This window comes from Ahaetulla prasina, chromosome 2 (assembly GCF_028640845.1).
Source record: "Ahaetulla prasina isolate Xishuangbanna chromosome 2, ASM2864084v1, whole genome shotgun sequence".
NCBI lineage: Eukaryota > Metazoa > Chordata > Lepidosauria > Squamata > Colubridae > Ahaetulla > Ahaetulla prasina.
Window position 1 is genome coordinate 86,066,236 of NC_080540.1, and position 144,179 is coordinate 86,210,414.

Consider the following 144,179-nt stretch of genomic DNA (forward strand, 5'->3'; position numbering starts at 1 on the left):
TAAGCCCTGAAAGCCAGTTTGGGGAGGTGGTTAAGGCATCAAATGAAAAACTGGGTGACTTCAGTTCCAGGCCATTTGAGGCAGGAAACCAGCTGGGCGATTTTGGGCCAGTCACTCCTGCGAAGCAGGCAGTGGCAAACCACTTCCTCAAAATCTGACTTGAAGACATGCAAAGAAGTTTATCAACTGTATTATGATACAAGCCCTTTTATTTCAGGTTCCTCGAAATTCTACCCATAAATAGAGGGATGAGTAGGATGTAGATTAAATGGAGAGAAGGGTTATATACTACTTACGTTGTTAGGTATTTGTTTTTACTGAACCAGCTAAAGATTTAAGTGATCAGTTATAGCAAATGTGATATTGCATGGAATGAAGATGTATTTGTATTTTAAGAGACAGATAAGAATGTTAAATATACTTGCTGTGAATGAAGGAGAAAATTTCTTTTTCTTACTATCTTCTTTTGGAGGGTTTTTCCACATTTAATGTTTATTTTATATTGGATTCTTGTATTAGTTTTACCTGTTTTAATATAATTTTTAATAGTTATTGGGAAAAATAGAAATTCTACACAGAGCCCTCAGATTTTGGGCGCAGGTGATCAGCAATTTTGAGGGCATCATGTGATCATGCTCACAAAATGGTGTCTGGGTGGTGTGCCTTGCTGGTCATAAAGTAGGTTTACTGGGGGATGTGTTACAGAGCACCAATTTGAAGAGAGCAACCATCCTGTCCCCTCTATTCCCCCCACCTCAGTCACTCTATCACTCCAATTTACTTTTTAACTATGTGGATACACTTTCAAATAACTGATACAGCCCATGCAGTGCTTTGTAGTGCTCAAAGGTGAAAAGGTTTCAGAATGTAGCATCTGTGTAAACAAATCTTCCCAGGGAAGAAAATAAATTTATAGAAAATAATAATAATAATCCCAGAGCAAGTATATTGTTCCTAAGAAAACAACTGTTAGCAACAGATACTATTAACTACAATCAACATAGCTCTCAACCTATTATAAATGCTTACTATCAATGTATAACATAACAATTTAAAGTAACCTTTTCAACTTGATCCCTGATCTGCAAGTGGGATAATCCAGGTAGACTACCAGATGACTGAGAACAGCAAATATTATTTTTAAAAGGGAAGGAGAGGAATTGGGTAACTAAGTACCAATCAGCTCATTATCCACAGTACATCAGCAGAATACCTTATTATACATTTGGGTTATAAGCATTTAGAAAATAAGATTGCTTGCAACAGCCAGCATGGATTTATCAACAGTACATCTTGCCAAACCAGTCTGATACAGATTGAGCAATTTAGTTGACCACAGGAATGCAGTGAACACAGTGTACTTTGACATTAATAAATCCTCTTATGAGTCCAGTAGAGAAAATGGGAAAATACAAGCTGGACTATGCTATCTGTAGATGGAATCAGAGTGGATTAAACAATTTTACTCAACAAATGCATGTTAATATACAATCAGATAATTGGATGGGAAACCCTGTGGTTGAAGTTGGTCTCTAGGGCGGTTAATTGCACCGGCTTCCCTGCTGCTCAAGAACATCCCGGCCCAAGTTGCTTGATTCCATTGCTCCAAGACTGCTAGATTTTAGAGATGTAAATCAGGAGTGACTCAATTCATGGTAACCTTGCATATATACCGTATTACAGGTAGCCTTCAATTTATGATCATTGAGCCAGTGGGAAAATGTAAAATTTGTTACTACCAGTTCTGTGGGTGTGGCTTGGTGTTGGGGGGGGTTATGTGACTGGGTGGGCATGGCCAACTTTTTTTTTTTACTTTTAAAAGCATTTTTTCTAAAGCCTCTGATGATCAGGCAACTCAGCGAGGATTGCCAGAGGAGCCTTTTAAAAGCATTTTTTCTACAACCTCTGCTTTTAAAGGGTTCTGACAATCCCAGCTGAGCCGCGCGATCATCAGAGGCTTTTTTTTACTTTTAAAAGCATTTTTTTTCAGCCAAAAATGCTTTTAAAAGTAAAAAAAAAAAAAACCTCTGATGATCTTGCGGCTCAGATGGGCGGGGGCAGGGATTTTTGCTACTGGTTCTCCGAACCACCCGCCGCCATTGCTATCGGATCGGGCGATCCAGTCCGAACCGGGAGCATTTCTCCCCTGAATTGAGCCCAAGCAAGACAGTTTTGTCCCATTTTACCACCTTTCTTGCCAATGAAGTGAACCACTGCAGTTAAATTAGTGACAGTGTTGTTAATTTGGCTTCCCGGTTGATGTTGCTTGCCAGAGTGCAAGAGGTGATCACATGACCCTATTACATTGCTGTCAAACACATGCCAGTTGCCATCTGAATTTTGATCATGTGATCATCGGGATTTGTAAATCCTCTGACAAACTTAAGTCTTTAGAAATTTTGTGATTTCTGTTGGTCACTAAATGGTTGTAAATTGAGATTACCTGTGTTGAGGGCCTGTGTCCTAACCCATACTTAGGGTTAGACATTAGATCTGTTTTATGCCTCAGAGCAATGACTAACCTGAATGATTGCTTTTCAGCTGATTAATGCTATCAATTTTTTGCAAAGAATTTGGCTCTATTAGATTAGCACACTCTAGGCAATTAATGGACCCTAGTCGAATTTATTCTTGCTTGTTGTGCACAGAATCAAATCGGGTGTGGGTGTGGGTGTGTTTTACTAGAACTTGTCATCTTCGTAGAGAACCTGATATTCTGAATTTCTTTTATTCTAAATTATCTTAAGAAATACTTTGTTAGTACTTTTTACCAACATGTCTAAAGAATTTTGTGAATCTCTGGCTTGCCACGAGTTTTGGCCATTTTGAAAATAATAACTGAAGTAACTTCTGGCAGTCAAGATTCATTCTGCAGCAAGGGGTACACTGGGACATTCAACCCGGAACTATTAAAATGGAGTTCATATTAAGTGTAATTTCTTACCTGACAACACCGTACCAAGTGGTCCTTTCCTATGGAAGATGTGATCAGGATAGGAGGATGGATTTCCACAATGGGCACAGAATGGTGAATGTAGTCAAAGCAATGAATATGAAACTACATGGTCTTTTGAGCTTTTTATTTTTATACATTTTTGTATTAAAAAGGAAAAAGCATAATTACCACAAATTACAAAGGACTAAAAGCACTACTAGAATAATGAGTCACATCAGCCTATAAAGCAGATACTCTGAATAATATTACTGTTTATAATACAGGCTCTCATTCAAGTATTTTACAATTTTTCCTCTTCCTTTCCCCCCTCCCCAATGTGATGATCCTAGCACATGGGTCAAGAATTATATACTATTAACAGGAGATGGGATTGTGCATGGTAGGCTATATTAAGATCTTTTCCTCCCAGGTGATATATGGTAACAGTTGTTTTTAAAGATTTTTTCCCAAGAATAAATATAGCTGAAAGTGAATACAAACTCTTATTTGGTTTGTCTTTAGCAGCAAGCACACACACTTATGCATCCTGCTCATGGAAAGCAGGTATACCAGATTTTCTTTTCTACTGTGACAGAGTTTCACCTGTGTACAAAACAATCATGGTGCATTTTCCAGATTGTTCATCCAACATTTTCAGCAGCTTAATACAGACTTCACACCAATGAAACTCCAAACATTGTAGTCGTGCACTACTGCAGGAACCAAGCCAACAATTTTGAGGGGAAAGATTTGGCCATGCCTGTTCCAGGCATGTCACATAAATGCTATTATCAGAAAGTGGTCTTGGATGGCAAAAGCTCAAACCAAGATCATCATATCCTTAGCTGTGGGATCTCAGTGGCCCAAGCCATTTTCTTGTACCATGATACAGAATATGGAAAAGAGAATAAAAATAACCAAAAATATATGAGTCATTTCTATGAAGATGAATACATGCAAAAATAATGTCATCAAAGAAAAGGAGGGTTTTAAAGGGCCAGACTTGGAAGAACAAAATCTGTAAAACCAAACAGGAATGGTTAAGCCCATGCCCTTTTCATGTATCCAGTCATAGAATATGCTCATCACAGATAAGTCGGTCCTATGTTCAAGTGTCTTCAGAAAGTGAAAATGTAAACTAGCAGAAAAGGTATCTCTAGATTTTTTTTTAAAAAAAAAGCGTCCAAACCCATGTTGCTGAGATGAACTCTCCCACACCCAATAAACCACTCATTTGAAACTGATTTTTTAAAGATGGAGGTATCTAACAATACTAGCTACACATTCCCTCTTAAGTCTCTCTAATCGTTTGACAAATCCAAGTTTTAGAAGATTGATATGGATAGACAGAGAAGACCAAAATTTGTTGTATTAACACATTTGATTGCTTAACAAAAGAAAATAAGCAAGGCATAAATAACTCCCATCCCAGCCCTGTTTAAACAAGTAAACAAACAAAAATGCATGGCAGCACTCTAAAGTTTTGGTGTTGTGTATTAATAGTACAATCAAGCTACCAGGAGCAAGAAAGGCAAATACAAATCTTTGCACTGTAACTGGAAAATTGTGAGGAACAAAAAGGGATAGAGACACATGACAGCACCAACACGTAATAAAGGTCACTTACTTTCCTGTCTATTCTAAGCCAGATTTCAACTTCCCCTTTTTCCTGACCATAAAAGTTTAGACCTATCCAGAATGACCAGTTATTTTTAAAATGCCTTTTGCTTTGCACTGGGGAACAGAAACTTTCTCAGATTTGGTAATCTCAGACATTAGGAAACCATAGAAAGCTTCTAAATCTCAACTGAATGTCTTTGTTCCAAGAAGGTACTTTCACACGTTATGAGAGCATAGAATAAGTCACAATTTTATTAACATCCACTCACTTCCCAACAAGGTATTCAAGCCTATTTTTGCCAAAGAAATCTCTTCTATTTATAGGATTGATGTGATGCCTTCTGACTTATGGGTAGCCTATAATTACATGACTACAACATATTCTACCGATGTCTGTCTAAGCTGGTGCAAGTGCCTGTCATCAGTAAATCTTCCCAAACCTTCTTTCAGCGATAAATAACTTCTCTCAACCAGTAAACATTTATACAGTCCAACCTGTAATGTTGTCAGATTGATAAAAATCATGTGGCATCCTTACAGGTTCTTTCACTCTTACAGGTATCGCAGGTTTTTAATCATTAGTTATTTTTCTTCTCCTACAATCTACTATTGCCTTAGTGCTCATCTTAAATTTGCAAAAAGTGATGTTTGTATAGCCACACATAGCAGCGTTCGCATTCAGAAGAGCCCAATTCTTCAGGGTTAACCAGAATAAATGTCCAGAATTGCTTTTGAACAAATATCCATTTGGTTTTGGATACACGTAAGCACTTGATTCTATCTCATAGTTCCCAAAGGTATGTTTTATTTCATGTTGCAACTATACTTAGGTTTACAAGGTTTGCATGGCAAAAATTACTGATGAACACTACATGGCAGCATATCTTATAGTTGCAATAGTCCTAATGAAAATACAGGCATTCCAGTCCATCTGCTTAACTGCAAATTTAAATCCTGGGATAATAAGGCTTTCAGCCAATTCATGAAATGGCCACGATATTCCCAACTGTTAGTTCCATTTTAGCACGGTTCTCCTAATGCAGCATACTCTGCAATATCACAATATAATTGTATCTGGTGAAAATAGTGGAATGCTCATTTTCATTTCTCATGCCTTAATGACAAGATGAAGGTTTGTTATAACAAGTGACACAGCAAAGAAAGCAAGCAATACCCCGATGCTATTCAGTCATGCTAGAACCATAGGGTGTGCTTTATGTGGCCATTGCACTATCACTCATGAATACTCTGTGGCAAATTCCCATTAAAGCAAGCTTGATACAGCTAAAAACAGTAACATCAGGCAGCACTAACCCTAGGCAGAAAGTCCCATCTCCTTAGTTATCTACGTATTTAGTACCAAACCATCCACAAGAAGTTATAAATCAATGAACCGCCCTAATATCACACTCCCTGAAACACTAAATTAACGCTTATCTGCTCCAAACGACTAACTGCAGGAACTTAAGGTCTGTTATTGTCTCACAAAAGTACTTTCCAGCACATTAATATCAAGGATACACCTGAAACATGAACTCTAAAATGTGGAAATAGCCAAGATATCTGACAGTTCTGGCAGAAGAATTCACAGAAAAGGTGTTACTTTTTTTCTACATGTATGAGGTGCAAGGAATGGAGGATATCAATTCTCAGCATTACAGAAAGGCCCTCTGCACATGCTTTACCGAGGAGGGGGAAGAAGAGGACTGTTTTAACTTAAGCCATAGTACATAGGATCACATAAACAGTATTGCACCCTTTTATTACCATTTATCCCCTTTTGGAGCTATATGGTAAGCAGGAGTGGCATATTGACCTTCCTCCCCTTGCTGATTTTTCTGCAGAACACCAATAGTACATTAGGAAAGTTAACAAAATGCAGGGAGAAACAAACCAGGTTGTCAGAAACATGATATAGCATCTATTTCCTTCTCTGCTGTTCACACCAATAGTTCAGGACAGCTGTTTTCTACATAATTTCAGCCATGCGAATAGCCTCTGAAAGTTCCAGCAGTTAGCCCAATAGCAGCCAAGGTAAGCTTGGTGCTTTGTATAAAGTGGTGTGACATAGCAGATGTGGTTCCAATTCATGAAGTGATTTTTTTTTTTTTGTCTGTACGTGTGATGGTTGCAACTAGCCAACAGTCAAAACAGCAGCATCCTTGGCTACATGGTCGTTCCAGGGAAGGGAGGCAGATTATCATAGCTATTATTAGAAAAAACACAGAAGGCTGTGCAAGTAATCAACACGAGTAAGCTACCTCGAATTCAGAAATGATTGGACATAAAAATCCTACTTTGCTTAGGATAAAGCTGTTTTCCTGTGCATACATTCTTCAACCACATGGATGAAAAGCAAGGATGTATGCCTTTAGATCCTCACTCTGTGTATTACCCTTTTCCTGGTGCAACTGCCTGCCTATCCTGGAATAGGAAGTTTTCATGAAACAACAAATGAGATCCTGTCCTGTCCTGGTGGGAGAGAGAAAAATGGCGGTGCACCTGGAAGTCGAAGTGAAGCAATGGCAGATGCAGTTGTAGCAGAAAGGACACTAAAACAGTTGATACACATACATCAGCATCAACTACACAACAGCAGAAGTTGCAGGCTGAAGTGCCCCAGTATCCCCCTGCTCTGGAGAGAAGCTGTTCGTGTGGCGTGAACCAACATTCAGCTAGATCTCAACAATATTGTTCCAGTTGATGCGGATCACAGCTGGGTTAAAGGGAAGACAGTCATCAGCTACTGCAGACAAGAGTCACTGAACAGGAAACAAATATATCACAGTCTGGCTGATTCCCAAAGAGATGCCATTTCCCAAAATGCTCAAGTCAGGGATGCCTACAAGTTCCCAACTCCACAATAAGGCAACTTATTAATTTTGAAGGAAGGAAGCAAAAGAAACAAGATTTTTTTTTAAACAAGTTTTTTGTGTTTTGTGTTTTTTTTTTTAAGTGAAAGCTGTTTTAGCCAAGTCTTATAAGCATTCCTATGCGAGGGGAGACACTGTGCAAGTTTATGTTCTACCCATCACGCAAAAGAACTGGGCAAGCCTAATGTAAGTGGGCCCACTTTCAGCCAGGGTCCTTTGGTTCATTTCCAGTCGTAGGTGTCTGATGGAAAAGATGAGCAGCATAGAGAGAGCCACAACAGAAGTGGTGGTGATAGTAGCAGAGACTCCTCTTGTGCATTGCTATATCCAGAAGGGGCGATGCCTGCTGAACTTGGAAAGCCAAAGGCTAGTTCTCCAAATAACACTACATTGTTCGGTCCAAACTTCCAGCTTACCAAGTGGGCTGCATAGTTGTTAAGTGTTCAGAGGGAGGAGAAGGAGCTGGATTGTGAGGCTGCATGATGCAGAGTAATTTTGGTTTATCCAAACGAACTTCTATCAATAATTTAAAACTTGATATATATATATAATATATATATAATATTTATATTTATAAAAATCTCCCCTTTCCCAACCCAACCTAACCCTTGAAAGGCGCTAAGACATGAAAATGTGAAGGTCTGGCTCCAATCAATGACTTAATCACAGCGAGGAAAAAGATGCATTCAACTTGGATCATCTTGTTTTTCCAGCCAACAAGAAAAATCATATGCACTGTTTAGCCCCACCTCTCGAAAGCAGCCTGGTCTTGGACTTTGACATTCCAACTCCCTGCCCCCTTTTCCACTGGTAGTTCTAATATGTCTACTTCCCCACTGTTTGGGTTTCCACTGTGGCTGTGGAAACTGCATGTGGCTGGCTCAGGCTTTTGGCATCTTCCTGGCTTGATGAGTTGGGGACTTGGCTGGATGAGGCAGACATTTGACTGGATGGAGTATGGCCAACAGCCTTGCTAGAAGACTGAGATGGGTATCGCTTCCTTCCATCTACTCCTATGGTTGCAGCATATCTCTTGTGGCTACCTTCTTCCCCTATAGGAGGCTGAAAAGAGAAAAAAGCCATTAGACCAATTTATGTAGCATCTCAATATTGCTTCAAGATTCATGATTTACACACATACAGAGAGAGAAATATATAGAGCTTTGTTACAGTATTTTTAAAAAAGTAATACCTTTGCTCTACCTTTCCTTAATACTTATTGCTTGGCCTACACTTTCAAAACTGAGATCTTAAAATCTTTTCATTCTATGGTCTCTAATTCTAGTTCCTAAAGTTTTGATATCCATAACTTAATTCACAATTATCTGAAGATTTTCATATGTGACCGGGCTATTATTTTTAAAAATAATATACTATTTTTATTATTATTTTTCTGCTTAGCACTTTCATGCAAGTGTAGGTTGGCTTTTTTCCCCAAATCAATCAAATTTTGATCCATTGGGTAGACAGGAATTGACCAAATCTGGCTTGTTGCCTGAGCCTGATGTCATGGGCTGAGAGAAAGTGACTGGTTCAAAGCCACCCAGCTCGTTTTCATACCTAAAATGGGACTAGAATTCATAATCTCTAGCCTGATGCTTTAACCACTAGACCAAACTGGCTGTTATTTATTACTATTACTATGGTTTAATGTACAGTCAACCAGCTGGACTTGGCATTTTTATCCCCCACTGAATCCTTCCCAAAGATAGATATTGTTGTTTGGTAGTGTTTTTATTAATATATTTATTAATATATTTTTATCTTGCCCTTTACATACATATATACATACATACATAAAGCACAACAGGGACTGGAAAATTTGTTGTTAAGTAGTGTGGCACTTAAGTGAGACATCATGGAACCGCACATGATTTTACAAATTTTTGTCAGTCGTTAAGTGAATCACTGTTAAGGCAGAGATCATGTATCCATGACTTGTGACCTTCCCTCCAGCTAGCAGTAAAACCTAATTTTGCCTTTTTTTTCCTCACAGCAACAATCTTACAAAGTGGGTTGGCTGAGAGTGTGTCAGGCCCAAAGTCACTCAGCCAGTGACTGTAATTAATTTACAAGCAGAATTTCCCTATCACTTCATATTATTTCAAACACATCATTAACTGACTCTGCGCACACTATGCCTGATATAGCCATAAACATTGGAGAAAACACAACCATTAAATATTTGTATTACAAGGAAGAAACAGTAATTTGTACCCACATCAACTCTGAAGTCTTCAAGGCGGCGGAATTTGCTGAGGTATTCTTGCAATTTGCTGTCAATGTCCAGGTTTTTGGCTTTGGAATATTTTAAGAAGGCCCAAAATTTTTCAAGCCCATAAAGCTGGCCTATTAACAAGGGACAAAAAATTAAGAATAAGTCTCATCTAACAGAGACATAGGAAGCCATAACAATTTCATTTCAGCAAATATTAGTGACAAAAATTGGCAACTTATCAAGAAACAAGAACAGACGTTTCTCTGTTCTGGGGGGGCGGGGGGTGTTGTGAGGAAAGAGACAAAGGGGACAAGAAAGCAGCTGGCCCTCTCTTTACTTAAGACAAAAAAGCATAAAGCTAAAAGTTATCTTGGCTTCAGAAGTCAGGAACCTCTCCCAGTATTCATGACTTTTTAAGAGTTCTTATGCATAGTACTCAAAATGTCCTTTCATACTATAGATTTGGAGTCATAGTGTAATCAAAACTCTATTTATTCTAAAGAAAGATTGCATAATTATTGTAAAAACATCCCACAATTCATTGGCATAAAAATTCCCTGAAATATCAGCCGCTGTTATGTGCTACCAGAAAAAAAAATAACTTACCAGCCTCAAAATCTTTTATAGTTTCTTCTTGGAAATCTTTAAATATGTCAGGCCGGAATTTTTTCTCCAGTCCGTAACTGTAATATCTGAACAGGCACTCCAGTCCATACCTGCAAGACCATACTATCTGTAACACCACTACTTCCTTCAGATGCTAATTTTTCTTACAAGAATTTATTTGATCAAATCAGACAAATTATCCATCTAATATCCCTTTAAGGGCTATCACCATATTTATTACTAAAGCCAAAATCAATCCATGTGTCCCCCTTTCTATATTTAAAATGCTAACTATAATGATGTAATAAACAGGTTTGGACCTACCTGTACCCTTCCTTTGCATCCTCCAGAGCCAGTTGCTTAAATTCCTCATACATTTTCTTGTTAAAGTGATCCCGAAGGAAAAATGACCAGAATCTAAAGAGAGTATTCATTTCTTGGGACTGGCCAATGCCCAGTCGTTTCCGTTCTGGGTAAAAACAAAGAAGAAAACTCTTAAGAACTATTTGAAAGTGTATGCCAATTAAAATAATTCACTTCATCCTAAAGACAAAATACACACAATCCCCATCATTATGTTTCTGTTATACACAAAATTAAGAACCTGCCGAATGCCTGGGCCATTGGATCTTGAAGCCAGATAAGAGAAATTTCTGTAGCAATGTAATTTATAAAGCAGCCAAAGGATTGTAATCTTAAATGACGTTATATAATGAATGGAAGAAGACTGGCTTTAAATGAATGGAAACTTTATCTTCAAAACGGCCCACACCAATTAGAAGTGATTAAACTACATGCTCACCTATAGCTTTGTACAAGTTAACATAACCATGCAGAACAGAGAAGTTTTTCCCCCCTCCAATTCACAGTAAGCCATGCTCATTGCATTACATGCAAATTTGATCTACAGATTATTACTTCAAACAATAATGAAGGTTTGCAAAGAATATCACTGCCAAGAAGCTAAATTTGGCCAAGATATTAGGAAAACTGCCTGCTTTATTCACTATAACCTGCACAAAAATCAACACATGACAAGTTCAGTAGTATCTACACAATTCACCATTAAGGCAGCGCCGGCGATACTTGTGGTAGACATGTTGTGTGAAGCCATTTTCTTTCAGGAGTTCATGGGAAGGATGCTGGAACTTAGGCAATGACTGTGGGGTGCAGCCATAGCTGCCGATAGCTGGGGTGCCTTCTGAAGGACTGGAACTAGATAAAATTTTGAAAAAATTGTGTCAATATAAGAACGAACTGCTCAAATGTTCAGAAGCAAATACAGACACATTACAGTCAATCAGACTTTAATCTAACAAGCTTTTTTTTTTGAAAAAGTCTTAATTGCTAATTAAGGAATTATTCTGAGTAAAGAGGACATCGATTTATGTGGAAAAAGAGCAGCTCATACAGTTTCTTCAACAGGATCTCTCATCTTTTGTTCTTCAACTTCAATGAAAATCATTATGTCTTTTAGTACCTGATGGATGCTGTTCGAGGTCTATGCTCCCGAGAATCCATCACCCAACCAACATGACATTCCATTGGGGGATTTGAACTGTGCCGTGTTTTCCTTTTCCGGGGTGTCTGTAAGAAGCAGAAGGAGCACATGACAGGTTTTGTATGAAGGTTCACAAAGACTTCTAGTTGAGTCAAGAGATGCCTAATATCTATGGGCATATAGAAGGAGCTGAGCGCAGGCCTTACCTTGGCGTCTATCAATCTGCCTTCTTTAACCACTGGGTAAAACCGAGGTGTCTGTGTGGGGTCTTTCAGTTGAGGTGTACGAGGGGTCCGAGGAGTTCTTGCATTGCGATAGTTTGGGGATTCTGGAACAGTTGTTGGCAAAGATCGGGCAATGGTTGAAGGTTCAGGCACACCAAAGAGTTTATTTGCCAGAGCATCAGTTGGAACTACAATGAAAAAAAAAACAGTAATGATTAAACTATGTTTATACAGAAAAAAATAAAAACATCAGCATCCATGCTCAAAAACTGTTTTTTTTTCCATTTCCTTTTAAGAAAAAGAAGTGAAAGCAACAAAGTTTTAAAAAGCAAGCATAAAATGATGGATTTGTCCCCTGAAATAAATATAAGATTTTTAGTGTATGCTGCTCAAGGTCACCTTGCGTAAGATGGGTGGGTATATTAATTTGATAAACAATAAAATGAAATAGGAAGACCTTCTTCTAGAAGCTTTACAGGAGGAGGAGGAGGAGGAGGAGGAGGAGGAGGAGGAGGAGGAGGAGGAGGAGGAGGAGGAGGAGGAGGAGGAGGAGGAGGAGGAGGAGGAGGAGGAGAAGAGAGCAGCAGCTTAAAAATACAGCAGTGAGGACTGAATGTTTGTCAAAAGATCCTATGTGGAAGAAGCCTACTGAAATTTGTTTAATAGGTGAGTCTGTGCAAACTCATACCTTGCTGGAACCTGGGTGGTCCTGGGGGAACTTCTTGATTTGGATCAACAGGAGGCTCAGGGGTAAGTGTGTCAAACTGCTCTCTGCTGATCATATTCACCTTCTTGAAGTTTTCTACTTCTTGCTACATTTCAAAAGATCACAAATGAAAATTAAAATACATGACTAATCTCGGTAAATTGGGAACAAGGAAAGTGGGTCCCTAAATAGGTAACTATCAAGAATAACTGCACATGGAGTTTCAAAATATCAGTGGTGATGTATATCTCACCTTCTCAGTGTAAGACAAATCATCAGAATTTTTTTAAAAAAACTTCTGTGTACAGTTTAGTTAAGGAATTCCACATAAGACTAAAATCAATGAAATTGTGACAAATGTTCATTTTTAGATGTCTGCTTCTCATTCATATACATCAGAGACAGGTTAAAAAAGTAATAAAAGAGTTCATGACAGTAACATTCTGACTTCCTCTTCACATTATTTTAACTATTTTTTTCCATGCTCAGACAGCTCATCTTTAGAGTCACATTCAGGAACTGAGAAATTTCAGGAGCAACTGACTAACAGGAGAGACACACAAAATGGACAATTTAATGCCTTTCTCTCATCAACTCTATGTATGAACATCTCAAATACAATTTATTCAATTACGTTTTATTGAGCCCACAACTATCTAATGATTCTGTATTACCTTCTAGTATAAACATCCTCAGATAATATGCCACAAAGTACTCTACAAATCTTCCTGCATTCACCACTGAATTTTCTTTCATCAAGCTAGAAGTAATAGAGAAGTGCTGCAAAAGTCTGCTGTTTATTCTAAGAATCTTACTGCTATCTCTGGTCAGCAATATAGGTAGTCCTCAAATTACAACCACTTTTTCAGTTCAAAGTTACAAAGGCACTGAAAGTATATAGGATTGGTCCAGTTCCTGCCGTCACAACACCCATGCATTTGTGTGATCACAATTCAGGCACATGGCAACCAGCTCACACATATGATGGTTGCAGCCTCCTGCAGTAAGGTGATCATTATTTGCAGCCTTCCCTGCCAGCTGTCCACAGCAAACAAAATTGGGTAATTGGCAGAGAAAGTCACACATTCCTTCCATGCCTTGCTCTAGCTACTTTTTCTCCCAAGGAGCCCTGCTACAGAAGACAAGATCCCAGGGATCTCGTCCTCCACACCACCCCGTTCTGCCCTCCTTCCTAGCACTTCTTTGTCTGCAACCCCTGCTGGCTGGCTTGCACTGTGTAGCACCTGTACACTCTGTAACACCTGCTCATGGTGAACACACACAACCCCACAGCACCCACATTCCTTGTCTGGGATTCTTGCTCTTCCCATTTAACAATTCATGTAATCCTGGTATTAGGACAACAACTTGGAATACCATCACGAAGTGATAAGGAACGTTGGACTTACCTGAATGTTCTTTCTATGTGCGCTGCAGGAGAATCCAAGCATGGGTTAAATTCCTCTAATTAGCCAGTGACAGAATTTGCCAGTTGCAAATTCTTTGGCCATTGCTGTGCCCTGATCTCTGGCTGGATAGTAGTAGCCATTGCAAGGACTTCACGTGTAAGCAAGCCCAATGGACTATCATCAAACAGGATATCATCTTCCCTAATATTCAGGAAAGCAGGACTGCTTAAGGCCTTTATTTGTACCACCATGTTCCTTATGCTGCTTAGGCGTTCCTGGGACAGGAAGACCTGTGACGTCTGCATATTGATCATCGGTCCTAGATGGGTGATGATGGTGGAAGGTATAATGTGGCTTTTCTCCTAGTTCACAGAAAACCCATAAGCCTGGAGAGTTTGGACCGTGATTTGAAGGTCCTGTTCTGCTAGCTTCAAAGATGACAAATGAATTAAGACATTGTCTAGATAGAATTGGAGCCTTCTGGGCTTCGCCTACAGATGAGCTCCGATGATATCCAATAGTTTGGTGAACATTTGTGGGGCCGAGGAAAGGCCGAAAGGCAGTGACCTGTTCTGCCAATGAATGCCTACAAAGGAAAACCTGAAATCTCCTGTGGGACAGTCTGATTGGTACATGGAGATATGCCTCCTTGAGATCTATTGAAGTTAAAAGATCTCCCTGTCTGATGCAACCCAGGATGGTATGCAGGGATTGCATCTTGAACTTTTTGTACTTTATGCGTACACTGAGGTCCTTAAATTTAAAATGGCTCTCTGCCCCCCTGAACTTTTGGGAACCAGAAAGAGGACCGAATAAAACCAGAGGCCCTGTTGTTCTACTGGCACCGGTTCGATGGCCCTGATTTCCAGTAAGTGCTGGATCTCGGCCTCCAATAATGCCCTGAATGAAATGATGTGGGATGGAGCAAAACTCTAGAGTGAACCTGAACCTCACTGTTTGCAATGCCCAAGCATCTGTCGTAGTGTCTTGCCATTGGCTGGCAGACATTCTCAATCGCCCACCAATAGGAATGTGTGACTGAGAGTCACTTTGAGCGGCAGTAAGGTCGGGTACTGGCTCCCCAAAAGGACTGTTTGGATTGGGGCTGTCGAGCTCTATCCCGGAACAATGACCTGTCTTGTGCCCTGTCCATACTCTGTGGGTAAGGCCGCTGGTAGTGTGGGGCAGGTAATCCTGCCTCTGAACTATGAAAGGGCTGCCTCTGATGATAGGAAGTAGGCCTCCTGTCCACTCTTTTGTAAAGATGTGGAAGGGCCTTCCTCTTATCTTTTCCGTCCACTAGGATGGGGTCTAACACTTCTCCAAAAAGCGGCCCTCCTTTGAATGGGGCTGATGCTAACCTCCATTTTGATTTCATGTCAGCTTGCCACTGACAAAGCCATAATAAGCGCTTGGAGGTAACATTAGATGCCAGGGCCCTTGAGGCAAAGTTGGCCACATTAAGGGTCGTATCAGCTGAGTATTCGGCAGCAGAATTACTACTATCAGAATCAATGTGATCTGCCATTATTGCTGGAATTGTTGTTATGAAATGCCTCGAGAAGCCCATAGTAATTAATCCCTAAAGAGAAAACTTTTATCACTAATCAAGAATGCAGGTACTCACTGTGCAGTCCAGGCCACAGAATTAGCACCAAACTGGCAACACATTTTGTACGCGCAAATCAGGCTGCAGATGCAGCTGCAGTGGCAAAGGCGTGAAACCGGCAACATAGTTACAAACGCCACACTAAAAGCGAGTGAAAACTGGCAACACGGTTTACTTGTGCGTTCTGGCTGCCTTCCTTGCTCCAAACCGAATCCTCGGTTGCTGGAGGCCTTGTATGATCATTGGACTCCGCCGAGCCTCCTGGTCCCAATTTGCCGCTTGCTACGACTCCGATCATAGCTGCTGCCCTCAAAATGGCGGCTATCAGCTTCCTGATCACAGCATGGCACTGCCAATCACACTCCCAATACCTTGCCGCCAGCAGGATCTTCAACCTTTGGCCAAAGTCTCGATCCGTGAAAAACCGAGTCCGATCACCTCCGTGGCCTCTGCCACCCCGGTAGCTAAAAATGGCCCGCCATGCGGCAAAGGCAGCTAAGGCACCGATCTTAGCGCTGCTCCCAGCGCGAAAGGCAGCTCTCTGACTCTCTCAGCAATCCGGCTAACTGTAGCAACAATTACAAATTTGAAATGTCCAATATCCTAATTAATTAATTAATTAATTTGTGGAAGCAACTCAAGTTAAGTCCCTCTATGTCAACTGGCCAAAGAATTTGCAACTCAATCACTGGCCAATTAGAGGAATTTAACCCATGCTTGGACTCTCCAAACAGCGCACAGGAGAACATTGCACTTCACAGTTGCATTGCTTAGTGACAGAAATTCTGGTCCAAATTGCTGTTGTAACCCAATAACTACCTTAAAGAACTATTTTGATCTGCTCCAAATTAGTACCTTTAGTGACCACCAGAAAACCCAAATGAAGCCTGTTGAGCACCATAAATTTTAACTATGGATCCAATTCTCTCTTTTAAGCTCATAGATATAATAAGAGCTTCCGAATTTACCAAGCCAATTTAGTACCATGTGTCTTACCCAATCAATACTGTGGCTAGCAAAAACCATCTTCCTTGTTTTACATTCCCAATTTTGAAGATGGTTCAATACCTATTATGAAATAAATTAACTAGTCCCACCAAAACTTCGGTTGCCCAATCTATTTATCCCAGCAAGCTGAAACCTACCTGAGACGTTGTGAGAAGAAGTTACCACAGAAACAGCAAAGTTGACACAATAAGGCGAACCATTACCATTTTAGAGAATAGCTGACTGAAAGTGCAGACTGATCTTTGTGCAGACTAACATGAAGATATAGTCAAAAGATGTCATCAAAAATATGGTGATGATTCCAGCTCTACTATAGAAAATGGTACCTCGGACTTTTAATTTAGCATCTTCTCCCATATTTCCAAAAGTACAAGTAAAAATTACTTTAGTAAGCATTAGGATTTACACCAATTACAAGTAGTCTTTTTTTTATAACAACAAATGGTTCAAGACCCATTCAAAATTACAACAGGGCTGAACAAACAGGAATTCTCTCATTTCTGCAGACTGGCTGCAAATGCCCTGAGCCAAATTCTGCTTAGATTTTGGGACAGATCTTTTTCAGCCAGTCTCTTTGAAAGCGAAAGGGCTGCCCATCAGATTGATTTCTCCACATGAAGGGCAGAGTCCCTTTGCCAATCAAAAATTAGAGGGGCAAAATAACACAGCAACAGAATAATATAAGAACCTGCTTTACAGAAAAGGACTGAAAAAATGCTGTATAAAGCAGCAGAGGGCTGCAAGTTCAAGGATAGCAGAGAAATCTGAAAAAATATATTCCTGAATGTAATTTCTATTTAGAAATAGGCATGCTTGGAGTCACATACAATGCATTCCGAAACTGTTCAGACCCCCTTCACTTTTGTCAATTTTGTTATGCTTATGCCTGATTTTACAGTTGTTCAAATTCATTTTTTCTCATTAATCTACACTCAGTATCCTATAAGGACAAAGTGAAAACAGAATTTTAGAAATGTCTGTAAACTTGTAAAATGAAAAAACTGAAATATCAATTGGCGTAAGTATTCAGATCCTTTGCAACATTGAAATTTAGCTCAGGTGCCTCCCATTTCTCTTTATCATTGCTGACATGTTTCTACAGTTTGGAGTCCACCTGTGGTAAATTACATCAATTGGACATGATTTGGAAAGGCACTCACCTCTCTATAGAAGGCCTCACAGCTTACAATGCATACTGTAGCAGAGCAAAAGTCATGAGGTCAAAGGAACTGCCTGCAGAGCTCAGAAACAGGATTATTGCAAGGCACAGATCTGGGGAAGGCTACAATAAAATTTCTGCTGCACTAACAGCACAGCGGCCTCCATAATTCTCAAATGAAAGAAGTTTGGCACAACCAGCAATCTTCCAAAAGCTGGTCACCTGGTCAAATGGAGCAATCAGAAGAGAAGAATCTTAGTAAGAGAGGTGACCGAGAACCCAATGGTCACTCTGACTGAGTTCCAGAGATACTGTGTGAAGATGGGACAGATTTCTGGAAGGATAATCCTCACTGCAGCCCTCCACTGATCTGGGTTTTATGACAGAGTGGCTAGACCAGTGGCTCTCAACCTTTATAGTGCTGTGACCCCTTTAATACAATTCCCCACGATGTGGCGACCCCAATCATAATATTATTTTCATTTTGAATTTATTGCGCCTGAAGCCGTATTGGCTAGCGATCTGAACTGCTTGTGATTGCCTTGAGGACGGAGGCATTAAAGCAGAGACTCCTCCCCTATTAAGTTTATTGCGCCTGAAGCCGAATTCGGCTAGCGATTTGAAGAGCCTGCAGCTGGCTTGTGGAGTCAACCATTGGAGCGTGATTCTTCGACTCACAAGTATACTTCCCATATTTCTGATGGTCTTAGGCGACCACTGGCAAATCGTCATTCGACCCACAACGGGGTCCCGACCCACAGGTTGAGAACCGCTGGGCTAGACCAAAGCCTCTCCTCAGTGCAGAACACATGAAAGCCCACTCTCCTAGACTGTGAGGAACAAGACTCTCTGGTCTGATGAAATCAAGATTGAATTGTTTGGTCTCAATTCTAAACATTGGAGGTAACCAGGCACTGCTCATCAACTGCCCAATATCATCCCAACAGTGAAGCATGATGGTGGCAGCATCATGCTGGGAGGGGGGGGTGAGTTGTTTTTCAGCAGCAGGGACTGGGAGACTGGTCAGGGTTAAGGGAAAGCTGAATGGAGCAAAGTACAGGGATATCCTCAATGAAAACCTGTTCCACAGCATTCAGACCTCAGACTGGGCCATAGGTTCACTTTCCAACATGATAACAATTCTAAGCACACAACCAAGACAGCTTAGTGACAACTCTGTGATAGTCCTAGAGTGGCCCATCCAGAGCCTTGAGATGAACCCTACTGAACATCTCCGGAGGGTCCTGAAAATGACTGCCCACCGATGGTCGCCATCCAACCTGACTGAGATTGAGGGGATTTGCAGAATGGCAGAAAATCCCCCAATCCAGGTGTGCAAAGCTTGTTGCGTCAGATCTAAAGACTCAACGCTGTAATTGATGCCAAAGGTGCTTCAACAAAATACTGAAAGATCTGAATACTTATGCCAATGTGATATTTCTGTTTTTTCTATTTAATAAATTTACAGACATTTCTAAAATTCTGTTTCACTTTGTCATTATGGGGTACTGAGTATAAATTAATGACCAGAAAAAAGTGAATTTCAGCTGCAGATGCAGCGTAACAAAACTGACAAAAGTGAAGGGGGTCTGCATACTTTCTGAATGCACTGCATAAAGAATCACTTCTGTTCAAATATATATTAGAATGCTGGCATATATAAGAACAAACATCATCAGTCTAGATGTTCTATAACAGAATGCTATTACCTAAAATTGATCCTTTCAATCAGAGAGCATGTCAAACACAGTCTAGGTGTCAAATTTGATTTCTTTGAGGGCCGCATCAGGGTTGTGTTTGACCTTGGGAGGGCCAGCAGAGGGGCGTGGCCAGCTCAATGTCACTCGTGTTGGGAGTGCCTGTGGTGATCCAAGCGCTCTGCCAGCGAAAATGGGCTCCTGAGTTCCATTTTCACCTGCAAGGGCCTCCTGCAATCCTCTGCCAGCGAAAATAGAGCTGAGGAAGGCGCTCATTTTTGCTGGCAGAGGCACCATGGGCTGGTCCTTCGCTGTTTCCGGGGCAGCCCCATGGGCCAGATCTAAGCACTCCGTGGGTCAGATCCATACCGTGGATCTTCAGTTTGACACACCTGGTTTAGATTGTAGTATTCCCTACAATCTAAACCAGGTGTGTCAAACTGAAGATCCACGGTATGGCGTGAAGCTGATGGAAATTTATACCAATTCTTCAACAAATACAAACATCACGTTTAAAAAATCTAAGTAACAAAAAGGAAAGATGTGTTTGACATGCTCTCTGACTGAAAGGATCAATTTTAGATAATAGCATTCTGTTATAAAACATAGGTGATGGTAACTTGTTATTTAAAATCTATAACCAGAAGCTGGCTAATTTCATCCCCAGTGACATGATATAAATGTAACAAGTGTGTCCTCACATTTTCAGGTTGAGAATACAGAATTTTACTAGGGATGAAAAGCTGTTTTCCAAAAATCAGCATAATATCTATACTATTTCTATAACACTTCATATAATAATTCTAGCAGGTATACAATGAAGTCACTATAGAAGCTGAAATAATCATACTAACTACATTAAAAGAACAAAGAAGGCACTGTAACAAACCCAAAGAAATATCTGCCCACTAATATGCTATGTTGATAAAAAGCCTTTCACACCTTTTCATGCCTAAAAAAGATTAAGAAAAATATTCTGTAACCAAGAATGATCAAGTGGCTATTGTGCTTGAGATCAATCTATATAGTAGTAGGAAATAATTGGTAGAACTTCCTCTCCAAAGCACTCTGCAGATACAGCTAGCTTGTCACAGTATAGCCAAAAAACATATGCATATGTCTGACAGTATAAAGGTAAAGGTTTCCCTTGTCATTTCCAATTCTAGGAGGCAGTGCTCATCTCCATTTCTTAGCCAAGGGAGCCAGTCTTATCCAATGATGCTTCCATGGTCATGTGGCCTGCATGACTATATGCTGAGTCACACAGAACACTGTTACCTTCCCACTGTAGAGGTATTTATCTGTCTATGGAGATTCTCAGTCATCCAAGTCAAAGTAGTCCCAAAGGTGCTTTTTCAAAAGGCAATTGGGCTTTTTTTCCCCTGAAGACGTTTAGGTTCTCATCCAAAAAGCTTCTTCAGTTCAGAACTGAAGAAACTTCTTAGATGAGAAGCAAAATGTCTTCAGGGGAAAACAAAGTCCAATTGCCTTTTGAGAAAGCATCTTTGGGACTACCTATCTAATCACATTTGCATGCTTTCGAACCGCTTGGTGCGCAGCAACCGGAACAATGATGGGAGTTCACCCCATTCCAGTTCCGGGTCTTGAACCTGGACTGTCAGCTTTCCAACTGATAAGGTCACATCTTTAACCACTGAGCCATTTCGCTATCTGAGAGCATTATTGGTTTTTAAAGAAAACAGCTCTAATCAAAAGGAAATTGCACCCAAAATAGAAGCATAACTGCAGACAATCTGACATTCATAAATCCATTTGTAATCGATTCCTCACCCATGATATCTGATAAGATAAAAGGTAAGGCATTCCAAAGTATTAAGATGTGAGAAAGTTAACTGATGATTAAAGGAGCCCCACCAAAGAAATGCCTGATAGACTCAGTAAACATCCGTTTTCTGAATCTACCCTTTGGTTAAGTTTTCTTGATATGCATATTCATATAGCTGGGTGGGCAAAATGGCTTTATACTAGTATATTGGTTCAGGTTTTATAATGCACTCGGGACTTTTGCCTAGTCCCATCTACATTATATTCATTTCATGTTGAATGGGATAATAAACCCGATTCTCACCTTTATCTGAGAATATTCTGGTTCAAACTGTTCTGTCCATAGGTCCTGTTCATAGTAGTATAGTCCATCATTGATCACTTTGGCCAATTCTGAGCTCATCTTTGCCCTGGAAGTGTGGTTGCCTGTTCTGTCTCCCCCTGGATGACGGCGTAGATAGGGGGGTGTTTGTGTTACAATCAAAATTTTATTCACGTCCCTGTCATCAATCTCATAGTCTGAATCTTCATCTGACCAATCAGTGAAGGTGTTTTTACGACCATCCATCTGTTCCATTTCCTCATCAAAAAGGAAGTCCAACTCCTCTGGCTCATCCTGATCCTTCTGCTTCAGTGGTGTTCTAGACTCTTCTGTTTTCTGGTACAAAGAAATGTTGTTAAGATAGGAGTTAGTGGAGTACTAAGCTTTACTACAATACTAACAGAAAAACAACAATGAATTCTCAGTTTCGTCCTCAAGATAAATAACTCAGAAGTTTCACCTGCAATACATGACTTGAAAACAAAGTCTATTTCATTTAATCCTGCATCACACGACACACCAGCCCACACAGGAAGACTAAGAGAAGGGCAGAACAATACAGGTAGTCCTTGCTTAATGTCCATTCATTCAACAACTATTGAAAGTGATGACAGTAGTGAACGAAGGGACTTATGACTGGTCTTCAAAGTTTTGGTCATTGCAGTGCCCTCGTGGTCTCATGACAAAACTCAGGTCCATTTCAGATTTATGAATGCCTTTGGCCATTCACCTACCTACTGCCACTAATTGCTCCCATCAACGGCAGTTGTGCCATCTCAGCTGGAGTTTATTTTGTGCCCTATCCAGGGCCCTTTTTTGCAAGAAAGAAGGCCCTGAGATGAACAGAGGGTCTCGCTGGTGAACAAACAGAAGCCCAGGGCAGGGTGTGAGGGAAGCCCCAAGTGTGGTGCCAAAGAAGAAGCTGGTATAAAGGCAGGCAGGGCTAGGCATTAAGAGCAGCAGACAGCCAAAAGGGAAGAGGAGGCAGTCCTTTATGTTACCAAGGCTCAGGGCCGGGAGGGATCAAGCCAGAAACAAGTTGGATTCTAATGGGTTTTTGCTAATGAATTCAGTTAATGACAACACCAGGGACTGCCAGGATTGCCATTCCTAAATGATGGGCTTCCTAAATGATGGGCTCCGATGTCATCTCATTTTACAACAGCATCACTTAGAGATAGACATTTTGGTCCCAATTACCATCATTAACCAAGGATTACCTGTATGTACTTTTGGCAATCAAAAGTTGCATTAAAACATTATTTTTGTAGCTTTGCCAGAGTTTCTCTGTCTGAAGTATAAAAAAAAAAAGAAGTCCGGCATTGGAGTTGCACAAATGGTTCAAATTTCAAACACAAACCTATTCAGTTTTGAATTCAATCCAGATCTCCAAAGGCAGAACATATCCCTATCTAGCATATTTAATGAAATTAAGGTTAGAATGTTATATTAGTCAATCTCTTAAAAATCTTCTGTCTTATGTAAGGTAAAAAAAGGTAAAGATATCCCTGCGGGTTTTATCCCGCTAGTTGTGACTGACTTTTTAGTCTGTTTTCTGCATCTGTCATTAAATCCTGTAGAAAGTCTGGCCTCCAATGCTATTCATTGGTTACCTTGGGTCTGATGGGAGATGGTCTAGGCCTCTTCTTCACTTCAATCCATGCCTCTGAGTCCAAGTCAGGCAAGCTGGCAGAAAGACCTTTAGGCATTGTCTTCAAATTAGTAACTTCCTCTGTCTTGCTTGGCATGGGACTAGCAGAGCGGGGAGAACCAGGAGCAGATTCTGGAACATGAATTTAGATAAAGTATCTGTACATGCAAATTACTTCTTTTGCAAAATATCAACAAAAATAACTCAATAATATAAATTAGCCTTGGATGAAAAGGAAATAAAGAAATAGCACTCCAACCCGAGAGCCAACTTTTAGTTTTAAAACAAATGAACAAGATCATGTCATTTATATATTTTAATTCTAATTTGCATTAACTATGTATAAAACATGTAAGCTATGTCATGTAATTTTTATCAGAGTTTTACTTGGCCTTTCATTTTTATAAAACCAGCCCAACTTTACTTTTTGCCAACTGGGATGTCAAATTCCTTACAATAAGGTGAATTAATACTCTAATATTTATTTAAATTTTCACTCTATTTCTACCCTGATCTTGGCTACTTAACTTTTTTCTTATCCACTTTTCTAACATAATCCCCTGACACATCATATAGCACCTGTCCAACCCCATCTGAATGCTTTGCATTATCATCAGAAAAATACAACTGGAAGACATATTATGAAACAGACAGAAACCTGTTTGATCACTACAAAATGTATTAGCAGCATACTCATAACATGAGCATAAGGAGCAAGTTTGTACATCCCAATGTCAGGATTTCAAAATGGGGAGCTTTCAAAGACAAACAAAAATGCACTTGAGTTATTCTTTATCCAGATTACATGCTTAGGTGTTGACAACAGATAACTTAAGCCAAATGGAACAATAACTGGCATGAGCAAGGCAAGCTAGTTGTACTCCCAGTCTACTGCTATTCAATGCACAAAATTTTATTCTAAGAGGTTTCATAAAATGTTCAGTCATATCTGCTATGAAGTAATAAAAGAAATGATTTCAAGATTTATAGAGACGTTTGGTTCAGGCAAGATTTGGGGCCTGTCATATGTCAAGGAGGAGAAATTATTCCAGAGACCAGATCAACCACATATAAGGTCCTAGTTCCCATAAGATGACAAGATTTAAATAAGAGAAACTTACATTCTTTCCCTGTGGGAGCATGTGGAGCAGGTAATCAGCTTTGGGAGAAGGTGGTCCCTCAAGTAACGTAGTACTATGTAATGTAGGGTTTTAAAGACAATCAGCAGCAGCTTGAATTGCAATTGGAAGTCTATCAGCTTGCAGCAGAGCAGCGGTGTTACATGGGCATAATGTCCATCCTGCTGCATTCTAGACCAAGGGAAGCTTCCATATGATTTTCAAGGACACACCCTGTACAACTGTGTGTAAGCCCAATTGGGAGGTGACCAAGGATACGTGACTAAGAGCAGAACCTCCAAGCCCAAAAATAGGCATAAAAAATATCCTGGCCACAGCTGCCTCCAGCTCTTTTACTAGGAGCACATCCAGATTGCTTAAGGTAGGGCATACCACCACTTCTTTCAGAGCTAAGACTAACTCCAGAATCACAAAGCAGTGGGCTGTCCATATTGCCCAAATCCAAATCACATAGCGAGTGCCCCAAAACAAAAGGAATGTTGTACTCACCTGAATGTTTGTTCCATGTGCACTGCATGAGAATCCAAGCAATGGGTGATATCCTTGTCTGATTGGCCAGAGACTGAGTGTAATTTGTTTAGTCATGCCTCTTCCTTCCTGTTTAGCTCCAGTTTGTTGATGATGGTCTGGTACTAGAAAAGACGTAACCTGTAATGAGATAAAAATAGACTCCCCCGGACCCTGGACCCCCTCTGGAATGTTAGGGAGGGGTTGGGCTCTCATGCAGCACCCACAGAACGAACATTCAGGTGAGTACAACGTTCCTTCTCCTGTGCACTGCTTAGAAAGTCCAAGCAGTGGGATATGCCCAAGCTAAGTATCCCTAGGGTGGGGAGTAGAGACCTCCAGGGTCCTGTCGACTGGAAGAACCTGCTGCAAGACCCGTCTCCCAAAGGCCACCTCTGCTGAGGCAAACATGTCAGGTTTGTAGTTTCTGATGAAGGAAGAAGGCAATGCCCAAGTGGCTGCCCTACAGATCTCTAGTATAGAGGCCTGAGTGGCCCAAGCCACAGTTGTGGCTGCACTTCTTGTAGAATGGGCCGTAATGCGGCCCGGAATATGTCAAGCCTGATGATCGTAAGCCAGATAAATACAGGCCTTGAGCCAGCGACCAATGGTGGATGGAGTCACCTTTATACCCAGGGATCTGGGCTGAAAAGAGATGAATAACGTCTCTGTCTTCCTGAACGTCCTGGCAATGTATATGCACAGGGTTCTACAGACATCTAAGGTGTGCCACCGGCATTCTCTGGGATGTTTGGGATTTGGACAAAAATCCGGTAAAATAACCTGCTTGGCCCGGTGGAACCAAGAATTGATTTTTGGCACTGATGTCAGGTCCAGGCGGAGGATGACTCTGTCAGGATGTATAATATACAGATCCTTCTGTACTGAGACAACCGTCAGTTCCGAGATTCTTTGAGCAGAAGTGATGGCGATGAGAAAGGCGACCTTAAGGATCAGAAGCCTGAGGCTGGCGGAATCAATGGCTCGAACGGAGAGGATGTGAGTGCCTGTAAGACTAGAGACAAATCCCAAGATAGGTATCTGTGAACAGGTGGAGGTCGCAGATTGGAAGCCCCTTTCAAAAAGCTATGAACCCTCGGGTGTTGGGAGAGGGTTGAAGCTCCCTCGCAGGATAGAATAGTTGCCAAAGCGGCTACTTGTCTATGGAGGGTATCAACCACTAATCCTGCCTCTAACCCTTCCTGCAGGAAGTCCAATACCTGAGGTACAAAGGCCAATGTTGGGGCTAGCTCCTTTCTAGAGCAGCAGCGGCAAAAGGAATTCCACATTGCTTTGTATATGTGGGTCGTCAACAGATGTCGGGAAGCAAGGATGGTAGAGATTACCTTCCTAGATCCTTTTTTAGGGTCTCCCTCTCAAGTGCCAGACGGCCAGCTGAAACCATTGAAGTTCTGGGCATAGCATGTCCCCCTGGCTGAGGGAGATCCTGTCTAGAAGAATCCTCCAGGGAGGTGATATTGATAGGGACAATAGTTCTGCGAATCAGGTCCGTCTGGGCCAGTGAGGAGCTATGAGGAAAACCTCTACTCCTTCCTCCAGGATCTTCCTGATGACCCTCGGTATTAGAGGTATAGAGGGAAATGCATACAATAGGCCCTGTGGCCATGGGCAATGGAGTCTGTCCGTCCCTTTGGCTCCTGGGGATTGGAATCTGGTATAGAACCATGGAAATTGTGTATTCGCTGGGCTGGCAAAAAGATCTACTTGGGGTGGGCCGAATTTGGTTAACAGCTGGAGGAACAGATCTGGATGAAGTTTCCATTCTGCCAGATCAATGGTCTGTCTGCTCAACCAATCCGCTTGGAGATCCCAGAGATGTGTTCCGTCCGCAGGGAGGACAAGTGCTTCTCTGCCCACAGACCTATCACAGAAGTTTTGCGCATCAGTGTCCTGGAGCGGGTGCCTGACGGTTCACATGCACTTTGACTGTGACATTGGCCGTCAATAACAGCACGTGGTGCCCTGACAGTTGATCTTGGGCGGCTCTCAGTTCCAGCCAGTTGATGTCTTTGAGGAGGTCGTTTGGAGACCACTGACCCTGGGTCACTTGAGATTGTAGATGAGTACCCCATCCAAAAAGACTGGCGTCTGTGGTCAGGGTTAGGCGAGGGTGCTCTTTGAAGGAACACCCCTGCTCTACGGCTGCTGACGTCCACCACTCCAAGGATCTGATTACCTTGAAGGGAACTCTGATCCGTTTGGGGGAGTTGCTGAGGCCCACCCGTTGACTTGGTAATAGAAACCATTGAAGAGGTCAGGAGTGCAACCTCGCCCAAAGTACAATCTGAAGGCAGGAAATCATTTTGCTTAACAATTGGGAAAGAAGAATCAATGGTACCTTTTGAGGGTTCTGACTTGCCTGATGGTAGTACGGATGCTGGAGCGACGCTCCTGGGAGAAGAAGATGAGGCTTGCCTGAATGTCGATCCTTGCTCCCAGATGGACCAGGTTGGTGGAGGGGTCATGTGACTCTTTTCCCAATTCACAGTGAACCCATGTTCTTGGAGGGTTTGAACCGTGATCTGGAGGTCTAGACTCGCCTGCTGAGGGAAATGAGGACAGGACCAAAATGTCATCCACATAAAATAACAAACATATGGGTTTTGACTGCAAGTGAGCAGTCACCACGTCCAGAAGTTTTGTGAATATTCTGGGGGCGGACGAGAGTCCAAAGGGCAGAGATTTGTTATTGGTAATGTAGTCCCGCGTAGGAGAACATGAGGACTTCTTGTGGGACGGTCTGATGCAGATAAGCCTCTTGTAGATCTATTGATGTCAAGAGATCTCCCTGTCTGATGCAACCCAGAATGGTGTGCAGGGATTTCATTTTGAAGCGTTTGTACTTGATGTGTATCTTTTTCAGATCTAGGATGGCTCTGTTACCGCCTGATTTTTTTTGCACTAGAAAGAATATCAAATAGAAGCCAAACCCCTGGTGTTGAAGAGGTACAGGTTCTATGGCCTGAATAGCCAGCAGATGCTGGATTTCAGCTTCCATCAGAGACCTCTTGGTGGGATCCCGTGAGACGGAGCATTGGATGAACCGTCAAGGAGGTTTTGAACTGAACTCTAGGGTAAGACTAAGTGTTTGCAATGCCCAGGCATTTGAGGTCGAGATTTACCAGCAATTTGCGAATCTGCTCAGGTAATCGCCTATGGGATTGCCTATATCGGGACAGTCATTTGTTCCAACGGTAAGATCGGTAACCAGCTCCCTGAAAGGGACATCTGGTCTGTAGCTGTCTAGAGCGATCCCAAAAGGAAGGTCTGTCCTGCAGCCTGTCCCTGGTTGGTAGAAAGGACCTTTGGTAACCCGGGCTTTGAAACTCCATGTCAGAAGCACGAAAGGGCTGTCTACGGTAAGGAAAACCAGTTCGTCTGTCATCTCAACTGTAGATGTGGGGAAGAACCTTCCTCTTATCCTTACCCTCTACCAAAACAGGGTTTAAGGCTTCCCCAAAGAGAGAGCCGTCCTTGAATGGAGCCGCCACTACCCACCATTTTGTTTTCACTTCAGCCTGCCAGTGCATCAGCCATAATAGGCATCTGGAGGTGACATTGGACGCTAAGGCTTGTGAAACAAACTTTGCTGAATTGAGGGTCCTGTCTGCTGAATATTCTGTGGCAGCAATTAGTTTATTATGTCGTGTTGCAGGCGGGTGTCTTCAGGGGACGCCCAGGACTGCACTTGATGAAGCCAGATTGCGGATGTCCTAGAGAAAAAGGATGCAGCTGTGGTGGAACGAATGGCCCAGGCAACTCCTGGGTGGGTCTTATGAGCAGCGAGCTCCGCCCTTCGGTCCTCAGTTTTCAGGCCCTCAGCTGAGTCGGAAGGATGTTAGATGAAGCCACGATGGCCATCAGAACATCCACGGTTGGAAATTTGAGAAGCTCTTCAAGTTCTTGTTCCACCATGTACATTTTCTGATCCATGCCACTAGGGGCAGAGATGGACCCGGGCTGATTCCACTGTCACTGTAAGAAATCAACAAAGAACTTGGGCGATGGAACGGCCTCTTGCTCTGTGACAGGCTTGGTAAAAAGAAGAGCCATGGGATCTTGAGGGTCCAAAGATCCCTCAGGTTGCCCAATAAGTGCCCCCATATTAACTGTTGTCCTTGCCTTATAGAATAAGGTTTTAAACAGATCATGACGGAACAGACCCGTGGCAGCGGGCTTACCTGAGATGATCCTTTCATCCTCAAATAGATTATAATCCATCACATCCTCTTCTCGCCCATAAATGACATATCACTTTGCTGAGAAGGTGAAGAGAATGAGGGTCTAGAACTGCGTTGGCGAATCTTCCGTGTTCTCGCGTGCCGCCCACGTGCCAGAAGTGGCACGAAAAACTGTCCCAAGACGTGCGCACCTTCACCGCCTCCCATCGCGTTCCTGTGGTCAAATGCGCGCCGGCCAGCTGGCCATCATGCACACAGTGCTGGCGACTCCGGAAGTGCAGCAGTCCATCATGCATGTGTGATGGCGAACCTCCGGCACGCATGCTGCCTCGCGCATGTGCGGTCCGCCAGCACTGCACGCACACAATGGCCAGCTGACTGGGGTGCATTTGATCACAGGAACGCGACGAGGAACCGGCGAGGGCGTGCATTTGTCTCGGGACTGTTTCACATGCTGCTTCCGGCATGCGTGCCACAGGTTTGCCAACACTGGTCTAGAATGTCCTGTCAGAATGACCCACTGGTGGAATTGCCCTTAGATTCAGGTCTATCACTGGCAGCTGAGTTAAGAAACCCCTTTGCATAAGGGCAGCATCAATGTCCTTGTAATAGTTTGGGCAATCATATCGCATATGTCTTGTGATAGTGCAGTGCCTTGGCCTTCCTCCGCCACGGTGAGCATGAAAGTAGCAGAGGCACAGGAACCCCTGCGGTGATGAGAGGGTCCTGGCTCAGGGTTGGCTATCCCCAAAGGTATATCCATGTCTGCTGCCTGAATTTCCTGTCTGGTAATGGAGGCAGCAGGAGACCAACCAAGCTGATTTAGCTGGGATTCCTGAATCAAAATTTCCTTGTTTAAGGAGTCAGATGCTTCCCTGATGCAGCCAGATGTAGAAGGATCCTTGCCAGCCTCTGCCTACTTTTGGGCCTTATCAAATTGTTTTTCTAATGCACGTTGTTGCTTCATGGCATCTTTGTCAGATGCAGTTGAAGGAGAGGCTTGTACAGAGGGCTGGGATCTGGTAGAGGGCTCTTTAGACCTAGATTTCCCCTTTTTTTTGAGTTGGAACCTCCGAGGCATGATGCCTGCGGGAGAGACAAAGGTGCGAGAAGAAGATCTACTGTGAGACGCCATTTGAGAAACACGAGGTAACTATGAAACAGCAAATAAATCCCTTGTTAAATATATCTCTATTAATTGCTGCCAATTGCTATTGAAATCACCTCCCTGGTGTACGAAAACACCAGTATGGAGGGCAGTTAAGGGTTTCAGACATGCCAAGCCAACACCACGGCTTGAAAAGCAGTTTAGAATAAAGGCTGCGGTGGGGGGACAAAATGGCACAAAATCTATACCAAGGCTTTTAAGCATGAAAAAACTACCGCAGCTTGCCCGCAGCCCGCAGCTTGCCGCAGCTGGAATCTGACAGCATGGCTCCTTGCCCAAATAAAGGAGTGCAGAACCGGCACCTCGGCTCTTTCCGCACTAATCCGACGCCAAAACTTACAAGGCAGCCTCCAGAACAAACAGGAAAGAGATCAAAGGCTCCGTGCATCGTTCAGGCCTCTCTGCAGCAAAAATCGCCGCTGCGGAGCCCCACAGCTCAGCTGATCAGCGCTTGGCTGGGCGCGGTGCCAGAAACCGCTTCCCAGCAGAAACAAAGCTTTTTTAGAAATAAACCTCTTCTGTGCGTTGAGAAAGAAAGTCCAAGCAATGGAGGATAATCAGAATAATTCTCTCTAGGCCGATTGAGTTAACAAATTGGAGCTAAACAGGAAGGAAGAGGCATAACTAAACAAATTACAACTCAGTCAGTCTCTGGCCAATCAGACAAGGTTATCACCCATTGCTTGGACTGTCTTAAGCAGCGCACAGGAGAAGCAAGGTCTATCAGGTGCCCCCTCTCCTACAGATCAGACCTGCAATAAACTGGGTCAGGTTCATGGTTGTCATGCTGGCCATGAAGTTCCATGCAGTCTTTGGGTCTGTTCCCCAAAGATGACAAATTGAAGTTCCCCCAGAATCATAAACCTTGGAAATTCCACTGTCAGGCCAAAGACAACCTCAAACAGAGTAGGCAAGGAAGCTGCTATGCAGCAGGGAGAGTGGTACAATAGCTGAACTCCCAACTGATTTTCAGGCCCAGCTTTATAAGTTATCACATGGTTATCTGAGAGGTAGTGCCTCTGGCAATCTTCAGAGTCTCCTGATAGACAATAGCACACACACACACATACACATGAAGTTGTGGCTAGTGCCACAACCAAAATCCCACTGGACGTATTTTCGAGAAAGGTATTTCCTCCTCCTCCTTGCTCTGCAGGGTCTCAGAAATATCTGCCAGGTTTGCCTTCTCATACAGGATCAAATCCCACATTACAGGGATTTTATTAGAGGCTGAGCTTGAGCAACATTAAATGTTAACAGATGCCCATATAAGGAAAATTATTATCTTTAATAACGCAGAGACTCTGGATAAAATACTGAAATGTTGACGTTTTGTAATGCTGCTGTTTTGTAAAATAAATGTTTGGCTTGATCTCAAATTATGTAGCAACAACAAAAATCAACATATTTTGCGGAACATATTTGATTTTCATATTTTCCATCTGTACTGACCTGTCTCTTTTTGGAAGTTCTGCCTGGGCACAAATTCTGGGCAGTTAATTAGCTGAGAGAAGTCTGTTTGTGCATAGTCTGCCATGGGAGGGCCAGGCAAAGGCCATTTCTCTGGTTCTTCTTTTCTCCTGATTTTCTGGTCCACAATCTCCACCACTTTGCTGTCTTTTAATGCCTGGAAAACAAGTCCTCATTTTCAGCATTAATATATCAAAACAAGGCGGAGTGAATAAAAATTGATTTTTTTTTAAAAAAAAAATTGGATTGTTTTTATATAAATCTGATTTTTTTAATCCAATTTATTTTAATAAAATGCTTTTGGAGTAAAAAATCTATCTAAAGATAATTCTCTATTTAAGATACATTAATAATTTAGTTTATTCAGCATGAAATGGAGCTTAGTTATATAGCATGAAGCTGTATATTCTGCAATATTTACATTTTTGGTAAACTCATTCAATGAATCCAAGCTCTGCAAGCTGAGATAACATAGACTGCATTGATGCATTCACACAATTTCACAGTAACCATGAGATCATAAAACAAAGTTCAGGAATATTCCTTTATCCCATTGTTTTGCAAATCTATGTACACTGCAAACTGTATGATTGTTTGAAGAGAAATGCATCTATATCACCAGGCTCTGAGGAGCAAGGGCAAGCAGTAAAAATGAAAATGAAACCTTCTAAGCAGCTTATAAATATAATATTAAAGAGCACCGGTCATTTCAGATCCATCATGGCAGTGCCTGTTAGTCCACTCACCTGCTGCCTGTCACATTTGTCACCTTGTTGTGTCACTGCTGCATCACCAACAATCCCATTAAAGTGAATGGGACTGTGGTGAGTCAACAGTGGGTCAGAGGAGGAGCCGCTGAGGGACAGAGATGAGAGTTGCTCTTTAAAAATTATGATTTAAATCGAGTTGATTTAAATCATGCCTTTTTACTAGACTAAACTTCCATTTTGCTATCAGATAAGAGGTATCTGTTACTAAACTTCCATTTTGCTATCAGATAAGAGGTATCTGTGGGATATTTGCAGTATCCCTCCTTGCATTGTTTCAGAGTGGATTTGATTTAAATCAAGTTGATTTAATCACTTTCCTACTCCAAAGCACATCTGGGTAATGAGGAGACACAGATATGACCTGCTGATATTTCCATTTTCTCACTCAATCCAATATGGGAATGGAAGTTCTAAAACTTCCGATTCTCTCTCAAGAATCATAACATGGCAGCTTTAAGAGCTCATTCAGTACACCAATGGATTTTAGGCCCAAGCCCAGAGACGACACAGTGAGATCCAATCCACTCCTTTACTTACACCCGACTGACAGAATCTTGGCAAACTAAAGTTGTAACTTTCTTACTACATATATCCTGAGATTTTAGGGTGCAGCTACCCTAAATCTTTTTCCCCCTTGCCCCCCAGTTTGGGACTGTGCAGTCACTTAATCCAGGCATTTTTCTGAGAAAGCTGTGTTATTAAAATCCTCACAGCGGGTGCCCATTTTATCATAATAGAAAAGATTTTTAGTGCAAGTTTGAATGAGATAGTATGATATAACAAAAAGCAAAATGACAACACATTGTAATACATAAGTACTGGTAGACAGGTGGGCAGATTATCCCTTACCTTAATAATAAGGCCAACATCTGTGGTTAGGGCTTGTACCCGATGGAAACTGGCAATGAGAGTGATGGGAAGGAAACCTTCAGTGTCCATTTTCCGCCTCAAGAAAAAGTCTCTTTCCAAGTTGTCGACACTGAAGTAGTATTCTCTGAAAATAGCAAGTAATGGAAATTGAAATAGTTATTCGTGTGACATGCTAAAAGTACACTAACCTCACTTCAGCAAAGTTTCTCTCAAGTATAAGAATTACTACTACTCTATCATATCTATCGTTTTCAAAACTGGTCCCAATCTAAGACAGACTTACGTTTAAATATATTATATGGGCTAAGGAAGTAGTTTTTGATAGTAACAGAAGACATGTCTACCCTAAAATAATCTCATTAATTGTATCAGAATTATTCCAGTTGCACTGCCGTACTCTGTGTCAGAGAGTACCAATTTCTTAAACATTCATTTTTCTTTGTTATTAGTAAATTTGTTGCTACTGAAGGTAAAGAAAATAAATATAAAAAGAAGTAAATTCTCTTATTCCACCCTTTTTCCTGCAAGTGACATAATTATCGTTAGCTTGACATATATATGCTGATGTTTCTAAAAGATATCTTACATTACACATTGCTTATTTTTCCTTCTATATTCTCAAGTGGCTGTTAGGCATAACCCTGTTTTCTGCTGCTATCACCACTTTAAGGACCAGCCATTATTTTGAATGTTTTCAGTTGCAACAATTTTATAGAAAGGGCTTATTATTATAGGCTTTGATCCTGCTGTACTAATTGCCATTTTACTTGTTTTGGAAAGGGCAGCACAGTATATCTAAATAAGAGACTATTTAGTAATTTCTTAATGGATAAAGAGTATTCTGCCACAGAAATAAAGTGGTTTGCCAAATATCTAAGAAGGCTTTTAAAAGATTGAAAAACTACTCCTAGAACCAAAACGAATACATACATCTGTCGTTTGATGTAGTCTTTGAGCAGTTCTTGGTCAACACTGTACAGCTCAGTGCTACTGATGTTATCAAAGTAATAAGTGATATTACTAGTGTATTTCTGTGTACGTGTGCCATCAGAAGCATCAAATTTCCGATATCCATAATGATAATCAAAGTGAGCTGAAGAAGGAACAAGAGAAAAAGAATCTTTTTAAAAACCTTTTCTTCTCAAATGAAATCTGTATTGCACTGGTCAAACACAATCAAGATGAAATATAATAGCCAAGCAGTGAACTACTGTTTGATACTATGACCACTGACCTGCACTGATCTACATGGTTCTATATTTTCTCCCATTCATTTCTTCATTGAAATTAAAAGATTGGAAACGGTTACCCTGAGATTTGGAATAAAGTGTCACCAATATGACATTCTGCTGATAACCCCTGTCACATAACTCAAAGAATATGGCACATTCATAATGTTATGAGAATTAATAATGGTGAGGTGTGAATAAGGAGGTTGAACAACAAAAAATGATAATGATAGTGCAGCTAGTTAGTAGAAAGTTAAGACACAAGAATTGAGATTCCCCTAAACCTCTGGGGGAAAAAACCCCAGATATATTGTTTGGGAATGCCTGCACTCCCAAATTCAATTATGCAATAATAACCAAATCTGCACATATATATTCAGTGTGCCAGCTATGACTATTTTTGAATCAGCTGTATCTGCCAACAGTCCCCCATGTCTTGGTCAAATGGCAATGTATTTAATCTGTGAAAACTCTTGAAAGGTACCGGAGGATGTCGAGTGATATAAAACATGGCAGATAAACTGTTAACCAGTGTCACATCACACCCAACCAAAGCTAACTTATCTAGTTCACAATTCTTCTGACCAGATGGATCAAAAGCTTGCTGCCTAAAGATCAAAGGTTTACTATCTGCAGAAGGGCCTCTCTTATCACAAAACTAGATTTCAAAGTCCTTTTACAGTATATCTTTTCTTATGCCACACCCTTGGAGCACACTTTACTTTTAATTATTAGTCAATTGCAATAAAACTGACAGATTCTTGAAGCATTTTAAAGACTCTTTTAAGATGCTGTAAGAAACTTTTTTTCCTCACAACACAGGGAAGTTTATATTAAAACTGATCACTTGTCTTGATTTTTCAAAAAAAAGGTATGCCAGAATCAATCATCTTAAGCTTTCCTTTTGTAATTAATAGACACTGATGTTATTGACTAGCCCAATGACGAAGCCCTAGTGAGCTTCTAGATATGACAGTAAAATTGAACGTGGGTCTCCCCAGTTCTATTCTAATAATTACCACAAGAAATTATTTAACTTTTTAATTACATTCTGTGTAATTGTGTTTTTACTGTGTATTAATATTTATGTATTATTTCTACTTCTATTATTCTTTGGTTAAAGGGACTTAAAATTCAATAAAAAACATTAGTTTGGAAAAGACTTTAAATTCATTCATCTACTGAATGATTCGAACTATATTCAGTCAAAGTTTAGCACAAACAAATCAGCTATCCTCAATTACTGACATTCCTGCTGGAAATAAAATGTTGCTTGCCAGTTCTTTATCTGCAGCATCACCAATATTCTGTACATGGAAGAATGGTTATGAATATATTATACGTACAGCGAGTACCTCCTCTTCCTCTCCCTCTCCCTCGTCCCCGGCCACGTCCTCTGCCCCTGAAAGCACCACGAACAGTTGCCCCATCACTTTTAACACTAGAAGTTTCATCATGATCAGGCCAATTCCGTTCATGCTTGTTATCTAAATGCCATCCTGCAACAAAATAAATAGAAAGGGAAAACATGACTGAGATTGAAGCACTAAAATGACTATGAATTGGTATGTTCAGGCATCTTTAAGCAATCAGGGAGGTTAAAAGAATCAATCTATTTCTATGCTTATTATATAACAGATGAAGGAGGCTTAGTTAGACATAGCAATAATATTTGAAGGAGGCTTTGCCATATAAAAAGGAATATCCCAACTGGCTAGTTATTTAGACTATACTATAAACCATGTGAGAGATTAGAATAGTCTATGGGGACAGGGGTACGTCAAATGGAAAACAATTTGTTCTGGAAGTCAGAACAAAACTCAAAGTGTCTTGATGTTTTATATTCCAAAAGACTTGCCAAAACATTTCAATTGGTCTGCATTAGGAACAGGTTTACAAAAACATGGAAGAAGGAATCCATGTTCAAAAGGATGATTTTAAAAATTAGCCTAGAATTAAAACATTATGTCTAATGCCCATAGCAAAACATGGAACCAGAAATTAAGCAAAACTCTTGTAGCTTGGTCTTCATAAAAATACTCACTGAATTGAGTTGAACAACCAATCACAGATCAACAATTTTTCCCTATAAAATCCTCATTACTAGCAAAAATCTTCTCCCTACAGTACTTTAAAGCCAGCAATAAACTCACTTATCAAGCAAACTTATAGGCTTTTAGATCAAAACTGACTCTAGCATGTGCTTAATCAACTTTACCTCAAACCTATTTCCCTTCAACTAATTTCAGCAGATGGGAGTAAAATAAAAACCTGTCATCGCTCACTAACTATAATTGGGACTGGCAATTCTGTTACTAAGCCAAAAATCCTATGACAGTGATGACCTTACAAAGTTATTTCCATTGTTCAATGAATCAACAGTCATTAAATGAGAAATCACATGACTGTGTTGGCCTTACAACACTTCCACTTCTGTCATTAATTGAATCATCACAGTAATAAATGAGGCACGAAGTCAGCTATAACCACATTCTCTATTAATTCTGCTTGTGAAGGTTGCAAATGGTGATCACATGCCCGTGGGATGCTGTGATGGCTGTAAATATGAGATCTGTTTTTTCCAACCAGGTTGTAACTTCAAATGGTCACTAAAAGGACAGTTGGTAAGCAAGGACTACCTGTAATGATTTTTCCAAGTCACTACTATTGAAGAGGAAACTTATTTTCTCAGAATAGTCAGTGTCCATTTCAAGTTAGAAATGTTTTGCTCATTTGTGTACAAAGAAGATGAAAAGATATGATGATAATCTAAACGTGTGTGTGTGTGTGTGTGTGTGTGTGTGTGTGTGTGTGTGTGTTCATTTAACTGCTTTCAAAGATATTCAACTCATACCTTTTGATTCACTTCGGTTGTTGGAAGGATGCCGGTGCTGCTCATTCTGTCTGTTGTTACGAGAAGCGGTTTTATCCCTTGGCACTTCAGACTTCATATCTATTTGCAGGGGTACCCATTTGTGTCTACTGCCTGCAATACAAAAATTATTGCCTAGGACTAATCTTCGAAGGATGCAAATCAACGTAATTCTGAAAAATGTGTGACACAAACTGTCAAAATATTTCTGACTCCCGGAACAGCAATGAATAACTGAAGATTTCAAAAAACCAATTATGATAAGGACATCAGAATGCTGGCCTAGAAACAACGTGATCAGTTTATTCATGTTCTACTTTGTGAGTCCTGCAGACAGGGCCTACTGAGGAATGTATTAAAATGGAAGACTGAACCAGAATATTGTTCCTACCTCAATTCATAATGCATGCTTTTTCTGAGGGCAGAGATTTCCTTAGTCCTATACTTTCGCTTACTATGAGAAAAAAATAATAAATGGTTGCTATAGTAAACAGATATTGACTACGCAACAAGATCATGGATCAGCATGGAGGAAAGGTGGCCAAGTTATATATTTCTAATAGACTGTACTTTGAACATACAGTGATAAGATTTTAAAATGTTATTGTTTCAAGATAATAGAAAACTATTTCTCAGTACTAAAGGTGGTCCTCGATTGATAACCACTTATTCAGTGACTGACTGGACTTACAATAATAGCACTGAATGAATGGTGCTTAATGACTGGTCCTCAAAAGTTCCAGCCATTGCAGCATCCTTGTGGTCATGTGAATGCACTCTGGGCACCATCTGCAACCTTCTTGGCCAACTTCCTGCAACCAAAGTCAGTGGGGATGCTGGCAAGAGGTATAAATGTTGACAAGACAAACTTGCTTAAGGATAGCAATCAGAAAATGCAGCAACTGTCATAGCTAAGCTACATAATCATGTGATGCCAATTAGAAAGCAACCAGGACGTTGGAAACCTAACACCTTTTTTACCCAGACTCAAACTTTGCTCCATTTTCTTTTTTCATGTGCGTGCAAATATTTTTCCTGCAATATTTTTGTGCTGGTACTATTCTTAAAGACACATAAGGAAGGGAGCTTTGCTTTTAGATTTCATTTTTGCACGTTAACATTTTTCTCTGCTGATTTAATCTCTTATTAATTCTTTGGGAATTCCGTTTCAAAGAAATAGACATTTTTGTGATTTCAAGGTAATATCTGATATGCAAGTTTAATTTTTTCTCCAGAATCTGAAGGAGCTGTATTTGAAATTGGATTGCTTCACTATGATGATTACTTCTTAAGTTTACATAAAGCATTTTTTGTTGATTCCTAGATTTATAGATCACTCTAATTACATGTAATTTAGTATGTTTTCTTTTCTGTTCTACAGTCAGATTCAACCCCTTTTTCAGCTTTGAATTTTTATTTGATGACCATAAGCCTGTTATTTATTTGAGGCTAATATACTTCAGAATATTGTTGTAATGTTAACGTTCATTAATGTTATCCTAACAGCTTTATTTCTGATTTGAAAAACTTTTATTTTCCCAAAAAAAAAACCCAAGCACTTGAGGAGGAACATTCCTCCTCTCATTATTAAATAAAAAATTTCCCTAATGTTAATGTCAATGAAGTATATAGTCATTAATTCCTAATGCACTGGAACTACAGTCCTCTTTATCAATACAGAGTCCTGCCAACAAAAATGCTGATGGAAAGTCTAGAGTTGCCATACTACACATCTGCTAAGAGCCCAAAGACAGCCTTTTCTCACCTTTTTTCTTTTGAGCCAATTTCTGGTTGTCATCATCTCCATTTTTCTCTTCTCCTGATTCATCGGATCGAGTTTTCATGTTCTCCTTGCCATCACTTCCTTCCCCTTTCTCCTGCTCCCTCATATTTTTCTTAATATGAAGTTTCCGTAGAGATTGGGATTTTTGTGACAACTGCTGAAAATGATAGATGAGACATTTGAGGTACAGGAAAAGATAATCACAAATAACTTAGCAAAGTAGCAATCTTATCTACATTCTTACCTCAAGATATTGATTTATATTTATTTATTCCTATGTGGAACCATTAACACCTCCAATAGTATCATATAGTTTGGCTTGAAGTCAAGTTCACTACTGCAATTATAAACCAGTAGTTTGCTCCCAAAAATGAGCATTTTTTTTTTAAAAAAAGAAACTATTTATTTTATTTATTTATTTATTTATTTTATTTTTCATATTTATATACCGCCCTATCTCCCTAAGGACTCAGGGCGGTTCACAGGCAGTTAAAATACATATAAATACAGATTAAAACGACAATTAAAAAACTTATTCTATAGCCCAATCATTAAAACCAGTATAAATAGTAAAAAACCCTTAAAACCAGTTACTTTAAAATCTAATCCAGTCCCGCGCAGATGAATAAGTGTGTTTTAAGCTCGCGACGAAAGGTTCGGAGGTCCGGAAGTTGACGAAGTCCTGGGGGGAGTTCGTTCCAGAGGGTGGGAGCCCCCACAGAGAAGGCCCTTCCCCTGGGTGTCGCCAGATGGCACTGCCTAGCTGACGGCACCCTGAGGAGTCCCTCTCTGAGAGCGCACGGGTTGGTGAGAGGTATTTGCTAGCAGTAGGCGGTCCCGTAAATAGCCCGGCCCTATGCCATGGAGCGCTTTAAAGATTGTCACCAGCACCTTGAAGCGCACCCGGAAGGCCACAGGTAGCCAGTGCAGTCTGCGCAGGATAGGTGTCACACGGGAGCCACGAGGGGCTCCCTCTATCACCCGCGCAGCCGCATTCTGGACTAGCTGAAGCCTCCGGATGCCCCTCAAGGGGAGCCCCATGTAGAGAGCCCCATGTAGAGAGCATTGCAGTAATCCAGGCGAGACGTCACGAGGGCGTGAGTGACCGTGCATAAGGCATCCCGGTCTAGAAAGGGGCGCAACTGGCGCACCAGGCGAACCTGGTGGAAAGCTCTCCTGGAGACGGCCGTCAAATGGTCTTCAAAAGACAGCCGTTCATCCAGGAGAACGCCCAGATTGCGCACCCTCTCCATCGGGGCCAGTGACTCGCCCCCAACAGTCAGCCGAGGACTCAGCTGACTGTACCGGGATGCCGGCATCCACAGCCACTCTGTCTTGGAAGGATTGAGCTTGAGCCTGTTTCTCCCCATCCAGACCCGTACGGCTTCCAAACACCGGGACAGCACTTCGATAGCTTCATTGGGGTGGCCCGGTGTGGAAAAGTACAGCTGGGTGTCATCAGCGTACAGCTGGTACCTCACACCGAAGCCACTGATGATCTCACCCAGCGGTTTACATAGATGTTGAACAGAAGGGGCGAGAGAACCGCCCCCTGCGGCACCCCACAAGTGAGGCGCCTCGGGGCCGACCTCTGCCCCCCTGTCAACACCGTCTGCGACCGGTCGGAGAGATAGGAGGAGAACCACCGATAAACGGTGCCTCCCACTCCCAATCCCTCCAACCGGCGCAGCAGGATACCATGGTCGATGGTATCGAAAGCCGCTGAGAGGTCTAATAGGACCAGGACAGAGGAACAACCCCTATCCCTGGCCCTCCAGAGATCATCCACCAACGCGACCAAAGCCGTCTCCGTGCTGTAGCCGGGCCGGAAACCGGACTGGAACGGGTCTAGATAGACAGTTTCATCCAGGTGCAGGGGAAACTGATATGCCACCATATTTCTACAACCTTCGCCGCGGCGGGTTGGAGACCGGACGATAATTACCTAAGACAGCTGGGTCCAGGGAGGGCTTCTTGAGGAGGGGCCTCACCACCGCCTCTTTCAAGGCGGCCGGAAAGACTCCCTCCAACAAGGAGGCACTCGTAATCGCCTGGAGCCAGCCTCGTGTCACCTCCTGAGTGGCCAGCACCAGCCAGGAGGGGCACGGGTCCAGTAAACACGTGGTGGCATTCAGCCTACCCAACAACCTGTCCATTTGCAATTTAGAGGGGAATGTGCATACTTGAAACACATGTATTGCAAAAGCAAGGCTTTCACCATAGTTTCTAAATCGTTTTGAAACCTAGTAACAGCCTCATTTTGTCAATGAAGACAGGGGCAGGAGACGAAGACAAAGAAAGTCTGAGAGCATTTTACAAAGTTGTAAAGCTGACACTCTGCTGCCAAAACAAAAGGAAGTCAAAAGCAAGAAATATGCTTTAAGTATTTTGGCATTCATGTTCTACTTCCGGGTATTTGTCGTATCCACTCTGAAGAGAGCCAAGGGCATATTGCCAGTTTAAGAAGTTCAGTTTCTTAACCCACTTTTTTGACAGCAATTTCAACATTGCTACATAGTAAGTACATCATCTTCTCTTCACTTTGGCTAGGTTTTAGAATGAGTTCCAGGCTCCTGTCCCAGAATAGCATTGCTGAGCTAGGGATGATGGTGGGCAGGGAAACCCTAAAAGGAAATCCTCTGCCTTGAACCTGTAATGAGCTATTCCTGGCCTTCTCCTAAGCACAGAGTTAGCACCCCCCAAAAGTGTTGTTCAAACTGAACGTTAAGTTCTGTAATGGGGGGAAATAGTGTCTATATTGAAGCATGAAGAGAGAGATTCCTGCAGTCTCCCTTCATTCTCTCCTTCCTTAGTTCACCTAAGCCCAGGTAATCTCCGACTATAATTAAATGGGTTTTTTTTAATTATCTGTTATGCTATTTTTGATATAATGATGCATACATGAAATTCAGCAAGAATCTAGATCAGTAAAAATGGAATGTAGCTACTTTGTTCCTCTCTTCTGCCAATGCCTATACATGCACTCACATTTATACAGTTTTCTAAACCCCAAGTTCTCTTCTAATTAATTTTAATAATATAAGGTTTTTTTTTAAGTTCAACTAATTATCTTCTTTTTGTGACATAATATTTGGAAATTCTCTAAAAGAACATTGAAGGCTTCTATATACCAAGGAAGTTCCATATCGGAAATATGCATATAAAAGATGGGAATATTATCCAAATATATCCAAATTATATGAACAAAGAAACTTGGTGGATTAAAAAAAGTTATTCAAGTAGTGAGGACCTCTAGTGGTGATTTCCTTTTTGGATATGTAAGGAGTGCTTACATATACCACAAGAAAAACAGACTTAGCAGTCATCACCAAAAAGTTTACAATAAAAAACAGGAAAATGAAAGTAAAAAGTGTTATTGATCTTAAAGAAAAAATAATCAAGGGAAGGAAAAACAAAAACAAAAATACTGAAGAAAGGATGATACACAGGATGATAGGCCTCTTCACTTCATTTTAAGCTCTATGTTGCGTGAGTATCTTTTTCTTTCTACTTAATGAATGTAGAAGCCCCTTAGCCTTCCAGAAAGCTGTAAGAACTTGTGCTTCATCCAAGAGTCAACCCAGAAAGGAGTTGAGTTCAGCACATATTTAGTGCTGTGGGATTGTTATGGTGCCTGATTAGAATATGATCGTTTTAATGTGGGTATGTGTGAAGAGAGCTGTTTACATTATTATGGAGGTTTAATTGATTTTAATTGCTCATGGTTGCCATATAAACCACATACATATATATGCATGGTCTCTTCACACATACCCACATATAGCTGCATATATATATACATCTAACGTATATATATATACCCGCATATATATACATCTAACAGCAAAAGCCCCAAGAACAATACCCAGTGTTGGGCATCCTCTCTCCTAGAATGAAATGAAAAATATCCACTATTGAATGTAATCTGTACTGAATAATATGATGTAGGAGCAGCAGAAGCTACTTGAAGATTATTTTATTGTAGTTTTTGGAATATTGTTGCTTTGAAGAGTTGTTTGATAGCCAAATTAAGTATCAATAGTAGTAGATGGTTACAATTATCAATAACAAAAAGACAAAAATAAAACAAATTCCACACATCCAACATAATAGAGAAATATCTCCTTTCTAGAACATATTCAGATTTTATTTTAAACAAATAGCATCAACCAATAAGTACAAAAATATGAAAATGAAATAGGAATTTGCTGACAGTTTAACAAGCTGCTTCATGGATAAGAAACACCCCTCTTAAACAACAGAATTTATTGAGTTGGAGAATATTCTTTATTCAGCAACACCATCAGTTCATGAACAGGCTAAACAGATGAGACTCCCCACCCCCCGAATCAGAGTATGTTCTTACCTGTATACTCTTGTGAGCTATTTCTCCTGGCGTTGGCCAATTTGTGGCATCCCCAAAGTCACCAACCTGATATAGTAAACAGAATACAGAATCAAGTTACCTTCTATAAATTCAACTTTTGACTGTCTATACAAGTCTAGATTTAGATGCCTACTATTTCTATTCCTTCTAGTGGCATTTCAGCTGTGCAATACTATTATAGAGAATTCAAACCAGGTACAGACATCTTTATACTATATATGCTTTATTTGGTACTCTACAGAAAGCCAGAATTTTTAATTTTAAAATTATTAAAAAATCTCCCCATCCCTCCGGAGGACCCGCAGCCCCACCACAAATGTCTTTCTGCTTTAGGGCAGGTATTATTATTATTATTATTATTATTATTATTATTATTATTATTATTATTATTATTATTATTATTATTATTATTATTATTATTATTATTATTATTTATTAGATTTCTATACCGCCCTTCTCCCGAAGGACTCAGGGCGGTTTATAGCCAAAAATAAAACAGTAACAATATACAATTAAGAACAAATTAAAAAACTTATTATACAATTGGCCGAAATTATAAAACATTTAAAAACTAAAAACCCATTAAAATTCATCTAAAATTTAGAAATTTAAAAAAATTTAACAAAAAACTTAGGCCAGCCCCGCGCGAGTAAATAAATACGTTTTCAACTCAGGGCGAAAGGTCAGAAGATCAGGTATTTGGCGCAAACCAGGGGGAAGTTCGTTCCAGAGGGTAGGAGCCCCCACAGAGAAGGATCTTCCCCTGGGGGCCGCCAGCCGACATTGTTTGGCGGACGGCACCCTGAGAAGTCCCTCTCTGTGTGAGTGTACAGGTCGGTGGGAGGCATGGGATAACAGTAGGTGGTCCCATAAGTACTAGTAAATCAAGCACATCTACTTTACTAACTTTATACTTCTGCTTCACATAGACCTTATCTGTTTTTCAAGTTTCATTACCTGAAATGTATATAACTTCTCCTTCATAAGTTTCTAATTTTAATTTCCTTTTTTGTGAGATGTCACATAGTTGATTATTTTGAAAAAGTGAGTGAAAGCAAAACTGGTTTTCCCTTTATGAAGATTATTGCGGCCTCCGTATATGCCTATGTTTCTATGTGTAGGGGGTTCCCATTTTATTGCAGACTCTTTTTATTTAAAAAAATGTAAATACATTAATGCTATATTTTAATTTTTTTTGTTCTAATATGTGTGCAAAACTTACCGATGACTCCATGGGAAACAACATAAAATACATTTAATAGATTCAAGATTTATTTATTTTCCAGACACAGTGCCACCTGGTGAGCATGATGATAGTAACACAATAGCAATAGAGAACCTTCCAAGTCATTTTGAGTTACATTGCAAAACAAGAGAAGCTAATTATTTTCCATAAGAGTAGGAAAAATCATGTGGCTTATATGTAATTATAAATAGACTAATTTTCAGCGACAAATTCTGTATCATTACTACATATACACAAGAGAGATCTCACTGTTCCTGTTCATTATTCAAAACCAATGCAGCAGACCACAAAACTGAGACCAGTTTCCTAAATATATAGAATAGTTTAAAATCCAGTATGTTTTCCTGATTCATCTACTTTTTCCCCTCTAAATATTTCTTCCATATACAACTGGGTGGGGAGAGTTTAAAGGGAGACACCAGTTTATTTACAAATACTTCATGACTTGCATCAGGAGCAAAGCAAATTTTCAAAAATGCAAAGAATTAAAATAAATCCTTAAGATGACAGCATCACAAAAAAGATCACTGAAGAAGAATGAACCTTGCCTTACAGAACACTCCAAAAGTTTCCAATGCATCAGGAAATGGGAATGCAGGGAAAAAATTGTGGCAAAGGATACAAGAGCACAAGAATACTGGACGAACGGCTGTCTTTGGAAGATCATTTGACGGCCGTCTCCAGGAGAGCGTTTTACCAGGTTCGCCTGGTGCGCCAGTTGCGCCCCTTTCTGGACCGAGATGCCCTGTGCACAGTCACCCACGCCCTCGTGACGTCTCGCCTGGATTACTGCAATGCTCTCTACATGGGGCTCCCCTTGAAGGGCATCCGGAGGCTGCAGTTAGTCCAGAATGCGGCTGCGCCGGTGATAGAGGGAGCCCCTCGTGGCTCCCGTATAACACCCATCCTGCGCAGACTGCACTGGCTACCTGTGGCCTTCCGGGTGCGCTTCAAGGTTTTGGTGACCACCTTTAAAGCGCTCCATGGCATAGGGCCGGGTTATCTACGGGACCGCCTACTGCTACGAATACCTCTCACCGACCGTGCGCTCTCACAGAGGGACTCCTCAGGGTGCCGTCAGCTAGGCAGTGCCATCTGGCGACACCAGGAAGGGCCTTCTCTGTGGGGCTCCCACCCTCTGGAACGAACTCCCCAGGACTTCGTCCAGCTTCCGGACCTTGGACCTTCCATGAGCTTAAAACATACCTATTTAACTGCGCAGGACTGAGTTAGTTTTTAGTTTGTGGGTTTTAACTTGGGTTTTAATTTTTTATATTTTTAATTATTAGGCTTTTGAATAAGTTTTTTTAATTGTTTTTAGAATTGTATTTATTGCTTTTAAATGCCTGTAAACCGCCCTGAGTCCTTTGGGAGATAGGGCGGTATATAAATATAAACAATAAATAAATAAATAAATAAATAATAGTAATCACAATTAAGTATTGGGTAAGCAGTTTCTCATATAGGTAGAAAGTTTGCACCATTAACAATGCCTGTAGTAAGACTTCTCTCCTTACACAATACAATCATGAGTAAAAGAGCCAAGCTAGCACGTATAACCAAAACCTGATTCCCCCCAACTCAGAAATTAGGCCTTGTGAGGATCAAGTGATCCCCTACATCAGATGTGATCCCATGGTATGGCTGGAAGAGTGGCTATCAGTATCAAAGATTCCTATGGCTTTCAGGGATGCTCCACCATAGGTATCTGGATGAAAAACCCTGCTTGTAAAATTAGGCCTGAAGGATCATTTGGGATTACTGCTTCCCTGATACAGCTACTTGATTCTGTGGCCAGGTTGGCAGCAGAATTTTCTAAATTCATAGACTTGGTTTAGTTAGTTTAGTTTAGTTTATTCAAATTTGTATACCGCCCTATCTCCCTAGGGACTCAGGGCGGTTCACAGGCAGATAAAATACATATAAATACAAGATAAAATGTCCGTTAAAAAACTTATTAAATATAGCCCGATAATTAAAACAATATATATAAAAACCCATTTAAAATCTAAATTTAAAAAATTTAAAAAACCTAATCCAGCCCTGCGCAGACAAATAGATATGTTTTAAGCTCGCGGCGGAAGGTTCGGAGGTCCGGAAGTTGACGAAGTCCTGGGGGGAGTTTGTTCCAGAGGGTGGGAGCCCCCACAGAGAAGGCCCTTCCCCTGGGTGTCGCCAGACGGCACTGCCTAGCCGACGGCACCCTGAGGAGTCCCTCTCTGTGAGAGCGCACGGGTCGGTGAGAGGTATTTGGTAGCAGCAGGCGGTCCCGTAGATAACCCGGCCCAATGCCATGGAGCGCTTTAAAGATAGTTACCAGCACCTTGAAGCGCACCCGGAAAGCCACAGGCAGCCAGTGCAGTCTGCGCAGGAAAGGTGTCACGTGGGTGCCACGAGGGGCTCCCTCTATCACCCGCGCAGCCGCATTCTGAACTAACTGCAGCCTCCGAATGCCCTTCAAGGGGAGCCCCATGTAGAGAGCATTGCAGTAATCCAGACGAGAGGTCACGAGGGCGTGAGTGACCGTGCATAGGGCATCCCGATCTAGAAAGGGGCGCAACTGGCGAACCAGGCGAACCTGGTAAAAAGCTCTCCTGGAGACGGCCGTCAAATGATCTTCCAAAGACAGCCGTTCATCCAGGAGAACGCCCAGATTGCGCACCCTCTCCATCGGGGCCAATGACTCGCCCCCAACAGTCAGCCCAGGACTCAGCTGACTGTACCGGGATGCCGGCATCCACAGCCACTCTGTCTTGGAGGGATTGAGCTTGAGCCTGTTTCTCCCCATCCAGACCCATACGGCTTCCAAGCATCGGGACAGCACTTCGATGGCTTTGTTGGGGTGGCCCGGTGTGGAAAAATACAGCTGAGTATCATCAGCGTAAAGCTGGTACCGCACACCGAAGCCACTGATGATCTCACCCAGCGGCTTCATATAGATGTTGAACAGGAGGGGACACTTCAACCTGACTTTTCTAGGTATGAAATTGAACATGGCTCAGAATTCATGGCCATCGCGATGACAATAGGCCTGACCTACAGCTGTGATCATGAATCTGTTTTCTGTCTGCAGGTAGAGGTGATGTGATGCAATCTGATTATGGGGTAAATGGATAAAATTCCTTGTCATAGTGGACATCACTTTCTGTGTCGGAGTATTTCTGGGCTGTCTCCTAACTCAAGCAGTAGAATTTATTTAGTCAGTCCTTTGTAGTTGGGTTTCAGGGGAGCCTGGGGTTTCCCTAACATTCTAGTACTTGAGATGACTGAGGTCTTAAAACTTGGAATATTCATAACTTGGAACAAAACAATGGGATTGTTTTGATTGAACTGTGTGGCTGCTTTTTGTTTGTAGATCCTAGATAGCCCTTTGGAAAATAAAACAACAAAAGAAACACCTAGAGTACTGTTGGAGGAAGATAAGGAGTACATCTGACTGAACATGGGTTTTATTAAAGATTACCTGAGGGTGCCAAGAATGACAAAATGTAAGTAAGTATTCACTTGCATCATAGCTGCAAATTGCCAAGCAGTGGCCCTGTTTAAGGTCAGTTAACTCCTCTTGGGGAAAGGGAGACTGGACAAACACCTGCAAAACTGCTGCAAGGAACATTTTAGGCATCTGTCGAATAAAATCATTTAAATCTGCTCTGAGCTGCACTCCAGATGTTCAAGTCCAGTGGAGCTGACTGAAACAATCGGCCCTGATTATTTTGGATTAATTTAAACTTGTAGTTTCCAAAGAAATGTTCCTTGATATCCCAGCAGCTTTCAATACAATTGATATGCTGTTGGGTGAGGCCATCTGACATCAAGGGGCCAGATACCATCCATATTCTGATGAGACTCAACTATACATCTCCATCCTGACTCAATAAAGTGATGTATCAAGATGCTTTCTCAGTGTCTGGAGGTGTGCGAGCCTGGATGAAAAGGAATAGTTACAAGTTCAACTCTGGTAAAACTGAATTAAGCACTTCATCTTTGGCTCTGATTAAGGTAGCACCCCCTAATACAACTAGTTCTCTTATACTCTTAGAGGCCCTCTTACACTCTTGCTCAAGAAATAGGTGACAGCTATGGTCAAGAGAACCTTTGCACAAATCCATCTTGTGTGCCAACTGCTCCTCTTAAATTAGGAGGCCCTCACTCATACCTTGATCATTTCCATTTGGACTATTGCATGGGATTGCCATCCCAAAGCTGCAACTAGACCAGAATTCAGCAGCATAGGTATGCCTCACTTTACCCACATATCACCTCTCCTCTGTGAGCTGCACTGGCGCCTAGTGCACTTCCAGGTACAATTCAAGGTGTTGGTTTAACACCTGTAACTGTCTTCACAGCAAATGGCCATTTTATTTGCAAGACCAGTCTCCAATGTCTCTTTGTCCCATAAGGACTATCTAGCAATGTGGCCATGATCCAGCCCTATATATTAAAACATGTTATCTAATGGGACTAGTAAAGGGAGCTCTCTTTTTTGGTCATAGTACCTGGCTTAGGGAACAGCCTATCCTGCTAAAATTGGGATGGCCCTGACCTTGATGGCCTTTTATGGGGTGTTAAAAGATCCATATTTTTCGTTTAGCAATGGACCCACCTCATTCTGAATTATGATTATTGCATTTTTTAAGGGGCTGAGTGGAAAGTACAATCCATTTTCTTATATTCTTTTAAAATTTATTTTTATTCATATTAGCCACTTAAGAGTTGCATTTTGATTGTGAGGTCATATAAATCTATATAATTAATAAATGTACAGGAGGTAAAACACTACGTCTTCTGTAAATCTGAATCACTGTTCTGTTCATCAGATGAAAAAATAATTCTAGCAAATATATGCTCCCAACTAAAAACTGGATCCATAGTAGGTAATGTCTCTCAAAGATGGCTTCTGTATACATACAGGTCCTGTTGTGTTGAAAGAGGGAACTGAATTTACAGAACTAATGATTAGAATTGGAGAGGGTAAGTCTTCACAGTCAAAATAACAGAAGTGCAGTTGTACAACCTAGTTTAGCTAAATAAAGGAATACTGTGGCATTATCAGATATAGTTACTGAAAATGTTAGGGTTTAATCAATCTAGTCCTAATATTTCTCTGACACAAAAAGCACAGACCTTGTTCCTATAGGCTTCCTGCCTTTATTCTAATGCTGTTTTATTTTATTTATATATCAAATTTAGAGGCTGCCCATCTCACTCACAGAGTGAGCTGATTATTCACCAGGTCCTTAAAAGAAACCATGTGCCATATTTATCATGAAATCATTAGCAAAAAAGGATAGTAATTTCAAGAAACTAACAAATGTATCAACTTTTACAGAAGGCATTTAAAAAGAAATTGGTAGAATGAAGCTAATGAAAAGAATTTGGTTACTCTTAGATAACTGTTAGATGGGGTCATCAGTCATACAAAGGATAATTTTTTATAATAATAAAAGCTACATTTTTATACTAATTCAAGTTCAGGCCATAAGTCCAAATTCCTAGATATTTCAGACAGTCCTGGAAGAACCAGAGGTGGGAACAATTTAATTTAATTTAATCTATGATTTCATTCCGTCATCTGATGCAAAATCTCTGATGAAACAAAAGATAATTGGAAATAACCAAAATGCTATTCCCTTTTAGCATAAAGGCCAACAGGAAACAGTGTCCAATAGTCACATTTGAGTATGAAAGGGAAACTTTTGCTAAATTAGGGTAATTCTGAGAGACACTGAAAGGAAGAGCCAAGAAGGCTAAATCTCTTCATAATGTTTGGAAGTTTTTCAAAAGCACAATGATTAGGATTTAACTGGAAAGCATCCTACAATGTAAGAAAAGGTCAACTAAAGATAAAAAGAAGCCAGCAATTGTTCTCTAGTACTGCCCAGACTGTGGCAAAACTTCAAGAAATAAAAATCCTTTTTTAAGAAAGAGAATGAAAAAGCAGAAGAGTGTCAAGTTTTAATAAGCAATGCAGGGAAAAAAGAAACATCACCATGCTCTTTTGAGGAAAGCAAAGGAAAAAACAGGTTGAGGCAGTAACAAGGTATTTAAAAATCAATTGGAGCAAGATCCTGGCCAGGCTGGATTGTTGGATATTCAAAAGTGTAAGAAATATTCGATATGGAGATTACAGATAAAGTAAATGAATATTTTTTCCATTTGGTGTTCATTAGAACAGATCTGGGATAAATGTCTGTACCCATATTGACTCAATCAGGGAAGGAATCCAATCAACTAAGAAAACTAAGTAACAAGAGATTCTTGGATATCTTGAGAAATAAATCTCCAGACACTGATTTATTTATTTACTTATATTTCAGATTTCTTAACTGCCCATCTTCTTCAGAGAGGGACTCTAGGCAGTGTAGAAGGGTTCTGGGTGGTGTTTACCATAGTTATTAAAACTAAATTGTGAATTCGAAAGAGAGCAAAATACAACATCAAGTTTTTACAAAGGACTTGGGAGATTCATGAAGTTATACATCAAGCCAACAATGCTTGTTCCAAATCATTTGTTAGAAATAGTAATTTTAAAAAAATTAATAATAAAACACACCATAGAAAATTAGCACAGATTTTAGAAGAATAAATACTGTTTCACCAATCTTCTAGAGATTTGAGTGTCAAAAACCTGCTGACATTGCATATTTAGATTTTTAAAAAGTTTTTGATGAAGTTCTTTTCGTCTATTTTTGAGTAAATGGTAAGCATGTGATAAGATGATCTGTCCTGTTATCAATTCCTAAATAGTTAAAAAGACAAAAAGCACAAAAGTAAGAATAAATGGGCAATTTTATCTATGAAGAAAAAACTGTAGTCCTTTTAAGAACCAAGCCACAGCAATGTTTCTAACCGTTTGATACATGATTTGGGTAAAGCAGACAGCTGGTCTTTATGGATTATTCTAAAATAGTCAAGATTTTGAAAATTAAAAGTGATTGTTAAATTGCAAATGAGCTTTGAGCAAGTGATTCAATTTGAGCAAATGTAAAGTGATGCATTAAAAATCCTAACATCTCATTAGGATCTCTCTAGAATTAACCAGTTCATTAGGATGTACCATGCCTCCATTCCCCCCTCCCTCATGCAGGTATTTATTGGATAAAAGAACATGTTAGCCACATACCTTGCTTCCTTTCCTCTGCCTTAGGTTTGCTGCTTTCACCACTTTGGCTGGAGTTGAATGTTCTAATAAAAATTGAGAAAAGTCAAACATTAGAATGATATAATCATTTCTGAAATAATCTAGATTTCTGTACAGAAAATATACAATTTCCATTTCTGATTGAATCATTAAAATAAGAATAAGAATAGACTAGACTAGAATAGAATTTTTTATTGGCCAAGTGTGTTTGGACACACAAGGAATTTCTCTTGGTGCATATGCTCCCAGTTTACATAAAAGAAAAGATAGGTTCATCAAGAATTCTAAGGTATAACACTTAATGATAGTCATAGGGTACAAATAAGCAATCAGGAAACAATATCAATATAAATCGTAAGGATACAAGCAACAAAGTTATAGTCATATGCACCAAGAGAAATTCCTTGTGTGTCCAAACACACTTGGCCAATAAAAAATTCTATTCTAGTCTAGTCTATTCTTATTTTCGGGTAAACACAGTAAAAAAACTTAATGTTATGCTTCAATTTATACCAAATTGAATGTGTAGAACTGCAGATTCACCAGGATTGGATAGTGTGTCCAGGCTATAAATTGCATCTGTTCACTGAAGGAAAAAAAAAAGAGGGGGGACACTCTAAAGTCTGAATCCATGGGCAGTGATAGAATCATCCTTTATCTAGCATCCTTTCTTTGCGGGAACTGCCAGTGAAGCTGATAATTTGAGTCTCTACAGATATTAAATACTGAAACAGTATTACAATTTAACATATATCTAGATATATGCAGTCCCAACCAATCCAAAATCCAAAATCAAATCATGCTGCAAATTTCAGAATATTTTCTTAAGATTTCTTCTCAGTTTCAAAAGCATTGTTACAGTATACTGTACTACGGAGGGGAAAATGTAACAATATACTTTGTTCACCAATAGCAAAGAAAAGGATAGAAGGTCCTGAACATGGTTCACAACTATTAATAAAATTGTAAAACAGCTATCACATGGTTTCAGACATGATAATACACAACCAGTTGAATATGCTATCATTTTCATATTTGGCTATCAGTTTAGAATAATAATTGTTCTAGCAACCTTGGTAGATGAGGTACGAGCAGTATGAAATGGTTTACAAATTACATGCCAAAAATATTCATAATAACAATGTCATAGATAGTAGAGATTTAGAAAAGAGAATACCCATATTTTTCATAGATTTCTTGATTTAGCATACCATCTACAAGATATCGTTTTCTTCTAACTTTTCTGTAGTGATCTAGTACATTTCTCAGTTAATGGCTTTGTAGCTGTTTTAGAGCTGTAAGTAATGGTTACTAATTTGAATGTGTTACCTTAGCTATCTGGCTGGAATCGATGGAAAAATAGAATGGTTTCAAATATACTACTTTATAGGTGATACAAGCATTTTATACTGAAATACAGTTAAAATTGAATAAGTCTTCCCGTTCTATGTCAATTTGCTGATTAGTTCAGGTACAGTATATTTGAGATTCTTATGTTTCCAGAGAGAGAGAGAGAGAGAGAGAGCTTGAGTACAAGCTTCTGTTGTTTTTACTGCAAAACTTGTCAGTTTAACCCCATATAATTAAGGCATTTATACTGTAACAATACTCTCAACAGATTATGAGTTTTAGCAATATTATTTTCTTCTACTGCTTGTTTATATGGACTTCGGATAGATAAAAACTCAAGTGCCACTTAACACATGCACATACAGTATCTCAAAACTCACTAACATATTCATTGCTAATATTATCTCATCTTTCCCTGTCAGTTGCTCAAGTTCCAAAGGTTAGACTTAAGCCTCACAATATTCAAAGCCCTAAGCAAGTACGCTACATTCAACAGAATTCTGAAGAAAAATTCCTGATGAAATCAAATAGAGTAGATGCTCTGTCAAACTAACGGAACTTCAAGTATTGCTATAAAAGTACTTGAATTCATTTTATTCAATAGTTATTGAACTTCCTCTGTCTTCTTTTAATGAAACAATGTGATAAAAAGGGAATATGCCCAACACACAATCTATTTTGGAAAAGTGCATTATAGAAATGCCATGCAGTTTGAAGGGATTTGTTTCAAGTTTGGGAACAAGTTGTTTCCAATGAGCAGAGAAATGTTTAAATAGTATCATGGATGACACTATCAGGTGAGGTAACCAAAAGCTGAGCCTGCAAATGAAAAAGTGTGTAAGCACCCCTTGGAACCATGTTACAAAAGATAATCTCTCAGAAGAGATGTAGGCAACTTTACTGTATCCAAATGGCAGAAGCTGAGGACAGCTTCTTGATATGAAGCATGTCTAAAATCTGCTTTGCAGCAGGCAACTGCGCATCTTAAAATATAACCCAATCCAATTCTGGGTCACAAGTCTGCCTATTGCACTTCAGCAATTCCGGGCAGAGTGTTAAGCTGTTCCACACTATAGGTATTAAATACCTTCATGCTGTCTTACTTCTGCTTAGGAAGATTATATAATGAATATAATATGAACAGTGGTGGGATTCAAATAATTTAACAACCGGTTCTCTGCCCTAATGATTTCTTCCAACAACCAGTTCACCAAACTGCTCAGAAAGTTAACAACCGGTTCTCCCGAAGTGGTGCAAACTGGCTGAATCCCATCACTGAATATGAATAAATATAATAAGGATTTTTCTAGGGTCCTAATAATCTGTGATACAATTTTTTTGTGACCATCTACTCCATAAACATATATTCAACATGTATCAGAATCTTCTGCCAAAATATTGTTGTTGTTGTTTTTTTTTGGGGGGGGGGAGACTTTGATGCTATATATCAGGGGTTTCAAACTCAATTTCATTGAGGGGTTTCATCAGGGATGCATTTGACTCACGGGTGGGCATGGGCAGGGTGGGCGTGGGCAGCTCAACATCACTCATGTCCAGGATGCCTGTGGTGGCCCGAGCACTCTGCCACTCTGAGCTCCCAAGCTCAGTTTTCGGCTGCAACAGCCTCCTGCAACCCTCTGCCAGTGAAAACAGAGCTCAGGAGGGCCCTCACAAGCTCCGTTTTCACTTGCAGAGGCACCATGGGCCAATCCTTTGCTGTTTCCAGGGCGGCCCTGTGGGCCAGATCTAAGCACCTTGGAGACCAGATCCGGCCTCGAGTCTGACATCTCTGCTATATGTGCTGAGGACAACAAGATTACTTTATGCATAAAAATGGAAGGACACTTTGATTTCCACAATAGATAAAGACAAAAATACAGATAATCCCTGCGTTACGAGTGTTCCCTTAGTGAACATTCGAAGTTACATGATAAGTGTCCCTTAGTGCTTATGAACAAGTCCCAAAACTACAAATGTTGCAGCCTCATGGCACTTGTTCACCCTTATGAACAACCGCAGGGGCTCTGCAATATTCGTCCTGCCTATCCCCTCCGCTCCGCACTTTGCTTGCTAAAACAAAGCATTAGAAGGTCGGGTCCACCTCTCCAACGCTCCATTTTGGTCTGCAAAGTGCTGGGCGAGGCCTGCGCAGGCCAAAATGGAGCTTCCAATACTTCTGTTTTACCCAGCAAAGTACCAGGCAGGGCCTGCGCAAAATGGAGCTGCTAAGGGGCAAGCATAGCTGAGAGTCTGGACAGGAAACAGCTTACTAGATCTTCGCACAGTAAGTGACCTGGTGTGGCAGGTTGGGTGGGGGGGGAAGCAATTGTGGGGAGCATGAGGTATTTCAGTGGGTCGGGGAGGCCTTGGGTTGTCTTAAGAAGGTGGCCTGTTCCATCACTATGCCCCCATGGCCTTCCCCAACCTCATATGCACTTAACAAGCCTCGCATTTGATTAGCGAATGCGTGGGCAAAAGGAGGGAATCATCGCATTCAAGGTACGACATTCACTCCCACGAATCCTCAGGTTACAAATGGAACAGGCAAATTCCATTACATTCATAACTCAAGGATTATTTGTACAACTACATTCTCTTTCAACTTGGAAGCCGCTTCTGGACTTTGTGCTTAAGGTGGAAAGGGACTCGGAAGTCAATGACTTCCTTTTTTCCTTCTTTTCTACACTTTTCCTTATTTTTCCCTATCATTTATTTTGTATTTTTGTATTGTTATAGTATTAATATAAACTAAATTTTAGAAAATAAAACTAGAAAACAATAGAATATCTTCTGCTAAATGCTTACAATTTATTTTTTTCAAAAAAGGCTAGTAAGATAACATCAATACCCAAAGGAGATCAAACTACAGAAAAAAGCAAACTACTAATGTGATAAATCTAGAACTATATGAAAATAACAAAGAAGGTGCAAGTGAAAAACAGAATTGCCATAGAGTGTCTATATTACAGGAGTACTTTTTGTTGATATGGACAATACAGAAATTATTTACCTCTTAACAGAGCACAACAACTCCAGGTTAGTTATAAGCATGCAACTCTTTCTAGGATTCCAGAAAATCAGAAACTTCTTATTTGGGTACTAAAACAACAGGCGGTGGTTGTTGCTATCTTCCCAGTGGTTCCTCTGAATGTTTATTTGCTAAGGTTTGTTAATGATTGTCTAATTTGGGGTCAATCAATAAAACATTTCTCACTAAAAATCAGTATAAAGGAATTTATATGTAGAAGACTACCATTAATGCTGTTTCAATTTTGGATAATACCATAAAGGCAGAAAACTCTATACAAAGAAAATAGAAAAATAATAGCTAGTCTAATATTAATTATAGATCTACTTCCCCTCCCCCAGTCCTGCTTGCTGCCTCATCATGGTATGGGGGGAGGGGCAAAGAAGACTGGGAGTGTATGCCAAGAATTTATAATCACAGTAGGGTCACCTAAGGCAAGAAGGCATCCCAGTTGACAACAGCTAAAACAACAGGTATTTATCCATGATACAGGAAGATGCTTGAGGTGGACAGTCACTTTAGTAACAATTACAAAGGCATCATTTCATTTTACATGGGAGAAGGCAAAAGTAAACCACTCCTATATTTTACCAAGAAAGCTGCTGGATAAAATGTATAACATGACTGATGATACAGTCTAGATGAAGGGCCTCCCAGGTTAGATGGCACTCAACATACTACTTTTATTTTTTATTTATTTATTTATTATTTATTTATTTTATTTATTTGCATTTATATCCCGCCCTTCTCCGAAGACTCAGGGCAGCTTACACTATGTTAAGCAATAGTCTTCATCCATTTGTATATTATATACAAAGTCGATTTATTGCCCCCAACAATCTGGGTCCTCATTTTACCTACCTTATAAAGGATGGAAGGCTGAGTCAACCTTGGGCCTGGTGGGACTACTGAGGAAGATTTTAGTGTTTATTACGAAAGTAGATAAAGCCTTGGAACATCTACCATATTTTTCGGAGTACAAGACGCACCCTTTTCCCCCAAAAAAAGAGGGTAAAAATCTGGGTGCATCTTATACACTTCCTTACTGCGCATGTCTAGGATGGACGTTTGATGATTTCTCGGAGCGGGCCTGGCAGAGATGTCCCGATCGCTGCGATCGTCCCGATTGCAGACGACCTAGCCGTCCTGGTTTTCCTGGCCGGATGGATGAACTGCTCAGCAACCGCGTGAGAAGCTTTTTGCCCTCGTGGAGTCCGCGGTTGTTGAGTCCCGGGTCAGGAGCCAAGTCAGTGGAACGGGCGGTGAAATGGCGGCGGCTGGATGGGGCGGGGCAATTGAAGCTCCGGCCTATTTTCCGGCCTACTTTTTGGCCCTCTCCTGGCTTCTTTCGGCTTCTTTCGGCTATCTTCCGGTCTCCAGCCTCCTTTTCGATTCTGATGGCGACGGTATGGATGAGGGTCGTTCTGATCTTTGACCCCAACAACGGATAGAGGACACAGGAGTCCCGGCTTAGCCCTGATTACAGCTATGGTAGCCCGGCTTAGCTTTCGATCTAAGGAAGGGCCCAAGCTAAGCAACGGATGTAAGACTCACGGGTCCCCGCAGTGAAGGGGGCGGCCCGCAACCGTTGCCACGAGGGCGAAGACGTCTTGTTGGGGTGGTGGATGACGTCTGAGCTACTCACGGCAGTGACCGTAGTAGGCCTTTTCCATCTTTCCACCCCCCCCATTTTGGAATGCCATCTGGACCTGTTAGGGCTGTTTTGGGCCGACTATTTCTCCCTCGTGGTCTGTGTGTGCGATGGTGTTCTATGATGATGCGCATTACATGGTAATCCTCCCCCCCTGGACTCTGGAACTTGGATGGGGATTTGGACTTTGGATTTGGGAGTTCAGACTCCCTCCTAGACTTTGGAGCTTGAAGAGGGTTTTAGATGGTCGCAACTGCTTTGCCAGGCTTGCCTCAAGATCTGGCAAGGCCCTGGGACACGTTTGCTTGCTGTTCGGGACTGGACTCATTTTGGCTAATCTATGGTAAGACCTGCCTTATCCTGGTTCTTCCCCCCCCCTCCCCGGACTCCCTGTTGGTGGGGAGTGGGGTGTATTGGAGGGGAATAGACTGGCAGCTGCGTCATCTTAAACATCTCCTATTTTAACATCATTTTGAGGATTTCATGAGAGCACCCATCTCGTCTTCACCATCTCGCCTTATCATCTTTATCATCTTTACCATCTGTGGGCTTTTGTTATCGGCCCCTAAAATTATGACTGCCATACTATCACCAGTGGTCTGGGATGAACTCTTTTTATGCCAGTTTGGCCCAATATGAGATATGAGATACTCTTCGTTGGAACTCCATCATCTGCGAGGTTCCCCCGCCTTGCAGGAATGGCCCTCTACGTTATCGGGGGCCTATCTCAATGATGGGTTTTGGGACCCAGAGAAATGGCATGCGGCAAGAAGGAACCTTTGGGGTTTTTTAGATAGATTTTTAAGGGGAGGGAGGGTGAAGTCGGGTAATGGGGGATACTCGTCGGGGAGGGGTTTTTTAAAGGGGGGGAGGGAAGAGTCGGGTAGGGGGAGAAACCCGTCTGGGAGGGTATGTCCAGTCCCAGCGTCTGCTCACGGAATCATTCTACCTAGTCCGAAGGGGGGGAAGACGGTGTTCATAGTGTAGAGTATCGTTCCATCTGTACGGTAAGTGGGAGGGGCAGATATGGCGGAGGTGAGGGGCCGCATCGTTCTTTGGGAGCACGTGTTTGCTGTTTAAAAGCGATCACATGCTCCGGCCCCTCAGTCCTTACTCGTTTCCCGGATGGTCAAGACCCTCAAAGCTTGGGTCTTCGGCTGATGCTGTGCAATGCCCGGTCCGTAGTTAATAAGGCTCCCCTGATTTGTGATATTATTCAGAGGGAGGCCGCGGACTTTACGGGCATTACGGAGACCTGGTTGAGCACAGAAGGGGGTGTACCCCTGGTTGAACTGTGCCCTCCGGGTTTCCGAGCATTCCACAGCCGAGAACCCAAGGTAGGGGTGGAAGGGTGGCGGTTGTGATTAGAGAAAGTCTAGAGCCGAGGGAGTCCATTGTGCCTCAGATAGCCAGTTGTGAATCCCTCCTTGTGAAGTGGGGCCATAGGAATCAGATGGGTTTGTTGACCACGTACCTGGCTCCTTGCTGCGTGACTACAGCCCTACCTGAGCTGCTGGAGGTGCTGGCCGGAGTGGCGGTTGAGATTCCCAGACTTTTGGTCATGGGGGATTTCAACTTGCCATCGGCCGGCTTGTCATCAATGGCAGTCCAGGAGTTCCAGGCTTCCATGACGGCCATGGACCAGATTCAAGTAACTGATGGCCCTACACACATTCGGGGTGGCACACTGGACTTGATTTATATCTCTGAACAGTGGTTTAATGATCTGGAATTAGGAGATTTAGCGACGGAACCTGTGTCATGGTCAGATCATTTTCTCCTTTGCTTGGACTTTCGGACCGCCGCTCATCACCGCAGGGAGACGGAACCAATGCATTGGTTCCGTCCCAGGCGCCTGATGGACCCCGAGAGGTTCCTAACGGAGCTTGGGCCATTCCCCGAGGATCTTGCCCATGGCACAGCTGAAAAACTAGTAGCAGCCTGGGAACAGGCCGCGGCTGGGGCTTTGGATCGTGTCGTGCCTTTGCGACCTCTGACCCAGCGTAGATCTCAATTGGCTCCTCAGTTTTCTGAGGAGCTGAGAGAGATGAAACGCCGGAGAAGACGCCTAGAGAGTACCTGGAGGTCTAGCCGTTCCGAGGCTGATCGGACACTAGTTAGGTCTTTTTCTAATACCTACCTAGTGGCACTGAGGGAGGCGAAACGTTCTTACATTTCCACCCTCATTGCGTTGGCAGATAACCGCCCAGCCGCCCTGTTTCGGGTGACCTGCTCTCTCCTTCATCAGGAGGGGCGGGATGACCCCTTGCAGGGACGTGCTGAGGAGTTTAACGGTTATCTATACAATAAAATCGTTCAGCTTCGGGATAGTTTAGACCAAAATTGCGATGATCCAAGTGAGATGACGGAGACGCGTCTTGTTGAGGTTATGTGAGACGAGTTTGATTCTGTGGCTCTCGAGGACGTGGACAGGTTACTGGGGAGGCTACATGCAACCACATGTTTACTGGACCCGTGTCCCTCCTGGTTGGTGCTGGCCACACAGGAGGCGACACGAAGCTGGTTCCAGGAAATTATAAATGCTTCATTGTTGGAAGGGGTTTTCCCCACCGCCTTGAAAGAGGCGGTGGTGAGACCCCTCCTCAAGAAGCCTTCCCTGGACCCGGCTATTTTAGGAAATTATCGTCCAGTCTCCAACCTTCGCTTTGTGGCGAAGGTTGTAGAGAGTGTGGTGGCATGGCAGCTCCCCCGGTACCTGGATGAAGCTGTCTATCTAGACCCATTCCAGTCCGGCTTCCGGTCCGGACATAGTACGGAGACAGCTTTGGTCGCGTTGGTGTATGACCTCTGGAGGGCCAGGGATAGAGGTTGTTCCTCTGCCCTGGTCCTGTTAGATCTCTCGGCGGCTTTTGATAGCATCGACCATGGTATCTTGCTGCACCGGTTGGAGAGTTTGGGAGTGGGAGGCACCGTTTATCGGTGGTTCTCCTTCTATCTCTCTGACCGGATGCAGACGGTGTTGACAGGGGGGCAGAGATCGACCGCGAGGCACTTTACCTGTGGGGTGCCTCAGGGGTCGATTCTCTCGCCTCTCCTGTTCAACATCTATATGAAGCCGCTGGGCGAGGTCATCAGTGGCTTCGGGGTGAGTTACCATCTGTACGCTGATGACACGCAGCTGTACTTTTCCACCCCGGACCACCCCAACGAAGCTGTCGAAGTGCTGTCCCGGTACCTGGAAGCTGTACGGGTCTGGATGGGGAGAAACAGGCTCAAGCTCAATCCCTCCAAGACGGAGTGGCTGTGGATGCCAGCACCCCGGTACAGTCAGCTGCAACCGCAGCTGACTGTTGGGGGCGAGTCATTGGCCCCAATGGAAAGGGTGCGCAACTTGGGTGTTCTCCTGGATGGACGGCTGTCGTTTGAAGATCATTTGGCGGCCGTCTCATGGAGAGCTTTTTACCAGGTGCACCTGGTTCGCCACTTGCGCCCTTTCCTTGACCGGGATGCCTTATGCACGGTCACTCACGCTCGTCACTTCTTGTTTGGATTATTGCAATGCTCTCTACATGGGGCTTCATCTGAAGTGCACCCAGAGGCTTCAGTTAGTTCAGAATGCAGCTGCGCGGGTGATTGAGGGAGCCTCACGCTGCTCCCACGTAACACCGCTCCTGCGCAGTCTGCACTGGCTTCCTGTGGTCTTTCGGATGCGCTTTAAGGTTTTGGTTACCACCTTTAAAGCGCTCCATGGCTTAGGGCCCGGGTACTTACGGGACCGCCTGTTGTTACCTCATGCCTCCCACCGACCTGTACGCTCACACAGAGAGGGTTTTCTCAGGGTGCCGTCCGCCAAGCAATGTCGGCTGGCGGCCCCCAGGGGAAGGGCCTTCCCCTGGTTTGCGCCAATTACCCGACCTTCGGACCTTTCGCTGTGAGCTGAAAACGCATTTGTTTATTCAAGCGGGACTGGCTTAAATTTTTAATCCTAAATAATTTTCATTAATAATAATAATAATAATAATAATATTTTAATTTGTATACCGCCCTTCTCCGGAAGGACTCAGGGCGGTGAACAGGCAGATAAAATATAAATACACACAATAATTAAAAACATCCCTTAAAAAACTAATTCAAATGCCCAAAAATGTTAAAAAACGTACTCCCCCGTAAAATAACAAAATTTTAAAAACCCATCCAATAAAAATAAAAATCAGGCTAGTCCAGCCATACGAAATAAATAAGTTTTAAGTTCGCGGCGAAAGGTCCTAAGGTCAGGTAATTGTCGAAGTCCGAGGGGAAGTTCGTTCCACAGGGTCGGAGCTCCCACAGAGAAGGCCCTTCCCCTGGGGGCCGCCAGTCAACACTGTTTGGCTGACGGCACCCTGAGGAGTCCCTCTCTATGGGAGCGTACCGGACGATGGGAGATAGAAGCCGGCAGTAGGCGGTCCCGTAGATAGCCCGGTCCTAAGCCATGGAGCGCTTTAAACCACCCCAACGAAGCTATCGAAGTGCTGTCCCGGTGTCTGGAGGCCGTACGGGTCTGGATGGGGAGAAACAGGCTCAAGCTCAATCCCGCCAAGACAGAGTGGCTGTGGATGCCGGCATCCCGGTACAGTCAGCTTAATCCGCGGCTGACCATCGGTGGCGAGTCATTGGCCCCGATGGAGAGGGTCCGCAACTTAGGCGTCCTCCTGGACGAACGGCTGTCTCTAGAAGACCATTTGACGGCCGTCTCCAGGAGAGCGTTCTACCAGGTTCGCCTGGTACGCCAGTTGTGCCCCTTTCTGGACCGGGATGCCCTATGCACGGTCACTCACGCACTCGTGACGTCTCGCCTGGATTACTGCAATGCTCTCTACATGGGGCTCCCCTTGAAGGGCATCCGGAGGCTGCAGTTAGTTCAGAATGCGGCTGCGCGGGTGATAGATGGAGCCCCCCGTGGCTCCCGTATAACACCCATCCTGCGCAGACTGCACTGGCTACCTGTGGCCTTCCGGGTGCGCTTCAAGGTCTTGGTGACCACCTTTAAAGCGCTCCATGGCATTGGGCCGGGTTATTTACGGGACCGCCTACTGCTACCGAATACCTCTCACCGACCCGTGCGCTCTCACAGAGAGGGTCTCCTCAGGGTGCCGTCAGCGAGGCAATGTCGTCTGGCAACGCCCAGGGGAAGGGCCTTCTCTGTGGGGGCTCCCACCCTTTGGAACGAACTACCCCCCGGACTCCGTCAGCTTCCGGACCTTTGGACCTTCCGCCGCGGGCTTAAAACATACTTATTTAATTGTGCAGGACTGAGCTAGATTTTAAATTTAGGGGTTTTAATTGGGTTTTATTTGTATATTTTAATTAAAGGGCTTTAAAATAAGTTTTTTAATTGTTTTTATTCTGTATTTATGTGTTTTTAAGCACCTGTGAACCGCCCTGAGTCCTTCGGGAGATAGGGCGGTATATAAATATGATTAAATAAATAAATAATAAATAAATAAAGGTGGTAACCAATACCTTGAAGCGCACCCGGAAAACAACAGGTAGCCAGTGCAGTCTGCGCAGGATAGGTGTTATCCTGAATTGGGGTTATTATTTATGAATTTTAAGGGTTTTAAATTTGTTCGTTTTAAATTTCGGCCATTTATGGATTATGCTTGTTTTAACTTTTTGTTTTAATTGTACATTGTGTTGTTTTTATAATTTGGCTGTACACTGCCCTGAGTCCTTCGGGAGAAGGGCGGTATAAAAATCTAAATAAATAAATAATAAATAAATAAATACTCCGAATGTAGTCCCGCTCAGCTTCTCAAACAGAGGTTTCAGAGGCTGAAAAAAGCCCCAAACAGAGCTTCACAGAGCTTAGAATAAACGCCCCAAACAGAGCTTCAGAAAAAAAGCCCCAAACAGAGCTTCAGAAAAAAAGCCCCCAAATAAAACTTCAGAAAAGAAGCTCCCAAACAGAGCTTCAGAGGCTTTTTTTCTGAAGCTGTTTCAGAGGCTTTCAAAGGCAGAAAAATGTTTTTTTCTGAAACAGTTTCTCAGAGGCAGAAAAAAAAAAAGCAAAAAAAAAGCAAGGCACAGAGCTCACAACCAAGGAACCTGTTGTTAAAATTCACAGCTGATTGGGGGTATTCTGGGAGGCCGATCCACCTGCCAATCAGCTTTTTTCTTATTTTCCTCCCCAAAAACTAAGGTGGGTCTTATACTCCGGTGGGTCTTATACTCCAAAAAATACGGTAATTTGCTGACGTTACTCCGTAGGAAAATAAAATGTGAAGCTGAAAAGACAATTATAGTGGGAACATGGAACCTAAGAAAAGTGAATGTGGTTTCGAAAGCTCAGCTATGAGCTTTCACTGGCATGTTAGGCATTAGCACATTCAGTAGACTGGAATTGGACACTTTCAGTTAAGATAATGCTATCTATTGCTTAAAACATGGAAAACAAACCGAACAAAGAAAGGAACAATGCTGCTTTCTTTAGTTAGAAAGGATAACAAAAACAATACACTTTATGACCAAATGATGTCAATTTGATTTTGTGGACAACCTTTTAATAATAAAAAATATCCAAGTTTGTGCTCCAACTATTGATGCAGAAGAGGAGGTGGTTGCATTTTATAATTTATGTATTCATATATCACATTTAGAAATGATCAGATGCAACTTGAAATCAACAGAACTGTAATCAAGTTGTGCTGCTTGAGGTTGGAGACTGAAATGTGAAAGTTGGAAATATTAAGAAAAATGAAGTTAGATTTTATGGAAACCAAGTGAAGCAGGAGAATGAATTATTAATTTCTGCCAATTAAATGACTTTTCCATTTTAACAATCTTCAAAAACTAATATGACAATATAGGGAATCACCACATGTAGTACACAAATGTCAAACTGACTACATATTATGTAGGGGTTGGGGAGCTCAGTTGCAACAGCAAAGAGATAACCAGGCACTGACTGTAGAAGACATCTCAAATTGCTCATGTGCAACTTCCAAGTTAAGTTAAAGGTGAAGAATGTCAACAGGCTTCCACAATATGATCTTGAGCATATACTCATTTTCCTGGAGAACATAAAGCATTGTTTTGAAGTATTAAACTTCATTATAGGGATTTAGAGAAATTGTAGAATGAACTCAAAGAAACTGTTAAGGATAAATGTGAAAAGGGACTGCCAAAAAGCACAAAACAGAAAAAAGCAAACTGGATGTCAGAATAAACCACAGAAATTACCAAGAAGACAACAGAAGACAAAGCCAAGGAAGACAAAGATCTCAGGAAGGAACTTTACAAAGAATTTAAGAGTTCACGGTTAGAACACCGAAGATGGAAATAGATATAGAAAACAGAACACTCTTCCAAATGATCTCTGAATTTGGAAGGAATTTCCACCCTCAAACTGATATGCTAAAGGACATCAACACCAATACAACAGATTCAAAGAAGATCAAACAAAGATTAAGGAGCATAGAGAAATTCTTTACTGTAGAAATGTCAACATCTAAGACACTACTTAGAAGAATCTCTAGTACTAGAAGACAGAGCAGCACTCCCATTATTATCCAGTTGGAAGACTACAGAAAAGACTACACCAAAGCTCAGGAACAAAAGACCAGGACCACACCCACGCAGGATGCTACGAAACGGCCGACCAATCTGCAAACACCCACTCCATCTACCAATCAGGATGCAACCACAGAGCCAACCAACCCACTCACAGCAACACTTCCCACCTCAACCAATCTGCAAACACCCACTTCATCTACCAATCAAGATGCAATCAAATAGCCAATCAACCCGCTCACAGCAACACTCCCCACCTCCCCACCAGTATTTATAGAGAGACGGCAGCTACGACCACTCTTTGTTCGAGAAACACGAAGCCAAAGACACCAGCCTGAAGATGATGAATGAGACCTCGTCGAAACGTCACCAAGATACTCTCCCCCTTACACGGGAAAAGAACCGAAAATGCCAAGACCTACATACCTATACCCGTGAAAACCTACGAAAACACACACACACACACACACACATACACATTTCCCCGAAAATATGACCTACTCAGAAAGTGAGTCCTAGCTTGATTTTTACACATGTGCCCAATAGAAGCCTACCCCCAATATAAGCCCTAATTAAGATCCCGCCTCCTCCATGGTGCACAAAAATTAAGAAAAATTAAGGTAGGGTGGGGATGGGGGTGGTGGACCGCCTTACTACTATCTTTGGATAGTTGCAGTAAGGCCTTGCACCCCTCGGGTCTTCTGCAGCCGACAATGCTTTCCTGAAGGCCTCTGTAGTCGATAACAGAGCTTTGGATCAATCCGGAGCTGTTATAGGCTGCAGAGACCTTCAGGAAAACCTTGCTGGCTGAAGAAGTTTCTGCAGGCCTCTGACAGCAAAAAGGAGGCTGGGGGCAATGCGCTCAAGTGAGGTGAGTAAATGGACATTTCCCCCTCCCCTCAAAAATAAGACCTGGTACCTTTTTTGGTGGCAAAAAAAAATGTAAGTCAGGGTCTTATTTTGGAGGAAAACACATACATATATATACATATACATACAATATATTACAATATATTCTTATTTTTTCCTTTTCTGCATTTATTTTTTTAGTTTGCATTTGTTTTTATCATTTTAATTGCAACTTAGCTTTAAATTTGTAGAATACATGTTTCTGTAATAGTAAATTTCATTTGCTTTTTTCCATGGTTACTCATTTTTTTAAAAAAAGAAATAAGCCTCAAGATATAGTGTACATTTATAATACATATAATTATATAAAAATATAAAACAAGATGCTTCATAAGATATCAAATGCAACCACAAATTTGGAAACAAGACATAGGGCTAATTATAATTAAGATTCCTATTTTTCCAGTCTCAGAATCCCACTGCTGATCTGCAGCATGTTTTGGAAAAAACATCTTGATGGGAGTCCTATAGAATGCTGGAGTTGTAATTCCAGTATGTTTGGAAGATCAAAGCTTATGGAATTCTAGTATAGAAGAATATACATACAGAATATCTATAGAAGTCTAAACTGCAAGAGGGCATTTTATGAAAGAAGTTGAAAGTTCTTTATCCTGCAATATCAGTAACTCTGCAGTCAGGTTTCTGCAAAATGAGAATTCTTCTTTTAAAAAAATTATTGTGGTATTATCACCATTCTGAAACTTTAACATGCAGTTAAAATACAATCCTTCAATAAAGGATTTTATCAACCAACAAAAAAATATATCCTATTAGTCTTCTTATTCCTATATAAATTCTATGTTAACTTGTCACTTTTTTTTAAAAAAAAGACTAAGAATAGTCAATTATCTCTATACATTTGGTATTAGCATAAACAGTACAGTATGCATCCAATATTGTTCACATAAAAATTCTTTTTGTGCTGTATAGGGAAAAGAACAAGGTAATGATTTACATGTTCAAGGTCATTTGTTCAAAAGATTATACTTCTCATTCTAATTCTAATTCTAATTCAAAGGGCATCCCAGTCCCCGTTTTAAAGAAACACAAACTGCTAGGTCACTCTGTCTTTCCAATCACTCCAAAGACAAGAGAAGAGAGAGAAAGGAAAATAAAGCTTAACTGTACCTCCTCATTTGTAGTATGTGAAACCGAAGAAAAGGATTCTCGGGAAAATCCAAAAGTTGACTGCCTTTTAAAAACGTTATTTGTAAATTAATCAGTTGGTAGATCAGATGAACACCTAGCTTTTAAGTGTCCAAGTTTCTAACCCAATCTCAAGCATACAGTCAAAAGTAAAAGAATTATTAACAGAAGAAAGGGGGAGGAGGAAAAGTACACTCTGGAGTGGGTTGGTTTCTGAAGAGTTCCCAGCTGAATGCCATGTTAATCCTTCCACCTGTGTTTGTCTATCATAACCTTGGATTAGAACTCTTGAGAAAATCTACATATTTTTTTCAGCTGTCACAAGGCACCTCCATGAACAGAAAGCAACTACCTTCTAAATTTTTAAACATATAGAAGCATCTGCCCAAAACTTTAAGCAAAGATGGAAGTTGAGCTATGCATTTCCAAATAGTTGCTTCAAAGCATGCAGAAATATAAACCTTGTACCTGTCTGTAGCTTCTTAAAGAAATATCTTTCCTTGGTACCATGCAGAGAAACACACAGCCCTAATATTTTGAATCCAGAACACTTTAATTGTTGCACCAACTTGCCAACCCCAAAATAACCTAAAAATATTTGTCAAAACTTTCTTTATATATAAGTTAAGCAATGTCTCAATTTAGGCATCATATAAAGCCACAAAAACTTAACTTCTATAGAACCAGACAATTGTTCCATCTGCTTTAATAGTCTACAAAGTAATTGACAGCACTTCTATACATTTTAGGCACATTGCAATTCCTGTGCTACCTGAAACAATGAAGGGCTGAACTATTTTGCATGCAAAGCATGCACATTAGTATTTTCCCCTCACAGACTACTAATAAGGGAGGGGGGAAAAACGTTCTCATTAATTGCTATACAAGTACAGTACTTTGAACAATACTGCAATACAGGAATAACTGAATCAATACTATTTGTTGATAGAATTAAGCTCTAAAATATTCAAAAGAAATGATTACTGCCTAAAAGCACTATTGTTTTAAGACAAGAGAGAATCCCAGCTCTGCCTTCATGCACATATGCAGCTTGGCCTCTAATGAAAAACTTATTAACAGTTAATTATTACCTATTCAAATACATGATCTCTGCACAGACTGGCAGCCAAGGAAAGCCAAGAATGATCTTTCTCTATTAAAGCAGAGTCAACTATATCACACTGCCAACAATGCTTCATCTCTGCTCTTTCTTCCATGACAATGACTGTTCTCTACTGGAGAAAAGAAATCTTCCTTTCACTAGACATCTTGCATTTGCACTACTAAGGTGCACTACTGTGCAGAAAACGCAAAGGTTCAATTGAGTGACAAACCACAGTGGAAATCAAAGCAATGTGTTCTGCAGGAGGCCATTCTGAGAGCAACACTGCACATGAGTATGTATATTTCTGTGTGTGTGTGTGTGTGTGTGTGTGTGTGTGTGTGTGTGTGCGCGCACATGAGAGTAGAAGTGAATACAAAATTTTGTTTATAAAAATTCTGTTCAGAAGCCGTTCATCCTATGATTTTGATATGCATTTTAATAACTAATTTGGACATTGCATATTGTCCATAATCAATCTGAGTTGGACAGCCATGAAAGTTAAATACAGGCAGTCCTCAACTTTTGAATGTCACTTAGCAACCATTCAAAGTCCTAACGGCCTTCCAAAAGGTACTTTTGACCTTAATGTGAAGTTCTGGCAGCCCCCTCCCCAGTCACACAATCACATTTTGGGCACTCAGCAAGTGGCCCAAATTTACAGATGTTTCCAGCATCCCATGGTCACATTGTAAATTGAGGACTATCTGTACATAATAATTTGATACCCATGTTTTACCTACTGCTCTTCATGTTTTGGGCTTCAATTTCAATCAATTATAAATGTCCAGTGTTTCTAGGAATCTCAAATAGACCCAAAAAGGTGAGGATTTTTTTTTTCAATAGAAGATAATGTATATAGCTCAGGCATGAATTGTGGGGTCGGTTGGCTGTTTGCTGGCAGACATTATGTTCCCCAACTACATAGTATCAGTGTGAGATCATGCAGTTATCTAGTTGGATAATGGAACATCTACAAATGAACACTGTATTCAAATACCTAATTCAAAGTTAAGTATATCCACTGTTTCATCATTGTATCAATAAATTTAATATTTTATCTTGGGGCATTTAGAAGATCAATTTCTTACATATTTTATACAATACAGGTAGTCCTCAACAGTTCATTTAGTGACCATTCAAAGTTACAACGGCACTGAAAAAAGTGACTTATGACCGTTTTTCACACTTAGAACCATTGCAGCATCCTCATGGTCATGTGACCAAAATTCAGATGCTTGGTAACTGGTTCACATTTATGATGGTCATGTGATCTGCTTTTGCGACCTTCTGACAAAGAAAATCAATGGGGAATCCAGATTCACTTAACATATTACTAATTTAACAAATGCAATGGTTCAGGAAGGCAGCTGACATCACGGCGAAACGGTGCAGATGAGTGGTAGTGCCGTGAAGTCCCGTTGATTTCTTCAAATCCAGAGGCTCTAAGAGGCCGAAAGTCACCCTGTAGGGGTGACGAAGATAGAGGGGATGCTTCGGTGGTCGCAAGGAGAGCAGTCTCCTCATTTGACCCAAAAAAAGCCCCTTGAACTGGCAGAAGAGAAAACAGCCATTATGGCTGAACCGAAGCCATGACAGCTGAAACAGAAGAGAAAAAGGAAAGATCTTGTAAAATGTGCTCAGTCTGGCTAAGAACTTTTCTAACTTTTGCCATGGAATTTTCCCTAAAATATGCTTTAGAAAGTGGGACTCAACAGAGGTAAATAGTAGCGACTAAAATCTGGAGCTACTATCAGTTTTGGATAAGAAAGAAAAGAAATTGCAGACAGAAGTAATCTTAAAGGTAAAAGATAGACTGGTTTGGCTAGCTTTTAGCAACCTAAATCATTTCAAAATTCTGGATTATATTTTTATTACCTTCTTGATTTGAAGGACTTTGCAAAATTATTGGAAAATATTTTTGGAGACATTTTATTTACAGCAAAAGCAGAGGAAAAAACAGTGACACCTATTGGCCAGGAAGGCAACTTAAGAGCTGAAGAAAGTCAAAGAAGTGAAATGTGTTATATTTTGGGCAGATTAGCTGGAATACACAAAATAACACCTACAAACTGATTATATTTGGTGCTTGGAGACGGACTGTGAAAACATCCAACTTTCAGAACCTTGAGAATTATAAATATGCGTGAGAGTGTGAAACAGCTTGGAGTTTTGAAACAAAGTGGAAATTGTTAAGATACTATTTAATGGAGTGATTGTGTGAACTGTTCTAATATTGGCTATCTTGGTGTGATGAATAATTGGGATAGTGGGACTCTCACAGAGTATTGAGTAAATCGTTAGATTTATTAAAATAAGGCAAAATGGGGCAGGAGGAAATAAGTGTATTATTAAAAGAATTACTATTGATGCTCCAAGGTATGCAAGAAATGATGACAAGGAACCATAGAGAGATAAAAGAATTAATATATGGTGTATTTGTGAGACCAGAAATTTATGAGTAAGTGACACTGAGCAATGATCAAGAAACAAAGGAAGTAGAGGAGGAAATAGAAAGAATAGAGGAAAGGACAGGGGAGGAAAGATGACAAATGATACTAAAAGATAAAAAAAGAATAATTAGTAAATGATGAAATAGAAAAGGTAAATTACACCTCAAGAGATCAAAAAATAAAAGCGGATATACAGAAAGACACCCCTGAAGTGATGAAAAGATTATTGAAAGATGTACTGAAGGCTCAAAATAGTGTACAAGCAGTAGAAATAGAAGAAATACTTAGATCAAACACGAACAAGACAAGAAGATACAAGACCCCAAGGGAGGAGTATGGGAGATGTGCCAAGAAGTCAATAAGAGTAGAGATACAAAAGGAGGCAAGAGATGAGGGATAAATATAGAATACTGTTTAATACAGGAGTTGTTCTGTTAAGAACTAGTATAAAGATAGAAACTATAAATGGGGAAAATATTACTTGTTTAATTTGGAAATTATTTTATTAATGATTAGAAAATAGAAGCGGAAGTTAGAAATGTGGGAATGTAAACAAAGATGAAATAATTTGTATAATTGAGAAATGAATACTGAATAATCAAGATAAGTAAAGCTTATGATTATTTGGATAATGGTTATGTGATATTTATATATATATGATGTCTACAATGTTTAATATTATCAATTGATTATAGAGAAAACTGAACAGAGAGGTTAACTAAATAATGCAAAAAAACCCTAATAAGAATAAATGAAGACGATGGCGAATAGGATTTGAGAACAATAGTCATAATTATTGTCTATATAAGATTTACTATCTGTACTTAAAAAGAGATTGTACCTAGATTGTACACTGTTCTTGTGAATATAGAAATTTTATCTACAACCCAAGAAAATTGTAAAATAAAAAATAATAACAAAAAAACCCCAAATGCAATGGTTCATTTAATAACTGTGGCAAGAAAGGTGGCAAAATGGGGCAAACTCACTTAACAAATGTTTCACTTAGCAACATAAATTTTGGGCTCAATTGTGGTCTTAAGTCGAGGACTACCTATATTTTTAAAAGTGGGAATTAAAATAAAGAGAAATATTTCTATCCTTAGAAACTAGAAACTTATAAAGCACAACCAAAACTCTTGTTATTCCATGCCAAGGAAAATATTTAGATTCAACAATACTGCCTACAAACTTCAGGTCAAGCATGCAGAATCAGAATCCAAGTATCTTCAACTAAGTATAAAAGCAAATCTCAGAAAAAATATACACAAGCCAATGAAGATTATATTACATAAGAAACTTTCTGTAGGATTCTAGGTGACAGAAATCAATTACTACTTACTATAGTAATTACTAATTACTGTACTAAGATTCTACAGAATCCTGAAATTCAGAAAATCAAGACCATGCAATTCCTTGAATAATGATTATTGCATTTTGACTTGTTTGAGTAGTATGGCAATCAGGCTATATCATATTTGTTTCAGAACAGTTCAAACTGAGTTGAAAAAAATAAGAGCAAATATTACATTGTATCAATTTGATCAATAGAAACAAATACAAAAACCAGAATAAAAACAAAGTTAGAATGTAAATTCTTTTTCTTGATCCTTTTTTCCATTCGTTAACTCTTATAGCATAACTAGAAATAAGTGTGTTATGTCAGCATTTCTGTGTCGGAATAGCAATTAGGTGATCAATTCCATGAAGTTGTACTGTATTTGTTTAAAAACTAAAACCTAAAGAATGCATTAAATCAGGGGTCCACCAACCTGTGGACTGTGGCCAACTAGTGGGCCGTGAGGGGTTTGCAACAGGGCCATGGAAACAGCCAAACATGTGCATCCTCACTTTTACGAGCACACACACGTGCTTCATTTGCATTACAGACAGGCACACGCTGCTCACGCAAATGAAGCTGTGCACGTGCACACTTGCTGGCCACTTATATGAGCCATCCCCTCCGCCCACCGATCTGCAAAGCCAGAAACATCCGGAAACTCTGCATTAAAGCAATATGCATCTACAAGTTGCAGTCATTCTACAAATGGTGCAGTTTTTCCAGAGTTTTCAAGTAAAATTCTTGAAAAAAAGATATCAAAATCTCTCTGTCAAAATGTGATGTATCTGGTTATTTTATTTTGACTAGGGATGATTAAGTGCTGTAGGTTTCTTTCTTTGCTAAATAGTTCCACAGCTACTCATTTTCTGAAGTTTTCTAACCATTTGACTCTGTCTTGGCAACAAGGTGTGTCCTAGTTAGGCTGTTTTCTATTGGCAATTTAATTTCTATCAAGATAAAAACACCGTCTTAAAAGAAGGAAAAAAATCCCCCACAATATATTTTTCTCCTAACCTAAGCTAGAATTTTTCTTAAATTAAAAGTAAATTCAAATCCCATTACTGTTTACTTTGTTAATTTTTCAGGCAGTATGCAAATTGAAGCTTGGATTGGGAATTAACTCAATGAAAATTAACTATTTTCATTGTTTTTGTTTTACTAATTAACTATGATAAACTATTGTACCACATTTAGTGAATCTTGTAAATTATATTGGGTTGAGAGATCACTATTGGTCCAAAGTCTCCAGGTGAGTTTTGTAATGCAATAAGAATTTGAACATTGTCCCAATCCAAGTTAATCACTACAATGAGCTAGTTTAAAAGGCAGCAGACGAATTGCTCTACAAACTGACCAAAATCATAACATAACATAACATAACATCAGAGTTGGAAGGGACCTTGGAGGCCTTCTAGTCCAACCCCCTGCCCAGGCAGGAAACCCTACACCATCTCAGTCAGATGGTTATCCAACATTTTCTTAAAAATTTCCAGTGTTGGAGCATTCACAACTTCTGAAGGCAAGTCATTCCACTTATTAATTGTTCTAACTGTCAGGAAATTTCTCCTTAGTTCTAAGTTGCTTCTTTCTTTGATCAGTTTCCACCCATTGCTTCTTGTTCTACCCTCAGGTGCTTTGGAGAACAGCCCGACTCCCTCTTCTTTGTGGCAGCCCCTGAGATATTGGAACACAGCTATCATGTCTCCCCTAGTCCTTCTTTTTGTTAAACTTAAATCATTTTAAGTTTAGGGTGGTATTAACCAGAATCCATTTATTCTGAACTTTCAAAATACTGCTTAATAAGACCAGCTGAAGAAAAACAGAACACTTGCAGCTATTATAAACTTGCAATTTTTGACCAGCATTTTCTTTCAGTGTTTATTTAAGACTTTCAAAAATTCTAATTGAACAAAACCCAAAACATAATAGTTACTGAAACCTACGAAGTTCAGGTTAATTTTGATGCATGCTAAGAGGAGTGGAGAAAAACAATCTAGGAATAAGAAAGTGTGTGGTTTTTTAAAATATATAATTTCTATTATAATTGATTTATCAGTCCACCTGTTATATAAACAAGGTACTTTTCCCAAGAGAACTAAAAGTATATTTAAACCAGTAATTAATTAAGCTAGTTTTGGCACTGTTCTGTTTTCTAGGAAAGAAAAATGACAAGGGGCACACTTACTTTGTATATTACACAGCATATTCCTTGCATAAAAGTAAGGAAGAAATACTTTCATGTAAATAAGCAAAGAATTGTTCACAAGCTAAATTTCAGCAAAACAAATGCATTCCAAATAGGCTACAGTCTGAAACAATTATTTTGAATTGCAATTGTCTTTCAGATGACATAAAATACAAAATGCTTTAAAAAATAATTTCTCGATGGCAAAGAAAAGTCATATGACAAAATAATTTATACTTAGTGGAACTGAATTTAATGTGTAGTATTTTTCAGTATATTTAGTTAACTTGATAGCCAATTTAAAATGGTCTGTTACACAAATCCATTTTAAATATATAAACTGGAGTAACAAATGTATTTAAAATTGACATCAGTTTAATTAAGCTAGTTATCCCACATTGTAATAAAGCTACAATTAAGGAGTCCATATGAATATAGCCACAAAAATCCTTCAGTTGACAAGTTTAAGGAACAGCCCAAAAGATAAAAGTACATGGATTACATTACTGGAAGTTCACTTTCTTCTATCCAGGACATGGTATGTAACCAATGCTTGACCAGGGTATGCAGTATTGTCAGGACACTACTCACCCTCTCCATGACCGGTTTTCTTTGTTACCTTCACGGTATCCGAAGCAGAACAACTAGATTCTGTAATAGCTTTGTACCATATAGTGTCAACCCTGTTAACTCTCTAAAGACTCTTTTTTTCTGCTATGTATACAATATGGATTGTGATTAATATATATGTGTATATTTATGTGTGTATATGGATAACTAATGTGCGCCAGTGTATTCACAGGAAAAAGTGGCAATAAAGGTTATCTTATCTTATTTCTTTTTTTTTTGGTCTGGGTCAAATGGTTCTGAACAATAAGTAAATACTCTGGAGTGGATAAAGTTTGTAGCTGGCTCTCCAGGGAATAGGGCCCTTCAAATGCCAAATGCCTCATCATTGTTAGAGAAGCAGATTTTTATAAACCCAGTGAAGATAGCAGAATAGTGACAAAAGAATACATTTCATTTAGTAAATATAATCTCCCCTCCCCAATTTTGGTTCTTCATATCCTGGGTCCTGGCTCTCACCAACAACTCAGCAGTTCCTGTTGCCCACCCCCCATCTTCTAGAGGACACCTTATTTGGCTCCTCCATTTATTCCTGCAATGTGTGAGAAACAGGGTCCTAAGTAGCCTATCCTGCCTTTCTGGCAGTTAAAAGGTCAAAATATAATTGCAAGACTAAACCATCTAACACAAATTCCTACTGGACTTTTTCTTTTTACCAACTTCTTCATCTACCTGGAGCATCTGTCCCTCTGTGTCATTTTTTTCCTGGGCTTTCTGGTTCCAGAGAATTCCAGTAAGCTTCAATTTTGAACCTGATAAACCCCAGAATCCTTTGGTCTTCGTCTGTTCCTTTTCCAGTTCTTCCTCAAAGTTTAAAATAATCAAAAGATTTTTTCTGTCAGACAAAAATAACAACAGCATATCTTCTGTGTACATGACAGTATTTCACCCATGGAAGTTGCGGATTCTATTTCTGGTATTAGAGGCTACATTCACAGTATGTTTCTCAATTACATTGCTTCTTGCAAGAAGGTAGATGAAGGCCAACCAATACCAAAACTGCAGGAATGAGATGTGACCTTATTTATGTCTTATTTGTCCCATCTTATTCTATTCATTCTTAGAACTAAAGTACATATAAAATGTACGTTGCATAAGAGTTGTTTTAATCTCAATGGATTTGGTCAACTCTTCCTGACCTCAAAGCAAATATTTTAAAATGTCAGTCAAGTTCTTCTACTGTATATCAGTTTGTTTATCCACAGCAATATTAAATAAGGCTATGCATACTTCTAAACGATTCCTAAGAGATCCTTCAAAATATCAGCACATTTATTCGAAGCAGACACATCTTTTAGCCTCCATATAAATCTGAAAAAGACAAAGATGTGGTTGTTTTAATGAATGTTAGTAGTGTCTTATATTTGGCACTCGAACGTTTTTTCAAAAAATGCAAGTAAATGAAATAGCCTTTGAAGTTTGGCACCATCACTAAAGGCAAAATACATCTCCTTGTCAAAAAAATAATAATTATGTACTCCTGATTTCAAGTAATGTATCTAATAATGCAGCCCAGATATTTTCCCTTTAGACTTTCTACCATTTAGCTTAAAAAATAAACAATCCATATATATATTCAGTAATATTTTTCTGAAAAATTGATTTCAAAATCTATTTTCACTGCAACAATTTCAGGAGAGAACCAAACGATCTTGCCTTAATATCAATTAATAATTGCTTGAATTACAATATTGCTTGCCCATTGTCCAAAAAGCCATATTCCAGAATAGATATATTAAATCCGTAAGAATATTGTAGACTAACAGACTTATCCTTCTGGTTTAATTTATGCTGATGCATACATTATTTATCAATTACATATTACTATGTACTAAAAATAAAAAGGGATGGATACATTAATGAAACTTTCAGAATTCGTTTAAAGAACTCATTTTTTCACTGTCTAAAATCAGTAAGGCGCTCCATAACATTCATCTTACCTGCTTTAATAGCATTGATTTCGAAAGATAAAACATTAATTTACTTAAACATGCCTCGAAGGACCATCATTACTTACACCTGGATTTTTTTCATGCAGCAGAAAACCCATAGCCATATTTTAACTCCCCCCCTACTATTTAATTTCCATTATATGTAACTCAGTGGGCATTTGAAGAAATCAAGAGTTTCAGGCTTTTCATCAAATTCAAAATGCATAATCAATTACAGTTAATGCATTCTACTCCACATTCTATATCAAATATTTACTAGGAATATTTAAAGTATAACAAGAAAGTATGTTATCATGGCTAAAACCATATGGAACTATATTGTCATTGCTTTTGTCAGATGCAAGAAATCAGGAACCAGGATTATTCAAATGACTCTTCCAGGCTACTTCTAAACAATAATCTGAACTACTAGTGGTCAAGACAAACTGGCGATAGATAAGAGTCAAAGAAATTTAAAAGGGCTGGATTTAGATCTCTTGTGGGTGCAAAGGGACTTCAAACTGAGGCTCTTGACCCCTTCCTCAGACTCAGCCTGGTCATTTCCTGTATCTTTTTAACAATAGTAACAGTATCTCTTCAAGAGAATAATTTTTTATTTGAATTTATAAGCAGCCCAAGTTGTACCCCAAGGATGGAACATGTAAAGACGTAAGTCCTTTTGTACAAAGTACTAGACCAAATTTTCTTATACACTGCATTTTCTAAACTTTTATATAGCATAATTGTTGTTGTTAGTTGTGAAGTCGTGTCCGATCCATTGCGACCCCATGGACAGCTTTCCTCCAGGCCTTCCTGTTCTCTACCATCCCCCAGAGACCGTTTAAGCTCATGCCTACTGCTTCAGTGACTCCATCCAGCCATCTCATTCTCTGTCATCCCATTCTTCTTTTGCCCTCAATCTTTCCCAGCATTAGGCACTTCTCCAGTGAGTCCTTCCTTCTCATTAGGTGGCCAAAGTATTTCAGTTTCATCTTCAGGATCTGACCTTCTAAGGAGCAATCAGAGTTGATCTCCTCTAGGACTGACCAGTTTGATTGCCTTGCAGTCCAAGGGACTTGCAGGAGTCTTCTCCAGCATCAGAGTTCAGAGGCCTCAATTCTTTGGTGGTCAGCCTTTCTTAAGTCCAACTTTCACAGCCATACATTGCAACTGGGAAAACCATAGCCTTGACTATAAACACTTTTGTTGGCAGGATGATGTCTCTGCTTTTTAGTACGCTGTCTAGAATTGCCATAGCTTTCCTCCCCAGGAGCAAGCGTCTTTTAATTTCTTGGCTGCAGTCTCCATCTGCAGTGATCTTGGAGCCCAAGAAAATAAAATCTGTCACAATGTAGGTTGGCGGTCCCCAGGGGGAGGGCCTTCTCTGTGGCGGCACCAGCCCTATGGAACGAGCTACCTCCAGGGTTACGCCAACTCCCCGACCTCGGGGCCTTCAAACGTGAACTGAAGACTTTATTATTTCACCGAGCGGGACTAGCCTAAGAACGTATTTTAGCGAAATTTTAATGGGTTTTAATCGGTCTTTGACCGTTTTAGTGATTCAGCCATTAAATATTTGCTTTTAATTGTTTTTAAATAGTGTTTATTTATTATATTTATATTATAGTGGTATGTGTATTTTAATATTGGCTGTACACCGCCCTGAATCCTTCGGGAGATGGTGCGGTATAGAAATGTAATTATAAATAAATAAATAAACTACCTCCATTTCTTCCCCATCTATTCGCCAGGAATTGAGAGGGCCGGATGCCATGGTCTTAGTTCTTAATGTTGAGTTTCAAGCCAACTTTTGCATTCTCCTCCTTCACCCATATCAAGAGGCTCTTTAGTTCCTCTTCACTTTCTGCCATTAGAGTGGTATCATCTGCAAGTTATTGGTATTTCTCCCGGCAATCTTAATTCCAACTTTTGATTCATCTAGCCCTGCCTTTCTCATGATGTGCTCTGCATTTAAGTTAAATAGGCAGGGTGACAGTATACAGCATAGCATAGTATACTATGTAAATAATATAGTAGCACAGTACACAGCACAGTCAGTATAGCAGAACATATTTAGATTGTTCTTAAACAATGCATGTTGGTAATCTCCCTTGCTTATCAGCAAAATCAGATGTCTGGCAGAAAATTTACACCTGAACACAGAGAACCTGTTCAGCTAGGTAGCAAGTTACTAGCTTTCTGTTCCAACTGACAGTAAAATCCAGTAATCTACAATGGATCACTGGGATGGAGAAAAAAAAAACTTCAGAAATTTGAAGGTATGTGGGTGCATGTATTATGAATATAATGTATCCATCCCACAACTGAAGAAGTAGTTTAAAAGCATTACTGGACTGTTGAATTTAACTAACTCAGAGCTGATCAGTTCTTATAATTTACTGTAGTCAAAAAAGGAAAACCTCATATTTTTACCAATTTTGGGTAGGATAACACAGGTGGTAGAGTCTATTAATGAGAACCCTTTTCTCTTCATGGGGATTCAGAGTTGCTTTCCATGGGAATTTTAATCACTTTGTAGGCAGTCCACAGGTTACATCCATGATGACTGTTCAATAAATGGCACTGAACAAGTGGGAGTTACAATAGGTCCTCATATTTCCTACCATCAATATCTCTGTGGTCATGATTGCAATTTCTGACATTCTCTGCAGACTTCCCACAAGCCAACTCAATAAGGAAGCTATGATCACAGGCAGCCTTTTAACAACCCGCGTGGTCCTTATTTAACAGCAGCGACTGGGACTGGTGGAATTGCCGTCACTAAGCAACATGGTCATGCAACATCACGCTTTTGTTCATGTCACTTAAGAGATGGAGTTTCCGGTGCCAATTGCTGTTGTATCCTGAGGATCTGCTCTAGAATAAGGATAATTATTTAATGTATATCGTTTTTCCAGAATTAAATAGTATTTAGAATTTAAAATATTGTTTCATTTTATGTTTGAATTGCTAAATGCAAATCTGTACCCAAGGAATTATTTTTAACTCTGACTCTTAACAGTAGCAGCCAATATGACCTACACTGACTTCTTACTATAATAAACTTGCCACTGCAGCCATGCTAGTTAGCCTATTATATTACTTCGAAGTAAAAGCTTTGACATAACTGGCAAAGCAATGTAAACTGGATTATTTCAAGATCACTCTAGTGTGCATTTCCAAAAGTTTGTGTTTTGACCTATTTTCTTTCTCTCCTTAAGAACTGAGAAAAATATTCATATTTTTAACCAGGCTAGTATAGTTTTTTTAATTTTCACACTATCAGAGATGCAGAATCAAAAGAACACATTAGTAAGTTATTACATTTGCAATACCAAAGGTAAAGGAGATACAAATATCAATCCTACATTATACAGAATTCCTATCTCTCAGTTCATGCCTAGCAAGTCCAACTTCTTCCCAGAATTTTTTTCGTAGTTTCCAAAATAAAAATTAAAATATTCTAACTAGGAGTCTTGGAAAATGCTACGGAAATAAACATGTCCAAGTCTAGAATCCAGTGATATTAAGCTAAAGTTAAAAGGATATTTCCATTTCATAAATAAATATATCTGGAACAGTTTTTTCTTGTTCAAAAACTAGGGCACACCTTCACAAAACAACCCCTGCAAGCATAAGATTATAAAATTAGTATCCCAAGTATCAACAACTGCAATATTCTATATGAGATAGCACTTTCTTCTCTTAGAGCTATTATAACTAATGGAAAAATAGAAAAACAAACAGAGGGAAAGTCAGGAACAATCCCTGAAATAATGTAAGTAAAATCTTTTGGAGGAATATACTTACAGTCTAGGTACCGTATCCTCTATTACAAACATTTATTTAGTGACCATTCAAAGTTAAAACAGCATTGAACAAAAGTAACTTATGACCAGTTTGCACATTTACAACCATTGTAGCTTCCCCATGGTCACATGATCAAAATTCAGGCACTTAGCACTAATCTGTATTTATGATAGTTACACTGTCCCGGGGTCATGTGAACACCATTAGCAATCTTCCCAGCAAGCTTCTGACAAGCCAAGTCAATGGACGAGCTAGAAAAACTTAGCAACCAACATGATTCACTTAACAATTGTAGTGATTCATTTAACAACAGTGGCAAAAAGGTCATAAAACGGGGCACAGTTCATTTAAAAGCTGACTTGCTTAGCAATGGAAATATTGAGTTCAAATACGATCCTAACTTCAGGATGACCTGCAAAGGATTACATGTATTTTTATCATAAAATTCCATTTCTCTTGCTTTTGTAATTCAGTATAAAATATTTTTTTTCTTTTTGTTTATTAATTAAATAGCAATTTTTCATTTTGGACCTCTCCTGTAATATTCACAACAGGAATAATATTCAATTACAACTGCCCTATTTAAAAACATAAACGTATAAAATCAGACAAATGCGCCCAGTAATACCAAATTCATTACACAGCTTGATTACACACCAGAAAAAAACCCTAGCCCAGCATAAAGCCTCATTCTACTTCTGTTATGCTGCAAAGGGCCATAAGGACTTTATTCCAATTCAGCAAGCACGTTTTTTACTATCCTGATCGCATTCATATTAACAGACTGCATTCTACATATTTAACATACCATATTGTTTGCCACTTGCAGTGAAACTGAATATAGAAGAGAAGAACACTGCAATGAAGAGCATGGCAAAAGAACCAACCAACCAACCAATATATAGCAAGGTAATATATTAATGTCAGTGCTACCTTGTTCAATAATCAATCGTGGAAAACAAGAAAAACAGGTCTGACACTTATGAAAGGAAACAAGAAGAGAAAAGTCTTTGAAAATAAAAATAGCACAGGAAAACACAAATAAGATGCCAAGTACCGTATATACTCGAGTATAAGCCGAGTTTTTCAGCACGTTTTTTGTGCTGAAAAGCGCCCCCTCGGCTTATACTCGAGTCTACGTCTTGATGTACTTCGGGAACCCCGCACAGGAGACGCCAAAGAGGCGGCGAGATCGTCCGGCGGGATTTGCCCAAGGCTGAGCAGTTCGCCGCGCGGACCTGAGCCAAGCCGGTCGCAGTCCAGCCGAACGGTGAAAGCGACATGCCGGCGCCGCCCGCTTTCACCGCTCGCTGACTGCGACCGCTTGCTCGGGTCCGCAGTAACTCCGCCAGGCTGTGCAGCGAAGAAACCATTTAAAAGCCCCGCCAGGCTTTCTTCTCCTCCGTGCTTCAGAAGTTGGGCTTTTAAATGGTTTCTTCGCGCACAGCCTGGCGGGAGTTACTGCGGACCCGAGCCAAGCCGGTCGCAGTCCAGCCGAACGGTGAAAGCGACATGCCGGCGCCGCTCCGCTTTCACCGTTCGCTGGACTGCGACCGCTTGCTCGGGTCCGCAGTAACTCCGCCAGGCTGTGCCGCCAAGAAACCATTTAAAAGCCCAACTTCTGAAGCACGGAGGAGAAGAAAGCCCTGGCGGGCTTTTAAATGGTTTCTTCGCTGCACAGCCTGGCGGAGTTACTGCGGACCCGAGCCAAGCCGGTCGCAGTCCAGCCGAACGGTGAAAGCGACATGCCGAGCGCCGCCCGCTTTCACCGCTCGCTGACTGCGACCGCTTGCTCGGGTCCGCAGTAACTCCGCCAGGCTGTGCCGCGAAGAAACCATTTAAAAGCCCCGCCAGGGCTTTCTTCTTCTCCTCCGTGCTTCAGAAGTTGGGCTTTTAAATGGTTTCTTCGCGGCACAGCCTGGCGGAGTTACTGCGGACCCGAGCCAAGCGGTCGCAGTCCAGCCGAACGGTGAAAGCGAGCGGCGCCGGCATGTCGCTTTCACCGCTCGCTGGACTGGGACCGCTTGCTCGGGTCCGCAGTAACTCCGCCAGGCTGTGCAGCGAAGAAACCATTTAAAAGCCCCGCCAGGGCTTTCTTCTTCTCCTCCGTGCTTCAGAAGTTGGGCTTTTAAATGGTTTCTTCGCGGCACAGCCTGGCGGAGTTACTGCGGACCCGAGCCAAGCGGTCGCAGTCCAGCCGAACGGTGAAAGCGAGCGGCGCCGGCATGTCGCCACCGCTCGCTGGACTGGGACCGCTTGCTCGGGTCCGCAGTAACTCCGCCAGGCTGTGCAGCGAAGAAACCATTTAAAAGCCCCGCCAGGGCTTTCTTTCTTCTCCTCCGTGCTTCAGAAGTTGGGCTTTTAAATGGTTTCTTGGCGGCACAGCCTGGCGGAGTTACTGCGGACCCGAGCCAAGCCGGTCGCAGTCCAGCCGAACGGTGAAAGCGGAGTGGCGCCGGCATGTCGCCACCGCTCGCTGGACTGGGACCGCTTGCTCGGGTCCGCAGTAACTCCCGCCAGGCTGTGCCGAAGAAACCATTTAAAAGCCCCGCCAGGGCTTTCTTTCTTCTCCCTCCGTGCTTCAGAAGTTGGGCTTTTAAATGGTTTCTTCGCGGCACAGCCTGGCGGGAGTTACTGCGGACCCGAGCCAAGCCGGTCGCAGTCCAGCCGAACGGTGAAAGCGGAGCGGCGCTCGGCATGTCGCTTTCACCGTTCGCTGACTGCGACCGCTTGCTCGGGTCCCGCGGGCGGGCGGGGAGCCGACTTTGGCCCTTAAGCAGGGAGGAGGGGGGGGGGGAGGCGGACCTGCCGGCTGTGGCGCCCCGCCCGGAGCCGCCGCCGCCGCCTGGAAGAGGGAGGAGGTGACCTTCACGCGCGGAGAGGGTGGGGGATGGGGGTTGAGGCGTGCAAGAGGAGCGGCGTGGAGGAAGAGGAGGAGGCGACGGCCCCGCGACAGCGCGTTTAAGATCAGCCCACGCTCGAAGAGGGAAAGGGAGCGAGTGGGTGGGTGGCTGGGACGAGACCCCACCACAAACACACACACAGCCGGTCGGACGGCGCGTTCCTTTCTCTGCTCTCTCGCTCTGCGTCAAGGCGCTGGAAGGGGCGGAGAGCGAAACAGCAGCAGGAGCAGCCGCGCCGCCGCTTCCTCCTCCTCCTCCTCCTTTCGTGGCGGGCTGCTTCCAAGTCTGGAAATCTGTTTTGGGAAGTGGTGGTGCAGCGGCAGTTCAGCCCTGTCGGCCGGGGAAGGAGGCGGTGGATCGGATTCTCGCGCCACACGAAGTCGGCTGGAAAGCTTGCTGCTTCTTCTTTTTGCTTCTCTCCCCCACCCTCTTTTCGGCTCTCTTGCAACGTTGCTGCAGCTCCTCGGCTCCTTTTCCCGGCGCCCAGAAGGCTCGAGCCTCTGCTGCCGATTGAATACTAAAATAAAATAAAAGCGGAGAAGAGCAGGCGCCGCTTTTGGTGTCCGCGTCCCTGTCGCCGCCCGGCAGGACGCGTTTAAAAAGGCGGGGAGTTGAAAAGAGGCTGCCTCTTGGGTTACCTCAACATCCATTCCAGAGCCGCTAAAGAGCGGCTGCTTGGCCCGCCCTGGTTGGGGAACGGGCACAAAAAGGGTCCCTGGTGACCCAGAATTCATCCTAGCCCCATTGACTGGCCCTTTGACTCGATAGGATTTAGCTGACGGATTGTTAAACAGCGCTCGCACCTTTCTTCTGGGAGAGAAGTCACTCTAATAAATATTGGGAGGTGTTTTCAAGGAAACATAGGGGTCCACCTTCTGCCCACAAGAAATGTAGGAAATGCCACCATTCCCAGCCTTCTGAGCACATCAGCTTATCCTGGCAGAGGATGAGGAAAGTCGCATTTCAAAGCCTTTGGAAATCACCAGCTTGGAAAAAGCTAAATTATGTAGGGCTATTCAGCTACAACTTCGTGTTTAGGTTTTGTCTTTTGAGCGAGATAATGATAGCTAGCTAGCTAGCTAATTAGATAGATAGATAGATAGATAGATAGATAGATAGATAGATAGATAGATAGATAGATAGATAGATAGATAGATAGATTAGAAAAAAAACAGAACAAAAAAACAGAATAATAGAGTTGGAAGGGACCTTGGAGGTCTTCTAGTCTAACCCTGCTTACATGAAACCTTATACCACTTCAAATGCTTATCCAATATCTTCTTAAAAACTTCCAGTGTTAGAGCATTCACAACTTCTGGAGGCAAGTTGTTCCACTGGTTAATTGTTCTAACTGTCAGGAAATTTCTCCTTAGTTCTAGGTTGCTTCTCTCCTTGATTAGTTTCCACCCATGCTTCTTGTCCTGCCCTCAGGTGCTTTGGAGAATAGTTTGATTCCCCCTTCTTTGTGGCAGCCCGAGATATTGGAATGTTCCTATCATGTCCCCCCTAAACTAGACATACCCAGTTCCCATGCCCCGTGAGACGTCTTGCTTGCATGCCACACACACGCACCGCTCGCTGGGAAAAAAAAAAAGGATGGAAGGAAGGAAGGAAGGAAGGATGGATTGATGGATGGAGGCGACCGCTTTGAAGCGCAACCCTTCTCCCGCAACTAAGGGGGGGGGGTCAATGTTTTCCCCAATCCTAGGGTGTGGGGAAACAGTCATTCTTTCTTCCCCCCTAGTCTCTCCCGAGATCGCACTGCAGCGCCCATCATCCCCAGCCGGCAATCTGAGCTCGTGCCATCGATGTGGTCCTTGAACTTCCCCCTCCTTGTTTCTAACCCAGCCTAGGATGGCCGGCGTGGAGGGTATGGTGGTGGTAAAACGACCAGGAGAAAGCTTTCGCTCTTTTCGAGAGGTCCTCTTGGAAGGCTGCCTTGGAAAGGGAAAGTGGGGAGGGGGCAGAGATTTCTCCCTCAAAGGTCCCCTTGGAAGGCTGGGTTGGAAAGGAAAGTGGGAGGGGCAGAGATTTCTTCCTCGGGTCCCCTTGGAAGGCTGGGTTGGAAAGGAAAGTGGGAGGGGCAGAGATTTCTTCCTCGGGTCCTTCTAGAGTCCTTGAGAAACTGATATCATACAAGGTTAATAAATTATACTCCTCCTCCTCATTGATGAGTTTTCATCCTGAAATTGATTGAAACATTGTACCATCATATGCTGCCATAGTATAGTGTTAACAACATCTGTAAAGATGATATATGAGCATGACACTAAGTTTTTCTATATTTCCCCTTTATTGAAAAACTTCCATCATGCTTCTTTCTGAAAACAAAGGTCATTATAATATACCTCATTATATATTTGATTTGATGATATTTCAGTTAATAAATACCATTTAAGGTGTTAAGCTTCCTTTCTTTTTCAGCAGCAAAGTGAATTACAACTTTAAAGAACTTTATTACTTTATATTCATTTATTTTAAGTATAGATTTTAGATTTTTAAACAAATATGTTTAGAGCTTTTATATCTTTCAAGTTATTCAAATTATCCCCTCAGCAGGTATATAATGGCATCCAATTCCAATATCATGTTGGGGCTTTTGAGCAAGGGAGGAGGAACGCGAGCACCACCTTTCGCGCTGGCATTCCGGGATTTCCCTTTGTTTAGAGCTGGGAATCCTCCTTCCCCCTTTTGCACTTTTATTGTTTTTCGTTCAAATAAATATTCATGTTATTTTACTTGGCTCTATCTTTATTTTTTACATTGACCAGTAGCTGCCTCATTTCCCACCCTCGGCTTATATCGAGTCAATAGTTTTTCCCAGTTTTTTGTGGTAAAATTAGGTGCCTCGGCTTATATTCGGGTCGGCTTATACTCGAGTATATACGGTAATTCTAGCTCATGTTATGATTAACAATACAAAATAGCTCTAATAAAGTATATTGTTTAATAATCGTACAGAGGTCCAAGGCTAATACTAACCAACCTGATAGCCAATGGTCAACAAGAATTTCATCATGCATCGGAGATGGAGTAACAAAATGTGCTAATTAAACTCTGAAATTACACAAAATAAACAGCAAATTTATGGGGCTTCTTTTTTTGGAAGGGATTGATTTTAAAACTTAATAGGTAACATTGGAGGCTTACGAGATTATCCACTGTAGGAGAAATATATAATATATAAACATTTAAGAAGTATGTTTGAAATAATAATGGAGAGAAAAAATTTGTTATCTAAAAACTGTAACTGTCAAGCACAAAGGATCAGGATCATCTATTAAATTGTAGCACAGATTTATTTAACCCTATACACAATAATCTAGTCAATTAAGGTTCAACACTAAATTGGCACCAGATAAGGATCAACATAATTCAGGAGTAGATAGACTTTGGACTGTTTGTGGGAACATAATGACTCTAAGCTGATGATGTACTTAACTCTGTCCCCCAGCTCTGCCTGCTTTTCTACAATATTATTATTGTAGAAAATTAATATATTATTGTATATTATTCATGCTTACACATGAAATAAGACAAGATGGACATATGATTTAAAAGACAATATTAAATTGGAAACATGGTAACGTTTTAGATGTCACTGCTATAATTATCAGGCTATTATTTTGATAGGAATAATTTTATTTTATTTTTACATTTTTTTAATGTAGTAAACTTGACTGTGGTTTCAACCTTCTTTGATCAAGATATATTTCAATGAATGTCACTTGATAAGCAGTTTTGCTCTTTACTAACTGTAACATCATTTACCCATTCATTTCAATATCCAGAGACAACAGAGAAATGTCCCGTTTGTCCCAATGATCTAACCCATATCATATATTTTTATTTCTGAAATTTGTAAGCCATCCATCTTACTACAGGGCTTGAATATTACGTATTATAATGCATATCATTCTATTATCAACTTCTGTGGTATGGAAAAGGAAAAACAGCACAATTTAAGAAACAGTTTAAAAATCCTAGGAAATTAGGATAGCTGCGGCAATAGTTCGAAAGTTAAACTAATTATGAATAATCATTTAAAAATACAAGATAGCTTTTGACAAAAAGAACAAAGTTTTATTTTATTTATTTGAATGTATTAGCTATCCAAGTCCAATGGACTTTGAGTAGCCTACAAAACTACAGAAAACATAAAAACATCGAATAAGATAGGACAGTCCAGATTCAAATAATCTTATAAACCAAGGGTTCTTAAACTTTTTAAACATGGGGCCAATTCATGGTCCTTCAGACTGTTGGGGAGCTGGACAGGCTGGGTGGGCATGGCTAAGTGGACTTGTGACTGGATGGTCGTGGCCAATTTAGCAGTCCATTAAACAATACACACAAATTAAACTTTAATTTGTTTTGCTCCTGGGGGTGTTTTATTTGCTTTTGTTTGCATGTTGCTCTTTTGATTGACTTTTCTTTTTACTAGATCGTTTTATACGAGTCTAGTGGTCCATTTCAGGAAACTCAGTTTTGCAGCAATTTTTCTCAGCCCCAAGGAGCTTACAAACAACAAATAGAACAAGCCAAGGAAGCCATTGCCTCTCCTTGTTTTGGGTGGCTGGGAGGCAAGTCCCAACAGCTGGGACTCAGCCCAAGAGCTCCTACTGCCGCCATGCAAGCCTGTCCACAGCAGAGGCAACATCCACAGGGCCAGAGGTTGTTGCCCCACAGACATTGCCTCACAGCTACCCGATAGGCGAAGTAGGGGCGATGGGCCCTCCTTATTGTCAGGGCCTCCTGGAAGCTCCTCCTCGGCGTGATCCTCGGGGGCCAGATATTAAACCCTGCCTGCCCCACTGGAACTGGGCAGCGAAGGGTGAGTGTCCCAAGCAAGGCGGCATTCAGGACAGGGGATTTGGCTCATGCAAGGCACTTCAGGGAAGAGCCAGGGAGCATTCTGGGAAGCCTTGCTAGCCCCCGCTGCTGCCGCTGTCCTATCTAAATTGCCACCGCGAGCATCCCAAGCAAGATTCAGGGAGGCACCTCAGGGAAGAGCCAGGGAGGGTTCTGACGCTGTCTTCCATGCGCTCCCTCCCTGCGCACGCCATTTCACCCGCTGCCACTGCCCAGGCAGCGTTCCAGGAAGCCTTGCTAGCAACCGCCTGCCACCGCTGCAGTCCTGTCCAAAGTGACGCAAGCATCCTTAGCAAGTCGGGTAGCGGCAGCGGTGGCATTCAAATCCAGGGTATTCGGCTGGTGTGAAGCGCTTCAGGGAAGAGCTAGGGAGGGTTTTTTTAATAAAAGTTTATTTTTTTAAAACAAACATACATGCAAACAATACATCCTTAATCATTCAGTGTTTCATCTGAGTGCATATTTTGTGTCTTCTACTCCCTCCTCCTCATTTTCATATTATATTTCTATCATAACTTTATATTTTCATTTATTTTATTTATTTATTTATTTATTTATTTATTTATTTATTTATTAGATTTCTAGACCGCCCTTCTCCCGAAGGACTCAGGGCGGTGTACAGCCTTATTAAAACACATAGGTACACAATAAATTTAAAATACATTTAAAATGAAATATTTAACCGGCCAATTTAAAACTAAAAACGGTCAGACGACCGATATAAAACCCTAAACTATAAAATCACCATTAAAAACCCATAACTTAAAAAACTAACCCAGTCCAGCGCAGATAAATAAGTAAGTTTTGAGCTCATGCGAAGGTTCGGAGGTCCGGAAGTTGACGAAGTCCTGGGGAGCTCGTTCCAGAGGGCGGGAGCCCCCACAGAGAAGGCCCTTCCCCTGGGTGTCGCCAGATGACACTGTCGCGCCGACGGCACCCTGAGGAGTCCCTCCCTGTGAGAGCGCACGGGTCGGTGAGAGGTATTCGGTAGCAGCAGGCGGTCCCGTAAGTAACCCGGCCCTATGCCATGGAGCGCTTTAAAGACGTTCACCAACACCTTGAAGCGCACCCGGAAGGCCACAGGTAGCCAGTGCAGCCTGCGCAGGATAGGTGTCACTCGGGAGCCACGAGGGGCTCCCTCTATCACCCGCGCAGCTGCATTCTGGACCAACTGCAGCCTCCGGATGCCCTTCAAGGGGAGCCCCATGTAGAGAGCATTGCAGTAATCCAGACGAGACGTCACAAGGGCGTGAGTGACTGTGCACAAGGCATCCCGGTCTAGAAAGGCGCAACTGGCGCACCAGGCGAACCTGGTGGAAAGCTCTCCTGGAGACGGCCGTCAAATGATCTTCAAAAGACAGCCGAGCATCCAGGAGAACGCCCAAATTATGCACCCTTTCCATCGGGGCCAATGACTCGCTCCCGACAGTCAGCCGCGGACTCAGCTGACTGTACCGGGATGCCGGCATCCACAGCCACTCCGTCTTGGAGGGATTGAGCTTGAGCCTGTTCCTCCCCATCCAGACCCGTACGGCTTCCAGACACCGGGACAGCACTTCGATAGCTTCATTGGGGTGGCCCGGTGTGGAAAAGTACAGCTGGGTGTCATCAGCGTACAGCTGGTACCTCACACCGAAGCCACTGATGATCTCACCCAGCGGCTTCATATAGATGTTGAACAGAAGGCGAGAGAATCGGCCCTGCGGCACCCACAAGTGAGGCGCGCGGGTCGACCTCTGCCCCCATCAACACCGTCTGCGACGGTCGGAGAGATAGGAGGAGAACCACCGATAAACGGTGCCTCCACTCCCAACCCTCCAACCGGCGCAGCAGGATACCATGGTCGATGGTATCAAAAGCCGCTGAGAGGTCTAATAGGACCAGGGCAGAGGAATAACCCCTATCCTGGCCCTCCAGAGATCATCCACCAACGCGACCAAAGCCGTCTCAGTGCTGTAACCGGTCGGAAGCCGGACTGGAGCAGGTCCAGATAGACAGTTTCCTCCAGGTGCAGGGGAAACTGATATGCCACCATACTCTCTACAACCTTCGCATGGCGGGTTGGAGACCGGACGATAATTACCTAAAACAGCGGGTCAGGAAGGCTTCTTGAGGAGGGCCTCACCACCGCCTCTTTCAAGGCGGCGGAAAGACTCCCTCCAACAAGGAAGCACTCGTAATCCCTGGAGCCAGCCTCGTGTCACCTCCTGAGTGGCCAGCACCAGCCAGGAGGGCACGGGTCCAATAAACACGTGGTGGCATTCAATCTACCCAGCAACCTGTCCATGTCCTCGGAGTCACAGGGTCAAACTCATCCCACACAACATCACCAAGACCGCCTCAGATACCCCGTCTGAATCGCCACAATTTTGGTCCAGACCGTCCCTAAGCTGAGCGATTTTATCGTATAGATAACCGTTAAACTCCTCAGCACGTCCCGCAGCGGGTCATCCCGCTCCCCTGGTGAAGGAGGCGGGTCACCAAACAGGGCAGCTGGGCGGTTATCTGCCGGCGCAATGAGGGAGGAGGCGTGGCGCCTCGCTTCCCTCAGTGCCACTAGGTAGGTCCTGGTATAGGATCTAACTAGTGTCCGATCAGCCTCTGAGCGGCTGGACCTCCAGGAACTCTCTAGGCGTCTTCTCCGGCGTTTCATCCCCTCAGCTCCTCGGAGAACCAAGGGCGGTTGGGATCTGCGCCGGGTCAGAGGCCGCAAAGGCACGACACGGTCTAAAGCCCCAGCCGCAGCCCGTTCCCAGGCTGCAGCTAGTTCCTCTGCCGTGCCGTGAGCCAGACCCTCAGGAAGTGGCCCAAGCTCCGTCCGAAACCTCTCTGGGTCCATCAGGCGCCTGGGACGGTACCACCGTAATGGTTCCGTCTCCCTGCGGTGTTGGGTAGCGGTCAGAAAGTCCAGGCGAAGAGAGTGATCTGACCATGACAAAGGTTCAGTGACTATTTCCTTTAAGTCCAGATCTCTCAACCACTGACCAGAGACAAAAATCAGGTCCAGTGTGCCTCCCCCGATGTGAGTGGGGCCATCCACTACTTGAGTCAGGTCCAAGGCCGTCATGGAGGCCAGGAACTCCCGAGCTACCGTCGATGACGAGCCGGCAGATGGCAAGTTAAAGTCCCCATGACTAAAAGTCTGGGGTCTCCACTGCCACCCGGCAAGCACCTCCAGGAGCTCGGGCAGGGCAGCTGTCACGCAGCAAGGAGCCAGGTACGCGACCAGCAAGCCCATCTGACATCTATGACCCCACCTCACAAAGAGGGATTCACACCCGGCAATCTGAGGTACAGTGGTCTCCCTCGGCTCTAGACTCTCCTTAATAGCAACCGCCACCCCTCCACCCCTACCCTGGGCCCTCGGCTGATGGAATGCACGGAAACCCGGTGGGCACATCTCGACCAGGGGCACACCCTCTTCAGTGCCCAACCAGGTCTCTGTAACGCCTATAATATCCGTGGCACCCCCCTGTATCAGATCATGTATTAGGGGGGCCTTATTGGCCACGGACCGTGCGTTGCATAACATCAGACGAAGGCCCAGGCTCTGAGGGTCTTGACCATCCGGTCAACAATTTAGATTGTTACATCTTTCTTTCCAAATTTCTTGTTTATATTAATTCATCAATTATCTAAATTTTTATATTTCTTTTCTAACCATTGATATAATTGCCCCATACTTTAAAATACTCTGATTCTTCAATTACCAATGTTAATCTATTCATTTCTGCACATTTCAATATTTTTTTAATTACTTCTCCCTCTAAAGGGATTTTCTCTGCTTTCCAATTTTGTGCAAATACAAATCTCGCTGCAGTTACAATATGTATACAGATAAGTATTCTCTTTACTATATTTCTCTGGTAAGATACCCAATAGGAACAGTTCAGGTTTTAAATCATACGTTGTTGTATCATTTCCTCTAGCCATGTTCTAATTTTAATCCAGTAATTCTTCGCTTCTGGACACGTCCACAACATATGATAATACAATCCTGGTATCTGATGGCATTTCCAGCATTTAGCTGGAATCTTTAAACATTTTTGCCTATTTTTCAGGTGCCATGTGCCATCTATAGAACATTTTGTATTGAGTTTTTTTATATGCTATGGACATGGTTAATTTATAATTTCTTTCTCAGATTTGCTGCCATTTCTCTAACTCAATTGTATATCCAAAATTCTTAGCCCATGCTATCATTGTTTCTTTTACCCGTTCTTCTTCTAGCTTAATACTCAATAGGTAATTATATAGTTTTTTAATCATTTTTTCATCTGTTCCTGTATCTCATACAGCTGTCATTTACAAATAAAAACCATATAGTTTAGCATCTTTTTCATATCTTGTTTGTATTTGTAATTGTGTATACCAATCCATTTCAATCCCTTGTTCTTCTATCTCGTTTCTTTTTCAATTCCCCCTTATCTGTTAGTATATTTTTATATCTAAGAATAGTCCCCATATTAATAATATTTGGATGTATTAACACTTCCATTGTAGATAACCATATTGGTATTTTCAAGTAATATTTATCTCTAACATTCTCCCATATTAATAATAATGCATTTCTTACATAGCGTCTTTGAAAATAACTGTGCATCTTATTTTTGCCATACCATAAAAAAGCATGCTATCCCAATTTTAAATCATGTCCTTCCAAAGTTAAAAGTCTTGTATTTCTTAATTCAATCCATTCTTTCATCCATGTCAATACCGCTGCCTGATAGTATAGTTTCCAATTAGGTAGTCCAAAGCCTAGCTAGGGAGGATTCTGATGGCCCCAGCTCCCACGCGCTCTCCTTCCTCCCTACCGCTGACCTGGCTGCAGTGTCAAAGATCAGGAGGGCTGCGCAGGAAGAGAAAAGGCAGCAAAACTTGAAAAAGCAGAGACAAGAGAGCAAAGTAAGTGAGTGAACTTTCGGCCTACTGGCTGGCCTCTTCACTCCCCTTGCTCCCAAGGCAGCTCTCTGGAATAGCAGCAGAAGCACACGTGACTGCGAGAGGAAGAGATGCCAGGTGAGATCCAGATGATTTCCGGATCCCCTCATTCCAGAAGCATTAACTTCACACTCTCCCCTCTTTGCTCCCTTTTTTACATGAGATCACCCGGCAGCAAGGAGGGAAAGGGAGAATGGGGTTGGTTGAAGGTTCACTCACTTTACTCTCCTGTCCCTGCTTTTGCAAGTTTTGCTGCCTTTTCTCTTCCTGCGCAGCCCTCCTGATCTTTGAGACTGAGGCCAAGTCAGCAGCAGGGAGGGAGGGGAGCACATGGGAGATGGCAACATCAGAGCCTTCCCTGGCTCTTCCCCAAGATGCCCTGGCCTAAGCGGGCGATCCCGTGTGAAGCTGCCGGGCAATTCCGTGTGAAGAAGGGGGCAGGCCACTAGGGGAGTGTATGAAATTGGTGCTTCTGGGATAAGGGGAGCTGGCCACAGCTGCTCACCCACCCATCCACCCTCAGGCCCGGGAGCACGTGGCTGCTCCAGCAGCATCACCACTTCGCCCGCAGGCCCTCCCCTGCCCATCCGTGCCCTTCGGGCCTTACCTTTGCAGCAGCAACATGTGGTAAGTGTTGAACCATTGAAATGAGCAGAAATGGGAAGTGCAGCTGGACAGTGGAAGATAAGGGCGACGGCTGGAGGAGGCCTCCCCAGGGCCCCCATCAGCCAGGAAAAACCAGCAGGGACTTTATCTTGAATCTTTTGTAAATGAGATGATTGTTCAATCTCTTCAAGTCCAAAATTGTTCTCCACCCCCAGAGGTCTTTGGGACCACAAACAAGATGGAGTAGAATCCTTGCCTACTGGTCCTCTGGGACTGGCTAAATGGCCTGGATTTCCAACAAATGTTGGATTGCTGTCTCCATGAGGCCTCTTTTTGTCCTGTCCCTTGATATGGGGCAAAGTATGAAGAATCTTGGGGGTGTGGAGAGGAATTCGAGTGTGAGACCTAGTCTCACCATATTTAGGACCCAGGTGTTCGTCGTGGTTGCCTCCCATTGATTAGCGAATAGACTTAGGCGGCCATCGATGGGAGGGTTGGACCGGCAATCACTTAAAGCAACAAAAGGGGCAATTTCCTGTGCCCCAAAATGGTCACTTGCCTTGGAAATTTTGTCCATTTCTATCCCTGAATCCAGATCTGTCTGGTTGCTGGTCTTGCCTACTGAAATACACCCTTTGGGGTGAGAGGTGTTAAACCCTGTGTCTGTAGAACGAAACGAAAGCCTACGAAAATAAGGTGAGGGACGGCGGTCGACTCGCCTGCACAAAGGTGACAGGACATTTCTCCTGTCCTTGGGTCTCCACCAGAATGGGCTCCAGAACCTCTCCAAAAAGCTTGCCACCCTTGAAGAGAACAGAGGTTAGCTTCCATTTGTATCTCATATCCACCTGCCAGTGGTAAAGCCACAGGAGGTGGTGGGCTGTCACCGAGGCAATGGCCCTGGAAGCAAACTTGGCGGCTTCACCGCCAAGGGAATCACCGGGAAGGGATTCCCTGCTCTAAATGGATAGAGTCTGTGAGTGAGGGTCTTGGAAGGCTGTCCAGTCCCTTTGGGCCATGGGTGCTAGATGTTGGCTCTGATGAAAGGGGGTATCAGATGCCACAGAGGCAGTGTTGCCGTAAACCTGCAGCAATCTCCTGCACTATGGCCTCTGAGATCAGAGTTCTCATTTGTTCAGAAATTTCGGGCCCCTGGCCCTTCCTTGGGCGGAGCCCCATCGCTGTCAGAGTGAAGGTAGCTTCTGGCACAGAATTTGACCTCTTTTGAGGTGGGTGCCAACCTTTTTCTACTGAAGGCAGATTAGGTATTGGAACAGAAAATATCTCTGTCTAATATTGCCATTAGAGGTTGGGAGGCTTGTTCTATGGCACCATCTGGTGACCAGGCTCGGTAGCTGAGAGAGTGCAATTGCTTTACCTATAAAAAGCTTCCAACAGCTGCATTTCCAAAGCGTGGGAAGTGACAGCTTCTTCCCTGGAGAAGCTTCCCAGCCCCTGGCACTTCACAGCTTTCTCAGCTTTGGCCATGTCTTTGTCTATGGGCTTCTGACGCCTTCTGGGTCCTTCTCTTCTGTCTTAGAGATCTTCTTGGCCAATAAGGCTTTCACCCTAATTCTGGCCACCGCTCCTTTAACAGCCAATTTTTGGCCTGAGGAGCTTCCTCTGCTCATCTGGGACTTCACAGGGACACCCATCTTCCCCACTTACTCCCAGTTCCTCCTGACTGCCTGAAGGCGTGGAAGCTGCCATTTTAAAATCCCAGGCGTTTGTGATAACAAGGCAGGCTCATTCTGAAAGAACCCTGCTGCTGCAGTTTGTATTGCATTAGTTTGCATTTGCCAACAAACAGTATGCCCAGGATTATCCAGGCAATGACTTAGTTCCCTCTGCAGGGTGTGGGACGGTGCCAGGAGCCTCGGCTCTTGTCAGTTCTGAGCCGAATTAAGTTTTATCCCCCTCCGCTTAAATGCGGGAATGGCAGGACCTCCGCTCTCCGTTTGAGCCGGCTAGACGGCTGTGCCGGATGGACCGGGAGCCAGCCACTAGTTCGCTTTCCTAGCAAATGCTACACAAATCCGCTCTCTTACTGAGGCTGTTTGAGAATCCAGGGAATTATAAATTGACAGTTGTCTGAAGCTATTTTTCTCAAGCAACTCTGCTGGGCGAAGACTGAGTCGAAACTGGGGAGACACACAGGCAAGGAGGCATGACCAGAAGATTGACAGACACAGTCTCCGGGCAGAAAGGCAGAGTTAACCCATTCCTTGGAATCTCTACTCAGCACACTGGAGAAAGGGCAAAGTCCTTATCTCTAGGGGGATGCTGTTGCAGAGAAAGGGAACCTGGAGTACACCCACTCTGCCAGAACTAAAATATTGCCTACTTATAAAGAAACTCTGTCAACCATAGATAATTTAAGATACAAAAAGACAACAAGCTTTTCAAACAGTTTAAACTAAACCTACCAATAGCATTACAGTGAAAAAAGGTAATGAATTCAAATAAGAAAAGTTATTTTTGCAAGTGCTTATATTTTGAGAACTCCAATTACAAAGAAATATTATTTTCTTTCATGACTGTGCCAGCTTACAAGTCTTTTGTCTTGTATTCATGTTCTTCTCATTATAAAAATATCATAAGGCAAAAAAAAGGAACAAAAACAGTAGCTCATTTAGTGGCAATGCTACCCAAAATTTATGTTGGATGCACAATGAAGTGATTGCTGTACCGTATGTTCCTAGATATTACGGTACCAAGTACTAGTTCCACCAGATGTTTTTTCTTCTCATATTAACAGGATAACAAATAACCCTAGGACATTTAGACTATCATAAAATTGATAAACTGAATATCCAGGAAAAATGGCTGATAAGGTCAAAACAATTTACTCTTTTGTGAAACACGGAGACTGCAAAATTCTTTTGCTGCAAGGGTAAAAAAAAAATTGTCCCTAAAAATTTTTTTTCTCAAAATCAGCCATTTTTGCTAACAAGTCATACTTACCAGTTCTACAAAAGACTAAGCTATACAGTGGATTTATTTGTAAAATTTATTAGCCACATATTTCACTTCCTGGTAACTTTACCAAAGCTTACTCATTAAGTAAATAATTTTAATTAAATAAAAGTTTACGCCAAAATAAACTACAGAGGTTTAACAGCAACCATTTTTTTGCAAATACAGAATCGCTACAGAAGATAGTTGACAGTGTCTACAGAGCATACCTAATTAAAACAAATTAAAATTAAAACAAAAACATCCTTCTGAAATTCCTTTTCTGTTAGTAGTTTAATCTGGTACATAATTGATTTCTGTTCCTAGAAAATAAGGCTGTAGACTTAGTAATCTCTCAAAAGCTACTTTTGAAGATAATCTAGAACCTGCAGCACTCAGAAAGTAACAGCCTCCCATAGTCTATAACTACTTTGTGAATTATACAGCCTGGAATGCCAGAAATAATAACAACTTCCAGTCTTCAAGTCAGTGATCTAGATGTTTTCACCATGAGAAGAAGACTGGTAACCAAGAAAAAAACATTTTTGTAAGTGGTGTCTTGACTTCAGAATTTCTTCTCATAGAAGAATGATAGGTTTAAGTACAGACAGTTGTAGCTTGACCAAGGTAACTAGGGTAGGAAACTCTTATGCTAAGCAAAGTGGTCATAAAATATTACAGCATGTGATTATGCTGACTTATGAAGATGGTTGCGGCAGTCCTGGTTGCTGTTAGGCAAATCCAGCAAGATTGCTGAGTCCCACAGTCAGGTGATCACTATTTCTGACCAGCTTCTCGACTGATTTTGTCCAAAGCTAGCATGACTGCAGGACATTGTAACCATCATAACTGCAAGCTGGTTGCCAAGCATCTAAATTGAGATCATGGGATCATAGGGATGCTCCACCAGCCTCAATTATGAGGAAGGTTATAAGTCCTCCTTAGTCAATTCCATTGTAACTTCAAATGGTCACTAGAGAAGTGGTCATTCAATGAGGATTACTTCTAAACCAATTTTTCTAGAAACATGCACATAACATAAAGCATGCTTTCTCAATACACTGGGTTCAAAGTTTTGCTCAGTTATTTTGGATCAGTCATCTGTAAGCAGCAACCAAACCTAGCCTATTTTAGTTGTTCCAGGTTTTGGCCAAAACAATATCCAGAAGAACCCAGAAATAATTGTATGACTTTTAACATGTAAAGCTGGAGGCCCATCAGACCTTTTCCCTCCTCTGCATGGCTATCCCATCATCTTCCAATTTTTACACCTTCAATCCCCACCTCTCCTTGAAGTAGCATGTCCTAAATTCAAAGCAAGATATATCCCACCTTCCCCTAATCTCACCAAGACCACCTCCTCTGTCACAAGTGTGTGTGTGTGTGTGTGTGTGTGTGTGTGTGTGTGTGTATCACTATCAGAAAACCTTTCAGCCTTGACTTTGACTTCTCACCCTCAGGACAACTGTCTGGAACAATCATATTTCATTCTGTATCTAGAATAAGAACATGTATTACAAAAACACCAAAAATATTCACGTTTTCATTCAAGTACATAAGGACAATTCAAGCACAAAACATTTTGCGCACCTTTCTGCAAAGATACAAACACATTTTGATAGACCTTTATAGCCTTCTGTTGCTGGGACTGTAAGATATTAACTCTTGAGAAAAGCATGGTGTAATACATGGTGTAATAAATACATAGGTTGGCAAGTTCTATAATTTTCAAGAACAACCTCTCCCTACGCCTGAAAAGTTTTCAATCAGTGTATGCTACCTGCTCTAATATATGCCAGCGAAACATGGACACTAACCTCATAATCAATACAAAAGCTACGAGTGGCACAAACCACTATGGAAAGATACATGCTTGGCATCAGAAGACAAGAAAGAAAGACCTGCACATGGATTAGAGAACAAATGAAAATATACGATGCCATCAAAACAGTAAAAGAACTGAAATGGAAATGGGTTGGTCACATAGCAAGAAGAACTGATGGACTAAGGAAGTCATAGAATGGATTCCACTTGATAAAAAGCTTCCACAAAAGAAATCTAAAATAAGATGGAGCAACGACATCAAGTATTGCAGATGCAACTGGCAAAGGAAAGCTCAAAACCATATTGATTAGAAACATCTAATGCAGAAGAGGCCTTCATCCTGCAGTGAATAGAAGATGATGATGATGATGATCATATACATATGTACTGTTGAGAATTCTAAATTCCTTTATGTGTTCATGATTGCAAGTATTTCAAGATTTCATTTAATGAAAACCTGGAATGTTTTGTAACTACAATGGTAGCTAAAGATCACAATTGTTCTTTTTGTATAGTAAAATACATGACACATTGCAGTTATTTTTCTGTGCTATTGCTCAACAAATGTATCAGAATCCCACGTAGCTACATAAATTCATTTTGGAAAGAAGGTCCTTTTCTCTACATCCTGCTTTGAGCAAAACAAACTGCAGTCCCAAATCTCTCCATAGATAGTGGTCATTCTGTAATATACATTAAACCAAAGAATATATAAATATTAGTAAGTTCACTTTGTAGTGCCAGCAATGATTCTTCTTGCATATGTATTCCCACGCACTCTTGTTTGGGTGTCAGTGAGCACACACATATGCTCCCTCCTCCAATTTTATTTAAAATGACAAATAGCGGTGCACACCCAATGTGGACCTTATGTAAGTTACAGAACCATTTCTTATTCTCTTTTCTATAGTTCACAAGATTAATACAGTTCACAATATTAATATATACAAAGTTTTAGTCATTAATGCACACTGCATTGTTCAATCCCTTTGAATATCTTTGATTACATCTATTTGATAGTGCTCACGATCAAACAAATTCAACAACATCTCAAGAACTACAGATTTCTCACTCCACAAAGACAAATGGTTGTATAGGAACAATAATTTCTCCTACTGCTACATGATGCAACATGAAAAATAAACCTAGTCTGAATAAACTGAAATGATTTACATTTCATAAACTAGCAAAAACCAGATTCCTACTCGTTCACTCTGCCATATCACATATCCAATTTTTCCCAGAAAGCTAAGAAAGTCAATTGCTATTAGCGATCAATCCCTTCATTTAGCATCTTCAGCCATTTCCATTCTACTAGACTAAAATGTTCCTAATAGACTGGCTAGGTGGCTCAGTGGCTTGTCGATCAGAAAGGTCAGCAGTTCAGCGGTTCTAAGTCTCCTGCATGAGCAGGGGGTTGGACTAAATGACCTCCAAGGTCCCTTCCAACTCTGTTACTGTTAATTCCCCAAAACGATTAGCATAACCAATTTCCAGTTTCTGTATGAAACAGAAAATGTATTGGTTTAATTCTAAACAAATCATCCTACCAGTAGATTTCTGCTGAGCCATTTAATACTGATTCCAGTTTGGAAGGGGAGGAACTCTTTGGAAATTCCAGGTTCCATCAATCTGCATTTCTCAACAACCCACTATTCTCAGAACAATAGTGTTCTGGTCTGTAAATCTGAAACAAAATATTCAGTTTCAGTCCTATTTTTTATGGGAACATTTTGCGTGCAACCTTTTAATTTATAAATTTGCAAGTTACCATATACTACACAACAATCCAATTAGCAACCAGTTTGAGAAGACAAAATGAGTGGCATCCACAATTATGAATCTTTCAACTACAGTTTCATATTTAAATAGTGGATTTCATGATCATAGGCCCATGATGGTGAACCTATCGCACACATGCCACAGGTGGCATGTAGAGCCCTCTCTTCAGGTAAACAAGCCATCACCCAGCTCTACCCCGCATGCATGGGCACCTCCCTCTGGCCAGCTGATTTTTTGAGTCTCTGCCATGCATGCGCAGGGGGCGGGGCGCATTCAGGAGACACCCACACATGCCGAGGGGGTCACGCGCACATTTGTGGGGGGAGAGCAGGGGTGCAGCACCCCCCCAGCCCGTTTTTAGTCCCAGGAGGCTGCAGGGAGGCCTGCTAGATCCAAAACATGACAGGGGAATTGTGCGTGCCTGTGCAGAGGGAGGGCAAGAAGGAGCACACGCGCATGTACAGGGGCATCACGCACATTGCAGAATGGGTGTAGGCATGCGCACGTGTGTACTTTCGGCACGCAAAAAGGTTAGCGAACACTGTCATAGGCAATAGAATTCTATTTAAAGCAAAAAGATGTTCAAGAAAGGTTGACCAAAATCTCTCTTCTGCACTGAATACCTAAACCCAAGCAGAGTGCTACTGTGCAAGGCTCTATTTCCATCTTTAATATAAAAATGCAAGTTCTGTTCCTTCTTCTGATCCCTAGCCCAGCCCAATAAAATATCCAAGTGTAAACTTTCCAGGAATTTGAAAACCCAGGGGGAATGTTTAAGATGTTTTCAGAAGAAATCGCAAAACTGAAATACTGTACTATACATGCTAAATATTGATTTCCACAAAACCCTTTAGTGATCTTAACTAATTTTCTACCTCGGGAAAATGCATTATGTATGCCTGGCTTTATTTATTAACATTATAATGTTAGGCATTACTAAATAAATATGTGTTCTGATTGAAAGTACCTTTAAGCGTATTTGTTACAAATCAGCCAATAAACAGCCACAGAATAAGAAAGCTTTCAATAAAGGTTGAAAGCAGCTGCGTTTAATTCTTTCTTCCTTGATAGAAAGGGTCATCCTATATTCTTCCACAGAAATAAAAATTATTTCCAGCAACCTCAAAGTGATTTTTAGAGCCTAGTTTCTATCCAACTATTATATCTGCATAGACAAGGAAAAATGATTTAAATACCAGGATTATTAAATCATGGTTTAATTTGCAATTGTTTTACAATTGTTTCCCAAATGTCAAAATTATGCAGCTTCATATTTAAAGCTTATGTAGTTCAGTGTTCTGTTCCCACCAGTCAATTGTATGCCTTTAGGAAAATGACAAGGAGACCACAAGTGATTCTTTTCCTTGTTTTTATTCTAAATATTGGCTTTTTTAATATGAATTAATCAAAAGCACTGATCATTTTAAAAATAGATATTTAATACTATAATTTAAATTATATTAGATATACCATATATTCCAAGTTAGGAAATTAATTCTGTTGTGCCCAAGTATTTAAAGTAAACTAAAAAATCAGAAAAGCCTGGATTCTGATCAATGGATTAGCAAGTGTTAAAACAACTGCTGTGCACTATTTTTTTAAAAAAATCATTTTATAAAAATGACAGCTTGACAGTAATAATGAATAAATTTAGTATATTCTGTTTATACCTGCAACTCTACCAAACATCTCTTGTTCTCTACAACCTAGTTTCCTTTTAATTCTTAAAATCTCCCATCAGAACAGCTATAGTCTTCAAATCCTTCCTGAAAGCATGGAATGTCCATAAAGCCTTTTCTTTTATAAGAATCACAACTTCAATATACCAGCTGCAATCACATCTTCTCCTTTTTATATGCATATTAAACTTGGCATACAAATGTTAAGCCAGTTTTACTCTAAAACCAAAATAAAGAATACAACAGAAATAGAAGGGCGTAAGTTAAGAGATAAATTCTGTATAATTTGGGGGGGGAAATACAAAACCCCAAAACAATATCCTATTAATCTTTTCATTTAATATTACTTTATTCAATTTTTCATGAACAAGCAATGCCTAAAGAAAGTATCAAAAATTTATCCGAAAGTTAAGGGAAAAATGGAAGGGAAACGACAAATGTTAAGCAATTTTATTCTTTCTGTTGATTGCATTAAAAAATCAACTCATTTAAAACAAATTAAGCTTAAATTAGAATATTGTTATAAGCATTTCATGGATCAATTAGGGAAACATTTAAAATATGGGACTTATTTACTATATACTCTTACTCATATATCCCAGAAGACTAAATGTTACTCAATAATTTAACTATATACTTTTATATTTAATAAAACAAGAACAAAGAAAAATGTAAAACAGGTATTATCAGTTTTTACATACCTCAAAAGCCTTTGCAAAAACAGCAACATATAAAAAACTCTCCTATATGAATCACATCAAACTTCAAAGTATATCTGGCCTTAGGCCAAAAACTGTTTACTTAAGACAATGATGAATTAAAAAGATAACAACATAAAACTATTTTTTCAGAAGCATCATCCTCTTTGTACCAAAAGTAGATGAAACTGCAGTTAACAAGTATGAGGAGGGGGAAATGATTAGTTCCAAACTTGGAACAAAACCCTCAATCAGTATATTCCAAAAGGATTCTTCCAACAAAACTTAAATCAAAATATTTTCAGTGTTCCATCATCAAAACAATACCAACAACCTCATTCCCCCACTTTCTGTTCTAAGTAGCTTGGAGTAGTACATGCTAAATTATATTTATCACCTAGCTTGCAGAAAAACTAGCCTAAATATGACTCCTTAAAAGGAATTAAATGTTTTAAACATCCCTCCTGCACAAACAACTAACCCCAGCAACAGATACAAATAGTTCATAATCAGTAACCAAAGAGTGAAAAATGCTTTTCTGGCTATTACTTCTAAAGTTGCTTCTTAATGCACAAGCACAATAGGTTTTTATTTTTACACATTTGGCAACTTGCCTAAAAATTGCTTCAAATTGTGAAAGTAGAATTCATGTATTACAACCTATGAATTTTCCTTAAATGAAATAATTTAAAAACAGAAATAAATTTACATACCAGGCAGGCAGCAGTATAAGGTTAACTCTATCAATCCCATCTTTCTTTCCTTCAATTCAATAAAATTCCCATCACTAGCAACCTGTTGTTTTATTGGCTATTATAATATAATATAATAATATTCATAGGTTGGAGGGGGTTTTTTTTTCTTTAAAGGGCAACAGCAGAATGCTGGATCATTTAAACATGAAACAAAATGCCTCAGCATTATTTTGTTCCAATGTTGGAATATTTTGCAGCCCTCTAATACAGAATTCAGCAAATGACAATGCTATATTGTTACCTTTCTTTCAAAATTGAGGTATGAATTAGAAATTGAAGCAACTACATTTCCAATAAAGGAGAATATTTGCAGCTCAGAGTTGTTGTTTTTTCTTGCAGAAAACTAGGTAACATTATCAGTGCTAGGCAAACCAAGCTCAGAGAGCAACAAGGACCCCTCAACTATTCTTCAATTCTCCTTTTTCTGTTGCATAATCACAGCAAACAGATTCAGGCAAATTGAAACACTATGCAGATCTTCTGAAAGAGAACTTTATCCTATAAAACTACTAAGGGAGCTTTATAAGCATTAAAAAAAAGGCCTAGTTTCTTCTCAATGATGATTGTACCATAACATTCTTCCTAAAATATAAGATGAAAAACAATACTAGAACAATGAGATAATCTTCAAATTAAGCAAGTATAACAGTTTACACATATTATCAGTAAACTAATGGTTCCTTCAAGAACAGAATCCCAAATATTGCATAGTACCTTTTGTAGAATTAAATTACACAAAAAGTTATTTTGCAGAAACAGGTATGTTTAAGATTTAACTTGACAAGATATGGCCTAACTTCCCCAAATTTGTTCGTTTATAACAATTGGGACCAGAACTTCTACTGCCAAGCAATGCAGTCATTAAGTTGTATGCCAATTTCACAATCTTTTTTGTCTAGGAATGGCAATCATAGGATCTTGGGATTCTGCAATTATAAATATATGCTAGTTGCCATGTACCCAAAAATTGATCATGTGACCAGAGAGATACTGCAAGGGTCATCAGTGCAAGAACATCCTAAGTCACTTTTTTCAGCATTATTGTAACATCAGTCATTGAATGAACCATCAGTTAAGGACCACTGTAAAACAGTGCACGAAGGATATTTTAACAATTGGCATACCGTATATACTCGAATATAAGCCGATCCGAGTATAAGCCGAGGTCCCCAATTTTACCCCAAAAACTGGGGTAAACTGGGGACTCGAGTATAAGCCGAGGGTGGGAAATGAGGCACCTACGGTTGAAACCCTCCTCCTCAGCTGAGAAGGCTGGCGGCTCCCCGCCCGCCTCTCACTGCACCGGCAGGGCTTCCCAGCCGTCCGGTAAAATGTGAAAAAAAAAAACAAAAACTCGAGTATAAGCCGTATATACTCGAGTATAAGCGAGGCTTAAAAACAAAACTCAGTATAAGCCGTATAGACCAGTATAAGCCGAGGTCCCCAATTTTACCCCAAAAACTGGGGTAAACTGGGACTCAGTATAAGCCGAGGTCCCCAATTTTACCCCAAAAACTGGGGTAAACTGGGACTCTGCATTGAAGATATCTGTGTATTTTTTTTCATATTTAATGAGGGGGCTCTAATCTAACATTTAGGCAAAAGATATTCTAGTGTAGGATTGTCAGAGATATCCACCTCTTTCAGTATCTGCACTATAAATTATGCACCCTAATCTTATTCAGTCAATGGAATTCATTGCCAAATAGCCATTAATGTAACTTTGATCAGTTGTAACTGTGTTGTGATATTGCAACAGTATAAGACTGAATTGGAGATTGTATGGCGATATCAGACAAAAATCAATGCTTTGGAAGTAAAAAAAAACAACAGATCTTCATTATATTTATATCCAGCCTTTCCTCCAGTTACACCAGTTATCCTACAAATTTCTCTTCCCACTCTCCAGCTTCAATATGGGTAGTCCTTGATTTAACAACCATATGTTTAGTCACTGTTCAGTTACAACTGCACCGAAAAGAGCCTCATGACCTGTTTTCACACTTAGGGCCATTGCCAAACTTCAGGCACTTGACAATTGGTGTGCATTTATGACAACTGCAGTGTCTCGTAGTCATCTGATCACCATTTGTAACTAGTGGTGAAATGCACTTACCTTCACTACCGGTTCGGAAATGTGATATGCAGAGGGTTAAAAACAGGAGGTAATGAAGTCCTGGTGGGTGGGCGGAGCCTCCCGCTGCTGGCCCTACCAGTTCACGCCAGCCAGATAGATCCAGCCAGATTTCACCGCTGCTTGTAACCTTCCCAGCTGACTTCTGACAAGCAAAGTCAATGGGGGAACCCAAGTAAATTAACAGCTATAACATTAGGGGTGCTCAAAAGTTGTGACATGCCTTGGGGATTGTAAATGATTACTTTAATATAATTTAGATGTGCTTAGTAAGTAACTACATACATAGAACTTTTTAGCATTTTATTTGTTTTAGGTCAAGGCAGACATGAACTTAACATCTGTCAGTGAACAATAAACTGAATGGAACCTGAATCTGGTTTCTACCCCCCTTCTAAATAAGTACTCTGACTACTATATCACACTGGCTTTTAGGAAATTCGTTCTTTCCTAGTATTCATTAGTTTCTAATTTTGTATTAACAGGGACATTAGATTTAAAAGGAAATTATACTGAATAAAGCACCAAAGGGAAAATATAAAAAACATGCACACAAAGCTTTTTATTGCAGCATCAAACCATGATTTAGTGTTATTTTACTAGGAGATAGGCTGAGTACATGTATTAGTCATAGTTTCTTTAATTGGCTGAATCCATACAGCATTGATACCCCTAGTCGAAGAATTTCAAGGTTTAGTATATAACACATGAACCAAGGCATAGCTTGAGAATGAAACAACAATGTTGCTGAAATTAAGCAGGGCCTTGATGAAAGACTGCTGTAATTTATGCATATTGAAAAGACTTCTGTCACATATAGTAAGAAATTAAGCTGGTTTTATACACGCTTGTATTAATGCAGTTAGTGAAGGCATTAGGAATAGATGATCAAACAGATCTCAAGTTAATTTTTCCCCTTAGGTGACTTCAGTTCTTCTGAAAGACACTGAATAAACATCTACTATATCGTATTTTAATTTCTTAATTTCAACAAAATCAAACTGCCTCAGGAGGTAGGAAACTTTCGTTCACTGCAGGTATTTAAACGAAGGATTGATGGCCATCTGTCAGATGTTGCAGTAACGGAATGGACCGAGAAGATCTCTATCCACTTCCAATATTTTCAGTCCAGTATTCTATTAGAACACTGTACCTCAACAATAGATATCCGATTTAGCTCTGATATCAGATTGGGTGTCTCCTTTTATCAAAAATCCACTTTGTTAAACATTTCTCATATAAAATAAAATTTCAATATTGTATGCTTTCTTATAACACATACACATTTGTAGTGTAACAATAAACTCTTAAACAATAAACACCTTTGGTATTGAGTATCACACAAATATAAATGTTCCCATCACATTTGCCCATGAACATCTTTAGCAAGTAAATGGCATAACACAGCAAGCTTTATAAAACAAACAGTTCTGGTTAGCTGTATCAATTCAATCCATTTAATCCATGCGGGTAATCTGCAATTGCTTAATCCAATCTGGGAATGTATGAGCACACCCATGTTTCTTTTCTCTCTATTGTTAAATTAGTTGTACTGGGAGTAGTCTGTCGCAGACAAAGAAGGAAAGGAATAAGGAAAGTGTGTTGCCGTAACTATCCAAGGGTATATAACAATCCATGGGTACATAAATTGGCAGTAGCAGTGATGATAGAACAGGTTTCCATTATGAATCACCTTTTACGAATTTAAAAGTTTGAAGCCTAATCAAATCTAAAAAATATCTTGAAACAAAATTTCTTCAGATTTTGCTTATAGAATCCCAAAGAACCTGGCATAGAGAAAAAGAAAGGAAACATATATTTCTTATTTAAGAGAAAGTGTTTATCAATAGTACTGCACTTTGTTTTAACTATGCGCTCTCATAATCAGCAACATGTACTTTTCAACAAAAATGCCCACAAAGAACTTAAATATTTGTTGTAGGAACAGATGTGGAGTTAAAAATCGGGAGACCATGAGTTCTAGTCCTCTCTTAGGCACGAAAGCCAACTGAATGATTTTGGGCCATTACTCTCTTTAGGCCAACTCATCTTACAGGGTTATTGTGGGGAAAACAGGCAGGAGCATTTAGGATGACTTAAGAAAAAAATAAAGGTGAGATAAAACTAAAACAAATATTTTCAATTAAAGCCAACATTTACATGAGTTGCTCAACATGCCAAGTTATCTTCTATCTCTATGTTCATGTAAACAGGTTACAGAGCAGTCTACTTTATTTGCTTGATATTGCCTTTCCTCCAAAAGCTACAAAAACTTATTGTGGAGATCTCAATTTTATTTCCCCAAACAGCAACCCTATGAGGTAGGTGGAACTGAAAGTGAATTATCTAGTTTCTATGGCTTATGGTCCACCTGAACCTGGATCTTTCTTGTTATGCTGAACAGATTAAACTGCCTCAGTACGATCACATTTCTTCCACTTTTACTGTATCAGATAACATTTAAGTACACCGATTCCTGTAATTTTAAAGTCATTTTAACACTGCGCTGTTATATTATAAAATGTAAATGTATTTTCCCCAATTTTGGAGGGAGAAACCAGATGGTGTGCAATCTATGTATCAATGAAACTGAATAATTCATTAGACTAAATATGCATACATTCATCAATAGACAATAATCAATATTCATAAGCTATTTAAACTACCATGAGGGCTTGACAAATTGTCTGTCTGCTAAATAGCCTTTTACTCTCGATTCAAAAAGCCGAAAACAACAGATTTCAAATTTATAAGTACCAACTTATGGTTATATTAAATCTTTTATCTCACTTGAAACCATATGTTTGCAAAGATAATGTACTACACAGCTTTCCAGTTTTGTCCAGCAAAGCAGTACTGTTTTTAATTTTGATAAATGCTATATATTTACATCACACGAGGGAGACAAAGTTGTCATCCCCAAAGTCAATTTAGTTAAGGAAATGACCGATTCTCTTTTTTTCAGTCTCCTCCCAGGATAAACGTTAGATCAGATTTCAGCGACGAAACTGAAGGCCTAAATGCCTACTACTACCATATACCAGAAAAGCCCATCTGCACTCAATAAACTACAGTAGAAAGGAATAAGCACACGTGGACATTTGAAAGACCTTTGCCCCACATACTTTAGGGACCTTCTTGCACCATCGGTGTGCACCACGTTAGGCGTGAGGGGAAGCGCCCTTTTCATAAATAAATGGCAATACATTACAGGAACCTTACAGGTGCAGAGAGGCCTATTTTTCTGCCTACCGTCCTAGGCGTAGGCTTCATTATCGCTACAAGTCGCGACAGCTCTCCGAAGGGGCTTTAAAGCAGCTTTCCCCCAAGAGCGCAAAGCTAAAAAAACAGACGGACTATACGACACAGCCGAAAAGGGGGAATCCAAAAAAACCCAAGGCTTCAGAGCGAGTTCAGGAAAATCACATGCTCGCAACCCAAAGAAAAACCACGTTGCCTTTACTGCAGTGGAATGCTGGGAAAGGGTGGAAACGCCGAATGGGCGACACACACACTGACACACACACACACGCCTAGCTATTGGGCGGCGAGGCGTTTGGGCGACGGAGCGCTCAAACCGTCGCCAGAGGCACGTTTGCGCTGGGGCCTACAAACGCCGCAACAACGCCATGGAACCTTCCAAATGCAGCACTTTTCCCAGTGCCCCGCCCCGGTTGAGCCGCATGACCCACCGCCGCCTCGGCCTCGCTTAAGTCAGCACACGGTCTGCCTGCTCCCTTCGGCTACACGCGCTTCGGATGCCCTCCTCCTCCGCTACAAGGGGGGGGGGCTCAGCTCTCGGTAGCTCGTCGCTTCTCCCCCACCACACATACACACCCAATTCAAGCAAATCAAAACGCCGACGGGTTTTTTAAAAAAATACACCCCCCCCAAAAAAAAACCAGCGTGCATTTTAAAAGTCCTCGGTGCCCAGGTTAAAGAATGGCTCCAGTTACCACCCCTTATTTTTCCTCTTCTGCCCTCTCCTCCATTCACGCCAAAGATCCCGGGCACGTCTACTTTAGACGGCGTTACACATTCATCTCCAGATTATTCTTAGCCTTCACCCAGCACCGCGCTATTCAACTAGGCCTATTTAGGAAAAGGAAGCGGCGCCGGGGTCTCCCGCTCAAGCCTCGTTAAACGTTTACCAATCCCGATATATCGCAATACCGGGAGTTCGCCCGGGAACTGAAAGGAAGTGAACGTAGTAGACGAATCCAATACACCACCACCACCCCCGGCCGTAACTTTACAAGGAAAAAGCAAATTCCCACCAAGCACGCGGACAGGGAGAAGGGGTTTGCTGGGGGCGGGGAACAGTTCGCGGGGCGCGTTTTGCAACCACCGAGGTCTACGGATATATTTCAAGCTTGGTTTCGAATGCCCCGTAGCACGCTTTCACCGACCCCCATTAGCCAGCCCCCTCGCCCGAATCAGTTTTTTGCCAAGAGGCTCACCGAGGTGCCGGGTGAAGTAGCACCGGGTGGGCGTACATGGACAAAGACAGGGTGGAGTTCTATTAAGGGGGGGGAAGAGCATGTCACCATATTGCAGAGGGAGGACTCCCCACCTCGAATGACTGGCTACCGCTTGCCATATCAGAATAAGCCTATCACCCCTACAACCACCCACCCCCCCATCACACACATACACACACACACCCGCCCGCCCCGCCAACCTCGGCCGCCCCAAAGGACTCATCCTACCTACCCACCTGGAGGGGACTGTCCGTTGAGAGTGACTAACGCCGCCGGGGCGTTTTTAGTCCAAGGGTTCACCTTGGGTGGAGGGGCCTCGATGAATTCCTTGCGGCCAACTCCTCCCTGCTCGCCGCCTTCCTCGCCGCCGCTGCTGCTGCTGCTGCTGGCTTCTCCGGGCAGCCGGTTTGACTCTATTATGCTGCTCCTTTGGTGCAGCAGGTTCTCCTTCTCCTGATGGTTGCTGTCCTCCTTCTGCTGTTTGATGCTGGGGGGCTTCAGCAGGGCCCCGTTTCGGCGCAGATGGTCTCCCACGTTGCCGCCGCCGCCGCCTTCTTCCTTGCTGCAGCTGTCGGGGCCGCCCCCCTTGCCCTCATCGGCGTTGGCCTTCTCTCCTTGGTGCATGAGGTGCTCGCCCTTCTCTTGAGGCTTCTTGATAACCAGCCCGTGTTCCTCGGCAGGCAGGAGCGGGTTGGCGGGCAGTAGAGCTTCCACCTGGGTAGCCATCTGCACCCCCGCAGAGCCTCCTCGTTCGCCCGCCTCCAGGCACTCCCGGACAACACGCGCCCGCCCCAAACTTTGCCGACTCCCCCTTTCCAGAACCGCCTCGCCGAGCCCAGCTCGGTTCTCCCCTTTTTTTTCCTCCGCTAAATTCTCTGCTCAGGTAAAGTCTGCACCCAAAGCTAGGGGGGGTCGAGCCGCCGGCTTCCTCCCCCCACCCTGGAAACCCAACCCCGACGTCCCCCCTCCCCCGTCTCCTCTTGATGCCGCCGCAGCAATATGGAGAAGCAAGGAGACCACGCGACTGGCCAGCGAGAGCGCGCGCCCCTCAGCCAGCTCCGCCTTAGAAAAGCCGAGAGAGCGTGCACGCTCGTCTCGGCAGCGAGCGCGCCTCGCAGAGGAAGTGGGGGGGGGGGAAGGCCACAGGCTCGAGCACGGAGGCCGCGCGCGTGCCTGATGCAATTTAGCGAGAAGAGACGCTTCTTAAAGGGGCAGAGTTCGGGAGAGCGCCGAAACTTTCACGGCGAAGGGCCTCGGTGAAGCGCGGTTTTCTCGCGGAGGTACCCCGCGTTCCAGTTTGACTGCTCGGAAGGTTGGGGGCCTCTTGTCTAATTTTCCTTCAGTTCTGAACTATAATTAATGTGGTTTCCCCCCCATAACTAAGATCAGGATAAATGTGTGATGTGAATGTGAAATGTGAATAAACCTGTTAAGTTGAAAGTAAATTCCACTGAATTTGTTCTTGTTAAAGGGTAACTTCTTTCTTCCCGGAAGTTTCATGTAAGGCTCTTAATGGACAGACGTGTTGTTAAGGGTGAGATATCACCATTTTCCTTCATTAACTTAATCTGTTTGAGGTCGGGTTTGTTTGTTTGTTTGTTTGTTTGTTTGTTTGAATGGCATCAAATAGGTGCCGATTTTCACCTGTAAAGTAACTTAAGGTGAGATACTGTGATTGACACAAACTCAGTAACATTCACAGTTCATTGTTGGAAGCTGGCTTTCGCAGCTTGTAATCCAACATTTTAACTCCTGTGCTGCATTGCCTTTAGATAAAGCCTTGTCTCACTCCTTTGCCAACCTGGAGCCTGCCTGTTTCACCATCTTCTGTCCGTATTGTGGCTTCCTGATCTGTATATAAGATTCTCAGGAGGACAATGAGGTGTTCTTGGATTTCCATTTTTCTGAGCACTTTCCATGGCTTGACATCCTACAGGACTCTAATCTGTTGGTAGCAATGACTTTTTTTATGTGTATGTGACCGGATAAGCATACTGATTAGAAGAGCACCAGCCTTTGATGAGGGTTCAAATCCTGGCTGCTACCCATCTTATGTGATTGTTGGGCAAAGACCCCTAACGCTTAAAAGTGTCTACCTCAGAATCACATGAAATGGAGAGTCATGCCATCACCGGGATTAAAAAGAGCTGCATCAGATTTTGGGGGTCTAAGACAATCTGATGATAATGGAGCTACTGGAAAAAACCACACATGGATACAACAAATGAGCATAGAACTGATGGAATGTTACTATAACAGTGGACCTAATGAGAGGAGATATATGGATAGCCAGGAGATCTAAATCCACACTCACTGAGAAATAACTAGTTCCCCCTATCTCAACATATGGTAGTGGAAAAGCAGTTACTCTCACAATTTTAAGTAAACCAACTAAACAGTACATTCTGGACTCAAAAAGACCTGGAAGAACAAATGGGCTTTCAGTCAACACTGAATTGGTATGGAGTAGACCTCCCAAGTCCAGAGGGAAGATACCACAGGAAGTCATGGAAAATAACAACTACAGTTGTAATGTATCTTTAAATGTTTTGGCGGGAAACAAGCACGTTGCTGATTGGTTAAAGCCGCCGGTTGAACTGTATATAAGGAGAGGTTTTTCCCCAGCCTGGTTGCTGGGTTCACCATATATTAAAGAGCTGTTGTCACTACCCTGGTCTCCAGCCTCGTTACTTCCCGAACTTAACACTGGCGGCGGTGGGATCTCGAGGCTAAGAGCACCAGGAACGAGCTGAAGCACGGAAGAACCGAACCCAGCAAACTCAGGGCAGAAAGCGGAGATGGCCAGCTACACTCCGCCGCCGTTTGACCCATCCAGGGAGAAATGGGGAACGTACATGACCCGTTTGAGCTTCCTAAAGCAAGCGAACTGCAAGGAGTTCCAGACAACCGCAAAGGGCATATTTCCTGAGCCACTGCGGTCCGAGGTCATCGACATCGCGGAAGCCCTGGCAGAGCCAACGCCGGTACAATCGGTATCGTGGCAAACTCTGCAAAATCTATTGAAGAACCATTTCGCGCCAACACCGTCCAAATACGTCGGCGTTTTGAATTTGGAGCGCGCAGACAGCAAGAGGCGAATCCATCAGCGATTACATGGCCGCCCTGAGAAAAGCCTCAAGACTGTGGGTACGAGACTTGGATGAGGAGCTGTTAGAGCAACTCATCCGTGGGGTCAGAGACATTCGTTTGCGGGCGGCTGCTATCAAAAAGCAATCTAACGCTGGCAAACGCTCTGGACGAAGCCAGAGCTCATGAGATGTCCACCCAAGCGGCGGAAACCCTACAAAAGCCACTCACGCCAGCGGCCTTGAAATCAACCCGGTCCACGAAGAAATCCAGACCGAATCAGGCGGCGAGGATGAGGAAGGAGTTTGCCTCACCGAGAGAAGGGCAAAGAAGACCGGGATGAATGCGGAAGTTGCGGAGGGCAACACCAGCGTCAACGATGCAAGTTCAAGGACGCTACATGTCGGCGGTGCGAGAAGAAGGGGCACCTGGCTCAAGTCTGTCGAGCACCCCAACCTTCCCGCCGCAAATTCAAACCAACCAATCAGGCGCAGGATCGGCAAGGCGACCCGCGATTGGTCAAAACAAAAGGCGCGAATTCAATCGAACGACCGTGATCATAGGCCGTGCAGCAACCCGCGTCGAGAAGAAAATCTTCACTAAACCGAAAATCGAAGGAGTGCCGTGCCGACTAGAAGTAGACACCGGGTCAGCGATCACAATCATGTCCTGGGACACTTTTGCGAAAGCTTTGCCGAGAATCGCCAGCGCAAACTGCAAACACAGCGGCTACGAGTGCACGACTACCAAGGGAATCGCATCCCTGTTCGAGGGACCACCTCCGTCCCGCCGAGTACGGACCACACAAGAAGACCCTGCCCATCACGATAGTCGAAGGGACCCTGCCAAGTCTGTTGGGACTAGACTGGTTCCGTGCATTGGGCATGGGAGTGACTGGCATCTACAGAAGTGACTTTAACCTAAAGACACACTCATGAGCGAGTTCGAAGATGTCTTCAAGGACTGCCTGGGCAAGTACAAGGGGACCCCTATTTCCTTCAATTTAGACCCCCAGGTAGCCCCCATCAGGTTAAAGGCAAGGAGAGTTCCTTTTGCCCTTAAACCCAAGATTGACAAGGAGATAGACAAGCTCATCAGTCAGGGGATTCTGGTGCCAGTCGATCACGCAAAGTGGGAGACGCCAATCGTCACCCCAGTGAAACCAGATGGGTCAGTTAGAATCTGCGCTGACTACAAGGCGACGTTAAACAAAGCCTTGCAGAAAAGCGCTTACCCGGTCCCCGTGGTGCAACACTTGCTGCACTCGCTGGGGCAAGGGCACGTTTTTGCCAAGTTAGATTTGGCTCAAGCCTATCAACAACTGCCCGTAGACGCCAACACAGCCGAAGCCCAGACGATTGTGACTCACAGAGGTGCTTTCAAGTGTACCCGGTTACAGTTTGGGGTGAGTGTGGCACCTGGTCTATTCCAAAATTTAATGGAGCGACTTCTGCAAGGGCTCCCGGGGGTAGTCCCCTATTTCGATGATGTATTGATATCAGCAGAAAATTTAGAAGAATTGGGGGAGCGGTTGAGAAAAGTTCTGGGCATTTTCCGGTCAGCCGGTCTAAAGGTTAAAGTGAACAAATGCCAGATAGGGGTAGAATCCGTAGAGTTCTTGGGCTACAGAATAGACAAGGAGGGAATTCACCCCACTGAAAGCAAGGTCAAGGCAATACGAAAGGCTCCAGCGCCCAAAAACAAAACAGAGCTACAGGCATTCCTGGGTCTAGTGAATTTTTACGCGGTCTTTTTAAAAAATAAGGCAACCATTGCCGAGCCGCTACATAAGCTACTGGGGAAGAATACTGCTTGGTCTTGGGGAAAGTCGGAAGCTAGGGCTTTCGAAGCAGTAAAAAACCTACTCTCGAGCGATAGCTTACTGATTCAGTATCATAGCTCATTGCCATTATTATTAGTTTGCGATGCTTCCCCTTACGGGGTGGGGGCTGTGCTCAGCCACAGGCTTCCGAATGGCACAGAAGCCCCAATAGCCTTCTACTCCAGAACGATGTCCTCGACAGAGAGGAACTATAGCCAGTTGGATAAGGAAGCGCTAGCCATTGTGTCAGGGGTTAAAAAGTTTCACGAATACGTTTTTGGTAGAGACTTTGAAATTGTTACAGACCATAGACCACTGTTAGGGATACTGGCTGGCGACCGCCCAACGCCTGTGGCACTTTCGCCACGATTGACCCGATGGACTATCTTCTTAGCCGCCTATTCCTACAAACTGCAGCATCGGCCCGGAAAGGAGTTGGGGCATGCGGACGCATTAAGCAGATGCCCACTACCAGGGCGATCGAGACCCCACCCGGGACGCCCATACTGTTAATTGACTCTCTGGACTCTGGCCCAGTCACGTCTAAGGAGGTGGCTCGGGCATCATACCGGGACATTACTTTGAGAACTGTACTCGGTTGGGTACAAGAGGGTGTCAGCGCCGGGCGAGCGTTTAAAGAATTTGTAAAAACGTGGGGAACTGTCGGCTCAAGGGGGGTGCCTGCTATGGGGGGATAGAGTGGTGATCCCAGAAAAATTGAGGAAAAGGGTGTTGGACCTCCTCCACGAGGGTCACCCAGGAATCGTTAGGATGAAGGGGCTAGCGAGAAGCTATGTGTGGTGGCCCTTAATGGACTCAGAAATTGCTGAAAGGGTAGGGAAATGCCAGGCCTGCCAGGAGTCCAGACCTCTACCCCCAACGGCCCCGGTTCGGGAATGGGAAAGACCCCAAGGGCCCTGGTCTAGAATCCACATTGATTTTGCCGGCCCCTTCCACGGCCAAACCTTCCTGGTAGTAGTAGATGCCTACTCCAAATGGCTGGAAATCATTCTCATGAGATCCATGACAGCCGAGGCCGTGATCTCAGTCCTACGGCACCTATTTGTAACCCATGGGTTGCCCGACACGCTAGTTTCCGATAACGGCCCGCAATTCACGGCAACCCAATTTGAGGAGTACTTGGCAGAAGAGGGCATCCGACATGCCCTCTCGGCGCCTTTCCACCCTGCGACGAATGGCCTTGCAGAGCGTTCCGTCCGGAGCGCAAAAGAGGCATTGTCCAGACTTAAGCCAGGTGACTGGCAAACAAAAATCGATGTGTTCCTGGCCGTCCAACACAGAACCCCCTGTGTCACAACCGGCAGAAGCCCAGCCGAATTATTAATGGGCCGAAAGCTCAGGTGCCCCCTAGACCGTTTAAATCCAAACTATACGCCGGAGGGTTACAAGGGGGAAATCGGAAAAACAAGAGGAATGGACATAGGAGACCGAGTGTGGGCACACAACTATGGTGAAGGCCCAACCTGGATAGCAGGACAAATCCTAAACAGAACAGGTCCAAAATCATACTTGGTGGAGTTAAAGGCGGCCGGTATGGGCGCCACATAGACCAAATACGAAAACGAATAGCCGAACAATCCGAATTAGTCGAAACAGGCCCTGACTATACAATGTTTGATTCCACAGCTGAATCAAACCCGGAAAAAATCGCAGGACTTATCTGAGTTTCCGGAGGTCCAGCGACGCCCACAGGTTCCAGTAGAAAACAGCAGGGATGACTCTGCTAATAATCCAGGGCCGGATGGCCTAGAGAAGGAGCTGAGAGGAGCAAACAGCCCCTCCGGTCAGCTCGACCCACTCCCAGGGAATGTACTGCGCAGGTCCGAAAGAGTCAGGAGACGCCCAGTCTATTTGCGTGATTACGTTGAAAAATAATATGTAAATATCATGTAAATATGGGTAAAGTGTTTTCTGGGAGGGAAGGAGTGTAATGTATCTTTAAATGTTTTGGCGGGAAACAAGCACGTTGCTGATTGGTTAAAGCCGGTTGAACTGTATATAAGGAGAGGTTTTTCCCCAGCCTGGTTGCTGGGTTCACCATATATTAAAGAGCTGTTGTCACTACCCTGGTCTCCAGCCTCGTTACTTCCCGAACTTAACAACAGTCCTCTGAGACTTTAAGATCCATATAGACAGGCAGGTACTGGCCAATCAACCAGGCAAAGTGATAACAGCCAAGGACCAGGAGACGGCAGTGATAGATATAGCAGTGCCAAGTTACAGAAACATTAGGAAACGAGTGTAAGAAGCTGGAGAAGTAGGAACTAGAGAGATGTGGAAAGTAAAGATCAAAGTGGTCACCATGATGGTAGGAGCACATGGAGCCATGACATCTATCATGGTAGGAGCCATGATAGAGTGACTCCAATAGATTTCAAGAACATCAGAACTCTGTCTAGAAGTATACACTATTATTCAGCCATAGCTTGAGGCAATATTAAGCCTGTCCTTGTGATTATTTTGGCAGAACAATAGTAGCCACCAGCTATCTTGCAGATTTTTCAGGTACACCTTTCTGTGGACATTGTTGATTTTGAAGCTACACTATCAGTGGAGAATATTGAATAAAGGGGGAAATACTACTTTAGCACAGTACAGCTAGAAACAATTTAAGACTGTTTTATAGATAGGATGAGATGAAGGTGAGGGCAAGGAGGAAAGGAATGATTATGCTACATTAGGTTCAAGTAGAGACATATCCACAGACAGAAAAGGAAGCATGATAGTAGTAACTCCTTTGCCCTAACTCAAACCCTTTTTTTCCCTTAATACCTCTTGGTTTCTTAATAGGAACAAAGAATTAAGTCTCAGGAAATCTAAACCTAGAGTGTTGAGGTAGGAAAACTCCCTTCTCAATTATGGCCTTTTCTGGCTACTGAGATTAGGAGCTACCCATCTAGCGCGAGTCATATACCAACATAACTTTTGCTCTTCTCTCGCATTCTTCTCTTGCTATTTTGACTTCTGTTCCCAATCATTACAGTTGCTTGACTTCTCTCTAAAGCAATGGATGATAAGTTTCATACATCATGAGGATGCCCTTGAACAGTAAACAGATAAGGGAGAAAATCCTTTTTAAAGTCTACAAGATGAGTTAAACCTATCTGATATGAAGGTACCAGTATGGTCAGAAAAACATTGTCAGAGCTTGTTAGTGCCATCGTTATATACTAGTACAGTACAGTACAGTACTAGTACATAGCACAATATGTAACAGCTGTATGCCATGCCATTTTCTAAGTACATGCTCAACTGGCTGAATGTACTACTCAGGACAAAAATATGTTTATCTAAATCAGGTTTTCCCAACTCCCTCTAGTTATATAGTAGAGGGAGTCTAGTAGAGTTATATAACCATCTATCTCACATACATGAGTGTATAATACAATAACCAGTTAAAACAAATAAAATAACAAACAAAATTAACCACAAATATAAATACTGTTATCTGTGTACTGTTCCTTAGTTTTCTGTGCTATGTCCTATCTCTCATACACTACTAGGAAGTACAAGAATAGTAGTTCTAAATCAGGGGCGGGTTTCAAAAACCCATTGCTACTGGTTCCTTGCGGGTGTGCACGTGCTTACACGCTTGCGCACATGCGCAATACTTTGCACAGAAGCATCCGGGCGGTGGCCAGACCCTCCTGCTGCCGCCACCAGTTCACGCGATCCAGGGTGAACCGGTAGCAACCCACCACTGTTTTAAATGCTTGAATGACATCAAACTGAGATATAGTGACATAAACAAAAAAAAAGTGAAAATTCCTATCATTCAATATTTTAGGCTTCAAGACTGTTTTATATGAAAAATAAATATGCAATCTCAGGTTTTATCCTTAGTGTTGCCATGCAGATATGTTTAAAAATAAAATAAAATAAAAATAAATGTAAATTAGAGGTAGGCAATTAAGTAGTCTGGCCTACAACCTCCATAAATCATAGGTTTCATGCCTCAGGGATTATAGGAACTGGAATGTGAACTGGAATGGTCCACGTCAGTTCAAATTCATTAGATTCCTTATTTGAGACCTGATTTTTTAAAAATTCCAAATTGTGACATACTATTACTTTAAAAATCATGTGTGATTTTATTTTTCTTCTTTGATGAGCTTAACTTTTGAGATCAGCAAAGATCAGCTAAATTTTGCCACTGGCTGAGATTCACCATCCACCTTAAATAACAACAGTGAAGAAGGAGATATTCTAATGTTATGACTGATAGATCCACTAGATATGAACAAATCTAGTAGGGAGTTAGTTTCCTTCAATTGAAGTGTAATAATTTGACCTCTCATTGGGCTAAAAAACCAGGAAATATAGAGTTGGGACCTGTTTAATTACATCATCACATAATATGCAGCTTTCTATACCATCGACCATGGTATTTTCCTAGAGCGGTTTTGGGGGATGGGAGTGGGAGGCCTTGTGTTATCCTGGTTCACTTCATTCCTCTGAGCTGCTCTCAGTCAGTATTGATAGGAGGGGAGAGATCCAGCCCTTGCCCACTGCTTTGCAGGGTTCCGCAGGGCTCGGTATTCTCTCTGCTCCTGTTCAGCATTTATATGAAACAGCTGGGTGAGATCATCCATCCCCATGGACTAAGGTATCACCAATAGGCTGATTATATTCAGCTGTATATCTTGACCAGTAGTGAGTTAAGTGATGCCATGTCCTCCCTCTTGCAGTGCCTGGAGGCTGTTAGGGGCTGGATGGGAGCAACTGGTTGAAACTAAACTCTGGCAAGACCGAGTGGCTCTGGGTTTGGGGTTCGTTGGCTCAGGGAGAATTGCCATCTTTGGTCTTGGATAGGGTGGCACTACCCGAACAGATCCTATGCATAATCTGGGGTTCTCCTGGACTCACAACTCCTGCTCAAAGAGCAGTTGGCAGTCATGGCCAGGAGGGCCTTTGCACAACTGTGGGTTCTGCGCCAGTTACGCCCTTTCCTGGACCAACAATCCCTACTCACAGTCACCCATGCCCTAGTCATTTCCCGTCTTGACTATTGCAACATGCTCTACATGGGGCTGCCCTTGAAGAGCATCCAGAAGCTCCAGTTGGTGCAAAATGCAGCAGCCCGCATGGTTTTGTGCAGATCCTGATGTGCACATGTATCACCTCTCCTGCGAGAGCTGCATTGGCTGCTGATTTGGTTCTGGGTGCAATTCAAGGTGCTGATTGTCATCTTTAAAACCCTTCATGGCTTGGGACCAGGTTATCTGAAGGACCATCTCTTCCTGGTCACATCTACCTGACCCATCAGAGCGTGGAGGCATCCCATCCCTGAGTGAGATACACCTGGTGGGACCCAGAAGAAGGGCCTTCTCCTTGGTGGCTCCCTCTCTCTGGAACATCATTCCCCCAGAGATTAGAACGGCCCCATTCTAATTCTCTTCCAGAAGGCGCTGAAGGCCTGGTTCTGCCAGCAGGCCTAGGAAACCCAGAGCAGGATGGAGCCCATTAAATGGCTCATGTAATCTCCTGTCACCAGGGCAGGGGGATGGGGGGTGATTTTATTATATTAATTGATTTTATTCTTTTTATTAGTTTTTTTGTTTTAAAAGTTAAAAGCCACCTTGAGTCACCATGGGCGAATAGGCGGCAATATAAATTCAGTAAATAAATGAATAGAATAAAATAAAATAAAAATGAAGGATGAGAACATGGGTTTTGACAATGGTTGGAGGAGGAACATTTGTAGCAGCCCTAATATAAAATCCACTGAATTGAGAGTTTGGAGCAAGGGATGTCCAGAGAAAACATGTTTCTTTTTCTTGGCAAGTAACATTTATCGTCAGATTTTGACAGAACTATGGTAGTTCATCTGTTGAAACTTGATGAGGATAAAACTTGTCTGTTATTGAAGACATCCATCAAATGATTATGAAAAAAAGCTATAAATTATTGTATACCCTCTGGGCTCAGTTGCTCAGGTCCATCTACCTGTCACATACATAAGATGTTATATCTTACTTCCAAAATAATCCGTCAGTTATATGTTGAATAATTATGTCCCATAGAACCCCATATTCAGCCATCAAACCTCTGTTTCCTGAGGTATAATAATTATCTGGCACTTCAAATGCTTGCTTCAGGTGTACTGCCGATACAGAGTTATTCATTGTGATACTATTTTTTACATTGGGCTCTAATTACTTATGTCTGAATTAAAGCAAATGTTAAATGGTAACATACGGAAACTTTTAACATTTACAAATATGCAAGACTATTAGTTTATTTAAAACAAGTATAGGCTGCTTTCATAAAAATTACATGTGGTTTGTATATTGTGTACACACACACGCACATATGATAATGAAAGGCAAGACTGAGTACAACCTGATCTAAATCAAGTCATAATCCTTAACTAGCATAATAGGGAAAGTGTCACTTAAAATGGTTTTGCAACCTAGTATGTCAGTTTAAGTTTAACTCATAGAATCATCTATTGTAATGTCCTTCCTGTTAAAGACTACTTCAGCTTTAATTGCAATAATACAAGAGCAACCAATAGATTTAAACTTAATGTTAATGCTTAATGCTTTAATCTAGATTGCAGAAAATACGACTTCTGTAACAGAATCATCAGTGTTTGGAATACTTTACCTGACTCTGTGGTCTCTTCCCATAATCCTAAAAGCTTTATCCTAAAACTTTCTACTATTGACCTCACCCCATTCCTAAGAGGACCATAAGGGGCATGCATAAGAGCACAAACGTGCCTACCGTTCCTGTCCTATTGTTTTGCTTTTTCTTCTTTATATATATATATATATATTTGTTTTCTGAGGTTTTCGCGGGTGTTTGTATGTAGGTCTTTGGTTATTCGGGTTTTCTCCCGCGTAAAATTGGAAGTGTCTTGGTGACGTTTCGATGAAGTCTCATTCGTCATCTTCAGGCTTCAGCTTTGTATTATCACATTGCTCAGAGCAAGCTGAAGCCTGAAGATGATGATGACTGTTTGCGTCGCCAGACACTTCAGTTACGGAGATATATATGTATATATATATATATATATATATATATATATATATATATATTTGTTTTCTGAGGTTTCGTAGGTCTTTGGTTATTCTTCCTTTTAACTGCTAGTGGGGTTTGAACTGATTGGGTGGGAGCTTGGCTGTGCTCTGATTGGATGGGGTTTTTGTGCTCTGATTGGCTGGGGTGTGTCCTGTGTTGGTGGGGGCTTGGTTGTGCTCAGTCTAGTCTGTGTTGCAGGGGATCTGAGCTGGTGAGCTGCACTGCTGCTGTTTGGCTTCGTGTTGTGGTCTGCTACATCTTCGTAGTGGGTGTCAGTCTGCTGCATGTATGGATTGGAGGCGTTTGAAATGGCTAATGTTGCAGCTGCGGTCTGGCTTCTGGTCCTTGGTTGTGCTTCCTGATCAGTGTGGGTTTGGGTGTGCTTTCTGGGTGGATGTGGTGGTGACATCCTGTGTGGACCTCGTGAGTGTGGGTCTGGTGTCATTCCTCGTGTTAGGGACACGTTTGTCAATAAGGGCAGGTTTCAAATGGCTGGTAGGCGGAGGTATCATCTCGTTTGTTCATGCTGTGTGGGCGTTTTCTATCTCGATGGCTTCTCTGATTATTCTGTTGTTAAAGTGTTCAGTTTTGGCGATAGTTCTGGTCTTTTAAAGTCAATATCGTGTCCTGTGACTTTAAAGTGTTGGACCAGGGAAGAAGTTAGTTCCTCTTTTTGAATGAGTTCTTGTGTTCTTCAATGCGTGCACTTATTCTTCTGTTGGTTTGTCCAATGTATGTGGTGGGGCAGGCGGTGCATGGGATTTCATATACTCCTTGATTTTCTAACTCAATTTTGTCTTTGGGGTTTCTTAGGATGGTGGATATTTTTTGGTTTGTGCAGAATGCTGTCTTGATGTTATGTTTGTGGAGGATCTTGCTGATTCTGTCTGTGGTGCCTTTTATATATGGGAGGAGGGCTGTGCCATTTTCTTGCTCTCTGTCTTGGGTTTTAGTGGGGGGTTCTTTTTGGATTAGTTTGGTAATCTTATTTCTCTGGAATCCATTGGATGTTAGTACACTTGTGAGAGTGTGTAGTTCGGTTTTTAGGTGTTGTTCGTCAGCTAAGCATTTTGTTCTAGAGATGAGTGTCTTGGCTACGGAGTTGATCTGTGCTGGGTGGTGGTGTGAGAGTGCATGCAGATAGCGGTTTGTGTGTGTTTTCTTCTGGTAGATGGTGTGTCCTAGGGGGCCATTGGGTTTCTTGTAGACTAAGACATCTAGGAAGGGAAGTTGGTTGTTAACTTCTGTTTCCATGGTGAACTGTATTTTGGGGTGTAGGCTATTGAGGTGTGTGAGGAAGTTTTCAAGTTTTTCTTTCCCGTGTGGCCAGATTATGAAGGTGTCGTCTACGTATCTGAGCCAGAGTTTGGGTTTGTGATCAGATTTTTCTAGTGCTTGGGTTTCAAAGTGTTCCATGTAGAGGTTGGCAATGACAGGTGAGAGGGGTGATCCCATGGGTGCTCCTTCTATTTGTTTGTATTTTTGTCCGTTATAGATGAAGTATGTGTTGGATAGGCAGTGGTTGGTCAGATCTAGGATGTGCTTGGGGGGGTTATATTTGTTTTGGATAGCTGTCAAGGCTTCTTTGATTGGCACTTGGGTGAAGAGGGATATGACATCAAAGCTCACGAGTAGGTCGCTGGGCTGTAAGTTTTGTTTCTTTATGATCTCTATGAACTGGAATGAGTTTTTTACGTGTGAGGCGATGGATTCTGCATAGGGCTGTAGTTGTTTGGCGAGAAATTTGGCTAGGTTTTGTAGAGGTGAGCCTATGGAGCTGACTATGGGTCTGAGTGGGGTTCCTTCTTTGTGTATCTTGGGGAGGCCGTAGAGCTTAGGGCATATATATATAGGTCTTTGGTTGTTCGGGTTTTCTCCCGTGTAAAATTGGAAGTGTCTTGGCGACGTTTCGACGAAGTCTCATTCGTCATCTTCAGGCTTCAGCTTCGTGCTTCTGGGAGCAATGTGTGATCGCAGCTGTTTCTTCCTTTTAACTGCTAGTGGGGGTTTGAACTGATTGGGTGGGAGCTTGGCTCCCTAGGACACACCATCTACCAGAAGAAAACACACACAAACCGCTATCTGCATGCACTCTCACACCACCACCCAGCACAGATCAACTCCGTAGCCAAGACACTCATCTCTAGAACAAAATGCTTAGCTGACGAACAACACCTAAAAACCGAACTACACACTCTCACAAACGTACTAACATCCAATGGATTCCAGAGAAATAAGATTACCAAACTAATCCAAAAAGAACCCCCCACTAAAACCCAAGACAGAGAGCAAGAAAATGGCCTCCCATATATAAAGGCACCACAGACAGAATCAGCAAGATCCTCCACAAACATAACATCAAGACAGCATTCTGCACAAACCAAAAATATCCACCATCCTAAGAAACCCCAAAGACAAAATTGAGTTAGAAAATCAAGGAGTATATGAAATCATGCACCGCCTGCCCCACCACATACATTGGACAAACCAACAGAAGAATAAGTGCACGATTGAAGAACACAAGAACTCATTCAAAAAGAGGAACCAACTTCTTCCTGGTCCAACACTTTAAAGTCACAGGACACGATATTGACTTTAAAAGACCAGAACTATCGCCAAAACTGAACACTTTAACAACAGAATAATCAGAGAAGCCATCGAGATAGAAAACGCCCACACAGCATGAACAAACGAGATGATACCTCGCCTACCAGCCATTTGGAAACCTGCCCTTATTGACAAACGTGTCCCTAACACGAGGAATGACACCAGACCCACACTCACGAGGTCCACACAGGATGTCACCACCACACATCCACCCAGAAAGCACACCCAAACCCACACTGATCAGGAAGCACGACCAAGGACCAGAAGCCAGACCGCAGCTGCAACATTAGCCACTTCAAACCCCTCCAATCCATACATGCAGCAGACTGACACCCACTACGAAGATGTAGCACGACCACGAACACGAAGCCAAACAGCAGCAGTGCAGCTCACCAGCTCAAATCCCCCTGCAGCACAGATTAGACTGAGCACAACCAAGCCCCCACCAACACAGGACACACCCCATCCAATCAGAGCACAGAAAACCCCCATCCAATCAGAGCACAGCCAAGCTCCCACCCAATCAGTTCAAACCCCACTAGCAGTTAAAAGGAAGAAACAGCTGCGATCACACATTGCTCCCAGAAGAAACCAAGCTGAACCTGAGATGACGAATGAGACTTCGAAACGTCGCCAAGACACTTCCAATTTTACACGGAGAAAACCAACAACCAAAGACCTATATACAAACAATTCGTGAAAACCTCAGAAAACAAATATAAATATATATATATATATATATATATATATATATATATATATATATATATATATATATATATATCTATATATATATATATATATATATATATATATGCTTATTCCTCCTATTATTTACTCATATATATGTTTATACACTATATAATCTTTTCTGTATGATACTTATATATATTGTTGTGACAAAATAAATAAATAAATAAAATAAATAAAGATGAATTGAATCATGTCGCCCTTCTGTGATTCTCAAGAGAAAGATTCGCCAACCATTGAAGGTGGCTTTGGGTCAAAAACTAGGATGAAATCACAAAGAAAATTTTATACACAAAAACATACACCCAGAGTATATATTGGAATAACAAAGTTGGAAATGACCTTGGAGCTCTTCTAGTCCAATCCCCTGCTCAAGCAGGAAACACCATATGATTTCAGTCAAATGGTTGTCCAATCTCTTCTTAAACACCTCCAGTGATGGAGCACCCACAACTTCTGAAGAGAAGCTGTTCCATAGATTAATTGTTCTGTCAGGAAATTTCTTATTTCTATGTTGGTTTTCTCCTTAATTAGTTTCCATCCATTGCTTCTTGTTCTGCCTTCAGTTACTTTGGAGAATATGTTGACACACACACACACACCCTTCTCTGTGGCAGCCCCTTAGATATTAGTACACTATCATCATGTCAGCCCTAATCCTTCTTTTTATTAAACTAAATTCCTGCCACTGTTCTTTGTATGTTTTATCCTCCAGTCCCTTAATCATTTTTGTTAGTCTTCTACGCACTCTTTCTAGAGTCTCAACATCTTTTTTATATCAAGGCAACAAAAACTGGATGCAATTTTCCAAGTGTAGTCTTACCAAGGTATTATAAAGAGGTACTAATGCTTCATATGATCTTAATTCTATCCCTCTATTAATGCAGCCTAGGATTGTATTAGCTTTTTTGGAAAGCTGCAGCACACTGCAGGCTCATATTTAAGTGATTGTTTACTAGGATTCCAAGATCCTTCTCACCATTACTACTATTCAGCCAGGTAGTACATACTGTATTCTATACCTGTGGATTTTGTTTTTCTTGCCTAAATGTTGAACCTTACATTTCTCACCATTGAGTTTCATTTTGTTTTGTTTCATGGCATTTCTAACATTTATTACTACATGATTTGTATCTGTCTCAAATATTATTGATTGAATTGTATACCATCTATGGAATATTTTGTACCAAGTTTCCTTTAAGTTATAACTTTGTGCAAATTTTATAGAGTTAGTCTGAATTCTTGTGACTAATCTCTATTTCTTGATAAAATAGATCAGAACCTACTACTTGATAAGATAGAAAAATGCAGGTTAGACAGCATCACCACCAGATAGATTCATAACTGGCTGACTAAGTGCACTAAATGTGTAGTCCTCAATGGAACTGCATCTACACAGAGGGAAGTATGCAGTGGGGTACCCCAAGGCTCTGTTTTAAACCCAATACTCTTCAACATCTTCATCAATGATTTGGACGAGGGGATAGATGGGGAACTCATCAAATTTGCAGATGACACCAAGCTAGCAGAAGTAGTCAACATTCCAGAAGATAGACTTAAGATACAGAAGGATCTTGATAGACTTGAATTTGATTCAAGTATACCAAAAAAGTAAGGTTCTACATTTAGGCAAGAAAAACAAAATGCACAGGTACAGTGTATGTGGTACCACGCTAAATAGTAGTAATTGTGCGAGGGATCTTGGAGTCCTAGTGGACAATCATTTAAATATGAGCCAGAATTGTGCTGCAGCTGCCAAAAAAGCCAACACAATTTTAGGCTGCATAAACAGAGGGATAGAATCAAGATCACATGAAGTGTTAATACCTTGGTCAGGCCCCACTTGGAATACTGCATCCATGTGGATGCAGTTGCATTAAGGACTACATGTTGAGTGTGGTACAATATATATTTGCAAAGGGAAACTAGAAAGTAGTCTAAAACTAGTGATAACCTCCTTAGATCAAGGTAACATCCTGAGTATTGCATCATTATACACATAATAGCCATCGTGTGGTTCCCTTTTATGGCAACTAATATTATGCCAAGCTCAGAAAAGTCAAAGAAATCAAGGCATGAAATTAAAAAACAAAAGAAGTACAGCTAAAGCTATTTCATGAGTCTTGCCAAAATGAGGAGTTTTGGCAAGACTTCCCCAACCCCAAAGTTTATTTCATTTTGTTTTCATCAGATGGAGAAGAAGTAGAGCCTATGATATAAATTTTATAAGGTGCAAAAATGGAGAGGACAGCCCAGGAATGGGGAGCAGCAAAAATGAAATAGAGGCTGCTAGGTCTTTGGTAACTCTCCGGACCTCGCGGTTCATTCTCTGGGAGTGAGTCGAGCTGACGGGAGGGACTGCTCGTTCCTCTCAGCTCCTCCTCCAGGCCATCCGGCCTTGGATTACTGCCGAGTCGTCCCTGCTGTCCTCAGGAAGGACCGGATGGTGTCGCTGGACCTCGTCTGAACCAGATAAGTCCCCGTTTTTTCGGCTTGAGTCAGCTGTGGGTTCAATCAATGAGTAGTCAGGGCCCGTCCATCTATCTCTGGTCTAGTGTTAATTCTATTTCTTAGCTGATCTATGTGGCGCCTCCATACCCGGCCGTCCTCTATCTCCACGAGTACGACTTGGGGCCGTGGTGTCTATGATTGTTCCTTTAGCCAGTTTGGGCCATCACCGTAATTGTGTGCCCATACATACTATGGCCAGTTCTCTTGTTTTGCCTGTGTTGTTTTGTACCCGTCTGGCGTGTAACTCGGGTTTAACGGTCTAGTGGGCATCTTAGTTTCGTCCCATCAGTAGTTCTGCTGGGCTGCGGCCAGTGGCCACACAAGGGGTTCTGTGTTGTACCGTTAGGAATGCATCAATTTGTGATTGCCACTCGCCTGGGCCACTTCTGGACAATGCCTCTTTCGCGCTCCGGATGAAACGTTCAGCAAGGCCGTTCGTCGCAGGGTGGAAAGGCGCCGAGAGGGCATGTCGGATGCCCTCTTCTGCCAAGTACCCTCAAAAGTGTCGCGGTGAACTGCGGCCCATTGTCTGACACTAGAGTGTCCGGCAACCCGTGCGTTGCGAAAAGGTGCCTTAGTGCTGAAATGACAGCTTCAGCGGTTGTGGATTTAATTAGGATGATCTCCAACCATTTGGAGAATGCATCCACCACTATTAGAAAGGTTTGGCCGTGGAAGGGCGGCAAAATCAATGTATTCTAGACCAGGGCCTTGGGGTTTCTCCACTCCCGGATTGGGGCCGTGGTGGTAGTGGTCTGGACTCCTGGCACACTTGGCATCTGCCAACCTTGTCGCTAATCTCTTGTCCATTAGGGGCCACCACACATAGCTTCTAGCTAAACCCTTCATTCTCACGATCCCTGGGTGACCTTCGTGCAGAAGTTCCAGAACTTTCCCTCAATTTCTCTGGGATCACCACCCTATCCCCCAGAGCAGGCACCCCTTGCACTGATAATTCCCGCTTTTCTTAACAAATTCTTTGAAACGCTCGCCCGGCGCGGCCACCCTCTTGTACCCAACCAATTACAGTTCTCAAAGTAATGTCGGTATGAGCCGAGCCACCTCCTTAGGCGTGACTGGGCCAGAGTCAGAGAGTCAATTAACAGTATGGGTGTCCCGGGTGGGGTCTCGATCGCCCCTGGCAGTGGGCATCTGCTTAATCGTCCGCATGCCCCAACTCCTTTCCTGGCCGATGCTGCAGTTTATAGGAGTAGGCGGCTAAAAGATAGTCCATCGGGTCAATCGGGCGAGAGTGCCACAGGCGTTGGGCGGTCGCCAGCCAGTAACCCTAACAGTGGTCTATGGTCTGTAACAATTTCAAAGTCTCTACCAAAACGTATTCGTGAAACTTTTACTCCTGAAACTATAGCTAGGGCTTCCTATCCAACTGACTATAGTTCCTCTCTGCCGAGGACATTGTTCTGGAGTAGAAGGCTATTGGGGCTTCTGTGCCATTTGGAAGCCTGTGGCTGAGCACAGCACCCACCCGTAGGGGAAGCATCGCAAACTAATACCAATGGCATTGTGCTATGATACTGGATCAGTAAACTATCGCTCGAGAGTAGGTTTTTACTGCCTCAAAGCCCTAGCTTCCGTCTTTCCCCAAGACCAAACAGTATTCTTTCCCAGTAACTTATGTAGCGGCTCGGCAGCGGTTGCCTTATTTTTCAAAAGACCGTAAAAGTTCACTAGACCCAGGAATGCCTGTAGCTCTGTTTTGTTTTGGGCGCTGGAGCCTTTCTTATTGCCTTGACCTTGCTCTCAGTGGGGTGAATTCCTTCCTTGTCTATTCTGTAGCCCAAGAACTCTACGGATTCTACCCTATTTGGCATTTGTTCACTTTAACTTTTAGACCGGCTGACGGAAAATGCCCAAAACTTTTCTCAAACGCTCCCCAATTCTTCTAAATTTTCGGCTGATACCAATACATCATCAAAATAGGGACTACCCGGAGCCCTTGCAGAAGTCGCTCCATTAAATTTTGAAATAGGCCAGGTGCCACACTCACCCCAAACTGTAACCGGGTACACTTGAAAGCACCTCTGTGAGTCACAATTGTCTGGGCTTCGGCTGTGTTGGCGTCTACGGGGAGTTGTTGATAGGCTTGGGCCAAATCTAATTTGGCAAAACGCCTGCCCCAGCGAGTGCAGCAAGTGTTGCACCACTGGGACCGGGTAAGCGCTTTTTTGCAAGGCTTTGTTTAAAGTTGCCTTGTAGTCAGCGCAGATTCTAACTGACCCATCTGGTTTCACTGGGGTGACGATTGGCGTCTCCCACTTTGCATGATCGACTGGCACTAGTATCCCCTGACTGTCTAGTTTGTCTATCTCCTGTCAATCTTGGGTTTAAGGGCAAAGGACCCTCCTTGCTTTTAACCGTATGGGGCTGCCTGGGGGTCTAAATTGAAAGAAATAGGGGTCCCCTTGTCCTTGCCCAGGCAGTCTTTGAAAACACCTTCAAATTCTTCCATGAGGGCGTCCTTTAGGTTAAATTCGTTTCTGTGGATGCCAGTCACTCCCATGCCCAATGCTCGGAACCAGTCTAGTCCCAACAAACTTGGCAGGGTGCCTTCGACTATCGTGATGGGCAGGGTCTTCTTGTGTGGTCCGTACTCGATGCGGACGGATGTTGTCCCTCGAACAGGGATGCGATTCCCTTGGTAGTCTTGAACTTTTAGCCGCTGTGTTCGCAGTTTGCGCTTGGCGATGTTCGGCAAAGCTTTCGCAAAAGTGTCCCAGGACATGATTGTGATCGCTGACCCTGTGTCCACCTCCAGTCGGCACAGCACTCCTTCGATTTTCGGTTTTGTGAAGATTTTCTTCTCCACGCGGGTTGCTGCACGACCCACTATCACGGTCGTTCGATTTGACTTCGCGCCCTTTTTGTTTTGACCAATCACGGGTCGCCTTGCCAATCCCGCGCTCTGATTGGTTGGTTTGAATTTTCGGCGGGAAGGTTGGGGTGCTCGACAGACTTGAGCCAGGTGCCCCTTCTTCTCGCACCGCCGACATGTAGCGTCCTTGAACTTGCATTGTTGACGCTGGTGTTGCCCTCCGCAACTTCCGCAGTCATCGGTCTTCTTTTCCCGGTCTCCCGGTGTGGAAAACTCCTTCCTCATCCTCGCCGTCTGATTCGGTCTGGATTTCTTCGTTGTGGACCGGAGTTGATTTCGCGCTCGCCATTGGTGTGAGCGGCTTTTGTAGGGTTTCCGCTGCTTGGGTGGACATCTCATGAGCTCTGGCTTCGTCCAGGCGTTTGCCAGCGATAGGTTGCTCTTGGATAGCAGCCGCCTCCATAACGAATGTCCCTGACCCCACGGATGAGTTGCTCCAACAGTTCCTCATCCAAATCTCGGTACCCACAATATTTGGAGGCTTTCCGCAGGGCGGCCATGTATTCACTGATGGACTCGCCTTCTTGCTGTCTGCGCTCTCCAAATTCAAAGCGTTGCACGTATTTGCACGGTGTTGGCGTGAAATGGTTCTTCAATAGGTTCTGCAGAGTTTCCCACGATACCGATTGTACCGGCGAGGGCTCTGCCAGGGCTTCTGCGATGTGGATGTCCTCGGGACCGCAGTGGCCCAGGAAATATGCCCTTTTCTGTTGTCTGGAACTCCTTGCAGTTCGTTGCCTCGAGGAAACTCTCGAAGCGGGTCATGTATGTCCCCATTTCTCCTTGGATGCCTCAAACGGCGCGGGCGGTGTGTAGCCGGCCATCGCTGCGTTTCCGCCCTGAATTTGCTGGGTTCGGTCCTTGTCGTGCGTTCAGCTCTTTCCTGGTGCTTTTAGCCTCGGAATCCCACCTTCGTCGCCAGTGTTAAGTTTGGGCAGTAACGAGGCAGGAGACCAGGGTAGTGACAACAGCTCTTTAATATACAGTGAACCCAGCAGCCAGCGCTGGGGCAAACCTCTCTTTATATACAGTTTGGCCGGTGGCCTCAACCAATCAGCAACGTGCTAATTCCCGCCCAAAACTTTTAAAGATACATTACAATATAGATTTATTTTATAAAAATAAGAAAGGGTCCAAAAGAAATAGGCAGCAAAAAAAGAAAAAAAAATCTATCCAGGGACATTTTAAAGGCTTATTCAACAGGACAGAATGACCCATTAGACATTTAGGTATAGTTAACAAAAGATGATAAAGATCTATAAAAGAACAACTCGCACACTGAATGTGAAATGATCCAAGAACCATGTTTATGTGATGAACTTTAATTTGTTTAAAAAATAAATTAAGGTAATGAAATTATTTATTGGATCTAAACTGCAAAACTACTTTTATTCAAATTGAGGTTCATAAATTATTTTACCTTTCTTTCTGAAAGCTTAATGTTAGAAAAGGAATATGGCCAAAAAAAGCAACCAAACCAACCATAAACCAGCCCCACCAAAAAGCCCTCTTAGAAATGCCACAGACAAATAAAAAATAAGTTTAAGCAATATAATAATGCAAGATTGTAGGAACAAATGATGAGCAAAATTATTTGATTTTACTATCATGCGTTCATGATGGGTTGGTTTAAAAAGTAGGAGAAAGATCATTTTCTACTGTAAAGTTTCTGTAAAGTCTCATTCTTTTATTATTGTACAAAAACAATAACTAATCAAGCACACTGTGAAATAAATATTATTATTATTATTATTATTATTATCATCATCATCATCATCATCATCCTCATCATCCTTTTATGTTCCATTTCCAACTTCACAGGAAGAAGGTCTCTTATTTTGTTGTTGCTGTGCACAACAGAGAGGCACCAATGGAATGGAGTTTGGCAGAACTTTTTAAAGAATTCAACATCATGAAATACTGAAAGGCAGTAGAAAGATTAATGTAGCAGTACATATATAGGTACAAGAGCCTGACTGGTTACAGTTAGTCCTCCACTTATGACCATAATTGTACTTGGAATCTCGGGGGTTGAGCTAAGGGAGATGTCACTGAATGCTTCGCTCAATAACTGCAATACCTGGTCTCCCAATTGCAGTTGTTAAGTGACCATGTGAGTCACTAAGTGGAACCTGGGGAAAATGGGCTGGGCCCTCTGTTCACCCCACCACACCCGCATCTACTTACTGTACCTTTGCATTGTTCTGCAGTTGCTGACTACCAAGGCCTCTTGTTTCATCCTCCAAGTGGGTCCCATTCTCACAATGGTTTGGAAGGTTCCTTCATGCAACTTGGAAAAGGGGCCTTCCAAGCAATAATAAGAAGAGTGGTCTTTGCTAGGGGTTTTTTTTTTTATGGGGGGTCAGGTTTGAGGTCCATTTGCTTGCTGGAGGAATGGAAATCAAATCCGGCAAAAATGCTAGTAAATGCCAATGCTCTGGAAGGCTTAGTTTTTCCTCCCTAGACCTGGGCCTTTCAGAAAGCTGGCCTTTACTAGTATTTGGGGAGGAGAAAACAGTAGCAGGTGCCAACTTTCTGAAAGACTCAGAAGGTTTGTATGCATTTTCACCAGATTTGAGGTCTGTTTCTCTAATACAGGGGGGAGTTTCCCCTTCCTGCACAAAGGAGTAGGGAAATCCCTTGGCGCATTGGAGAAATGAACCATAAATCCGCTGCCCCCTCTGCTTGCAGCCTTTCCTACCAGCTTCCCGATTGACTTTTTCAGGAGAGAAGATTGCAAATGGTGATCACATGACTGTAGGACACTAGGCAACTGGTTGTAAAATCGAACAGATTTTCAAGTGCCTTAAATGTGGTCACATGACCATGGGGAGTGGCAATGCAAACATTTACAACAGCCAAGGGTGCTTTACGGGCCACAAAGCACTCCTTCCAAGGCCATTGCAAATGCAAGTGGTGGTAAAACAAACCATCATAAGTTAAAGAGTGTTTTCATCTGAGAGCAATTAAATTAACTTTTGACGTATTTAAAAGTTTATATGTCTTAGGACTTGGATATTTATGGGATATACTTTTCTAATTGCTTCTATCTACCCAATAAGTTTGGGAAGGGTGGGTTTTCTTTGAGTTCCTTATCTAAGAAATGTCTCCTTCAGGGACTTCTTACTCAGTGTCCCCTTCTTTGGAAAAGCATTCTTCACAAGATTAGATTAGCTCCCATCCTACTTTTTTTTTTAGGAGGAAAGCCATTAAAGCCTGGCTTTTCCATAGAGCCTTGGAGAAAGACTGGTGATCAGGAATCTAGGACAACTCTCCATGGCCAATTCACTGTGGCCAATTTGCCGCAGGACAACTCGCCACGTGACAATTCAATGCTGTATTAATTGTTTCATCCAGTTACTTTTATTATTAGTGACTATGTTTTTGTCAAAATTATTGTAATTCTTGTATTTCTAGATAGATTTTTTAAAAATTTTATTATTATTGGCCACAGTTCCATCAACATTAATTTAACATTTGTATTTGTTGAATTGTCCTGCGGCGAGTTGGCTGCAGCGAATTGGCCATGGTGAATTGTCCCATTTCTGATGATCAGAGGGACCTTCCTACTGTAGACCTGGATGTGGTCGGTGTTTTTTGAGCCATAAGAAGAACTGTCATAACATTAATTTGCTTTTCTTATGCTTTGTGATGGTTTTTATTTTAATGTTTTGGGTTTTTTCCTTTGTAACTCACATCGGAGAGCCAGTCTAATGTAGTGATTAAGGTATCAGGCCATGATGGCGAACCTATGGCCCACATGCCAGAGGTGTCACACAGAGCCCTCTCTGTGGTCACGCGTGCTATCACCAAGTGCTCTTCTGGTTTCCGGCGCACGCATGTGCACTGGCCAGTTGGTCTTTGCATGCACGGAGGTGCCAGAAACCCGAAGAGCAGCTGGCCAATGTGCATGCATGTGCCAGCCAGCTGGTCTTCTCATTTCTGGTGCTCCGATGCTCACGAAGACCAGCACACCAGAAACCCAAAGAACAGCTGGCTGGCGTCTGTTCCAGTTTGAGCACTCGGTGCCGAAAAGGTTCGCCATCATTGGTACCAGGAGTTCTATTCTTGACTCAGTGTGACTTTGGGCCAGTCACTCTCCCTTAGTCGTAGGCAATAGCAAACCAGTTCTGAAAACCCCTGCCAAGAAAATGCAGGTCCTATTTGAGGCAGTCACTAGCAGTTAACACTGATTTCTATCCCCCCCCCCAAAAAAAAAATACATGTAGAACCTTATTGGATTGAGAGGCATATAAACCAGTATTTCTCACCCTTGGCACGTTTAAGATATTTCAGCTATATTTAGTTGAAAAACATTCATATAAATCAAAATTTGTATTTAAATAATGGAAGTCTCATGTCCCAAAACTGAATAGTTTTCCTTGAACAGAGACCTGTCCCTTCACATGTACTATTACTGTATAATAGCTGTATAACAGCAGGCGGGTACTTACGAGACCGCCTGCTGTTACCCTATGCCTCCCACCGACCCGTACGCTCTCACCGAGAGGGTCTCCTCAGGGTGCCTTCCGCCAAACAATGTCGGCTGGTGGCCCCCAGGAGTAGGGCCTTCTCTGTGGGAGCATCGACGCTCTGGAATGAACTCCCCCCTGGCCTACATCAAGTGCCTGATCTTCGGACCTTCCGTCATGAGCTAAAAACATATTTATTCATTCAAGCGGGACTGGCATAATAGTTTGGTTTTATATTGGGGTTTTATTAATATTTTAAATTTTAAATTCATTTTAACTTTCAGCCGTCTAATAATTGCTATATTTTAATGCATTTTAATTGTATATATCTTGTATTTTATTCTGGCTGTACACCGCCCTGAGTCCTTCGGGAGAAGGGCGGTATAAAAATTTAATAAAATAAAAAAATAAAATAAAATAAAATTTAATAAAATAAATTTAATAAAATATAGCAACAGTCCCTAACCCTGGTCAGTGGACCAGTACTGGGCCACGCAAACAAACTAAGCCCCATCCGTGGGATGCAGGCAGCATGAGAAACCATGCCCCCTCTGCTCTGCAGAACCAGTCCCTGGTGCCCAAAAGGTTGGGGGCCGCTGGTATACAATACTTAATAAATCAGAATGTATTTATTTATTTATTTTTGCTATAACGATCCTTTCAGGAAGGTATTGCTTTCTATAAAGATGTTTGCTTTGAGAAAGGAGTTAATACCCTCTTGCCTCCCTGCACCCAGTGCAGTTTTTGGAAGGTAATCTAGAACTGCACAATGGCTATAATGCCCTGTGCCTGGTCTTCCTCTGCTTGCTACGCCAGAAATTATAAATGTGTTATAGCGTACTCCATGGACAGAGAACTTTTACAGTTTTTTCCCCCTAACAATTTCCTGCAGGTGCAGGGTCTACTTTTTTGGGGTGGGGAGGGGGAAATAAACCAAGTGTTAATCCATTGGTTGTGACCAATTGATATCATGGGCTGAGAGAAAGTGATTGGCCCAAAGTCACCCAGCTGGTTTTCATCCCTAAGGTGGGACTAGAACTCAGGTTTAAGCTTGGTGCCTTAACTAGCCAACCAGACTGGCTTTTCTGATAGCTCGTGTACCAGGGCTATTTATTCAGAGAGAACACTTGTCTTCATGGACAGAACCCTTCATGCATATCCACACATTCACTAACAGACTTCATATATGAGCCAATGCAAAGTTGGGTTCGGGGTTTCTTCGGGGGGGGGGCTGGTGGCAGAGGATGGAGGTTATCTTACACCCCACATTCAGACAAGGTTCATTGTGTATTTGCTTTAGTGGGAATGTTACTCAGTGTAAAGTCTTATATATCTTTTTTTTATAACTTTCAGTAGCTGTGTAAAAGAATTGATTACATGTTTGCACAATAGTTACTTTCCCCTGCATAACAATTTGGCAATACAGTGAATCAAAATAAGATTATTCTTATATACATAAGTTGTTTATACAAATAGGTTGTCCCTCTGAACTTGTTCGATAAGTTAATCAGGTGGTCTTGGAAATATCCACTTACTCTTTACAACTTAAAATCACTTCCTTCCATGTTCTGATGTAATTATCATTGACCTTATCTTTCCAGGAACATTTTGGAATGTAGCTAAATTTATGGAGCTGATTTTATGTGGCTGGCTGTTGTTAGCGCATAAACAGTTCCTAGTTGGTGTCACGGTTATAATGGTTTTGCATGTTTCAATCTTTTTTTTCTTGACATTTTAAATTATTTATCTCACATAAATACACTACTTGGGGTTCACTTGGGCAAAATGGTGATAATTAGCAACAGCATAAAATGAGGCTTATGCCAGAGGTGGTTTTCAGCCGGTTTTCACCAGTTTGCACAAACCATTGGTGGAAATTTGGCCAAGGTCACCAAACCGGTAGCGATGGCTGGCTGGCCATGCTGCCAAACCAGTCCCTTGGTCACCACTCACTTGACCTGCCTGCCATGCTCATCGCCGCCATGTTCTTCGTGCACATGCATCCCATTGCCTTGCAAGTCCAATGGGATGCACATGGCAGCAGCTTTTTCTACAACTTTTGGTACCTTTCGGCAGCCAGCGGCCAGCTGCCACCTCTTTGAGAGACACTTTGTGGCTGTGGCAGCTGGCTGGGGGGGGCCACCGAAAACTCCGGTCAGCTTGCGTTCTAAACTCTGGACCAGCTGCTGCAGAAGGTAAGCAGCCCAAACAAAGAGGTAGTTTGGGGGGGGGAGGAAGCGAGGCTAGGGCTGGGCCCACTCAAGGAGGGGAAATGGAGGTGCCTAGTGAAGGGAGGGCAGGGGTAGAGAGGTGAAAATTCCCAAAAAAATTCTACCTTTTCCTGTACGCGTGGCTAGGTGGGGGGGAGTCATGTGACTGAGTGGGCATGAGCAATGTCAAGTTGGCCACACCCACTCAGTCACATGCCCCCTCACCTAGTCATGCCCACCAAACAGTAGCAAAAATTTTTGAAACCCACCACTGGCTTATGCCATTTATTATTTGAAGGACAATTAATTGGGACCAGCAAATAACCTCGTGATGAAAATCTAAGACTAACTAGATTGATGGTGGGTGCCATTTCATTCAGTTGGCAACACCTTGCAAATTCTTGCATTGTGTTGGTGATTTTTTAATAAAAGTTTACTTGAGTAAAATAAGCATTTGATATTCTACTTCATTGGTTAAGATACTCCTGGGAGAACAAGGTTAATAAATGACTATAATAAATTGCCCGTAAATGTCCAAAGAGCCCTTTAATCAAACTTGTCTCTGTTTTTTTGAAAGCAAGACCCAGTGGGAAGGAGGTCTTCCCAGTGGAAATAATGAACTCTGTTACAGGTAATCTTTGACATGCAAACACAATTGAGTCCAAAATTTCCACTGCTAGGCAAGACAATTAAGTGAGCTTTGCTTCATTTTACAACCTTTCTTGCCAAAGTTGTTAAATGAATCACTGTAGTTTCAGGTAGTCCTCAACTTACAACTACAATTGAGCCCAAAATGTATGTTGCCAAGTGAGAAATTTGTTAAGTGAGTTTTGCCCCATGTAACATCCTTTCTTGCCATGTTTGTTAAATGAATCACTGCAGCTGTTAAATTAGTAACACCATTATTAAGGGAATCTGGTTTTCCCATTGACTTGTCAAAAGGTCCGAAAAGGACATCACCTGACCCCAGGACACTGAAAACATCCAAATGTAAATCACATGACCCACGAGGATGTTGCAGCGGTTCATAAATGTGAAAAATGATCATAATTCACTTTTTGCAGTGCCGTCACTTTGAACAGTCAGTAAATGAACTGTTGTAAGTCAAGGACTACCTGTATTCAATTAGTGACAAGATTGCTAAGTGAATCTTGGTTTCCCATTGACTTTGTTTGTCAGAAGATTGCAAAAGGTGATCACATGATCCCAGGGCTTTTCGACCATCAGAAATACATGCCAGTTCCCAAGCATCCAAATTCTGATCACGTGACCACTGGGATGCTGAAACAGTCATAAGTATGAAAAATGGTCCTAAATAACTTCTTTCAGTGCTGTGTTAACTTCAAACAGTCCCTAAATGAATGATTGTAAGTCCAAGAACTACCCATATTTCTTCTTATTTAACATGTGGAAGATTGTGAGGAAGATCACAAAAAGCACTCTGAAGAATAGGTCAGCTCTTATCTAATTTGGTCTGGTGGTTAAGGCCCCACCAGTAGAAGTCAGGAGACCATGAGTTCTACTCCTGCCTTAGAGGCATCAAAACCAACTGGGTGACTTTGGGCCAGTCACTTTCTTTCAGCCCAACTTTCCTCACAGGGTTTTGTTGTGGTGGTGAAAATAGGAGGAGGAAGGAATAGTGTGTATGTTCACCACTTTGAGTTATTTATAACAAATAATAAAGGTTGGATATAAAAGAAATAAATTTTGATAATTTATTTATCCATAGGAGTCAAGAATCAGCACAAAGAGGGAGTTCCTGTAGCTTATATAGGACCTAGGCCATGCTTGTTTGTTCAAATCAAATCATAGTTAAAATACATTAATGTAAGGATGATATTCATACCTAATGTGCTAAACCATAATATATGCTTCTGATTTAGGATATTATATGGACTCTAACTCTTCATGTAGTTACGGTAATTCCATAAGCCATGATTTAAAAAAACCTCTGGCATACAGGCACTGCATGAACTCAACATTGGAATAATTGGACGGCAGGCTTTTATAGTTTCTATTCATTGATAACATGATTTACAGGTTGAGTGGCATATGAGACAATGCTTACAGCAGGTGCTGGTGTTTCAACTTGCCTTCGAAGGATTCATTATGATATTTGTTGCCAAATTTGGTTTCAGATCTGCTTTGAAAGAGCTAGCAGCCTGTCTAAAAAAGTGTTAGCATATATTCATTACCCTAAGAGTAATTTTCATTCAGAATCTAACTGGTTATATTTCCAGATAAGTATGCATAGGATTGTTGTGAATTCAAAACAAAATATCTTTTCTAAACTACTGTATCACTTTTTATATTTCAAAATAATGATCTAATGCAAGGATTGACCAGGCTCTGCTTCTTTATTAGGGAAACACCAACAATAAAAAGCGAATGTGCATTTTATTGTAAACAAAATCTTGTCAGTTAGCAATTTACATTTTGAACCTAGCCTCTGTTTTTTAAATTATCTAGTATCTTTCCATATTTATCAGTTTCCACAAGCTGCTTGGCTGAGATTTAGTAAAATTACATAATCAAAATCAGTGCCATAAAGTCATAAGAGAAGCTTTATTAGCAGCAAGCTTTAACTATCTAAATGTTTTGCAAAGTTTAACTCATATTTGCCTGAAATGATATGAAATGATAGAACAGGTGACATCTAAAACAATTTGTAGCACAATATATTAGTGTCCAGGATTAACACAAACTAGTTAATTCCTCTTCCACGATACTCAATTCCATTTCATTTCCCCAGTCTCACAATCGCAGGCATTCAGTGCTCACTGAGCTTGCTCAGTCTTCACCAAGTTATTGTGACTTTGCTCCTTCCATGATCTTTTATAGTTTATAGTAAAGTTTTCTTTTTTCAGGGCTGCCTGATCTGAGTTGCAAAATTCCAAGCTATCACTAGATAGCAGCAAACATATCCAGAAAAATTTAAGATTCATTCCTGCCACCTAGTGGTCATCCATATCTCTACAGCTCATTTAAAATAGCTCAATTTTCATTCTTTCTAACCCATTGAAATGAAAATAGAACAGGAAGGTAGCAGGAAAAGCTAAGAAAAGACAGTCCTCGACTTACAACAGCTGGTTTATTGACCGTTCAAAGTTACAACCGCACTGAAAAAAGTGACTTATTGCATTAAAGGATTGCATTAAAAAAATTGGCAGATCTAGTCAGGGAATTCAGAGGATTAAAAAAATCCCCAATGCCTATGGGAGAGTCAGGTATGCAACATCCCATACTGGTTCTTTCTTAAGCCCATTCCTTCCAGTCATGTGACCTAGAGCTCAACAGATGCTATTGAAGAGTTTGAAATAATTTTGAAAGAGATTCTTTGCATGATGTCCGTGCCTTATTTAACTCCTTTAACTTCTTGTTTAACTTGTTTAACTTCTTTAAAGCTGAGGTGATTTGCTGATAATTCATAGTACTATTTTATTAGATATAAGGCACTTATAGAAAGAATTAACAGGCATGCTGCATTTGTGTTCTTATGTTGTTAGTCCTGGTGGTTTGTAGTCATATAAGTTCGTCATTAAATAAAAAATTGTTAAGTAAATAAATATTAAGAAAATTAAAATAGATCCAGATCCTCGATTGGAAAATAATGTTTTATTGATTAAAGAGTGTATGGAAATTATTGCATCAACATGGATTTTCAGAAAGTATTTAAACTAAAGTGGAAATAATAATTTTAAAATGGAGATTCCATATGGCGTACTTCCAGATTAATAAGTAAAATTTTTAGTCCTTTTGGACAAATTAGAGATTGAGTTCAGATATCAAATAAGCCATAATACGGTTATTTAAATTTATCTCTGTCTGTTGAACGAACCTAGTCATTATGGTATATAAACTATGAGCTATGAGCCAGGGGTGAAATCTAAAAATTTTCCCTACCTAGCTTAATTGGTGGGCATGGCTTGGTGGTCAGAGGACTGGGTGGCCAATAATAATAAATAATAAAAATAATAAACAAAGTATACAAAACAATAAGAGGTACCAAAAACCAACTTTCACACTTGACACACACACAACACAACACAACCTACTCACACACAATGTAAAAGCAGTTGCACTTCATCCAAAATGACCCCTGCAACAAGCAAGAACCTCACACTTTCACACTTTACACACACACACCACAAATGACTCACACACATGCACACACACAAAATGCCACATACAGCTTTGTGAGATTTTGTGTGTTTGTGTAGTTAGAGTGAAACACTACAGAACCACACCAAATTTCAGAAAGCTGCACAAATATTTTATTATTTTATTTCATTTATATTTTTTAGATCAAGGGTCTCCAACCTTAGTAACTTTAAGATTTGTGGACTTCAACTCCCAGAGTTCCTCAGTCAGCAAAGCAGGCAGATTGAGTTGCTAGCTGATGCAACTGATGTAAAGCATGGCTTTGCCAGCCCAAAAGGAGCAGCAATAAGGTAAGTGGGGAGGGGGATTGAGTGGGCATGGGTGGGCTTTTGTAAGAGGTTATTAAAAAATGATTTTAAAAGCCTGTGATGATCAGGAAACTCAGCTGGGATTGCCAGAGGAAAAAAAGATTTTAAAAGGCTCCTCTGACGATCCCAGCTGAAGTTGCCTCATCGCCAGAACCTCTTAAAAGGATTGTTTTAACAAGCTCTTCGGCCAAAGAGCTTATAGAAAACATGTTTTTTAAGGTCCTGGTGATGAGGAACTCAGCTGGGATAGCCAGAGGAGCCTTTTAAAATCTTTTTTTAACAACCTCTTCAGCAAAGAGGTTGTTAAAAAAAAGAGTTTAAAGGGTTCTGACTATCCCAGCTGAACCGCAGGATCATCAAAGCCTTTTTTTTTCCTTTTAAAGGCATTTTTTGGCTGAAGAAAAGATGCTTTTAAAAGTAAAAAAAACAAATCTCTGATGATGGCGCAGCTCAGCAGGGGCAGGGGGCGGGGCCAGGGACTTTTGCTACCAGTTCTCTGAACCACATGCCGCCATCACCACCAGATTGGGCGAGCCAGTCCAAATCGGGAGCATTTCACCCCTGCTATGAGCCATGGCTTAATATGATATATGAATCTGATTGATTCAACAAACTATGTTCAGGAAAATAATGACTTAGAGTAAAGTATGAATCCAGCCAGAGAATTAACCAACTGAATCTAGAAGAAAATGGTTGAATGATATGGCTCAGTTCACATATTATACTAAGCCATGGTTTATTTAAATAGAGTATAGAATATGCTACCAATGGTTGACCAGTTGATTGGGCAACCTTTTGTCTAGTATGATATAAGAATCCCTGCCTTGGGCAGAGGGGTGGATTAGAAGCTTGAAGATTCCTTCCAGCCCTATGATGCTATGATTTTATGGTTGAGGGCATGCAACCAAACCAGAACTACACTATAATTTAGCATGAAATACGAATGTTGTCTATAAATGAACTAAAAAGATTTCATTTTCCTGTTTAGTACTCTTAATTGCATTAAGTAGAACCTCAATCTTTGTTCTTGTCACTAGAAAGTGGTATATATCTTGCAGGATGGTTTTCTTAAAGGCATATAACATATAAACGTGCCTACCCTTTTTTTTAAAGAAAAAGTTTAGACCTAGTAGATATAACATGTTTCTCCGAAAATAAGACCCTGTCTTATATTTTTTTGAACCCTGAAATAAGCAGTTGGCCTTATTGCCATGCGCTCGAAAGCCCGACTGAGCTTATTATCAGGGGACGTCTTATTTTGGGGGAAACAGGGTAAATATAACTGGGTAGCAGTTGAATTCTTCAGGACCTGTGTAAAGACTATTGAAAACTGTAACCCAGTCACTTTTTGATCATTATTTTTATCTCAAGTTATCTTAGCAAAATACAGTTACAGTATGCAACACTAGAATCAGAATATTAAAAATAAAGGCACTGTATGATGGATTTTGTCTTTACAGATCATTACAACACAAGACATAAAATTTGTCTTGCATTAAGAAAGTGATCCAGTTAAAATGATAAAGCG

General features: G+C 41.8%; 1 protein-coding gene across 2 annotated transcripts; it reads right to left on the bottom strand.

The window, feature by feature from the left end:
- Positions 1-4,862: 4,862 nt before the first annotated feature.
- On the bottom strand, positions 4,863-111,719 carry LARP1 (La ribonucleoprotein 1, translational regulator). Of its 2 annotated transcripts, none has more exons than XM_058166576.1 (19): positions 111,020-111,719; positions 52,090-52,151; positions 43,700-43,765; positions 39,316-39,487; positions 37,533-37,664; positions 36,025-36,177; positions 34,380-34,542; positions 33,429-33,573; positions 31,792-31,966; positions 23,286-23,455; positions 21,655-22,008; positions 12,666-12,789; positions 11,960-12,165; positions 11,733-11,839; positions 11,316-11,467; positions 10,577-10,721; positions 10,253-10,362; positions 9,650-9,777; positions 4,863-8,490 (listed from the first exon to the last, which is right to left on the bottom strand). In XM_058166576.1, the coding sequence occupies exons 1-19, from the start codon at positions 111,507-111,509 to the stop codon at positions 8,254-8,256; spliced, it is 3,291 nt and encodes a 1,096-aa protein (XP_058022559.1). In that variant the 5' UTR covers positions 111,510-111,719; the 3' UTR covers positions 4,863-8,253. The 2 variants fall into 2 exon arrangements, with proteins under 2 accessions (XP_058022559.1, XP_058022558.1); XM_058166575.1 differs by having other exon boundaries at positions 39,316-39,490.
- Between the last annotated feature and the right edge of the window lie 32,460 nt (positions 111,720-144,179).

Coding starts and splice junctions, on each gene's coding strand:
- LARP1 (XM_058166575.1), bottom strand. CDS start 111,509: ATGGCTACCCAGGTGGAAGCTCTACTGCCCGCCAACCCGCTCCTGCCT. Junction 37,665..39,315: donor ATTGGCTCAAAAGAAAAAAG/GTGAGAAAAGGC, acceptor TTTGTATTGCAG/GCAGTAGACACAAATGGGTA. Junction 9,778..10,252: donor TATAAAAGATTTTGAGGCTG/GTAAGTTATTTT, acceptor CCTTGTTAATAG/GCCAGCTTTATGGGCTTGAA.